Below are 144,179 nucleotides of genomic sequence, written 5' to 3' on the forward strand. Positions count from 1 at the left end.
TGTTCTTGGGGACCTTCAATGCTGCAGATATTTTTTTGGTACCCTTCCCCAGATCTGTGCCTCGACACAATCCTGTCTCGGAGCTCTGCGGAGAATTCCTTCGACCTCATGACTTGGTTTTTGCTCTGACATGCATTGTCAACTGTGGGACCTTATATAGACAGGTGTGTGCCTTTCCAAATCATGTCCAATCAATTGAATTTTCCACAGGTGGACTCCAATCAAGTTGTAAAAACATCTCAAGGATGACCAATGGAAACAGGATGCACCTGAGCTCAATTTCGAGTCTCATAGCAAAGGGTCTGAATACTTATGTAAATAAGGTTTTTCAGTTCTTTTTGCACACATTTCTGTTTTAGCTTTGTCATTATGGGGTATTGTGTGAAGATTGATGAGGATTTTTTTTTTCTTTAATCCATTTTAGAATAAGGCTGTAGCGTAATAAAATGTGGAAAAAGTCAAGGGGTCTGAATATTTTCTGAATGCACTGTACATGAATAGTACTAGTGGAATTTTTGGTGCAGAATTCATATCCTCAAGTCAAATTGAACTAATGGAATGATTTGACTATAGAAAGATCATCAGGCGTATTCATGTATCTCACTGTCATTGAGGATACATAGGACTACATAACACCATGACATCATGAGTGGATATGTCACAGTCACTTAACCCAATGCAGGTGTGGGTGACACTATGGGTCATCTACAGTAGCTGTTCTTGAGCATTGGTTAAGAAAGTGTTATATAGTCCATATTTACAGTGTATCCCTTGGTTATAGAAGGTATTTTGTAAATGGAACATAAAACAGACTTAGCACTCTTAACATTGTAACCCATTCTGTTCAACATGGCTAAATCATATGGCAGTATTGTACAATAGAAAAGGAAATACATCTGGTTTTTAGCCTGACGTGGGCAGTCACATCTCAAAAATAAATGTATGATAATAATAAAAAGGAATGGCAAACTCATCAGTTAGTAACAGAGAAAGTATTAACAATACCGGGCTATATTATAACATAAAAAAATATTGTGTGAATTCTTGGGTGTAGCACAGAGCTTTTGCAAGTGTGTTAATGAATCACGGTTGCTGTAATTTAACTTCTGAAATATTTATCAACACTTCACTTCACCACCCCCAAAGCCTAAGTGGCTTAATGTCTTTAAAAAAATGACTGAACTCATAGTTTGAAAGGAAAAAGTGAACAATAATATAATGGACCCATTTTTGTGGAAAGTGGACAATGCTGTAGACCCTGTACAAACCAACATAGACCCAACTAAATAAGTGAGTAGCCTCCGTAGTTAAATCCATTGAGTCTAGTCAAGTGGTGATAGTCCAATTAGAATGCATGACTAGGGATGGCCAGAGGTAATTTTTACAGCTGCCTGGGCTGATCCTGGACCTGCCAGGGCCTACACCCTCAGAGTGTCTGGAAAACCAACATTCACCCAACCTGTTCAACAGTGGGGAACTCTGGTGAAATACGCATTTCTACATCTACCCAACCTGCACAGTCGTAGCAACTGGTTCTTTCACTCTCACCCCTCCATTTTAAAGTACTTAAATGACATCAGTTTGGAAGCTCTGGGTCTTTTTATGAAGCGTGATATAACATGTATGAAGCGTGTTATAACATGACGTGTGCTACCATAAGCTGCCGCCGCGACGACTATAAGCTGGATGGTTCTCGATGGATGATGAAGGAATGCAAGACCTGACCACCTAACAACAAGGACAAGCTACCTCTACCCATGCTGACTCTGCGAGTGTGTGTAGTGTTCAGTTGTCTCTCCAAGGAAGACGTTGCTACTCTACGACACGGCACAGTGTTCATAACAACAGGACTGGTTTCATGACGAACAACAAAAGGAGCTTAAGATGTGTCGAGACCGTGTTCCCTCAGGAGATCGACAATCCAGTAATAATGCATGCGTTTCACGTCACTGTGAGGTGTTCACATTATTGTATCTATATACTAGAATTTATTATCTACTAAAACCCCCCCCCTCCACCACCACCCTAAATACACCTGAGTCTCTTTTAAATCAGACATGACTTTGGAATGGCAGTTTGTTCCATGAAAACCTGAAATCTCTCTTTGACCAACCTAACTCTCTCATGAACAGATATAGCACTTTATTGGATAACTAACTAAGGTCCTAGATTAAATCAACACAGATTAACGACCTGCACACAGCGAGTGACTTTTAAAGGCATAGATAACGTTCACTGTAAACGTTGCAGATGTCGACTCAAGCAGTTTAAAATCACCTTTAAACGTAAATCGCAGTGCACAGGACATTTATCTGTGTTCAATCCGTTCGGATTCAATCCGATCACACTTTGTCAGCTATACACCTTTTAGGCATTGTTCCCGCATTCGCAGAGACCGCATTCATGGTAAACTCTGTATATGTCGGCTCAATCAGAATTTACCTTTAAATGTCAGGCGTGATATAACGTGGATCTACAGCTGATCGGATTAAATTCCGGCCTAACTCCTGTTTCACCTTCTCTCCCTTGAGGACTAATGGAAGAAGACTGCCTTCCTCAGAACATACCCACCCAGCCACTTCCAATAACAACCTGTTACAAACGTCTCCAAACAAATAGGCATAGAAGGTAGCCATCCATGGTATCACTTTGCCCTGCTACAATCATATGACAACTTATGTATTATTGCCAAACAAAACAGAAAACATTGAATAGTTGTAATGTATGCACCCTTCAAACATATAGTATGGAAAGCTATCATTTAAAAATTACTGCTACAGTGGTGTTGAAAATGATTCAAGGCAGGGAAACTTAGTTTTTGAATCAATGAAGAGTGGTAAGATCACTTCACAAATATGAAGAGTCAAATTAACTCGGAAATGCTCCATTTTGATAGAATGATTAAAAAATAAACAATAATAAACAATAAGCAACAAACGCTTAAGTACAGCTTAATTAAAGCGGACAGTACAGCAGAGGTCAATAAAGTGGAATGAATGAGTGCAGAATGTGGGGCAGTAGTAGCAGAGAGATTTAATCTAACAAAACATAGTTCTGTGTATATTTTCCAAACATACATGTTTCAATATTCACATTTTACTCTTTCAAAACAAAATATAGCTCTTCTCTTTCATTTTAATCTTTTTTTTATATGAATTGCATATAACATTTTTTTCTAATTTATTTTAAATATTATTTTTTTTGTATCTCTAGCACCCTTGTCTTCAACTAAGGGCTTGCAGAAAAGACAGGCATGCAGAGTAGTCATGCTGGTAAACAGTTTCAAAAATGATTTTTTTCCCCCTTCATTTGTTTAAATCGCAGTGTCCACTCACTCGGCCATCCCCACATCTTCTCTCACTCATGTGACTCAGTCCATTATTCTCTTTCCTGTTGGAACACAGCTGCTAATGTCCACCCAGCACATCACCCTTCCAAAAACGCAATTTTCATATATTATTCCTCTACTTTTCCTCTTTATTTCTTGCAAAACCAGTTCCGATATAGTTCTTTATGATATTAACAGACGTTTGCAACTGATTTTCCCAATAGCATTTTGGCCCCGTTTTCTATCGATGCTCCTTCTCCATCTGAAGCCATGGATAGTTTGTTTATCCAAATATAGATTTGTTCTCTTTGTACACGTCCCCCCTTTTTACTTTCCTTGGTCCATTTGTCCTCGGTTTTCCTTTATTAGGTCTAATTTGGAGGACCATCCCTATCTTGTTAGAGGCTTGACTTAACCCTGACGCAGTCATTGGTCATTGATTGGCAGCAACAGAAACAAGAGAGATGGGGGCAGTTTATGCGTCTGGGGGGCAGTATAAGCATAAGAGGTCATATTTTCCTTTTTGGCAGTATATATGCATCTGGAATAATAATAATAATAATAATAATAATGTGCGTGTTTGGCTCCTTGCAAAAACCACAGCAGAGGATTTATTCCCCCACCGGACACACTTTGATGGGACTTCAAGGTGTCCTTATTGTGGAGGCATCCTCTGTGCTGTAGTTAAGTTAGAACTGTATTCCTCCTGTTGGCAGGTCTCTGCATGGGACTTGACCTCAGTCAGTCTGTGCTCTACTCGTGATTGACTTGAGCTGTAGTTAGTCCATTTAGTGACCAAGAGCAGTGTCTGTCATACATGTATGTGCATTAAGGGTTTTTGTTCAAGAGGAATGTAATTGTAGTAAATATAAGTAAATTCAATCCGTTTTTAAATATACTCAGGAATTACCTCTGTTATATACATGAATGGCATTTCCTAGTTGTACTTTTGTACAAAAGCAAGGCGATAGCGAAGGTATCAAGGGCAGTTCAAAGCTTTGCTCTAGATATATGGAATGTTCATCCCATAGCAGCTTATACTGTTGTTACTTATAGGCAGGTCATACAGCAAGTGCATGCACCGGACCTTTGGTACAGTATGCCAGGTGAATTTCAACGTAAGTACGTGAGAGACAGAGTCTTGTTCATCAATCATTATTTGTAGGGGGAAATACACTAAGTATGACCAAAAGTATGTGGACATTTACTCGTCGAACATCTCCTTCCAAATCATGGGCATTAATATGGAGTTGGTCCCCCATTTGCTGCTATAACAGCCTCCACTCTTCTGGGAAGGCTTTCCACTAGATGTTGGAACATTTCTGTGGGGATTTGCTTCCATTCAGCCACAAGAGCATTAGTGAGGTCGGGCACTGATGTTGGGCGATTAGGCCTGGCTCGCAGTCGGCGTTCCAATTCATCCCAAAAGTGTTCGATGGGGTTGAGGTCAGGGCTCTGTGCAGGCCAGTCAAGTTCTTCCACAACGATCTCGTCAAACCATTTCTGTATGGTCCTCGCTTTGTGCATGGGGGCATTGTCCTGCTGAAACAGGAAAGGGCCTTCCCCAAACTGTTGCCACAAAGTTGGAAGCACAGAATCATCTAGAATGTAATTGTATGCTGGAGCGTTAAGATTTCCCTTCACTGGAACTAAGGGGCCTAGCCCGAACCAGGAAAGACAGCCCCAGACCATTATTACTCATTTACAAAACTTTACAGTTGGCACTATGCATTGGGGCAGGTAGCGTTCTCCTGGCATCCGCCAAACCCAGTCCGTCAGACTGCCAGATGGTGAAGCGTGATTCATCCCTCCAGAAAACGTGTTTCCACTGCTCCAGAGTCCAATGGCGGCGAGCTTTACACCCCTCCAGCTGACGCTTGGCATTGCGCATGGTGATCTTAGGCTTGTGTGCGGCCGCTCAGCCATGGAAACCCATTTCATGAAGCTCCCGACGAACAGTTATTGTGCTGACATTGCTTCCAGAGGCAGTTTGGAACTCGGTAGTGAGTGTTGCAACTGAGGACAGAGGACTTTTACGCGTTACGCACTTCAGCACTTGGCAGTCCCGTTCTGTGAGCTTGTGTGGCCTATCTCCACTGAGCCGTTGTTGCTCCTAGACGTTTCCACTTCACAATAACAGCACTTCCAGGTGACCGGGGCAGCTCTAGCAGGGCAAAAATTTGACGAACTGACTTGTTGGAAAGGTGGCATCCTATGACAGTGCCACGTTGAAAATCACTGAGCTCTTCAGTAATGCCATTCTACTGCCAATGTTTGTCTATGGATATTGCATGGCTGTGTGCTTGATTTTATACACCTATCAGCAACGGGTGTGGCTGAAATAGCAAAATCCACTAATTTGAAGGGGTGTCCACATACTTTTGTATATATAGTGTATGTAGTACTAATAGGTACTCTGTTGATGCTACGTCCATTTGGTATGGTCATCTATGTACAGTATGTACTTATTACACTATGTTGGGGTCCTGGGATCATTTTCCAAACTGAATGGAAATGAATGGAATACGTAAAGGCTTGATTGATAACCAATCTCTAACTTCCACAAGTCAGTTTATTGTAAAGGTAAGTAACACAAGAGAAAAGTGGCATGTAAAGTTCTCATTCAGTGCGTATTTTAGCATCACTCTGTTGAAAACTGTTGATGGATAAGGTCATGACGTTATTTTCCAAGCCAACAAATGCTACAGTGTTAGCAGAGATGCTACATAGTTAGTTAGACCTGGTCCCTCATGTATAGGTGAGTGATAATTCATTGATTCTCTAAGTTACTCAGTAGATCAGCACTGCAGTCGGTTATTGGTCACTGTACTGTATGAGATTGTTGAGCGTCACAATATAATGTATTCTGGAATGTTGCAGTAGGAGTCATTTTCTCTGCAATGCTCAGTCAGTTGTCATAGTGATCTGTCGGACAGTCTTCAAAAGAGTGGCCGGAGTTGCCAAGAGCCTGCTTTGGTAACAACATAAAGATCCAACCTAATGTTTATCTTGATTGCCCTCCGGTATTGCTCGTCACACCAAAGATCCGCTTTTAACTGTCCATCCATGTCACACGTCTTGGTAAAGTGGCTCCCTCCGATAATTTCTGATTAACTGACTCAGTATGTCTTCTTCAGAGAAAAGGCCAATGCTAGAAACTTAACACTGCAAAGACAAGAATAAACAGCTGTTAATGTTTTACACTTTAAGATCGAATAGGATTACAATGAAGAAAAGTAATGCATTTGGGCAGTAGTAGCATTAGAAATTAACGTGCTATCAATGCTACAGTTTATCTATGTATTTCTGAGTATAAAAGGGCAAATAAGGCCCTCAACTGTTGCTCATTTACATAAATGTCAACATAGTATTACAGTGCCTTGCAAAAGTATTCAGACACCTTAGATTTCTTCACATTTTATTGCATTACAAAGTGGGATTAAAATTGATTTAATTGTACTTTTTTTGTCAACAATCTACACAAAATACTCTGTCAAAATGGAAGAATAAATCAATTTATTTTAAAGGGACATTTCAAAAATGTTGTACTTCATATTCATCATCTCCAACACCACCCCAAGACCAACATATGTGAAAATGGTGTGTTTCTATATTTTGTAGTAAAAAAGATAGAGAAAGATAAGTGTTTCCAATGACATCAACCAATTAGTAGGCAATGCCTACTCATAATAGGTTAGAATCACATGATGCACTCCGATGACGTCATTGGAAACCCTCATCATCCTCCATATTTTTTACTACAACACATAGAAACGATAATTTTCACATATGTTGATGTTGGGGTGGTGCTGGAGATGATGAATATGAAGTATAAACATTTCGAAATTTCCCCTTTAGGATGAATAAAACATTTGTAACTAAAATAGTCATTTAGGCAAGCTTAAATTAGTTCAGGAGTCAAATTTGGCTTAACAAATCACATAATAAGTTACATGGACTCTGTGTGAAATAATAGGGGTTGACATGATTTTTGAATGACAAACACTTCCTTTGTCCCCCATATATACATCTGTAAGGTAATATTGAATTTCAAACACAGTTTCAACTACAAAGACCAGAGAGCTTTTTTGAAAGCCTTGTGAAGAAGGGTAGTGATTGTTAGATGGGTAACAATAACAAATCAGACATTGAATATCTCTTTAAGCATGGTCAAGTTAATCATAACGCTGTGGATTATGTATTAAACCCATAGACACATCAAATAAATCTGAATTGAGCTGTAGGACAGGAATGAAACCATGAGGCCATTGGTGATTTTAAAACAGCTAGAGTTCAATGGCCGTGATGGGAGAAAACTGAGGATGGATCAACAATTTTGTAGTGACTCCACAATAATGACCTAAATGACAGAGTGAAAAGATTACGGACAAAACATATTCCAAAACATGCATCTTGTATGCAACAAGTCAGTAAAGTAATACTGCAAAAATAACACAGCAAAGAAATACACTTTTTGGCCTAAGTGCAAAGCCTTATGTTTGGGGCAAATCCGACACAACACATCACAAAGTAACTGCTTCCTTATTTTCAAGCATGGTGGTGGCAGCATCATGGTATGGTTATGCTTGACATCGGCAAATCCTGGGATGTTTTTCAGGATAAAAAGAAACGGGATGGAGCTAAGCACAAGTAAAATCCTAGAGGAAAACCTGCTTCAGTCTGCTTTACACCAGAGACTACCTACAACAAAAAGCCAAATCTACACTGTAGTTGCTTACCAAGAAGACAGTGAATATTCCTGAGTGGTCAAGTTACAGTTTTTACTTAAATCTGCTTGAAAATCTATGGCAAGACTTGAAAAATGCTGTCTAGCCATGATCCCCAAAATCTTGACAGAGCTTGAAGAATATTGAAAATAATGGAGGTCTGCAAAGCTCTTATAGACTCAAAGCTGTAATCTATTCCGAAGGTGTTTGGAACATGTATTGACTCAGGGAGCGGAATACTTATGCAATGACTATATTTTAGTTATTACATTTTTATTAATCTTTTTTAAAATATATAATTTTTCTTCCACTTTGACAGATTATTTTGTGTAGATTGTTGACAAAAAAAAAGACAATTAAAAACATTTTAATCCCACTTTGTAACACAATAAAATGTGAAGAAATCCAAGGGGTCTGAATACTTTAGCACGGGACTGTACATATATTCCTTGGTCAAATTATATGTAACCTATACATAATTGACTATGAAATGTGGATCTGCTTACCCTGGATACTGCAGGTTTACTGTGCGTGTGAGTAAAATGTACATCTTTTTAAAAAAACATAATATAAATTATAATTCTATACACATCAAGGACATTTTACATACCATTTGAGGTGTTTCTCTACATTAATGGTGTACGTTCACCTGCAACTACATGTGACAGATTCATTTGCAGTCACACATCACATATAATGACACCAGCACCAAACCAACCAATCGCCCAACCAACCACTCTACACTAACATCAAACTATACACATTCAATCTTCACATTATATATGTGACGAAGTGTGAAAGAAGGAGTCAGGCGCAGGAGGTAAAATACCGAAGTCCAGAGTTTAATCAGTTTGCATAAATCAAACGCCCCAAGCGTCAAACGAAACTATACAAGGGAAAACATCCACCTTGGCAATAACACAGTGGAATGTAGCTCAACCGAACTACACGCTCTCACAACAAACAATCACTCACAAAGACAAGGCAAAGAGAGGGAACACTTATACACATACTAATTAGGAGAATGAGCACCAGGTATGTGTGATTGACAAGACATGACAAGTGGAGTGATGAGAAAGTAAATCGGCAGTAGCTAGTACTCCGGTGACGACGAACGCCGAAGCCTGCCCGAACCAGGAGGGGGGGCAGCCTCGGCGGAAGTCGTGACAGTACCACCCACCTGACGCACGGCTCCAGCTGTGCGTCGACCCCGGCCTCGGGGACGGCCAGGAGGACGCGGAGCAGGGCGAGTCATATGGTGACGGTGGAAATCCCTCAACAGGGAGGGATCGAGGATGTCCCGCCTTGGGACCCAGCACCGTTCCTCCGGACCGTACCCCTCCCACTCCACGAGATACTGAAGGCCACCCCGACGCCTCGAATCCAGGATGGAACGGACCGAGTACGCCGGGGCCCCCTCAATGTCCAGAGGAGGTGGAGGAACCTCCCGTACCTCAGACTCCTGGAGCGGACCAGCTACCACCGGCCTGAGGAGAGACACATGAAACGAGGGGTTAATACGGTAATCAGGGAGTGTAACAACCTGAATGTCACCTCGTTTATTCTCCTCAGGACTTTAAATGGCCCCACAAACCGCAGGCTCAGCTTCCGGCAGGGCAGGCAGAGGGGCAGATTCCGGGTCGAGAGCCAGACCCGATCCCCCGGTACGAACACCGGGGCCTCCCTGCGGTGGAAGTCAGCGTTGGCCTTCTGACGACGCACGGCACGCTGGAGGCGAACGTGGGCAGCGTCCCAAGTCTCCTACGCGCGCCGAAACAAGTCATCCACCGCGGGAGCCTCGGTCTGGCTCTGGTACCACGGTGCCATGACCGGTTGGTAACCCAAAACACATTGGAAGGGTGTTAGGTTAGTGGAGGAGTGGCGGAGAGAGTCCTGAGCATATTCTGCCCATGGCAGGAACACCGACCACTCCCCCGGCCGGTCCTGACAGTAGGTCCGCAGGAACCTACCCACATCTTGATTCACCCTTTCCACCTGCCCATTGCTCTCGGGGTGAAAACCAGTGGTCAGGCTGACTGAGACCCCCAGACGTTCCATGAATGCCTTCCAGACTCTAGACGTGAACTGGGGACCTCGTCAGACACTATATCCGTGGGGAGACCGGGCAGAGGAAGGAGGCAGAAGGACTTTGAAAAGCGGTCCACAACGACCAGGATAGTCGTGTTACCTTAGGAGGGGGGAAGATCAGTGAGAAAATCAATACTCAGGTGAGACCATGGTTGTTGTGGAACTGGTAAAGGTTGTAGCTTACCCGCTGGGAGGTGCCTAGGTGCCTTACTCTGGGCGCACACTGAGCATGAGGAAACATACACCCTCACGTCCTTAGCCAAGGTAGGCCACCAATACTTCTCGGTCAGGCAGCGCATTGTACGACCGATACCTGGATGACCAGAGGAGGGTGACGTGTGTGCCCAGTAGATCAGACGATCACGGATAAGCGCAGGCACGTACTGCAGCCCAGCTGGACACTGCGGTGGAGATGGATCTGTGCATAATGCCTGCACTATATCTGCGTCCATCGCCCATACTACCAGCGCCACAATGCATGAGGCCGGGAGTATGGGGGTGTTGTCTCTGGGCCTCTCCTCTGTGTCATACAGCCGAGACAGTGCGCCTGCCTTCACGTTCTTCGTACTCGGAATGTATGAGAGTGTGAAATCAAACCGGGTGTAGAAGAGGGCCCACCTGGCCTGGCGAGGATTCAGCCTCCTCACTGCCCGAATGTACTCCAGGTTACGGTGGTCTGTCCAGACGAGGAAAGAGTGTTTCGCCCCTTCGAGCCAATGTCTCCACACCGTCAAAGCTCGGACAACAGCCAGCAGCTCCCGATCACCAACGCCATAGTTCTGCTCCTAGGGTGGCGTGCCTGAGCGTTGGAATAAGACAGCTCCTATCCCTACCTCGGACGCATCCACCTCCACTACGAATGGTAGTGATGGATTGGGGTGAGCCAGTACCGGGGCTAAGGTGAACAGACCCCACAATCTACTGAAGGTCAAATCAGCGTCAGCAGACCAGCGGAGCCGGGACGGCCCACCCTTCAACAAGGAGGTAACAGGAGCTGCGACCTTGCCAAAGCCCCGAATAAACCTTTGATAGTAGTTGGCAAAGCCAAGGAAGCACTGCACCTCCTTTACCGTGGTTGGAGTTGGCCAATTACGTACGGCTGAAATGCGGTCTCCCTCCATCTCCACACCTGTGGTGGTAATGCGATATCCGAGGAAGGAGATTGACTGCTGGAAAAACTCACACTTCTCTGCCTTGGCATAAAGATCATATTCCAGCAGTCGGACCAGTACTTGGCAAACCAGGGACACATGCTCGGCGCGCGTAGCGGAATACACCAGGATGTCATCGATGTAGACCACCACAGCGCGACCAAGCATGTCCCGAAACACCTCGTTCACAAAGGACTGGAAAACGGATGGAGCATTCATCAAACCGTAGGGCATCACCAGGTATTCATAATGCCCCGAGGTTGTGCTGAATGCTGTTTTCCACTCATCCCCTTCCCAAATACGCACCAGGTTGTAGGCACTCCTGAGGTCTAATTTGGTGAAAAAACGGGCCCCATGCATTGACTCAATCACTGAAGGAATGAGGGGAAGATGATAACTAAATCGTACCATCATATTATTCAGTGGTCGATAATCAATGCACGGGCGTAAACTGCCATTTTTCTTCTTCACAAAGAAGAAACTCGAGGAGGCAGGTGAAGTGGAGGGACGTATAAACACCTGGCGCAGGGACTCGGTGACGTATATTTCAATAGCCTCCGTTTCAGCCTGCGACGGGGATACACATGACTCCTGGGAGGTACAGCGTCTACCCGAAGGTTTATCGCGCAATCCCCCTCCTGATGAGGTGGTAATTTAGTCGCTTGCGTCTTGGAAAACGTGAGCGCCAGATCATGGTATTCGGGGGGAATGCGCACGGTGGGGGTACTTTCCACCGTGGTCGCACCAACGGAAACACCTAGACACCTACCCGGACACTCACGCAACCACCCCGTAAGAACCCTCTGCGGCCATGAGAAATTGGGGTTGTGAAGGGCAAACCACGGGATACCCAAGACAGGGGTAAGCAGGAGACTCAATAATCATAAAGGTGATCTGCTCAGCATGCGTCTCCTGCGTAACCATGGTGACTGGTACCGTAACTTCCTTAACCAACCTGGACCCAAATGGTCGACTATCAAGTGCTCTGATGGGGAGTGGAATGGTTAGGTGAACCAATGAAATGCCTTGACGGTGTGCAAATGCCCTGTCCATAAAATTCCCAGCTGCACCTGAATCGACTAGCGCCTTACACTGGGAACCTACCAAGTGATTGGGAAAGTAGATAGATAAAGTACAATGGTGCCGCAAAGGGCTCTGAAAACGTTTGGGGGTTCGTTACCTGGGGTGATGCGTGAGTACCCTGCCTACCGCCTCCAGACCAAAAAGTATGTTGACTGCGACGTGAGGTGGATTGTCCCTTCATACCACCAGAGTGGCACTGTCCTCCTGCGCTCTCTCGACCGGCGGCTTCCCCAGCTCCATCTGCTTGGGGTCAGAGTCTTCCAGATTGGGAACGGGCAGACCCCTACCAGGACGTCCTCTGGCTGCTAGCAGATTGTCCAGCCGGATGGCCATGTCCACCAGTTGGGAGAACGATAGCATGGCATCCCGGCAGGCTAGCTCCCGTTGGACGTCCTCCCTTAGGTGGCACCGGAAATGGTCGATCAGGGCCCGCTCGTTCCATTCAGACCCCGCTGCCAGCATCCGGAACTCCAGCGCGTAGTCCTGAGCGGTCCTCGTCCCCTGCCTCAGATGAACCAGTCGTTCGCCCGCCTCTCGACCCTCAGGCGGGTGAACAAAAACGGCCCGAAAGAGGCGAGCAAACTCCCCATAGTTCTCCAACGCGGTACCTCCCTCGTTCCACAACGCATTGGCCCAGTCCAGGGCACTCCCACAAAGGCAGGAAACAAGGACGGATACCTTCTCCCGCTCCCGGGGCTCCGGCCTGATGGTGGAGAAATACAAGTTTGAGTAGGAATACTCCAGTTGGAGTAGGAATCCCTTACATCGCGCTGCCGTCCCATCAAACGCCGGTGGCCGGAATATCTGGATCCCTCCAGGGGCTGGGGTGTAGGTGGCTGGATCCGGTTGACCAGCTGGTCTCAATAGATCGGATCCTCTCCTCTCCAGGCGTTCTACCACCTGAAGAACCCGATCCATCGCTTCCCCCAAGCTGGCCAACATTGAGGAATGCTCCTGGACCCTTGTCACAACTCCAGGTATGCGGTCTTCTCCTGCTGACTCCATATCAGATCAGGTGAGTGATTCTGTGACGAGGTGTGAAAGAAGGATTCAGGCGTAGGAGTAAAATACTGAAGTCCAGAGTTTAATCCGTTTGCATAAATCAAACGCCCTAAGCGTCAAACAAATGTATACAAGGGAAAACATCCACCTTGGCAATAACACAGTGGAATGTAGCTCAACCAAACTACACGCTCTCACAACAAACAATCACTCACATAGACAAGGGGAACAGAGGGAACACTTATACACATACTAATTAGGGGAATGAGCACCAGGTGTGTGTGATTGACAAGACATGACAAGTGGAGTGATGAGAATGGAATCGGCAGTAGCTAGTACTCCGGTGACGACGAACGCCGAAGCCTGCCCGAACCAGGAGGGGGGGCAACCTCGGCGGAAGTCGTGACAATATACCTGTTTAACTACTTTTCTTGCAAAAAATACTTGTCCAACATGACATCTGTATGTGTGTGTTAGTGTGAATTTGAGTGAGACAAAAATAGCACAACACTTTAAAGACAGACTAATAAATTAACATTGTGTGTGTTAACAACTGGATATGTTATGGCATTACTTTCGATTGCAAAGATTTTTGTGTTTCTCATGAGGGCATAATGCATTGCATGTTGAAAAGTGCTGATATAGTCTCACGACAAATTACACAACACCCTCTCACACTTAGAATGTCTGTTCTCAAACTGATCTTCATTCCATCTCTCTTCGTCTGTTAATGTCCACTGAAAAATAGCTGGTTAAAGTTTTCTCCAGGAAAACAGGCAAGTGTCCACATAAATATCCTGCTATTCATTGATTTCGTTGTCCATTTATTTTTGTTTATGTTCTTAAAACTGCATTGTCTTCCTAATTTAACACAATGTGTTAAATTCGCAATTTATGATGATTCTGTTGGGTCCCGCATTTTTTTGGCAGGTTTCAGAAATAACACATTTTGGTGAGGCATCTCAACTCATAAAACATCTACTGTAGGTGTTTACATATCCTGAACAAGTGTGAAGATATGAGGACAAAACTAAAATACATTTTCAAATATTACATCATCTAGATGTGTAAGACAAGGATGCCCTTTGTCACTATATCTAGTATAGCGATTGAAATACTTGCTGGGTCATCCTTCAATTGCGGTGGCATTTGCATCCTTCACCTTTGCAAGCATGAAGAACACTTTAATATTATAAATAGTTACACATCATACATGTATTTGTTAATATTGACCTGCTATCAATGATAAAACATAAGTCCTTTATACTGCAAAATGGTGTCACGACTTCCTCCGAAGCTGCCTCCTCTCCTTGTCGGGCAGGCTTCGGCGTTCGTCGTCACCGGCCTTCTAGCCACTGCCGCTCCTCTTCTCATCATTCCATTGGTTTTGTCTTGTTTTTTACACACACCAGGTTCATATCCCCTCATCAGTCCCTGTATAAGTATTCCCTCTGCCCCCCATGTCTTTGTGTGTGATTGTTTCCATGTGGAGGTGTCGATAGCTCGGTGGAGCATTATGTACTTTATCGCCGGGATATTCACCCGTGTGTTTTGTTTTTCCCAGTGCGCCGTTAAGTCGCACTGTAGTTGTTTTACGAATTGCTGCGAACTGCTGTATTGGCTGAATAAACCATTATTCTGTGATTTACACCACCTGCGCATGACTCAGTCCAAATCACCCGCTACAAAATGGTATGTTTATATATTGTTGTAGTGATATGTTTTGGGGATTTAGAGATCTATTATTTTGAATGCTAGGAAGTAAACAAGTATTTAATATATTGTAAAGATTTTTTTTTAATCTTAAAAACCTTATTTGTTTTATATAATGTTTCCCTAAGTTTTATGTCATTGGTGCTACTGCCTTGAAAATCACTCATTACAAAGATATACAAGGACCTTGAGCATTTTCTCCATTGGCAAACTGTCATCAGGGGAGGGGTCTATATTGAAGAAAATGATTAGCTGATCACACCCTTTTAGTATGTCATAAATTTCAGGATTCCATTGATAATGTGGTGTGTCATTTGTGTTACTACATTTAAATGAAGGGAAATTACTTTGTGAGCTAAATTATTAATCATATCATTTGAGTTCTTTTTTAAAGGGTTACTGACCTTAGATTTGAGAATTTGTGGCCTCCATTTAAGAAAATCCTCAATTATCTAGAATGTGTCGTTTGTGGTACCGACACTGGTGATACTACTCCTACTGTTGGCACAATGTTATTATGGTAAAAATGATTTGAAGTCATTAAGATGCCATATTAGTTGATTTATAATGGGAAATACGAAATACATTTAAATGAAAAAAAGAATTCCAAAATGCCATGCCCAAATGCCACCACAATTCAAAAATGACCCTGCTATAAAGGTAACATCACATTTTACCATCAAATGGGAAGCTAACCAAAAACATAGGGGCTTTATATAATTCCCTTTTTAAACTGTACCTTTACAGTACATGTATTTCAATAATGACCGGTTACACATGTTTCTCACTGTTAGAATACAGTGACCTGTTGTATTGGGTTTGTCCCAAACACAGCACTTTGTATTCAGGACAAAAAGTTAATTGCTTTTCCAATTTCTTTGCAGTATTACTTTAGTGCCTTGTTGCAAACAGATTACATATTTTGGAATATGTTTATTCTGTACAGGCTTCCTTCTTTTCACTCTGTCAATGGGGTTAGTATTGTGGAGTAACTACAATGTTGTTGATCCATCCTCAGTTTTCTCCTATCACAGCCATTAAACTCTAACTATTTTAAAGCCCTGAGCGGTTTCCTTCCTCTCTGGCAACTGAGTTAGGAAGGACGCCTATATCATTGTAGTGACTGGGTGTATTGATACACCATCCAAAGTGTAAATAATAACTTCCCCATGCTCAAAATGATATTCAATATCTGTTTTTGTCTTTTTACCAATAGGTGCCCTTCTTTGCGAGGCATTGGAAAACCTCCCTGGTCTTTGTGGTTGAATCTGTGTTTGAAATGCACTGCTCGACTGAGGGACCTTACCGATAATTGTATGTGCGGGGTACAGAGATGAGGTAGTCATTCAAAAATCATGTTAACACTTTTATTGCAAACAGAGTGAATCCATGCAACTTATGTGACTTGTTTACTCCTGAACTTATTTAGGCTTGCCATAAAAAAGGGGTTGAATACTTATTGACTTAAGACATTTCAGCATTTAATGTTTTATATTTATATTTTGTTTAAAAAAAAAACTAATTCCACTGATATTATGTGGTATTGTGTGTAGGCCAGTGACAAAAAAATCTAAATGTAATAAATGTTCAATTTAGGCTGTAACAACAAAATGTGGATAAAGTCAAGGGGTGTGAATACTTTCTGAAGGCACTGTATGTTTTTTTTTTAGATGAATTCAAATAGCCCTGTTTAAATACAACAATGATTAACAGTTATGGAAATGCACTGAGAAATGTTGTAGAATTCCCCTCTTAGCAAATTCACAGACATATGGTGTTTGTAGCACTAGTAATAAATGATGGAAATAACCATCTGGATCAAGCAAAATCCAATTGGACAATCACATCAGCATTTGCCTCTTCCCCACTGAAAAAGTAAATATAGAAAAATGAATGTCAGATTATTTTAATATATATATATATTCACGTGTGGATACAGTTATGTACATATTCAATATTCACCATTTCCCTAACAAGCAATCATTTGCAGGAGCTAGCTAGTTAAATCTAGCAAGCTTGTATGGGTTCCTAGATTGACATTGCAGCCTATAGAAGCCTCATAGAGGCACTTTCAATATTTGTCAGTTTGTTATAAGTGTGTTCTATTGAGCACAACAATATGATATAAGCCTTCATTCTCTACTGAAACAAAGTTTATACATTCTCATACTTTAGACACATTACAATTATGAACAGGTAGTAGTTTACAAATGGAGAACGAAAATGCTAGTAAAATGTGACTATGTAAATAGAACAACTTTTTCTACCCACAATTGATCATAAACTACAGACAATCAATCATAATAAAAATAAAACATTCCACTGTAGAGAAATGGGAGGCCATTTCCTTTGCCTTCAAACAATTCATTTACATAAAATCTGTTTTCTTCAGATTAGCACACCAATTGCCTTCAAACATTATTTGAATAGCACTTACTGTAGTGGTGTTACATACTCTACATGTTTTCCTCTATAGACCATGTGTAGGTGTGTAAAAAGATGGACACATCACAACATGAGATCTCATAACACAAGATCTGAATGTGGAATATAAACAATAACGTAAATCATTGACTGACATCAATGGAGGCTTTGTTAAAAAACAAAGGCACATGCGTATCTCAAACTGAGATATGGCCTTACTTCAGGATTCTGGAAACTCAAATATATGGAAGCTCTTGGATTTTCAGGAAAAATAAATAATTTCAGTCATACAATAAGCTGCTACACAAAAAGTCCTGTGAGAACAGACTAAAACATGTGATACTGTAGATCTACAATATCCCATTATTCAATAAGTATTGGTCGGCAGGATATACTGATAGGCAGGATGTTGCTAAGTCCAGATTCAAATATTTATTGAATCATATAGGGCCGAATCCAAACATGAGATCGGCGTGCATAACTTGCGCTATCATGTAAATCATGCGTTGATAGCAATAGGATCTTAAGTTTGGATTTGGTTCTTTATTTTCTTCTTTTCACAAATGCGTCTGTCATATGTGAGGCGGCCTACGATAACCCGTCGGATGTCGCAGCAATTCATTGTTGTGAAAAATAAAAAATGCAACAAATCTGTATTGTGGGAATATTGATTGTTGTTTTGGATATTTTAAACACTTTACTTTATTGTAATATAAAACTATTATATAATTACTTAAGGAAAATAGTTAATTTCCTAGTAAAAAAAAAAATAACGTTAGCTAGCATGCCCAATGTGAAAACGCTAGCTCAAACTTTCCGGACCTGAAAGTGTCGCAGCTGACTTGGTCCATTCAAGATAACGTGCTACAGACCAATGAAATCAGACTTGTTTAGACACTGAATAATTAGCTATCTAGTTAGTAATCTAGTAATATAAATTTGTCATTTACAATCAATGTTAGTTATCATTTTGTCTACAAGTAGACGTCCGCCGGAGCTAATGTTATCCTATCCTAAACTTGTGAGGCACCTTGCTGTCATTCGTTAAAGCTAAGTAATTTCTTGCTAGCCCTGGCCACTCACCTTCACTCCCCTCAAAATTGTAAAAGCATTGGATAGGTGTAGATTAATTTTTCAACCAATACAGTTACACTAATCCACTATTTTCTATCTTTGAGGCGGTGTGAAGAAGTGCTAAGGCGAGAAGGGGTGTGATTGGGATAGGGCTCCTGTCATCCTAGTACTAGCACATGCACTCAGTCTTCCTGTTTTCTAGCTAGTCATCAATCATTGTTGAAGCTGACAGCTCAGATAAATAGCGATGTTGCTTGTTTGATTTAGCTAGTTAGTTGTCATTCCTTTGAGCAAAGCTGCCAGTATGCTCTGAATTCCTAGTAATCAAGGATTATATTACAAGTGGTCCCCATGATCGTCTGTGAACACATCATGGATGGAGAGATGAGAGCATCTTCAACGAGGAGCAAGCAAGGTATGTTAAGCTAGCTAGCGAGCTGTGCTCGCTAGCTGGTAAAGTACAGAATGCATTAGCTAGACTTTATAAACTTTCAGGCTTTCACTACCTGCATATGCTTTGTATTTATTCAAGGTAGACTAGCTATAGCCATTGTTGTTGGAATGACACGTTTGAAGACAAGCTGCTATAGCTAACAATAGCCTAAATGTTTCGCTGACTATTTCACCAGCCATGTTTTTTTTTCATCCCTGTATTCCACAAAACAAGTTTGCTAGCTAACAAGTTAATGTTAATTCACGGAGAGAGGGGGAGAAAGAGAGAGCCTTCTTTGTGTGTGTGTGTGTGTGTGTGTGTGTTTAAACATTTGGGTCTTCATGACGATTTACTTTATTGTGGACCCAAATAAATATGACTGATAAAGCACTGAAACATGTTTTCCCCTCATGGTGAACGGAATGGGCAGGCTTATGGATCTGGCGGCCAGCACTGGAGCTAAGGTGGCCGTCACCATGGAGCACTCAGCTAAGGTAAGAATGATGACCTAGTAGTTTGCATTTGTGTGTGTTAGAGATCTCGTTGTGTTTGTTTGTCAGAGAGATATTGATATTAATGAATTTGACTATGAATGAACTACTTCCTGCCCATTGCCATCCGGGCCTTCAACAACACCAGGTCGCAGTGAACACATTTGTATTTGTATTTATTTTGGATCCCTATTAGCGGCTGCCAAGGAAGCAGCTACTCTTCCTGGGGTCCAACCACAATTGACATACAATAAAACAATATATAACACAACAACAACAACACATGACACTATCCAGTCAGTTTATTTGCTTTTGCACACTAGTACTATACTATTATACTTGCCTCTATACAGTAATGATGAAGCGGATGCTAAGCTGCAGGACTGTTTAGCTAGCACAAACTGGAATATGTTCTAGGATTCATCCGATGGCATTGAAGAGTATACCACATCAGTCACCGGCTTCATTAATAAGTGCATCGACGACATCGTCCCCCCATTGCGACCGTACGTACATATCCCAACCAGAAGCCATGGATTACTGGCAACAACCGCACTGAGCTAAAGGCTAGAGCTGCCGCGTTCAAGGAGCGGGACACTAATCCGGACGCCTACAATAAATCTCGCTACACCCTCCGGCAGACCATTAAACAGGCAAAGCGTCAATACGGTGAAGGTAGGCAACAACACATCTGCCACACTGACCCTCAACATGGGGGCCCCTCAGGGGTGCGTGCTTAGTCCCCTCCTGTACTCCCTGTTCACCCACGACTGCGTGGTCATGCACGAATCCAACACCATCATTAAGTTTGCCGATGACACAACAGTTGTAGGCCTGTAGGGAGGTCGTCAGAGACCTTGCAGTGTGGTGCCAGGACAACAAACTCTCTCTCTCAACGTGAGCAAGACAAAGGAGCTTATCGTGGACTACAGGGGACTGAAGAGGGCACAACAATGCCTATTTCCCCTCAGGAGGTTGAAAAGGTTTGGCAGTGGACCTCAGATCCTCAAAAAGTTCTACAGCATCCTGAATGGTTGCATCACCGCTTGGTATGGCAACTGCTCCGCATCCGACCGCAAGGCACTACAGAGGGACCTCTATACCAGGCGGTGTCAGAGGAAGACTCCAGTCACCCAAGTCAGACTGTTCTCTCTGGTACTGCATGGCAAGCAGTACCGGAGCGCCAAGTCTGGGACCAAAAGGCTCCTCAACAGCTTCTACCCCCAAGCCATAAGACTGCTGAACAATTAATCAAATGGCTAACCGGACTATTTGCATTGACCCCATTATTTTATTCTTAATTGTTGCACTGACTCTCTTGCACAGGCGCGATGTACACTCACTGGACTCTAACCACACACACTCACACATACTACAGTGACACTCCGACACACACACAAACACATTCCTTCACACTCTTCACATACCCTGTTGCTACACTGTTTATTATCTATGCACAGTCACTTTATCCCTACCTACATATTACCTCAATTACCTCGACTAACCCATACCCCTGCACATTGACTCGGCAACGGTATGTGACACTCTGGCTCCATGGACTTTATTATTGAGCCAGGGTTGTTATTTTTCACTTGGGTGTATTTCTATGTTGGGTATTCTAGTTGTGTATTTCTATGTTTGGTTGGAGTAGCTTGTTAGTCATATGACTCCCAATCGGAGGTAACGAGTGTCAGCTGTCGGCTCGTTATCTCTGATTGGGAGCCATATTTATACTGTGTGTTTTCACTGTGTGTTTGTGGGTTTTTGTTCCATGTTTCTGTCAGTGTTACAGAGGACTTCACTATCGTCATTTGTTGTTTTTTGTGGTTGCTTTATTAAATAAAGTCATCATGTTCACTCCACGCGCTGCGTATTGGTCCGCTTCTTCAGACGATCGTGACAGAAAAACCCACCGTAAAAGGACCAAGCAGCGTGTCCAGGAGCAAGACAGCTGGACATGGGAGGAAGCGCCTGGTAAGGAGATCGAGAGGCTGGCGATGGCCCAGGTGGGCAAATCGTGGTCCTGGGAGGACATGCTCGGGGGCAAGGGACCTTGGGGGAGAATCAAGGCCCTGGCGAGAGAGGAGCAACGGCGTCAGCAGGTCCATCGTTGGAAGGACGAGAGGCAACCCCAAAAAAAATTTCGGGGGGGGCACATGGCTTGGGCGGCTGGGCAGCAGGAGGCTGCCACAGGGAGATATGGAGAGAAGGCTATCGGATTACGGGAGCCATTGGCGAGTAGAGGGAGGGAAGTTGTTGTGGCACGGCGTGAGAGACTGATGTGTGTTACCAGTCCGGTCCGGCCCGTTCCTGATCCCCAGTTAAGGCCAGTGGTGTGTGTTCCCGGTACGGACCGGCCTGTTCCTACTCCACGCACCAGGTCCACGGTGTGCTACGCCAGCCCGGCCCGGCCTGTTCCGGCCACTCGCACCAGGGATACGGTGCGCTTCGCCAGCCCGGCCCGGCCTGTTCCTGCTCCACGCACCAGGGATACGGTGCGCTTCGCCAGCCCGGCCCGGCCTGTTCCGGCCACTCGCACCAGGGATACGGTGCGCGTCGCCAGCCCAGCCCGGCCTGTTCCTGCTCCACGCACCAGGGATACGGTGCGCTTCGCCAGCCCGGCCCGGCCTGTCCCGGCCACTCGCACCAGGGGATACGGTGCGCGTCGCCAGCCCAGCCCGGCCTGTTCCTGCTCCCCGCACCGGGGATACGGTGCGCTTCGCCAGCCCGGTCCGGCCTGTTCCGGCCACTCGCACCAGGGATACGGTGCGCGTCGCCAGCCCAGCCCGGCCTGTTCCTGCTCCACGCACCAGGGATACGGTGCGCGTCGCCAGTCCAGCCCGGCCGGTTCCTGCTCTACGCACTACGCCTGTGGTGTGCGTCACCAGCCCAGCCCGGCCTGTTCCTGCTCCACGCACGAAGCCTACGGGGTGCGTCACCAGCCCAGCCCGGCCTGTTCCTGCGCCACGCCACGAAGCCTACGGGGTGCGTCGCCAGCCCAGCCCGGCCGGTTCCTGCTCCACGCACTAGCCCTGAGATGCGTGTCCTCAGTCCGGGGACCACCAGTTCCGGCACCACGTACTAGGCCTTATGTGCGTCCTCAGGGTCCAGCATGCCCTGTTCCTTCTCCCCGCACTAGCCCTGAGATGCGTGTCCTCAGCCTGGGACCACCAGTTCCCGGCACCACGCATCAGGCCTACGGTGCGTCTCAGACGGCCAGAGTCTGCCGTCTACCCAACGGGGCCTGAACTGCCCGTCTGCCCAACGGCGCCTGAACTGCCCGTCTGCCCAACGGCGCCTGAACTGCCCGTCTGCCCAACGGCGCCTGAACTGCCCGTCTGCCCGACGGCGCTTGAACTACCCCGTCTGCCCAACGGCGCTAAAGCCGCCCGTCTGTACTGAGCCTGCAAAGCCGCCCCGTCTGCCATGAGCCTTCAGAGCCGTCCGCCAGATCGGAGCCGCTAGAGCCTTCCGCCAGACAGGAGCCGCTGGAGCCTTCCGCCAGACGGGAGCCAGAGCCGTCCGCCAGACAGGATCAGCCAGAGCCGTCCGCCAGACAGGATCAGCCAGAGCCGTCCGCCAGACAGGATCAGCCAGAGCCTTCCGCCAGACAGGATCAGCCAGAGTCTTCCGCCAGCCATGAGCAGCCAGATCCGTCAGCCAGCCATGAGCAGCCAGATCCGTCAGCCAGCCATGAGCAGCCAGATCCTTCAGCCAGCCATGAGCAGCCAGATCCGTCAGCCAGCCATGAGCAGCCAGATCCGTCAGCCAGCCATGAGCCGTCCAGCCAGGATCCGCCAGAGCCGTCCAGCCAGGATCCGCCATTTAGTCCGGTACTGCCCCTTAGCCCGGTGCTGTCCCTTATCCTGGTGCTGCCCCTTATCCTGGTGCTGTCCCTTATCCTGGTGCTGCCCCCTTAGTCCGGTGCGGCCCCCTTAGTCGGTGCTGCCCCTTAGTCCGGTGCTGCCCCTTAGTCGGTGCTGCCCCTTAGTCCGGTGCTGCCTCTTAGTCCGGTGCTGCCCCTTAATCCAGTGGGGTTAAATGGGAGGGTGGTTATTTGGAGGAGGCTACGTAAGCAGGTAGTGACTATGGTGGGGTGGGGACCACGACCAGTGCCAGAGCCGCCACCATGGACAGACGCCCACCCAGACCCTCCCCTAGACTGTATGCTGGTGCGCGGAGTTCGCACCTTTAGGGGGAGTACTGTGACACTCTGGCTCCATGGACTTTATTATTGAGCCAGGGTTGTTATTTTTCACTTGGGTGTATTTCTATGTTGGGTATTCTAGTTGTGTATTTCTATGTTTGGTTGGAGTAGCTTGTTAGTCATATGACTCCCAATCGGAGGTAACGAGTGTCAGCTGTCGGCTCGTTATCTCTGATTGGGAGCCATATTTATACTGTGTGTTTTCACTGTGTGTTTGTGGGTTTTTGTTCCATGTTTCTGTCAGTGTTACAGAGGACTTCACTATCGTCATTTGTTGTTTTTTGTGGTTGCTTTATTAAATAAAGTCATCATGTTCACTCCACGCGCTGCGTATTGGTCCGCTTCTTCAGACGATCGTGACACGGTACCCCTTGCATATAGCTTCATTATTGTTATTTTATTGTGTTACTAATTTACCTTTAGTTTACATAGCAAATGTTTCTTACTTTTTTAAACTCTGCATTGTTGGTTAAGGGCTCATAAGTAAGCATTTCACAGTAAGTTCTACACCTGTTGTATTTGGAGCACGTGACAAATACCATTTAATTTAATTTCATATTTATATTTCAGGTGATTGTCTTGTAGTGTGAGTATATTGATTTTACTTTGCCTGTATGACAAACTTATTTCTCTCAGCAGATGAGATTGTTCTTCCTGGCCATGGAGACATCAGGAACTCGTTCCAGTATCCGTTCCTGAAAGCTGAATTTCAATTATCATTCCATTTTGCCATCTTTCATGCAATCCAGTGTTGTATATATTGTAGTGAAATCAAACAGATCTTTTATGTTTTTCTTTAAGAATTTGTTGTCGACGGTTCATAATCACACTGAAATTTACATTATTTTGGCTCCAATTCAAATATACAGTGCATTTGGAAAGTATTCAGACCTTTTCACTTTTCCCACATTTTGTTACGTTACAGCCTAATTCCAGAAATGGATTTAATAAAAACATTTCCTCATCAATCTACACAAAATACCCCCTTAATGACAAAGTGAAAACAGGTTTAGACATTTTTGCAAATATATTAGAAATAGAAACTGAAATACCTTATTTACATACAGTGAGGGAAGAAAATATTTGATCCCCTGCTGATTTTGTACGTTTGCCCACTGACAAAGAAATGATCAGTCTATAATTTTAATGGTAGGTTTATTTGAACAGTGAGAGACAGAATAACAACCAAAAAATCCAGAAAAACGCATGTCAAAAATGTTATAAATTGATTTTTTACATTTTAATGAGGGAAATAAGTATGTGACCCCCTCTCAATCAGAAAGATTTCTGGCTCCCAGGTGTCTTTTATACAGGTAACGAGCTGAGATTAGGAGCACACTCTTAAAGGGAGTGCTCCTAATCTCAGCTTGTTACCTGTATAAAAGACACCTGTCCACAGAAGCAATCAGTCAATCAGATTCCAAACTCTCCACCATGGCCAAGACCAAAGAGCTCTCCAAGGATGTCAGGGACAAGATTGTAGACCTACACAAGGCTGGAATGGGCTACAAGACCATCGCCAAGCAGCTTGGTGAGAAGGTGACAACAGTTGGTGCGATTATTCTCAAATGGAAGAAACACAAAATAACGGTCAATCTACCTCGGCCTGGGGCTCCATGCAAGATCTCACCTCGTGGAGTTGCAAATGATCATGAGAACGGTGAGGATTCAGCCCAGAACTACACGGGAGGATCTTGTCAATGATCTGAAGGCAGCTGGGACCATAGTCACCAAGAAAACAATTGGTAACACACTACGCCGTGAAGGACTGAAATCCTGCAGCACCCGCAAGGTCCCCCTGCTCAAGAAAGCACATATACAGTGGGGAGAACAAGTATTTGATACACTGCCGATTTTGCAGGTTTTCCTACATACAAAGCATGTAGAGGTCTGTAATTTTTATCATAGGTACACTTCAACTGTGAGAGACTGAATCTAAAAAAAATCCAGAAAATCACATTGTATGATTTTTAAGTAATTAATTTGCACTTTATTGCATGACATAAGTATTTGATCACCTACCAACCAGTAAGAATTCCGGCTCTCACAGACCTGTTCGTTTTTCTTTAAGAAGAGCTCCTGTTCTCTACTCATTACCTGTATTAACTGCACCTGTTTGAACTCGTTACCTGTATAAAAGACACCTGTCCACACACTCAATCAAACAGACTCCAACCTCTCCACAATGTCCAAGACCAGAGAGCTGTGTAAGGACATCAGGGATTAAATTGTAGACCTGCACAAGGCTGGGATGGGCTACAGGAAAATAGGCAAGCAGCTTGGTGAGAAGGCAACAACTGTTGGCGCAATTATTAGAAAATGGAAGAAGTTCAAGATGACGGTCAATCATCCTCGGTCTGGGGCTCCATGCAAGATCTCACCTCGTGGGACATCAATTATCATGAGGAAGGTGAGGGATCAGCCCAGAACTACACGGCAGGACCTGGTCAATGACCTGAAGAGAGCTGGGACCACAGTCTCAAAGAAAACCATTAGTAACACACTACGCCGTCATGGATTAAAATCCTGCAGCGCACGCAAGGTCCCCCTGCTCAAGCCAGCGCATGTCCAGGCCCGTCTGAAGTTTGCCAATGACCATCTGGATGATCCAGAGGAGGAATGGGAGAAGGTAATGTGGTCTGATGAGACAAAAATAGAGCTTTTTGGTCTAAACTCCACTCGCCGTGTTTGGAGGAAGAAGAAGGATGAGTACAACCCCAAGAACACCATCCGAACCGTGAAGCATGGAGGTGGAAACACCATTATTTGGGGATGCTTTTCTGCAAAGGGGACAGGACGACTGCACCGTATTGAGGGGAGGATGGATAGGGCCATGTATAGCGAGATCTTGGCCAACAACCTCCTTCCCTCAGTAAGAGCATTGAAGATGGGTCGTGGCTGGGTCTTCCAGCATGACAACGACCTGAAACACACAGCCAGGGCAACTAAGGAGTGGCTCCGTAAGAAGCATCTCAAGGTCCTGGAGTGGCCTAGCCAGTCTCCAGACCTGAACCCAATAGAGTGTGTGCAGTGTGTGCCTGCAGTGTGTGCAAACCTGGTCAAGACCTACAGGAAACGTGTGATCTCTGTAATTGCAAACAAAGGTTTCTGTACCAAATATTAAGTTCTGCTTTTCTGATGTATCAAATACTTATGTCATGCAATAAAATGCAAATGAATTACTTAAAAATCATACAATGTTATTTTCTGGATTTTTGTTTTAGATTCCGTCTCTCACAGTTGAAGTGTACCTATGATAAAAATTACAGACCTCTACATGCTTTGTAAGTAGGAAAACCTGCAAAATCGGCAGTGTATCAAATACTTGTTCTCCCCACTGTACATGCCCGTCTGAAGTTTGCCAACGAACATCTGAATGATTCAGAGGAGAACTGGGTGAAAGTGTTGTGGTCAGATGAGACCAAAATGGAGCTCTTTGGCATCAACTCAACTCGCCATGTTTGGAGGAGGAGGAATGCTGCCTATGACCCCAAGAACACCATCCCCACCGTCAAACATGGAGGTGGAAACATTATGCTTTGGGGGTGTTTTTCTGCTAAGGGGACAGGACAACTTCACCGCATCAAAGGGACGATAGACGGGGACATGTACCGTCAAATCTTGGGTGAGAACCTCCTTCCCTCAGCCAGGGCATTGAAAATGGGTCGTGGATGGGTATTCCAGCATGACAATGACCCAAAACACACGGCCAAGGCAACAAAGGAGTGGTTCAAGAAGAAGCACATTAATGTCCTGGAGTGGCCTAGCCATTCTCCAGACCTTAATCCCGTAGAAAATGTGTGGAGGGAGCTGAAGGTTCGAGTTGCCAAATGTCAGCCTCGAAACCTTAATGAATTGGAGAAGATCTGCAAAGAGGAGTGGGACAAAATCCCTCCTGATGTGTGTGCAAACTTGGTGGCCAACTACAAGAAACGTCTGACCTCTGATTGCCAACAAGGGTTTTGCCACCAAGTGCTAAATCATGTTTTGCATGAGGGATCAAATACTTATTTCCCTCATTAAAGTTTTTCTCGATTTTTTTGTTGTTAGTCTGTCTCTCGCTGTTCAAATAAACCTACCATTAAAATTATAGACTGATCATGTCTTTGTCAGTGGGCAAACGTACAAAATCAGCAGGCACTCCCTCAGAAATGGTTTGGGAAAAATATCCTTTCTATTTTATTTCAGCTTTGTTCAATTGTATTCTTCATACTATAAAATAATGCCACAGGAATTATAAGCTAAATTAACTTGTGTATCCCCCAGCCATATGGTATAGCCAGATCACGGCCGAACATAAGGATGACTCTTCTGAAATAGGTTACATTTTCATCATATCATAATGTTTCTTTACACCCGCCTAAAATAAATGGATTTATTGTGATGGTGTAGGCTATTTTAAATGGATTCATTAGAATGTAGATGTTCCAAAGGTCCGTATTAGTGGCTTGTAGGTTATGCGTGGAAGTCCAGAGATGCTAAACATGTTTAGTTGGAAGGCAACTCTGAAATATTGAAGAGGACATTTTCACTGGACTTGTCCAGTGCTACACACACACACACACATAACCCTGTCTAGAGCAGCAGCAGGGTATGTAAAGACTGTTGTTGCTCCAGCCATAGTTTAACTCAAGCTGACATTGATCCAAATTTCAGATGGAGAATCAGCTTATCCTAACTGTGTAGTGTGTAGTGCATAGTGTTGGGAAAGGTACTCTGAAAATATAGTTTACCAAGCTATTAATTACTTCACACGGGAAGAAGTTAAGCTACACTAAAGCTACCCTTAAGAAAAATATGGTTTACTTAACTAAAGTTCACTACATCCAAACTACTTTGTGATAAATTATATTTAAATCTGAAAAGTCATAGACCACAAATTGCAAGAACAGTTTACTCTGGAGTCCCAATGAATTCAAAATGATTGTTTTCATGTGTTTTGTATCATATTGTACAACAGCTGATGAAACTTCACTCTAAAAGTGTAAAAAAATATAGTTGCTGGTTGAAAATACAATCTACACAGGACCTTCTAATCAGCAGGTTTGCATGGGCGGGAGTTACGGCTTTCCATGGCGACATCACCATGCATTAAATTGGTTAATAGACCATTATACAACGAGTGGGTCAAATCCTGGACACTGTTTGGTTAAAACCGCATTGTCTATCCCACAAGTTACCACCAGCTAAAGCTATGACGTTGAAATGCCTAGTTACTCTGTTCCAGCTCACTGTGCAATCCACGGTCTCATCAGCCCAGCCAGACAATATACACTGCTCAAAAAAATAAAGGGAACACTAAATTAACACATCCTAGATCTGAATGAATGAAATAATCTTATTAAATACTTTTTTCTTTACATAGTTGAATGTGCTGACAACAAAATCACACAAAAATTATCAATGGAAATCAAATTTATCAACCCATGGAGGTCTGGATTTGGAGTCACCCTCAAAATTAAAGTGGAAAACCACATTACAGGCTGATCCAACTTTGATGTAATGTCCTTAAAACAAGTCAAAATGAGGCTCAGTAGTGTGTGTGGCCTCCACATGCCTGTATGACCTCCCTACAACGCCTGGGCATGCTCCTGATGAGGTGGCGGATGGTCTCCTGAGGGATCTCCTCCCAGACCTGGACTAAAGCATCCGCCAACTCCTGGACAGTCTGTGGTGCAACGTGGCGTTGGTGGATGGAGCGAGACATGATGTCCCAGATGTGCTCAATTGGATTCAGGTCTGGAGAACGGGCGGGCCAGTCCATAGCATCAATGCCTTCCTCTTGCAGGAACTGCTGACACACTCCAGCCACATGAGGTCTAGCATTGTCTTACATTAGGAGGAACCCAGGGCCAACCGCACCTGCATATGATCTTACAAGGGGTCTGAGGATCTCATCTCTGTACCTAATGGCAGTCAGGCTACCTCTGGCGAGCACATGGAGGGCTGTGCGGCCCCCCAAAGAAATGCCACCCCACACCATGACTGACCCACCGCCAAACCGGTCATGCTGGAGGATGTTGCAGGCAGCAGAACGTTCTCCACGGCGTCTCCAGACTCTGTCACGTCTATCACGTGCTCAGTGTGAACCTGCTTTCATCTGTGAAGAGCACAGGGTGCCAGTGGCGAATTTGCCAATCTTGGTGTTCTCTGGCAAATGCCAAACGTCCTGCACGGTGTTGGGCTGTAAGCACAACCCCCACCTGTGGACGTCGGGCCCTCATACCACCCTCATGGAGTCTGTTTCTGACCGTTTGAGCAGACACATGCACATTTGTGGCCTGCTGGAGGTCATTTTAAAGGGCTCTGGCAGTGCTCCTCCTGCTCCTCCTTGCACAAAGGCAAAGGTAGCGGTCCTGATGCTGGGTTGTTGCCCTCCTACGGCCTCCTCCACGTCTCCTGATGTACTGGCCTGACTCCTGGTTGTGCCTCCATGCTCTGGACACTACACTGACAGACACAGCAAACCTTCTTGCCACAGCTCGCATTGATGTGCCATCTTGGATGAGCTGCACTACCTGAGCCACTTGTGTGGGTTGTAGACTCCATCTCATGCTACCACTAGAGTGAAAGCACCGCCAGCATTCAAAAGTGACCAAAACATCAGCCAGGAAGCATAGGAACTGAGAAGTGGTCTGTGGTCACCACCTGCAAAACCAGTCCTTTATTGGGGGTGTCTTGCTAATTGCCTATAATTTCCACCTGTTGTCTATTCCATTTGCACAATGGCATGTGAAATGTAATGTCAATCAGTGTTGCTTCCTAAGTGGACAGTTTGATTTCACAGAAGTGTGATTGACTTGGAGTTACATTGTGTTGTTTAAGTGTTCCCTATATTTTTTTGAGCAGTGTATAAACTTGAGTTCCACTGTAAAAAAAAAAAAAAACTTTTAGACTAGCAATTGGTTTTCAATAGCGGAGATTTGTATAAACCTTGCCTTGTGGTCTGTCGCTCTGACATTTGCAACATTGTTTCAATATTGAAATTCGATCTCCAGCTTTCCCATAGTAATGAACGTGAAGGGGTCGGGAGTCAGGACGAGATAGACAGGCAGCTTTTCTCAGCCAGTCGAAGTCATGAATCAGCATCATTTTTGGGGATATATACAAATATGTGTCAATATATAACAGGTAAATGAAATGAAATGCAGCTAGTTTGCAGTCTTTCCGGCTTCAATTTTAAGTGATTGTTATAGCTGTGTTGTTGGCTAGCTCCTCTGAACAACAATGTTCTGAGGAGAGAGCACATTTTCTATGCCAGGTGAAATTGCGCATCATTAGCTCATTGTTATGGATGTACCCAAATAAATGTCCAGAGAAAACAGCTTAAACAAATGCTGTACTGTTTGACGTGACTAAGTTAACCGTAGTTGTCTAGCTAGCAAGCAAGGGATAAGAACGTTGCCAGCCAGTATGGCAATAGAACATTTAAAATGAAAGACTGGGCTCTGTAGGCCTACAATAGCAGTTCAGGAGGAGAGTCAAAGGCTTCTTCCGAAAATCATTATTGATTAGGCCTAGTCCAAAAATGCACTCTCTTGCACGCGGACTAGCTTATAGCCTATGTTCATAGATACAGAAAAAAATACTTAACGACTGGGTTGCATCTCTGGCAACCGAACCGATAGAACGAACAACCAGCCAGCTTGGGTAGCAACCCTAGATTTGTGTCGGGACACTATCTTGTGGAAGGATGAAATAGTATGAATGAATGCATTTATTTTATATTTTTTAATGAAAATATGTCAATCATTATTTGAATATGTTGGTAACACGTTGTATAAAAGTGATAATGCCCTCGACTTCGTCTTGGTCCTAAAAACACCTGTGCCAATATATCCTCCAAACATTGGCTTCTCTGGCATTATCACTTAAATAAAAAAGAAAGTTCCAAACCTCTCTGACAATAACAGCTAGTTTTCAGATTTCCCCTCCACACTCAGACCACTCTCAGATAGTTCTAGCCAAATTCTTGCTTGAGAAAGTTTTTTGCTAGAAAGCCATTTTTTAAAAGAATTTTAATGGAAATCTATTATAGTAATGTACTTCGATGTTACCAGAAATGATTTGATATTGATATATAAAAAAGGCTGCATTCGGCCTTTAATAACAGAATTTGTCATTTGGCCTATTAAACACAAAAGATATGTTTCACGTGAGAATTAGGCAGGTCTGATTCATCAAAATAATTATTGTCTACTTCACCCATATTTTATTTTTGCAAAAAAAAAGTGTGTAGCGACAGTAATTAGCTACACGGCAAAAAAAAAGTTTACTGAAAACACTACCAAGATTTGAATTTAGTTTAACTACCACCAAGCTACTACAAAATGTGTCAAATTACTAGTTGAACTATATGTAGTGCACTACTCCAACACTGGCCGTTCAACTTTCAGTTTCCCTTATGTTCCTACATGTGCATGTGTTGGCTGCATGTGTGTTCTAAAACTGTTAAAGTGCCTTCAGAAAGTATTAATACCCCTTTACTTATTCCACATTTTGTTGTGTTACAGCCTGAATTCAAAATGAATTAAATAGATGTTGTTTCTCTCACCCATTTACACACAATACCCGATAATGACAAAGTGAAAACATGTTTTTAGAAATGTTTGCTAATTTATTGAAAATAAAATACAGAAATATCAAATTTACATAAGGGATGGTCGAAATTTACAGAATGGTTACCTGGAGGAAAATGGGGGCATTACATGTGGCAATGGATATTCCAACCCTGAGCCTCGGCCCGCTCTCTTGTTGAAAACTTTTTGGTGTGCTGACTAACCAATGATGTGCTCTGTAGGCCTACAATAGCAGTTCAGGAGGAGAGTCAAAGGCTTCTTCCGAAAATAATTTTTGATTAGGCCTAGTCCAAAAATGGACTATCTTGCACGCGGACTAGCTTATAGCCTATGTTCTGATCAGTTTGAGAAGGAGAGCGCGAAGATGAGAAGGAAAACGTTGATAGCTTACTAATACTATAATTGAGGGACCTTACAGATAATTGTATGTGTGGGGTACAAAGATGAGGTAGTCATAAAAAAATCATGTTAAACAATATTATTACAGACAGAGTGAGTCCAGGAAACTTATTATGTGACTTAAGAAATGTTTTACTCATGAACTTATTTAGGCTTGCCATAACAAAAGGGTTGAATACTTATTGACTCAAGACATTTCGGGTTCCATTTTCGGCTGACATTAAGGCGTCACTAGTGTCAAACGCACGTTAGTTTGCAATTTCATCACGTAAAAACTTGCGCACTGGCATTTTCCTGCCCTAACTCCAGGTTTGACTATTTACCTGTCTTATATCAGCGTGTCCTTAAAGGTGTGTCCTTAAAAACATGATCCAAAGTGCTAATTTCAGGCAGCGCTGATAGGGATATTTGGTTATGGCATGAATTCAGCCTATCCAGCTGACACACACTGCCCATATGCGCATGGAACAAGAGTAGCGCAATGTGCTTTTGGTGCCTGTATACTTTGTATTTAGTAACATTTAAAAAAAACATGTTTCCCCCCACCCCCCACCCGCCCCAAGCATAGCCTCCCCTCCTCTCAATTAAGGCTTTTTTTGGGGGTCTGCCCAATGCAATCGCAAAGTAGTCAAGGACTGTCGATAAAGGGTTTGGCTCCTGAGACCGCTTGGAAATAAATCTTAATCACCAAAGCTTTATTAAAATATTAAGTTTGAGAGGAGTAAAACAGTGAGCTGACATTCCGTTTTTATCTATGCATTGTAGGCAGGCCCACATTATTTTTGCCATGCAGGTCCTGTTTTGGATCTGCATAAAACCCTTCACAGTCTGCGTTTTAATATTATATGCCCATGGGGGGAAATTATGGTACCGGTAAGTGTGACATAGCCTATTTAAATCAATTTGTTTTGTTTAGAATTTGATTAGAATTATTAGTTCTCTTTTTAGGCCTTATCAATAATGAATTTAATCTTGCTTAAGCCATTTAGCAAACTATAACGGACTAACATTGGAATTGGAGTTGACTCCAAGGCAATACATAAAAGACCGTAAATACACACCCTGAAGCAACCACATATTTCGCCATGGAGCACGTTCTAATTGGCCAGTGAGGGGCCAAGCCTCTACACACTCACAACTTGTTTATTAATCAAAACCCAGCCCTTTCATGCCAACGCCACCAAGTGCGCCTGTGCTTAGATTGACCATTGCGTTAGGTTTGTTAAAATAGAGCCCTTCAGCTTTTAATGTTTTATTAATTTGTAAAAACTTTGACATTATGGGCTATTGTGTGTAGGCCAGCGACCCAAAAATATTAATTGAATCCATTTTAAATTCCGGCTGTAACCCACATTTTTTTGGAAAAAGTAAAGGGGTGTGAACACTTTCTGAAGGCATTGTATATCACGTTCTGAACTGTATTATCACATTCTAAAAGTACAAATTAATAACTTATGTCATGAATCATATGGCAAGGGTTCAATTGGGTTTACACTGTGGCATAAAAAAATTAAAACCTGTTAAACTAATGTCCTGACAGCTCATTTGAGAGTTTTGTAACCAGTTGATGGCTTACAATATTCCAGTTGAGAGTTACAACATTTTCTCTGTTGATGGATTGGAATCGATACAGTCCTGGAATGGATTCATTGCAATCAATGTTGTTTGCAAACGTCAAGTTTCTTTAAATGCTGAAACTAATGAGCATTTGTTTTTACCAGTGTGCACTACTTATGACTAACGATGACAAATATACTGTAAGTTCATGCATCAGTCGTTGATATTCTATGTTTGCTACTGTGGAAGTATAGAGACCTATTATAGCGAGGCACAGTGATCAAACCCCTTCCCTTTTTCCACATTTTGTTACGTTACAGCCTTATTCAAAAATTTATAAAATTTATTATTTTCCTTACCAACCTACACACAATACCCCATAATGACAAAGCAAAAACATTTAATTTTAGCAAATGTATACCTTATTTACATAAGTATTCAGACCCTTTGCTATGAGACTCGAAATTGAGCTCAGGTGCATCCTGTTTCCATTTATCATCATTGAGATGCTTCTACAACTTGATTGGAGTCCGCCTGTGGTAAATTCAATTGATTGGGCATAATTTGGAAAGGCACACACCTGTCTATATAAGGTCCCACAGTTGACAGTGCATGTCAGAGCAAAAACCAAGCCATGAGGTCGAAGGAATTGTCCGTAGAGCTCCGAGACAGGATTGTGTCAAGGCACAGATCTGAGGAAGGCTACCAAAAAAAGTCTGCAGCATTTAAGGTCCCCAAGAAAACTGTGGCCTCCATCATTCTTAAATGGAAGAAGTTTGGAACCACCAAGAAGGTGATTGTTTCAATATCTGTGTTTTTGCATGCACATTGATTGATTGATCTTATGCTACGCAATGATAAATAACATACATTTTTCTAAACTAATCCAATCTGTTAGTAGTTGGACTCAATGCACCCGTTATTGAGATGGTTTAGGTAGTCTCATTTATAAATGTTGCCTACCATGGCAGTCATTCTAAATGCAGATTGCGGGTGATTTGCTAGCCAGCATAATGTGACTGGCCTGATTTGGCCTGCAAACCACTGTGTTGAGGTAAAATTAGGCTGTCAAAGTATTGTCATTAAGAGTTTAATTTCAATGATAAAATATTAACTTAGGTACTCACTTGTTGAAGGCTACAGAACTGAAAGCTATTGAATGCAACAACCATGTCTCTGTCACTAGCACACACAGTCATAGGTGGTACTGGTAACTAAAAAATTCACTTGAAAGGCAACCTGGGAAATAAGCAAATACGTCTTTATACCCTACAGTGTTACAACACCCACATTTTTGCCAATTAAAAGGAACAAATGGCTTTGTCACTAGGGTGATACCCTAAAAAGGCAAATTTGCACCTTTTCTAAGGGTGCGCTTTTGTACCAGTGGACTACATGTAAAAAAAAGTACCATCTCATCCCCTAAAGTGCACTATTGGCTCCTTTAAGCTACGAACTGCAAGGGTACAATTATGTTCCTATAACTTAAGGTACAATGGGAAGACCTTACAGGGTACCACTACAGTGACCACTGATTGCCCCCCATCTATCCTCAGAGTTCGTACTGCTTGGTGACCTAAACTGGGATATGCTTAACACCCCGGCCAACCTACAATCTAAACTAGATGCCCACAATCTCACACAAATTATCAACGAACCTACCAGGTACAACCCTAAATCTGGAAACATGGGCACCCTCATAGATATCATCCTGACAAATGTACCCTCTAAATATACCTCCGCTGTCTTCAACCAGGATCTCAGCGATCACTGCCTTATTGCCTGCTTCCGTAATGGGTCCGCGGTCAAACGACCACCCCTCATCACTGTCAAACACTCCCTAAAACACTTTAGCAAGCAGGCCTTTCTAATTGACCTGGCCCGGGTATCCTGGATGGATATTGACCTCATTCCGTCAGTAGAGGATGCCTGGTTGTTCTTTAAAAGTGCTTTCCTCTCAATCTTAAATAAGCATGCCCCATACACAAAATTCAGAACTAAGATCAGATATAGCCCCTGGTTCTCCTCAGACTTGACTGCCCTTGACCAGCATAAAAACATCCTGTGGCGTACTGCATTAGCATCGAACAGCCCTCGCGATATGCAACTTTTCAGGGAAGTCAGGAACCAATATACACAATCAGTTAGGAAAGCAAAGGCTAGCTTTTTCAAACAGAAATTTGCATCCTGTAGCACTAACTCAAAAAGGTTTTGGGACACTAAAGTCCATGGAAAATAAGAGCACCTCCTCCCAACTGCCCACTGCACTGAGGCTAGGAAACACTGTCACCACCGATAAATCTACAATAATCGAGAATTTCAACAAGCATTTTGCTACGGATAGCCTGCTTTCCACCTGGCTACCACAACCCCGGCCACCAGCTCTGCACCCTCCGCTGCAACTTGCCCATGCCCCACCCCCGCTTCTCCTTCACACAAATTCAGACAGCTGATGTTCTGAAAGAGCTGACAAATCTGGACCCCTACAAATCAGCTGGGCTAGACAATCTGGACCCTTTCTTTCTAAAATTAGCCGCCGAAATTGTCGCAACCCCTATTACTCGCCTGTTCAACCTCTCTTTCATAACGTCTGAGATCCCCAGAGATTGGAAAGCTGCCACGGTCATCCCCCTCTTCAAAGGGGGGTGACACTCTAGATACAAACTGTTACAGACCTATATCCATCCTGCCCTGCCTTTTGAAAGTATTTGAAAGCCAAGTTAACAAACAGATCACTGACCATTTCGAATCCCACCGCACCTTCTCCGCTATGCAATCCAGTTTACGGCTGGTCATGGGTGCACCTCAGCCACGCTCAAGGTCCTAAATTATATTATAACCGCGATCGATAAAAGACAGTACTGCGCAGCCAGCTTCATCGACCTGGCCAAGGCTTTCGACTCTGTCAACCACCGCATTCTTATTGGCAGACTAAATAGCCTTGGTTTCTCTAATGACTGCCTCACCTGGTTCACCAACTACTTCTCAGATAGAGTTCAATGTGTCAAATCGGAGGGCCTGTTGTCTGGACCTATGGCCTCTCTATGGGGGTGCCACAGGGTTCAATTCTCGGGCCGACTCTTTTCTCTGTGTAAATTAATGATGTCGCTCTTGCTGCTGGTGACGCTCGGATTCACCTCTATGAGGACGACACCATTTTGTATACATCTGGCCCTTCATTGGACACTGTGTTAACAAACCTCCAAACAAGCTTCAACGCCATACAACACTCCTTCCGTAGCCTCCAACTGCTCTTAAACACTAGTAAAACGAAATGCATGCTCTTCAACCGAATGCTGCTTACACCCGCCCACCCGACTAGAATCACTACTCTCGGCAGGTCTGACCTAGAGTATGTGGACAACTACAAATACCTAGGTGTTTGGTTAGACCGTAAACTCTCCTTCCAGACTCACATTAAGCAAGGCACTTAACCCTAATTGCTCCTGTAAGTCGCTCTGGATAAGAGCATCTGCTAAATGACCCCAACAACAAAAGTTAGAGCCTGTAATTTTCATCATAGGTACACGTCAACTATGACAGACAAATTGAGAAGAAAAAAAAATCCATAAAATCACATTGTAGGATTTTTAATGAAGTTATTTGCAAATTATGGTGGAAAATAAGTATTTGGTCACCTACAAACAAGCAAGATTTCTGGCTCTCACAGACCTGTAACTTCTTCTTTAAGAGGCTCCTCTGTCCTCCACTCGTTACCTGTATTAATGGCACCTGTTTGAACTTGTTATCAGTATAAAAGACACCTGTCCACAACCTCAAACAATCACACTCCAAACTTCACTATGGCCAAGACCAAAGAGCTGTCAAAGGACACCAGAAACAAAATTGTAGACCTGCACCAGGCTGGGAAGACTGAATCTGCAATAGGTAAGCAGCTTGATTTGAAGAAATCAACTGTGGGAGCAATTATTAGGAAATGGAAGACATACAAGACCACTGATAATCTCCCTCGATCTGGGGCTCCACGCAAGATCTCACCCCGTGGGGTCAAAATGATCACAAGAACGGTGAGCAAAAATCCCAGAACCACACGGGGGGACCTAGTGAATGACCTGCAGAGAGCTGGGACCAAAGTAACAAAGCCTACCATCAGTAACACACTACGCCGCCAGGGACTCAAATCCTGCAGTGCCAGACGTGTCCCCCCTGCTTAAGCCAGTACATGTCCAGGCCCGTCTGAAGTTTGCTAGAGTGCATTTGGATGATCCAGAAGAGGATTGGGAGAATGTCATATGGTCAGATGAAACCAAAATAGAACTTTTTTGGTAAAAACTCAACTCGTTGTGTTTGGAGGACAAAGAATGCTGAGTTGCATCCAAAGAACACCATACCTACTGTGAAGCATGGGGGTGGAAACATCATGCTTTGGGGCTGTTTTCTGCAAAGGGACCAGGACGACTGATCCGTGTAAAGGAAAGAATGAATGGGGCCATGTATCGTGAGATTTTGAGTGAAAACCTCCTTCCATCAGCAAGGGCATTGAAGATGAAACGTGGCTGGGTCTTTCAGCATGACAATGATCCCAAACACACCGCCCGGGCAACGAAGGAGTGGCTTCGTAAGAAGCATTTCAAGGTCCTGGAGTGGCCTAGCCAGTCTCCAGATCTCAACCCCATAGAAAATCTTTGGAGGGAGTTGAAAGTCCGTGTTGCCCAGCGACAGCCTCAAAACATCACTGCTCTAGAGGAGATCTGCATGGAGGAATGGGCCAAAATACCAGCAACAGTGTGTGAAAACCTTGTGAAGACTTACAGAAAACGTTTGACCTGTGTCATTGCCAACAAAGGGTATATAACAAAGTATTGAGAAACTTTTGTTATTGACCAAATACTTATTTCCCAACATTTTTTTTTTCTCATTTTGTCTGTCATAGTTGACTTGTACCTATAATGAAAATTACAGGCCTCTCATCTTTTTAAGTGGGAGAACTTGCACAATTGGTGGCTGACTAAATACTTTTTTTCCCCACTGTACTTTCAGTCACTGTTTCACGGTATTAGGACTATAATACTGACCTAATTGACACTAGATGAGAGGGGACGTACCTACCTAGTCAGACTTTAGTTACACTTGCACTGCACTGCCGGCCTGGGAATGGGATGGAGAATGAGTGTTAATCACAGAGGGAGAGGTGGATGAGGGAACATTGAGAACAGAGAAGTGCAAATATTCAGACCAGATTTTTACCCAAAAATAATGTTTATTTTTTTCTGGCAAGTCTATACTGCGTTATACTTCTTTGCAACTGAAAACGCCTATGGACCCTGACACTAAATAGTCATCTTTTTTTTTTTTTCAAACCTACATTGCATGGCACCTCTTAAAGTTGTCTTGGGCATTTCAGGATCACATGTCCTTGGCGTTATGCATATCAATATTCATAAAAAGTTACCTACAGTATGTTAAGGTGTCCAATCAAAAATACATATTTTGACTAATGGGTAAAATATGTTAATTGTGTAGATAATCCTAGAAGAAAACCAATGGTCTAAACCATGTGTCTATCATAATCCATTCAAAGGTTATTGGAGTTTTTACCCTTGTAGGATAGCCAGAATTAGGGTGACTAAATCAAGGCCAGGGAAAAGTGGTCAGGAATCTGGAAAATTGCATCGCTTCAGCTACAGTGAGGGAAAAAAGTATTTGATCCCCTGCTGATTTTGTATGTTTGCCCACTGACAAAGATATGATCAGTCTATAATTTTAATGGTAGGTTTATTTGAACAGTGAGAGACAGAATAACAACAAAAAAAAACATAAAAACGCATGTAAAAAATGTTATAAATTGATTTGCATTTTAATGAGGGAAATAAGTATTTGACCCCTCTGCAAAACATGACTTAGTACTTGGTGGCAAAACCCTTGTTGGCAATCACATAGGTCAGACGTTTCTTGTAGTTGGCCACCAGGTTTGCACACATCTCAGGAGGGAGTTTGTCCCACTCCTCTTTGCAGATCTTCTCTAAGTCATTAAGTTTTCGAGGCTGACGTTTGGCAACTCGTACCTTCAGCTCCCTCCACAGATTTTCTATGGTATTAAGGTCTGGAGACTGCTAGGCCACTCCAGGACCTTAATGTGCTTCTTCTTGAGCCACTCCTTTGTTGCCTTGGCCGTGTGTTTTGGGTCATTGTCATGCTGGAATAACCATCCACGACCCATGTTCAATGCCCTGGCTGAGGGAAGGAGGTTCTCACCCAAGATTTGACGGTACATGACCCCGTCGATCGTCCCTTTGATGCAATGAAGTTGTCCTATCCCCTTAGCAGAAAAACACCCCCAAAGCATAATGTTTTGACCTCCACGTTTGACGGTGGGGATAGTGTTCTTGGGGTCACAGGCAGCATTCATCCTCCTCCAAACACGGCGAGTTGAGTTGATGCCAAAGAGCTCGATTTTGGTCTCATCTGACCACAACACTTTCACCCAGTTCTCCTCTGAATCATTCAGATGTTAATTGGCAAACTTCAGACGGGCCTGTATATGTGCTTTCTGAGCAGGGGGACCTTGCGGGCGCTGCAGGATTTCAGTCCTTCACTGCGTAGTGTGTTACCAATTGTTTTCTTGGTGACTATGGTCCCAGCTGCCTTGAGATCATTGACAAGATCCTCCCGTGTAGTTCTGGGCTAATTCCTCACCGTTCTCATGATCATTGCAACTCCACGAGGTGAGATCTTGCATGGAGCCCCAGGCTGAGGGAGATTGACAGTTCTTTTGTGTTTCTTCCATTTGCGAATAATCGCACCAACTGTTGTCACCTTCTCACCAAGCTGCTTGGCGATGGTCTTGTAGCCCATTCCAGCCTTGTGTAGGTCTGCAATCCTGTCCCTGACATCCTTGGAGAGCTCTTTGGTCTTGGCCATGGTGGAGAGTTTGGAATCTGATTGATTGATTGCTTCTGTGGACAGGTGTCTTTTATACAGGTAACAAGCTGAGATTAGGAGCACTCCCTTTAAGAGTGTGCTCCTAATCTCAGCTCGTTACCTGTATAAAATACACCTGAGAGCCAGAAATCTTTCTGATTGAGAGGGGGTCAAATACTTATTTCCCTCATTCAATTGCAAATCAATTTATAACATTTTTGACATGCGTTTTTCTGGATTTTGTTGTTGTTATTCTTTCTCTCACTGTTCAAATAAACCTACCATTAAAATGATAGACTGATAATTTCTTTGTCAGTGGGCAAACGTACAAAATCAGCAGGGGATCAAATACTTTTTTCCCTCACTGTAGGCTGGATTCTGTGCAAGAATTAAGGCTACTTGCTACCTGACAGGTTCACTTGAATTCGTCATCTTTCTTCTCGAATCGGCAGGACATAGAACAATATTAAGGTAAGATGATATCGATTGAGACATTACATGTAGTATTTCCATATTTTAGTATACGCTTTTCATATTATTTTTGAAATTCCTGTTCTTTTTCAAACATTTCTCACAAAAACAAGTGTATCTCTGAAATGTCGACAGAGCGTATACCAAGCGTTTTATTTTCAAAGCCTTTTACATTTAATTCAGCTTGTGTCATGGAAATGTTGCTATTTGTGACCTGCAGAAACAAGACGACGACCACAAAATGTAAAATCCTCAAAAGTTGTTATGAAAAACCTGCACCGCTGTGTCAACAGAGCTCAGTGCTTATTATCGGCTGTATTAGGTTACGAAATCCGACTTTTTGGATATAATGTTAATGATATGTTAGAGAAAGACCCCACAGTGATTCAGAACATGAATCATCATATTTGTCTTGGCAGAGTGGGTGGACACCCTAAGTATGTATGCTTGTATTGTGTAGAACTATAAGGACCGTAGGTACTGTACATGTCTCATAGATCCTAAATACCAAGTCTGTTAGGCATGGCCTCATATTCTTACAAGCGATCAATGGGTTGTTAAAGACGGTGTGGGTTCGTATTACCCATAATTAGATCTATTGATCTGTTCTTCCACCATAACACGAGCCACAACGTGCTCAGCACTTGCCTGGGAAAAACACAATATATTATGCTGGCAGTTCCTTGTTAACCATATTTAGGTCATATTGTATGTGCGTCAGCTATCCTCTTCCTACTCTCCAAGGAGATACATATTTTTACAATAATATGCATGTCTAATATTAGATTTGGTAAAAAGCTGTCATTTGTGAAAACATTTGCAGTGTTGTTATGGAGAGATTATTGTGAGTAACAGTGATGTTTGACGGAGAATTAGATGCAGGTAAATGTATGAAATGCAACGACGAACAATACATTTTTCATACATTCACATCTGGAAAATATTTTGAGAGAACAATGAATTAGGACAGGATGAAATTGACAGGTGCAGATAAAAAAAAAAGATCTGGACTATTAGTCATGGCTTCAAATTTAGGAGATCCTCATTAAATGTTCCATCCAAAAGACAATGACTAATGGAAACCATTTGTCAGTGCAATAGTTGTACAATACTTTCTGTTAGAAACTGTAGTGACGTGCTGTTTACACAGTACACAGATATAAAAACAGAACTGCCCAGCCTTAATTAGAATATGCTGAATATTTCACCAGCTCAAAGTTTAAACTATCATCAAAATGTTCCACTACACTACAATGGTACCTTATTATAACCTAATTATAAAGGTAAAAGTTTTTTTTATTACTTAATTTCAAACTAAATTAAGGCTGAAATACAATTAAATCCACACTGTGGATTTAACTTGTATTAAAATATTGTTGTATTATCTATTGTACCATCTGAGTTTCTTAAATAAAAATACAATTACATATATTTATGTATTTAATTAAATAAACCGAATTCTTAAAGAAAGAAAAAAAGAATTGAGGAGATGAGGGAATGATTGAGAATGAGCAATCAGAGGTAATTGACCTTATTGAACCATGCATATTGCATTTTGGGGCGAAGGAGGTCAAATGGACAAGTATTATATAGAGAGACTTAAAATGCTACTAAAATAACTTAAGCAAGGACTGCATATGCAAAGATCTAAGAAAGAAGCCGTGGACAAAGCACACAATACCAGTTTGAGAGCACAATAGGGAATCCCACTTTAAATCAAAAAAGGGAACAAATCGTTAAGCCATTATTATTTTCAGCTGGGGCAATTATGGCCATCCAACCTCCAAGCTGATTTTGAATACTCATACTAACCGCACTAACCATACTATTTGTGATGTAAATTGAGTATGTAGTATGCTTATTGGTCATAGTATGGATATAGTTAGTATGGCAAAAGTTCCCGGATGTCGTACTACATTTTTCAAAATACGAAGAATACAAGCAGTGGACACTATTTCCATGCTTTTAAGGGCCCATAATGTAATTCTTCAGAAAATGGGCGTGGCTTCACAACGTTTTCAGATTTGAAGAAAATGGCGGAAAATATGCAGCCGAAGTCCGAAGAGAACGGATACAAAATCATTGCTTTAACTAATTATGACAAATGTTAAGAAAATGTTGAGCAATGTAATAAAGTAAGGACTTTTCAAATAAGTTACGTTACACGTTATGTTGGCTGACAATTTGTTAGCTAGGCTATCCTTACGAACCCCATAGCATTACAGCAGTATGTACCGGTATGTTAGCTAGTTACCTAATGTTAGTTGTCAACTAATACATCAAACTTGCCAGGCAGTATATTAACTATAATCTAACTAACTACCCAACATTTATTGACATCATTCTTAGCTAAGTGGTATAGTTGTTGTGCGTTCTCAATGGACATTGTTAATTCTGTCTATCCACTCCAATTTCAGAGTACTCTCGTCTGAGTGTGCCAGAATTTACGAACGCTCAACACCCGTCGAATATATGGCGGTGTCAGTAAACGTTGGCAATAAAAAGCATAAGTAAATTGTTGCCAGCAGCACAGTTACAGTCACCAACGCTCTGGATAACATGAAAACAGCCTAACCAACTCTGCTAGGGCAAGTAAAATGGTCAGAGAGAGGTGTTCTCTCATTTGTTTCTGGAAATAGCTAGCAAGCTAGCCAACGTTAGCCAGTTAGCTTGGGTGCTTGACTGCCGTTGTGGGGTCAGAACTCTCGGATCAACCCTACTCCTCGGTCAGAGCTTCCAGTGTGCGCTCCGAACGCTCCGAGAGCAAAACGCTCTGAATTTACAAACTGACAATCTGACAACACTCTCAATTTACGAAAGCCCAGAGCGCACTCTGAGCGCACTCTGGCACTCCAGATTGAATTTACTGTCACGCCCTGGCTCTGGGGACTCTAATATGTTGAGCCAGGGTGTGTAAAGTCTATGTGTTTGTTCTAGGTTTCACATTCTAGTATTGTTGTTCTATGTTGGCCAGTGTGGTTCTCAATCAGAGGCAACGTGATTCAGCTGTTGCTTGTTGTCTCTGATTGAGAACCATACTTTAGCAGCCTGTTTCCCCACAGAGTTTTTGGGATCTTGTTTCTAGTCGGTTGTGTTAGACCGTGAACTGTCACGTTATCGTTTTGTTGTTTTTTTGATCGTGTCTCTAATAAAGAGTATGTTTGCCTGCAACGCTGCGCCTTGGTCCTCATCTCTGTTAGACGATCGTGACAGAAGATCCCACCAGAACTGGACCAAGCAGCCTAGTGAGGAGCAGAGAGGGTGGACTTGGGAACAGTGGAGGAAGAGCTTCGACTGGGTCAAGCCGAATGAGGAGCTGAATGGTGGGAATTGGAAGCAGAAGAGCGAGAGTTGGGCAAGAACTATAGAGGCCTGGCCCACGGGGAAGAGAGACTCCCAGAAAATTTTTAGGGGGGGGCTCACGACGTCGGGGCAGCAGGAGGCCGCGATAGAGCGGCCCAGCGAGTTGGCAGAGGAGGCCGCCAGGTTACGGGGGCCACTGGTCGAAGAGGGGATGGAGGATGTAGAGGCACGGCGAGAGGTACTGGGGTGTGTTGCCAGTCCGGTCCGGCCTGTTCCTGATCCCCACGTAGGGCCAGTGGTGTGTGTTCCCAGTACGGTCCGGCCTGTTCCTGCCACTCGCACCAAGTCTACGGTGCGCGTCGCCAGCTCGGCCCGGCCTGTTCCTGCTCCCCGCACCAAGCCTGTGGTGCGCGTCGCCAGCCCAGTCCGGCCCATTCCTGCTCCCCGCACCAAGTCAGTGGTGCGTTTCGTCAGCCCAGCTCGGCCCGTTCCTGCTCCCCGCACCAAGCCAGTGGTGCGCTTCGTCAGCCCGGCTCGGCCCGTTCCTGCTCCCCGCACCAAGTCAGTGGTGCATTTCGTCAGCCCGGCTCGGCCCGCTCCTGCTCCCCACACCAAGCCAGTGGTGTGCGTCGTCAGTCCGGCACGGCCCGTGCCTGTTCCACCGGTGGCTGGTCCGGCACCGGTCAGATGCTTCACGCCGGAGCTAGAGCAATCCGCTCCACCAGTGTGCAGTCCAGCTCCGGCCAGCGGGGCCAGACCGGACCAGGGGTACTTTGGGGGGTTGGAGCGGGGAATAGGCCCGGAGCCGGATCCGCCGCCTAAGCGGAGTGCCCACCCGGTCCCTCCCCTGTGGTATTTGGTGGGCGTGGTCGGAGTCCGCGCCTTTAGGGGGGGGTACCGTCACGCCCTGGCTCTGGGGACTCTAATATGTTGAGCCAGGGTGTGTAAAGTCTGTGTTTGTTCTAGGTTTCACATTCTAGTATTGTTGTTCTATGTTGGCCAGTGTGGTTCTCAATCAGAGGCAACGTGATTCAGCTGTTGCTTGTTGTCTCTGATTGAGAGCCATACTTTAGCAGCCTGTTTCCCCACAGAGTTTGTGGGATCTTGTTTCTAGTCGGTTGTGTTAGACCGTGAACTGTCACGTTATCGTTTTTTGATCGTGTCTCTAATAAAGAGTATGTTTGCCTGCAACGCTGCGCCTTGGTCTTCATCTCTGTTAGACGATCGTGACATATACGAACACACCCCAGATTGAATTTACGAACACACCCGAAATCATAAAATCTAGCTAGTCATTTGTTATGCTAACAAGCTAGCAAGAGGTTGCATAGCAACAGCATCAACTTTCGGTCGACAGGTGAAGCACTAGTACGCTCAACTGAAAGGATACCGTAAGTTTACAGTATACTAAAATGAACTAATAGTATATACTCATTAAGTATGCAGTATACAGTATGTTAGTATGGGTATTCAAACAGAGCTCCAGTGATTTAATAGTGTTCTCTTTGGGTTTGTTCACCTCCTTCCTAGCCATTTGGCATTCAATTAGATTTTTGGTTCAACTTCACATGGATGCAATGATGTTCCATTACTATTAAATGTTCCACATTTCAGGTTACAGAGGGAGGTCAAGGCTCTGTGGTCCTTGAGTCACCCTACAGATATCAATATTTTATGCAATTTTGAGAGCTGAAGGTTGGCGTATAGAATTGGCACAAAAATCGTAAAGGGGAAAGACTAACTCCTAAAATGTTCTTGATGCTAAAGTGTAATAGCCTGCTCTCAAACCAAACCCTTGTACCATGATAATAAGAGGATTCATTCAGTAAACATTGAATGTCATCCTAACACCCTCTAGTGCTTCTGGCTTCCTGCTTAAAATTGCGTCCTTTTTGGTTTTAAAGAGGGATTTGCGGCATTAAATTGAGGTTTTATACAAAGAAAGAACCATTAAAAATACATCACCAAAGCAGTCAGGGTCTTCCAAGAGAGGAGTTCAACAGCTCAAGGCTTGCTTACCTTAGATCAGTGTTTCCCAACCCTGGTCCTTGAGTACCCCCAGCAGTACACATTTGTATTGTAACCCTGGACAAGCACACCTGATTCAACTTGTCAACTAATCATCAAGCCCTCAATGAGCTGAATGAGGTGTGTTTGTCCAGGGCTACAACAAAAATGTGTACTGTTGGGGGTACTCGAGGACCAGGGTTGGGAAACACTGCCTTAGATAGCAAGTAGCCAGTTGTCAGTCAATCGGACTGTCATAGTGTCTGTCTGGCAGTGTGATGTCAGAATCAGTCAGTGTTTCAGTCACCAAGTGCAGCTTACTGTATTGCTTTTGAACTACTCAGGGCACTACAGTACAGACAAGAAGTCCTGCCTGACCTTTTTAACTACACTAGGCACTGAAAGCACACAGTTGGAGGTCCAAGGAATAGTGTTTTTGAAACACGACACACTTTAAAACACAACATTCTGTCAAATCAGCATTGCAATGATGTTAGTTTGTCACATTTGACTATCAATGTGTGACATTTGACTACAATGCTGAGGAGAGCCATATGAAAATATGGCTGAAAATGTTGTTCTAGTCCTGTGACCTCGGAGGCTGCTGACCCACTGACCTTTGACCCTTGAAAGTACACCATCGTATTCAAAAGCATCCATTATGCATGCCCTAAGTATAGCTAGAATATGTACATATATCATGATAGAAATCTTTGAGACTGAACATTTCGGCCAGTGCAAAAGGGCAATTTCTCCAAAGAGCGATATGTCTTTTGTTATCTGTCAGGGTGAATGTCAGCTGGGTAGAGAGGGCACCAGTGGCACAAAGAAATAACACAGTAAAAGCCACACACAACAGCAACATAAACACAAACCCAACACTCAGATGGCATTGGGAGTAGGACAGAGACACAGTGTAAAGTGTAAGAATGAATAAGCCCACATACAAACGCGTGATATGACACAACCTGAAGAGAGAGACAACAACACAGAGCACATCAGACAACACGTGACCCGCTGTTCCTGATACCCTTCAACTGTTATTGGGCTACTTCAATGCAGCTGCCCCACGCTGCACACGTTGCCACACACACATCCATATGTACACGTTGCCACACACACATCCATATGTACGCGCACACACACTGACCACAGTCTCTCAAATACACTGCCTGGTTCACACACACACACACACACAACCACATCTTACACAACCATTAAATATGGAAAACACAATGTATATCCTTGTTTCATAATATGACTTTTGTTACTCTTTGTACATGTATGGACAAATATTTGGTGTGTGTACAGTACATGACCAGTTATTATAAGAATGTCATTGAGTTTATACTTAATATGATGTAATTGTGGTGCATCAGGCAGAGATTAGGTTAACAAAAAAAAGATAAGGTTATTCTGAATAATATTCTGAGCAATAGAATGCAATTGGGCCTTGATATTCGAATGACAGTTTTACTCACCCTTAGCTCAATAGCTTGGTGATATTGTTTCCCTACCTATCTATTGATTCCACTAGTCAAACTCACTTACATTAACACATAAGGGCAATTCATGGGTGATATTTAAACCTCTACCAAACATACTGTACAGACACAACACAGTGAACAAAGTGGGTAATAATTGTGATTTGCTGTCATCTATAGTGTATGTGTGAGTGTGTTCAGTGTCCAAGTTTCTGTGGGTGGTATGTTGGAGTGTCAACCGCCAACATGCAATGTCATGTAGCTGCGAGAACCTGAAATGTTTGGCTGACGGATTAGGCAAAACAAAAAGCTAACAGGGTTCCATTTTGGATACCTGTGATTTTAAAGCGTTACCTCTTGGCCTATAGTTTTTGAGGTCCTGCTGTAGCAGAGACCCTTCCAGCTTATACCATTCCTCAGCCAAAGGGGAGTCTGGGCTGGCTGCCAGGGCTGCTGCCTCTAGTTTAGTGTCAGCAGGGGTGTGGAGAGTTTGGGAGGAGTGTAAAGGAGAAGTGTTTGATGCAGGTTTGGTGGTGGTGGTTGTGGGTGGTAAAAAAACAGTTTGTTGCAGCGGTAAAGAAATGGATTGCGGTATTGGGTTTCAGAATCAGCACAAGAGTATACATGGGGTAAACAGGGGTAAATAAGGTGTGTTTTGGAGTGGAAAGGAAAGGAGGGGGAAATAATGGTGGGGGAGGAGCATGACGACGGAGTCAAAGTCAAACAAGAAGGCGGAGGGGAGACGAGAGAGAGAGAGAGAGAGAGAGAGAGAGAGAGAGGGATGGAGAGGGAGAGGGAGAGAAAGAAACAGAAGTGACGAGAGGTAAATGAATGCATGGTCAACTGTCTGAGTCCAAGAGACAGAGAAAGAGAGAAGCAATGAGAGTGATAGATGGCGAGGAGACAGAAATAAATACAAAGACAAAATGGAGGATGACAATTTGAGGCAGTGAAAGAAAGAGAGAGGGACAGAAAATACAGACAGGAAGAAAGAAAAGATGATACCAAGCAGTGGCGGTTCTAGACCATTTCAACTGGAGGGGCCAGGCTGGGACCATTTGTACTGTTAGAGGGGCCAGTTACATCAGACATTATTGTTGTCATGTCGTTTTCATCACTGCATTGCAGGCATTAATAGGCAAAAGACCATGTTTATAATCATTCAACTATTTATTATTGGCACTTACATTACAGTTTTACATTGCATTACATATTCAGAATCAGTTACATCAACTGTATTCTACAGTTTTTGTGGTTTCTTGCAAAAAGATCAGCAAATTCATCTAGATTCAAGGCCTTTGCCCTCCTTGACTCAATACTTAATACACCTAAATTGCTTAATCTCTCATCTGACATTGTGGACCTAAGATACATTTCCACCAGCTTTAGTGTAGAAAAACGCAGTTCACAAGAAGCGGTACTAAGAGGGATTGAAACAGCTATTTTGCACAGTTTAAAGAGCTCAAAGAAAACGTATTCATAAGGCTCAATGAATAACGCTAGCTCTACTACACTGGAGGGTCTCTGCATGCCACTCTGTATTTTCCATTGTAAAATTCTTCTGAACTGATGTAGTTCATGCCCCAAGTCCTCAATATTTGAATCATACATTCTAGCAAATGAAAACAGGGACTTCTCTTTGAGAAATGCATCACTTTTGGGGTGTAGAGTTTGGATGCCATTCATTATGTCACAGTGTTTGCTAGAGAACCGTCTGTTAAGCTCATTGAGCATCTGATCTAAGACAGGGTAGAAAAAGGTTGAACGAAAACTGTCTTTATCTATTTCTGAATCTGACCTACTGTACTGAGTTCACAGTCTCCATTGACTTGAGAGTTTGCATATTCTGCTTGTGGAAACATCTGGAAAGCATTACTATAGGGGCCCCCTAAAACAGAGGAGAGTCTGTTATGTGAAGGCCAGGGATTGGCCTATGAAAAAACACCCATATTATGTTACATATTATAAATACCATGGTTGGAACAAAGGACGGGGAGAAATAACATATTAGAGATTGGGTCTGTTGTTCTCCAGATGTCTGCAGGAGTCTGTAAATTGATACTGTTATCTTAGATGTAATAAACCATTATAATCAAGGACAGTATCAGCGGATTTCTTGTCATCACAGCATGTCAGCATCGTTATCTCGACACTACATTAATGGTGACGAGGAATTTGGGCCGTGTTGCGTCTTTTCTCAGCGTTCCATTCATGGGCGCCGAGCTGACTCTCGCTCCAGAGTCCGGCAGATAAGGGTGAGTTTTCTCACCACTTTGGGCACTGGTCAGTTCGTGTGCTTGTGTGTGTGTGTGCGTTGAAGGACTGCACCGTCAAAGGACTTGTGTGTGCGCTTTGCTGTTATTTGCTGTGTGATGAGAATCCGTTCTAAATTTCTAAATTTGTTTGCGTTGAAAACAACGCAAACAGGGGGGAGTGTCTATAGGAATTGTTAACACTGGGCACAGGGATATTTGGCTTGAATAAAATTTAAAGGAGTGTCCAGGAATAGCATGAAGGAATAAGGCCAGGAAAAAAGGAAACATTTATACTAATTAGGACGTCGCTGATCTACGGAAGCCCTCAAAAGAGGCGATCATTAGGATGGGCCGAAAATCCTGAAAACTCACTAGGTTGATTTTTAAGGTCAGTTCTGGGAACTGGAGTTTGTGGTAGATACATTCCATTGCATGTTACCCCTCGACATATAGTTGACGAGGTATATGTTCGAAGTAACCTCTCATTGAATTTCTGCAACTCGAGGTAGCAGAAATTTAGGAAGGAACGATGAGAAATAAGGAGCGACGGTAGCATGCTTTAGAGTATCGTATGAATGAATGCATTCTTGTTGATTGAATTATTTTAATGTGTGCGTGTTAGGAAAGAGAGTGTGTGTGTGTGAAAAAATAATTAAAAATAAAGACGTCTCTGTTGTGTTTCAGCTTTGTGTCGACTCATGTTATGATAAGATTTATGTTAGAGATATATACATATGTATGTTTTGGTTGAGAACAGGGGTTTTAGTTTTTTGTAAGGAAATATGTTAGTTAAGGTTAAAATCTAATGAGTCTCTATAAAAGAGAACGTTTAATAATTGTTAAAAAAAACTATGAGCCCGTGGGAGGATGATTATGGGTAATGGATAAGAAAATAGATTGTGGTAAACTTAAGTAACTTTGAAGTAGGATTTGTGTTCTATGTTCAGTGTTGGTTTGTGAGTTTTGTTTGTCTGTGTTGGAAATAACGGAGGGACAGCTGGTCTGTCTGCTTTCTGTTGTTTAGCTTGGAGAGAGCTGCTTGGGAGAGCTCCTTTCACTCTGAAATCGCATTGGTGAATGAGCTACGCATGCGTGGGATTTTATGAGTTTAGAGTTACGTAGAGCAAACATGCCACTCCCCTGCCTGCACTGAGCTGCTGTGACATGCAGACAGAGAAGAAAGGGGGAGACTTACACACAAATAATGTATTCTGTTTGATAAGTGTCTGTTGCTTAATTATTAAACTATTTGATTGAGATCCATTGAATTTATAAATGAGAGATATGTTGACGGATAAAAAAATAAAATAAAAAAAATGTTATTGGGCTATTTATAATATTCCTGAGTTAAGCTGTTTGCTTATTTCTTAGCGCGAATGTGAACATAGGTATGTCTAAAAGGGTATTGTATGGTTGAAATAACCCAGTGAGTGCATAAAAGACTAAATTCTTGTCTGTTCCTTTTGTTCTTCTGTCATGTGCGAGACGAGAAGGAGGAGACAGAGAGAGAGAGAGGAGGTGCTGACCAATGCGTCACGCGACAGTGTGTGCTGCCCCGGATCCAGTCCAATCAAGGCCAGTACTGCTCTGTTCACAAAACTTACTTTCCCATATATGATATTGTGTGTGCCTAGCATATTTCATGTTGTGACAATTTAACAGGGACTTGGCAACAGACTGATCAATTGATGTAATTAAGAATTGCACATTGGATTTTTTTGTGAATGGGTTGGTTTGATTAGAGTTGTGTTGGAAATCCAGCACTGACATTATTCTGTAAAATTAAGTTAATTGGGTGCTTATTAAGCAATTGGTTTGTGAGTGCTGTAGTGTTGCTGGATTACAGGTCTTTCTTTTTTGGATTGCTCTGAAGTTGACTACTTTCCTTTACTTTTCCTGATTGGATGTGGTAAGATTGCCACTAATCAATAATCTGGTAAAATAAAATTAAATAAAAATGAATTAGTTAATTAATAAAAATAAATAAATATATTGATTAATTAATTAATTAATTTAATTTAAAATGAAAAAATAAAAAAGGAGGGAAACAAGCTACATAGTCTAAAGTATTTTTTTGTTTACAAATTAATTGGTTTAAAATAATAATAATAATAATAATAAAATAATTCACAATAAAGGAATATAAAAGAGTTGTTACATTGGGGAAAAAGGACAAGCAGAACAACAAAAAGACCCCCACCTTACGAGGAAGAAGTAGAGTTTAAGGACGGCTTCCAATGATCATTCAGGATGGTGATTATTGCATCAGAGATGAAGATGAACGAATAATAGAGAGAGGACAAGCAGAAATGACCATAAAGATGAATCCAAACTCCAAAAGTAAGAAGAAAACGAGATGTCTGGAAACTAAGGGTGGAGTGAGGTTCAGGAGGATGGAACTTGAAGATGATGATGATGATGATGATCAGAGTGATTCAGAAGAAATCATGGGTGGATATGACCCTGTGATCAGACGGAGGTTGGCCAGAGCGGAAAGAAGGGGTGATGGAAGTTGGAAGAAGAAGAATACAAGAGATTCGATCTCTGATGAAAGTGAAGATGGAGACAGCGATAAAGATTTGGAGATTAAAGGTGCTTCATGTTCAAGAGGATTTTATCCTACAAGAAAGGAGAGCACAAGTAAGAAGATGATGCCAGTGATAATTCGAGGACAGAACCTGGAGTATAAGCCTTTGAAGAATACCGATATGTCAGATATACTTGAGAAGCTGCCTACTCTTCAAGATGGAGCATATCCTTGGATTTCAAAATTGGAAGAAATTATGGTGGGAACACAGTCTGCCATAGGAGACATTAAGAGACTTTTGGCTAATCTCCTTGGGATTCCAGGTATGGAATACATTTTTCAGAGAGCTGGACTTAATCGATATGTGGGGACTGCAGTGAATGATCCTGAATTGTTGGCTGCAAGTAGAAATCGGCTGTGGAGAGGACTGAAAGATACGTTTCCAACAAATGTGCATCCTGACAACATTCTGATTGACCCATTAGGACAACAAGAAAATCCGAGAGCCTATGTGTCAAGAGTTCATCAAGTGTGAAGAAATATTACCGGAAATGATCCAGATGTGAGTCAAATTGAGCAGTCAATTTTGAGAGCTAAACTGCAGATGGGACTGCCCTCACCAGTAAGGAGCAAACTGGCAGAGGTGGTTGGACTTGGAAGCATGACAAAAGGTGTCTATAAAGATCATATAGCCCATCAAGTGGATCTGTACCGGAAAAAGGAACACAACCAGAAAGAACAGGATCAAGAAACTCTCAGAAAACTCAATCAAATACAACTGGTGGAGAATAAGAAGGAGAAGAAACAAGCTTTGGTTATGCAGAATCAGTGTGCACCAAATCAACAATCACTGCCACAGCTTCAACCGAACCAGTTCCAAACGCAATTGTACCAGCCACCAATAGCGGTACCAGTTGTTTCATATCCATAGACAGTTTCTGGACAGACACATAATTGGAGAGGAAGAGGACGAGAAGGCTTAGGAAGAGGAAGAGGAGGAAGATTTAAGCCATACTTCCAGCAATCTTCAGAAGTGTGTTATAATTGTGGACAGGTTGGTCACTTTGCTGTGAGAGTAATGGGCCAGGAGGAAACACCAGAGGGAATTTCAGAGGAAGATACAGGGGCCAGTCAATATCATCTGGAGGACAGGTGAACCCTTATAGGGGCCCGGAGCAAGGATTTGAGGGAGTGAAACAGCTGATTCCTCTTACGGAACCAATTGAGCTCTGCTATGAAAATCAGAAAATTACAATACCCATACTGGTATCAGAACATACACCTATTGCATTGTTGGGAAGAGATGTATTGTGTAAATTGACTGTACAATAAAATGTACACCAGACGGCTGTCTGGTAGAAGTGCCAAAGGAAAAGGTTTACCAATTGTTGATGATGACAGAGATGGATTCTTCTTCAGTATTCTGGATTGGAAATCTCAGTGAAGATTTTTTGAAGCAGGTTAAGATATGGGAGAAATTCATTGTGGCAAATATGCCAGATGCGAGGCTTCCGGTATATCCATTTCATTGTAAGCTCAAGTATTTCAAGAATGTTGCCCAATCGAACTCAGAGGAATGGTTGAGTCATCAACCAAAGAAAGTTCAACTCAGCTCATGTTGCATAATTTTAGGACCACAAGGAGCAGCTATGAAGATAAACACAAACGATTATCTGGATAAAGAAGTTGAGATTGAGAAGAGTGTGCCACATGTGACCTTGTTGGTTTCTGAAGGCTATGAGCAGAAGCAAATAGGAGAAATTATGACAGAAGCAGAGAAAGCTGTTTTTGTACCGATGAAAGAGAATTTGGGGATTTGGAGGAGTGAAGATCAGTGATTTCTCAAAATCATGATTTCGGCTCAAGGACTAGGAGAGCCACAAGCTGTATGGATGACACATGAATCTATTTGCAGTGCGAAGATGGATTCAGACCCTATGAAAGAGGAGATGTTGCAACAAGTTCCAGAATGTTTGTTGTCTTTGGAGAAACGATGAGGGGTTGATAGTAGTGCCTCTAGACCTATTAGGTCTGATGATTCAGGAAGCACATGGGTTAGCTCATGTTGCAAGGGCGGAGGTTAGGAGAAAAATCACAAAGGAGTACGGTTTTTGGGAACCATATTTGCTTGAACAGGTTGACTATGTCATAGGTAGGTGCACAATCTGTCTGAAAAATAATGTTTGCAGGGGTGTGACTGTTATTCTTGGTTACATTCCTACACCAAGAGGTGAATAAGATGTCCAACTAGTGTAAAGAAGTCATAAGCAGGTGGGGACTTCCCGATCAAATATCCTCAAATTAGTGGGAGAGAGTTTTGTGGATAAATCAGTGAAATGGTTTTTGGTAAAATTGGGAAAAAAGTCAGACTAAAAAGTTATGAAAACTAGGGTTGAAGTAACTCTAGGAAATGTTGAATACCCGATCATTTTTCACATGTCTTTACATATTGTTGTGATATTTAGTATTTTCTTATGAATCAAAGGGGGGAAATGGAATGTGATTCATTTTATATATCATTTTATATATCATTTTTATATTATTGTTGATATTGATGTTTTAATTTGCATGTGTTGTTTTGAAAAAGATACTGGTTGGTGTTTTCTTTTCTTCCAGAAGCATATGGGGGAATGTGTAGAGGGGGTTCAAATACTCAAACATGGACAATATGAATGGACTGGAGGAAGTGGAACAAGGAAGGTGTGGAAATGTTCAGATTCCATCATCAACGTTGCATTGAAAGTCGACACTGCTGAGGAGATGCAGTGTAGTGGACTACATTCCAGTGTCTGCAATGATATATAGACATATTTGCATGTGTAATACATAATTTGTGTCATATTCTTTCTGTATTAATTTTTGAAGAATTATGTTTTCTGTTGTTGGGTACATGTGGGGACCTCAGATGTTTTAGTTTTTTCGTGGATGCTTAGGGATATTGGGTCTAGGCAGGGACAGAGAGAATCCACAGGAGGGTCCAATGGGTCGACCAGCCTGAATGTGGACATTTTTGATTGTATTTTGTTTTCTGAGGCTTTCATGTGTATTCAATTGCATCATAGTTTAAAATGCATTGATAAAGATGTATGAATTGATCTGGAGTACTTAGGTGGTCGCCTGGGGCAGAGGGGCCGTGAGAGAACTTTACTGTCTTGATTGATTGATGGATATTTGGAAAGAAAGCTGCCAGACAGGTTTTTCGCTCTTACACTCCATAACGATTTCTTTACACTTCATAAAAATTTGTTCACACTACATACATTTTGTTTTATTGTTAAAGTTACACAAGATTTGTCATAATCCAATTCTTTTTGTTTTCGAGACTTAATTAGTCTCGAAGGGGGGAAATATGTAGTATCTGAAGATTCTATGACTTTGGCTGAGGTTTGCATATTCTGCTTGCGGAAACATCTGGAAAGCATTACTATAGGGGCCCTCTAAAACAGAGGAGAGTCTGTTATGTGAAGGCCAGGGATTGGCCTATGAAAAAAACACCCATATTATGTTACATATTATAAATACCATGGTTGGAACAAAGGAAGGGGAGAAATAACATATTAGAGATTGGGTCAGTTGTTCTCCAGATGTCTGCAGGAGTCTGTAAATTGATGCTGTTATCTTAGATGTAATAAACCATTATAATCAAGGACAGTATCAGCGGATTTCTTGTCATCACAGCATGTCAGCACCGTTATCTCGACACTACAGACGCCTCCATTAAAGAACACCCTCTTTGTTCTGTTAGACAAGTACCTCTTTATCCACATTATAGCAGGGGGTGTAAAGCCATTACACATACATTTTTCCAGCACCAGACTATGATCGATAATGTCAAAAGCCGCACTGAAGTCTAACAAAACAGCCCCCACAATCTTTTTATCATCAATTTCTCTCAGCCAATCATTAGTCATTTGTGGAAGTGCTGTGCTTGTTGAATGTCCTTTTCTATATAAATGCAGAACGTTTGTTTTCAATTTGTTTACAGCAAAATATCATTGTATCTGGTCAAAAACACTTTTTTCCAATAGTTTACTAAGGATTGGTAACAGGCTAATTGGTCGGCTGTTTGAGCCAGTAAAGGGGGCTTTACTATTCTTTGCCTCATCCCTCTCAACTATAAAATTGTTCAATTCCTCATCAATCCACAGGGATTTAAACGTTTTTACAGTCATTTTCTTAATGGTGCATGCTTATTAGTAACTGGAATAAGCTATTTCAAAAATGTGTCAAGTGCAGTGTCTGTTTGCTCCTCATTACACACCACGGACCAACATACAGTTGAAGTCGGAAGTTAGATTATTTCACTTATTATTCACTGTATCATAATTCCAGTGGGTCAGAAGTTTACATACACTAAGTTGACTGTGCCTTTAAACAGCTTGGAAAATTCCAGAAAATGATGTCATGGCTTTAGAAGCTTCTGATAGGCTAATTGACATAATTTTTGTCAATTGGAGGTGTACCTGTGGATTTATTTCAGGGCCTACCTTCAAACTCAGTGCCTCTTTGCTTGACATCATGGGAAAATCAAAAGAAATCAGCCAAGACCTCAGAAAAATAAATGTAGACCTCCAAAAGTCTGGTTCATCCTTGGGAGCAATTTCCAAATGCCTGAAGGTATCATGTTCATCTGTACAAACAATAGTACACAAGTATAAACACCATGGGACCACGCAGCCATCATACCGCTCAGGAAGGAGACGCATTCTGTCTCCTAGAGATGAACGTACTTTGGTACGAAAAGTGCAAATCAATCCCAGAACAACAGCAAAGGACCTTGTGAAGATGCTGGAGGAAACAGGTACAAAAGTATCTATATCCACAGTAAAACGAGTACTACAGTGGGGAGAACAAGTTTTTGATACACTGACGATATTGCAGGTTTTCCTACTTACAAAGCATGTAGAGGTCTGTAATTTTTATCATAGGTACACTTCAACTGTGAGAGACGGAATCTAAAACAAAAATCCAGAAAATCACATTGTATGATTTTTTAAAGTAATTAATTTGCATTTTATTGCATGACATAAATATTTGATCACCTACCAACCAGTAAGAATTCCGGCTCTCACAGACCTGTTAGTTTTTCTTTAAGAAGCCCTCCTGTTCTCCTCTCATTACCTGTATTAACTGCACCTGTTTGAACTCGTTACCTGTATAAAAGACACCTGTCCACACACTCAATCAAACAGACTCCAACCTCTCCACAATGGCCAAGACCAGAGCGCTGTGTAAGGACATCAGGGTTAAAATTGTAGACCTGCACAAGGCTGGGATGGGCTACAGGACAATAGGCAAGCAGCTTGGTGAGAAGGCAACAACTGTTGGCGCAATTATTAGAAAATGGAAGAAGTTCAAGATGACGGTCAATCACTCTCGGTCTCGGGCTCCATGCAAGATCTCACCTCGTGGGGCATCAATGATCATGAGGAAGGTGAGGGATCAGCCCAGAACTACACGGCAGGACCTGGTCAATGACCTGAAGAGAGCTGGGACCACAGTCTCAAAGAAAACCATTAGTAACACATTACACCGTCATGGATTAAAATCCTGCAGCACACGCAAGGTCCCCCTGCTCAAGCCAGCGCATGTCCAGGCCCGTCTGAAGTTTGCCAATGACCATCTGGATGATCCAGAGGAGGAATGGGAGAAGGTCATGTGGTCTGATGAGACAAAAATATAGCTTTTTGTTCTAAACTCCACTCGCCGTGTTTGGAGGAAGAAGAAGGATGAGTACAACCCCAAGAACACCATCCCAACCGTGAAGCATGGAGGTGGAAAAATCATTCTTTGGGGATGCTTTTCTGCAAAGGGGACAGGACGACTGCACCGTATTGAGGGGAGGATGGAAGGGGCCATGTATCGCGAGATCTTGGCCAACAACCTCCTTCCCTCAGTAAGAGCATTGAAGATGGGTTGTGGCTGGGTCTTCCAGCATGACAACGACCCGAAACACACAGCCAGGGCAACTAAGGAGTGGCTCCGTAAGAAGCATCTCAAGGTCCTGGAGTGGCCTAGCCAGTCTCCAGTCCTGAACCCAATAGAAAATCTTTGAGGGAGCTGAAAGTCCGTATTGCCCAGCGACAGCCCCGAAACCTGAAGGATCTGGAGAAGGTCTGTATGGAGGAGTGGGCCAAAATCCCTGCTGCAGTGTGTGCAAACCTGGTCAAGACCTACAGGAAACGTATGATCTCTGTAATTGCAAACAAAGGTTTCTGTACCAAATATTAAGTTCTGCTTTTCTGATGTATCAAATACTTATGTCATGCAATAAAAAGCAAATGAATTACTTAAAAATCATACAATGTGATGAAAATTACAGACCTCTACATGCTTTGTAAGTAGGAAAACCTGCAAAATCGGCAGTGTATCAAATACTTGTTCTCCCCACTGTATATCGACATAACCTGAAGGGACGCTCAGCAAGGAAGAAGCCACTGCTCCAAAACCGCCATAAAAAAGCCAGACTACGGTTTGCAACTGCACATGGGGACAAAGATCGTACTTTTTTGAGAAATGTCCTCTGGTCTGATGAAACAAAAATAGAACTGTTTGGCCATAATGACCATCGTTATGTTTGGAGGAAAAAGGGGGTTGCTTGCAAGCCAAAGAACACCATCCCAACCGTGAAGCACAGGGGTGGTAGCATCATGCTGTGGGGGTGCTTTGCTGCAGGAGGGACTGGTGCACTTCACAAAATAGACGGCATCATGAGGAAGGAAAATGATGTGGATATATTGAAGCAACATCTCAAGACATCAGTCAGGAAGTGAAAGCTTGGTCGCAAATGGGTCTTCCAAATGGACAATGACCCCAAGCATACTTCCAAAGTTGTGGCAAAATGGCTTAAGGACAACAAAGTCAAGGTATTGGAGTGGCCATCACAAAGCCCTGACCACAATCCTATAGAAAATGTGTGGGCAGAACTGAAAAAGTGTGTGCGAGCAAGGAGGCCTACAAACCTGACTCAGTTACACCAGCTCTTTCAGGAGGAATGGGCCAAAATTCACCCAACTTATTGTGGGAAGCTTGTGGAACGCTACCCGAAACGTTTGACCCAAGTTAAACAATTTAAAGGCAAAGCTACCAAATACTAATTGAGTGTATGTAAACTTCTGACCCACTGGGAATGTGATGAAATAAATAAAAGCTTAAATAAATCATTCTCTCTACTATTATTCTGACATTTACATTCTTAAAATAAAGTGGTGATCCTAACTGACCTAAAACAGGGAATTTTTACTAGGATTAAATGTTAGGAATTGTGAAAAACTGAGTTTAAATGTATTTGGCTACGGTGTATGTAAACTTCTGACTTCAACTGTATATTATTTACATCAACAACATAGGAATCACTAGAAAACTTATTGTATGACCTCTTATACACAATATTAGGCCTTTGAAACTTTGGTTTTCCTAGATATGGCTACTATATTGTGAACACTACATCCAATGGATTTGGATACTGCTTTCAAACAAATATCTGCAGCATTAGTAAGGATATGATCAATACATGTTGATGATTTAATTCCTGTACTGTTTGTAACCACCCTGGTAGGTTGACAACCTGAACCAGGTTGCAGGCACTGGTTACAGTTTGAAACTTTCTCTTGAGTGGGCAGCCTGATGAAAGTATTTAAAATCACCCAGAAAGTATACCTCTCTATTGATATCACATACATTATCAAGCATTTCACACGTCATCCATAACCTGAATAATCTGTCTGTAAACAATTGTTGTAAAAATTACTTGTGTCATGCACAAAGTAGATGTCCTAACCGACTTGCCAAAACACAAGAAATTTGTGGAGTGGTTGAAAAACGAGTTTTAATGACTCCAACCTAAGTGTATGTAAACCTCCAACTTCAACTGTATGTAGAGCCATATACTGTATCGACATGCCCAGAGAGTGTCACTTAGTCTCTGAAGCTCTCTAGGTGCACCTGGGTACATCTCTCTTTGTACGCTAAGCCATTTTGTATGCACATATGACCCAGATGTGAAGACATACAATCTTTCTAGTGAGGAGAAGAACAGTCCTACCTCAGCGACAGCTTTGACTGTATCCACTAAAACTAAGTTTAGACAGTGCTCATTGCAGTGTATGTTAAAGGCATGCTTTGCTTGTTCTTTAATGCGTGACTGGACGCCTGAATGCTTGCCACTCATAACTGAAGCACCGTCATATGCTTGGCCTACTAGGTTGTTTTTGTATTCAAGACCATGACTTTCTAATATGTGTATGATTTTGTCAGTAAGCCCTGCTGCATCTAGTCGATCAGCCGATTCAAAGTGGAGAAAGCTCTCATGGACAGCTCCACTGAAATTGTACCTGAGTACTAGAGATAACTGCTCCTTTTTTTTTAACATATTTTGTGTCGTCTGCCATTATGCTAAAGACCTCACTGTCTTTCACTTCTTCTATAATTTTTGTTCGAACCATGTCTGCCAAACAACTCAGAACCTCATTCTGAATATCTTTGCTTGGGTATTTTGCATTATGAATGGAAGTTAACCTTTTTTTTCACTGTTGTGTCATGCTTAGCTATTGTTTCTAGGATTGCCATGAAGTTCCCGTTATTATCAGACTCTGCAGACTCATTGTGTCCTCTTTGTGCAATGTTTTGTGTGGCTGTAAGTAGTAGTACGTCTATTGTTTTGATATAGTCCCGATTTTCTTGAACCTGTTTGTTGTGTTCCTTGTTTAGTGCATTTACCAGTGTTGCATTACTTTTTACAGCTTTCTGATAGTCTCTCCATGTAATCATTGCTTGTTTGTGCTGCTCAGACCTTGCATGAATTGCAAATTCCCCCTCTTTGTAAGTTGCCTTCTTCCAGTTGTTAAAACCCAATTTTGAATCAAATACAGTCTGAGACTTTGGGAAGGCTAAAATGCCTGCAGGCGTAACAAAAGACAGAGTCTGATTTTTTTGAATATTCAAGCCAGGGGTGGATGTGGTACCAGGCCGCCTTGAAGCTCCTCCTCCTGTCCCCCACCAGAGTTCTTGGGTACATGTTCATCACTGGCTGCACCGGTGGGTCCTCCCGGGATTTGCTGACATCTGTCGAAGAAAGAAAACTATAATTAAAAGTATCTATTTGGGTAATTTTAGACACATACCATAGCCATCAGACAACTTCTGAAATCCATCTGATATCTATATCACAAGCCCAATAGCATGTTAAATGAGAATTCATTTCAATCATAAACCGACATTTCTATACACCATATAAACTGACTAATTGCACTGCTTTACAAGTAACCACAGATTTATTCAACATCCCAAACCTGATTGTCCACTGCCTGTGGATGCACATGGGTCCTCTGTTGGTGTCTCACTCTCAGCCTCTACGTCCCCCTCAGCCTCAGTCTCTCCATCTGTCTCACTTTCCTGCTCTACTATGCCTTCACTCTCAGTCTCTCCAATGGACAAGTCTTCCTGCTCTCTCTCTGCAGGCTCTCTGCTCTCTCTTGCTCTCTCCACACTTGAACCCTCTGGCTCTGTCTGACTTTCTGCCTTGTCTTTTCTTTGGAAGAAGGACATTATGTCCTTTTTTCTCTTTATGTTGGTGAGAACTATAGAGCAAAAGCAATGGGGACCAAGCTTATTAATTCATTTACTGAAAATAACTGACTTGCTAGGTAGCTAGCTTTCATGTCTAACCTTTTAACGTTACAATGTGTGGTTTAAGTAAAAGCACCATGTGTTTTTGATGAAATATGATATCCTTTTTCATATTGCCATACATTTTTCGATGCCTGACTGTAAGAATTAGCTACAAAACTAAACCAAAAACAATGCAAACGAATACATAGCCCAGGATTCAAGCCAATTCATTAATTAATTCACAAAGAAAGTAACAAACGGCCAGGTTAACATTAGCTGATCTAACATTACACTTCTGTAATGCATTTAATAGTTAACTATGTTACAAATACAACATATCAAACATTTTTGCTCACCTCTCTTCATTTCCTTCTTCTTGCTTGAACAATATTATTTGCGCCAAATTTCTTTCAACTTCTGAATCGAAAAAAACTTGCAGATCCATGTGGTACGATACAGTTGTGTTCCGCCTAAAGGAGTCCCACTAGAAAATGTGTTGGGTTACTTTAGTGTTTCGCTTTGTCACTGTCTAATAACGGATGTAAAAAAATAAGATAAAAAGAACATGATCGCAAAAATTAATTCTGTGATAATTATTTCAGACTCCGCATTTAGGGAGGCCACAAGGGGGTCCAAGCTTGTTGTCACAGGGGCACTGGTCCCCCCCCGAAACCGCTAGTGATACCAAGTGTGATGGATGACAACAAGGACAGTATAGACCAGAGCAGAGCAGAAGAGTAAAGGTGTTGGTGTAGGTGGGTGTTGTTGCGTCCTGTCAGAACTTAATGTTTGGAACCTCCCTGTCACACAAACACAGTCATGTCTCTTCCCATGATGCTGTTGGCCATTGCTTGTGTTTGCCTGTGTGTTCTCTCTAACTAACCACAAATCAGTTCCCATATATGCTGTATTTGATCATGTATACATAATTAGTGTATTTGTGTCTTGCACACCTTCCCTGTTGGCATCTTCTATATAGGGAGAATCTGTATCTTTCTCAGTGCTTGTGTCTTATGGAATCTTGTGCCTTATGGAATCTTGTGCCTTATGGAATCTTGTGCCTTATGGAATCTTGTGTGTAGCTCTGTTGACTACGTAGTGTGTGTTTACAGTCCCGTCCCCTGCGGGAACGACATACCTTTCCGCACATTCCCATCTGTGGCGCGGAATTCCCTGGTGTTGAGCAGGAAGCAAGCACGGTCCTGCTGGTAGCGTTCCCGTGTTACTCTGGCGCCCTCTCGCTCCGGACTCAGCACCTGGTCAATGGTGGGGCAGTCCTCGTTCGCCAGGGCCGCAGTGGCCGCGTCGCCGTTCTGCTTGGAATCTTTTGGAAAAGAAGGAGAGATGGGGAAAGGGGGGATGGAAGGAGAGCAAGGGAGAAGGAGAGAGTAAAGGAGAAGGAAGGAATAGGAGGGTAGGAGAGAAGTGAGGTACCTGGATAGTAGAGGAGGAAGGTCGTGATGGGAGACTGAGGCCAAACCGGGCTGTGTTTCCATATCCACACTAGCATACCACTTAGGATGCATGGCCATTACATTGCTTCACTCTACATAGTATGTTGGTATGGGTATTGGAACATAGCCGGAGGAGAGGAGTTGCTTACTTGATGATTCAATTGACCCAATCAGAGAGCTTGCTGTTGTGAGCTTAGGGGCTTTGATTGGCTGCTATATCTGAGGTTTTGGCATGGCACCTTGGCCCACCGATACAGTCTCCCATCACTGGAGAAAAGTGTGTAAGAAAATAGTCAAAGGGATAGGGGGAGGAGGTGTTACTACAAGCTACTGATCACAATTGAATACTGCAGATGAGATACATAATCAGAGACAGAGACAGATTCAGTAAAATAGCTTAAAAATGGGCCGAATCTAATACCAAACTATGGTGTCCTACTGAACAAAAATACAATGCAATAGAGTATTTTATTAGGACTCACAAAAATGGTATTTTTCACTGTGTATGATAAAGTAAATAGCATTAATGAAGAGCAGTCGTTTCAAATGAAGGCTAAATGCACAGGAAGCTGCTGAGGGGAGGACGGCTCATAATAATGGCTGGAATGGAGCAAATGGAATGGCATTTTACCAGACGCTCTTATCCAGAACGACTTACAATTAGTGAGTGAATACATTTTCATACTGGCTACCCCGTGGGAAACGAACCCACAACACTGGCGTTGCAAGCGCCATGCTCTACCAACTGAGCTACAGGGGACTGTTGGCATCAAACATGGAAATCATGTTGTTGATGTATTCGATACCATTCCACCTATTCCGCTCCAGCAATTACCACGAGACCGTCCTCCACAATTAAGGTGCCACCAATCTCCTGTGGCTATATGTAGTCTAGAGCTCAGGGCTAAATACCATCTTAAGCTACTGTGTTTTCTAAAACACCCAAATATACACTCTACTATGATATGTAATTGATAATTGCCAATGTGTCAAAGTTCATGTCCATCCTGGCTTAGCTAGACAGCATGGTAAACTAAACACTGGATGTAGTGATTTAAGCTCACGGCCGGCTCTGTCGTAGCCGGCCGTGACCGGGAGACCCATGGGGCGGTGCACAATTGGCCCAGCGTCGTCCAGGGTAGGGGAGGGAATGGCCGGCAGGGATATTGGTAGAGCATGGTGTTTGCAACGCCAGGGTTGTGGGTTCGATTCCCGCGGGGGGCCAGTATGAAAAATAAATACAAATATGTATGTACTCACTAACTGTAAGTCGCTCTGGATAAGAGCGTCTGCTAAATGACTAAAATGTAAATGTAAGCGGTGGTTCGGGGTGCGAGTTGATGCTGCAGGGTGGCTGGTGCTCATATGCTCAGACACAGCTGTCAAATCTTATCTCACATGAGTTCCTGCTCATCAACTTACTGACAACCTACAGCAAAACCCTTATAAAAGAGAGTGTGAAAGATAGCGAGAAAGTGGTGGGATACTATAGATGCTGATGCAATAAAATACTATAATTGCAGACTCACTGATGATTTCTCCAGGGCTACAAAATACACAACATGTGCAGTATTGTCATGTGTGGATCTTGGGTTCATAGGTAATACACAATCATGCCAAATGATATAGGAATTACTGTATGTATTACGTACTAAATATTACACTAGAGTTTTCAAAAAAAAAATGTCTGACATTTGAACCAAACTATTGAACCAAACGTATGTATATTAGGCTGTTATGAAGAGATCCAAATTAGGTTTTAAAGTACTGTGTTTGTTCTACGCAGACAGATGGAGGCCTATCGGAAAATGTGGACTCGCCAGTTGATCCTAAATTACCCATGAGTTCTGATGGGTTAGCTATCTCTCAAGGGCAGATTCAGAATCAGCCCACCCCCCCCCCCCCCCATCCCTATCAGGGATAGAGGCACTCTAAACCCACACCCCATGGATCTGCAGGACTGTACTATTGCTGAGATTACTGAGTCCCTGTAACTAGCTGTCAGATAACATTCTGATTCCTAAGTCTTATACAACCCAGAGTCACCCACTTACTGTGCAAATCCCTGTCCCAAGTTTGATTTCAATGGATATCTGTTGATGCTAAACTGTACAGTTTGACAACCTCTTTGCCAAGAATATAATATTTTGCCAGGGTAATTTGTGTTCTACGACCTTGTGGAGGCCAGTGGTGGTGTGCCCAGATGCTCAGCGAAGCTCCATGTTGTGTTTACAAACTCATGCCAATCTTACGATTCAAGGTCGAAGCCAGTTTGTTAACTTGCAGTCTGTGTCTTAAAATAGGGGGCTGAGGATTAAAAATAGAAATGTCTCACCTCGGTTGATTTCAATGATCTCCTCTTGAGCGAGGGGGCAGTCAAGGCCTCCGGACCCGATCACCTCGCCGAGTACATTACCCAGGATCCTATGGGGCGAGGCGGTGGCCATGGCGAGGGCGTCGGGCTTGCAGTAGTTGGGCGAGCCAGGCATGGTGGGCCGGGGGATGTGCTTGCCCTTTTTCTTGGGCAGCTTCTGCTTAGCCATGGCCAGTGAGTAGTACATGCCAAAGTTGTTGACGATGACAGGCACAGGCATGGCGATGGTCAGTACCCCCGACAGGGCGCACAGCGCGCCCACCAGCATCCCCGACCACGTCTCGGGGTACATGTCCCCGTAGCCCAGAGTGGTCATAGTGACCACAGCCCACCAGAAGCCAATTGGGATGTTCTTGAAGTTTGTGTGTTTGGCAGCCGTAGGGTCATCAGGGTCTGCGCCTATTCGCTCGGCATAGTAGATCATGGTGGCGAAGATGAGCACTCCGAGAGCAAGGAAGATGATGAGCAGGAGGAACTCGTTGGTGCTAGCGCGGAGCGTGTGGCCCAGGACACGAAGCCCCACGAAGTGGCGGGTCAGCTTGAAGATACGCAGGATACGGACAAAGCGGACCACACGCAGGAAGCCCAACACGTCCTTGGCAGCTTTGGAGGACAGGCCGCTCAGCCCCACCTCCAGGTAGAAGGGCATGATGGCAATGAAGTCGATGATGTTGAGGGTGCTCCTGAAGAACTCGACCTTGTCCGGGCAGAAGACCACACGCGCCATCACCTCAATGGTGAACCAGATGACGCACATGCCCTCCACGTACATAAGCCAGCTGTCGGTCACCACCTCGTAGACGATCACCTCGCGCGTCACGTTTCCCTCCGTCACGTTCTCCGTCTTGTTGTAGATGGTATTGAAGGCCTCGTGCGTCTCCATGCAGAATGTGGAGATGGAGATGAGGATGAACAAAAGGGAGAGGAATGCGCAGTACTGGAAGAGAGGAACAGAAAGAACCAGAGAGTGGAGGGACAGAGAGAGCAGGGGAAAGGCAAAAAGACAGAAGGCAAAGAGAAAGTTGAAGATAGAGGGACAGTAAAGGAGAAAAGAAAGAGGAAGGAGAGAAGGGTTACAGTCATATACAAACAACAGAGCTAGAAAAACAGATGGTGTGTTGCTCAACAGTTAGTCAGCCCGTACAGGACACTGCAGGGCATTACTCGGTCAGATGAGATGAGCCCAGATTATTAACCTCTACAGGATCGGTGTCCCGTATATGGGACGGTTGAGCTAACGTGCGCTAATGTGATTAGCATGACTGTTGTAAGTAACAGCAAACTTTCCAGGACATAGACATGTCTTATATGGGGAGAAAGCTTAAATTCGTGTTAATCTAACTGCACTGTCTAATTTACAGTAGCTATTACAGTGAAAAAATACCATGCTATTGTTTGAGGAGAGTGCACAACAACAATAAACGTATCACAGCAACTGGTTTGATACATTCACCTCTGAAGGTAAATAATGTACTTACATTCAGTAATCTTGCTCTGATTTGTCATCCTAAGGGTCCCATAGATAAAATGTAGCATAGTTTTGTTTGATAAAATCCATTTTTATATTCAAATGTAGGAACTGGGTTTTACAGTTTGAACCCCTGCTGTCTCTGGCTCCACACCCACCCCGCCCGGCCATCTAGATAGTTAGAGTATAAGCCAATGATCCATCATGTATGACATTCTTGGGAGTGTGTAAACTTACATTTTGTATTACCATATAATTTTTGTATGTTCTCTATAGTTATGTACTTGAAAATGTATCAATTGACCAATTCGGCACATTTAGGCAGACTTGATACAAAATAGTCCAGTATTGCAATGCTTCACTGGATCAATCTGATACTTTGCACACCTACTGCTGCCAAAATCTAAATTGCGCCTAAACTGCAATATTATATTGTGGCCTTTCTCTTGCTCAGCTGGTAGAGCACGGCGCTTGTAACGCCAAGGTAGTGGGTTCGATCCCCGGGACCACCCATACACAAAAATGTATGCACGCATGACTGTAAGTCGCTTTGGATAAAAGCGTCTGCTAAATGGCATATTAAAATTAATTTATTTAATTTATTAATTAATGTAACAAAACAAAAAAATAGACAACGCATGTTTTTTTGTTTGTATTATCTTTTACCAGATCTAATGTGTTATATTCTCCTACATTAATTTCACATTTCAACAAACTTCAAAGTGCTTCCTTTCAAATGGTATCAAGAATATGCATATCCTTGCTTCAGGTCCTGAGCAACAGGCAGTTATATTTGGGTATGTCCTTTTTTGGCATGACAGCCTAAGGAGAAGCGGTGGAAAAAGTTGAAAACTGGGATCCACGCATCATAAACCTGCAGAATGGAGAAAAGGGAGAGTGGACCTGGCTGGAATGAGAATACAGACTACTGTTTCATTGGCGCAGAACGGACACAGAGAAAGGGGGAGTGAAAGAAAGATGGAGAGGACACAAAAGAAAGGGATGTGGAAACAGAACATATAGTCATTAAAGGATAAAGCTGATGAATTATAAATATCTATGTATCTCAGAGTGCACTGAATGGGTTTCAAAATCAGGATGGGGCACGTGCTCACCCCCTCATATTGAATGTTCAACATAAAGGGCCTGAAACGTGTGTCATTGAGCCTGTTTGCGGCCCAGCGTGATTAAATGTGGTCCCAATTTATGTTAATAACTAGCCAGATTATTTGAAAATATGTCATGTTGAAATAACAATTCACGCATAAATCAAAGTATTATACACAAAGTAAAATGACTGACAGCCCTATTGTACATTATGTATTGACCAACTTTTGGACCCTTACAACTACTATATTAATCATACAGTGGAAATCCCTAAAGCCCAAAGTGCTTGAGATAGCACTCTATTTTAACATAATCATCTACATGATCCATTACACATCATTGCAATGTAACAGTAGTGGGGAGCCAATACTCCCCATTCAGTCATGTTATTAACCCCCTACTTTTAAAAAAGTTCTGCAAATGCAAAAATTGCTAAAACACCCTCCAATCACCCTCCAATTAGCCATATAGGTACTCCTTATACTCCCACTACTGCTATTATGGTGCTACTGTATAAAGCACTGTATGATTGGTACCTGAGTAAATATCAATACTTCCTATGAGATCCTCTTCATAATAACTATAAGTACATTTATTATGCCATTTGAGCTATGCATAATGCATTATAATGCACGACATGGGTGCTAAAAACTGGTACTTATTTATTAACCATTGATCAAATCCGACAGTACAACAGGAGTACAATCAGTCAGAGACATCATATCAATCAACCCCCATACACAAAAATGTATGCACGCATGACTGTAAGTCGCTTTGGATAAAAGCGTCTGCTAAATGGCATTTATTATTATTATTTAAGACCTCAAGCTGAATATTATCCTGTCAAAGGGTTCATTTGAGATATCCAAAAAGGCAGGCTTAATTTCAAACTGTAGGTTGCCCTAAATGTACTAAAACTAAACGACAACATCCAGTCTATAACAATATATGGGTACAGTGGTCCTGTGTAGCTAGCAATGCCAAGGCAATTTGTTCAATTCCCAAAGTGATCAAATTTTTCTATTTTACCTTTATTTAACTAGGCAAGTCACTTAAGAACGACGCTGGGCCAATTGTGTGCCGCCCTATGGGACTCCCAATCACGGCCGGATTGTGATACAGCCTGGAATCAAACCAGGGTCTGTAGTGACGCCCTAGCACTGAGATGCAGTGCTTAGACCGCTGTGCCACTTGGGAGCCCCACATACACCTACTAAAAATGTATGCACTCACTGTAATGTTATTCGCGTTGGATAAAAGCATCTGGTAAATGTCATATATTATTATTATATTATTATAACATACAGTGCCTTCAGAAAGTGTGGGATGTAATTAATCAACTTAAGTACACAGTATCTGAGGTGATGTGGTGTGCAGATACTGTCTTTCAACTTGGGGATGGAAGTTAAACATTAGCCGACAGCCTAAATAAGCTGCCATCTCTGGACCATTTTGACGAAATGACATCCTACACGGCCAAGAAAGCAATGGGATATGCTAAAATCACACTGAGTGTCATTAGTACACTTCAATTGCTGTTTGGACACTGCTTCCCTTTCTCTCTGCCTCTGGAGAATACCCCCATCTTCAAACAGCATCATTTACATATACTACAATGTCTTGCATCTCTGAGCCTAGCTCATTCCTTTCCAAAACTCTCTCTCTCCTCCGGGCGAATTTCTTGGATAGAGAGCAAAAAAACAAAAACAGAAAACGAGCAAAGTTAGAAGAGCGTCCCGGCGCTGAGATATGCAATCTGCCCAGACCGTTTCCCGTAAAGAGATGGTGACTCAGTTTAGAAAAAGGGAGTTGCTTTATTTCCACTTTGATGTTCATCCTTCGCCGCGCTCCCATTTTCCTCACTCACTCACTGAGGCGATTTGTTTTGCTGGCATTTGCTGTCTGTGCAGTCTGTAAGTGGCCTGACTGTCTGTACTGTGTGTAGTGGAGCTCATTACGCTGGACCATTCAAATGTTCCTGAGTCAATTACACTGGAGTGATAATATTTGTGCATGGCTACTAGCGTCATCTTTTCCCATGACATTCTTACAGTTACATGACCTACAGTTTACTTATAGATCCAGTATAGATAATTTGTGCATTATCATATAAATAATAAAACACATATATGACCGGAATACATTTTATGGGGATAAATTCATACTTGAGTAGAGCCCATATACTGTATGTCAAATGCCTGAGTGCCCTCACTGTATTGTGTGTCTCCTATGTGTATATTCTCTGTTGTTCACATACATTCTTATAAATAAAGGTGCAAGTTGGAACCAAATACGTTTATTGAGAGCGATGCCATAGGGGAACCATTTTAGGGCCTCTGAAGAACCATAAATGGGATGGTTCTTTGAACCACACATGTTTCGTCCCTCCAGGACTGGAATTGTATAGCCCTGCTGTAGGGTTTTAAGCCTTATTTGCATATTTCCCAGGGCGCCTTTTGAGTGAATTTTAGTACCACCCATGACTGTGTTTGCTAGTGACGGAGACATGGTAGCTGCACTCATTCATTTTCAGTCCTGTGGCCTTCACCAAATGAGATCCTAAGTGAATATGTTGTCATTCAAATTACATTCTTTAAGACAATACATATTTCATAAGGCCTTCTTTTGACGGCCTAATTTTCCCCAAATACAGTGGCCTGAAACTCATAGTTTATAGGCTATATTAGCCTGCAAGTCACATTATGCTGACTCGCAAAGTGATGTGTAATTCCTATTGGAATCCAGCCAGAGTGGGGATATCAAACATTTTGCATTTTTATTCACCCGCAAGTTGCATTCAGAATGACTGCCAGCGTTGGGAAGACTAAGTTATGCGACTACCTTGAACATCTAAACTGGAACAAACATTTCAGTAACGAGTGCAATAAGTAACAGATTAAAATAGTTTAGAAAAATGTATGTTATATATTTTTGAGTAGCACAAGGTTAATGAATCAATCAATGTACATGCAAAAACATAGATATTGAAGCAAACAATTTTAAAAAATCTACCCGCAATAGAGCATGCTGGGAACTATGATAAAAATAGGTGTGGTTTTGGTTCAACTCTGGTTATTAACACCAACACTGGAGTTATTTTACACCACTGAGTGTTAATGCAACTCTTTACAGTGTATATTTAACTCTTGAGTCAACACTAGAAATGTTACACTGACAAAAGTTAACACTAGCCAATTTGCTATGTGCTATGAAAGGGACATCTGCAGGCTTCCATACATTTCAAGAATCTTTAAGAATTCTGAAGAACCGTAGATGCCACGTCAAGAACCCCACACTTAACTCAAAGGTTCTTCATCTGGCAAGAATTCTCCAAGGAACCTTAAGAGCTGAGGAAGAACCATTTAAAAACTTTTTTTTTTTTTTCGATGTTTATAATATATATTTAGAACAACATACAGTATATAGAAAGCAGCTCATGAAACATACCAAAATGGAGGGGAAGGGCCATGTGTTTTCTTGGGTAAATGTTTCATTACCCAACGCATATTACGACAGCCCTCTCTCCTTCTCTTTCTCTTTTAAAAGAAGAAAATGAATTTGAGTTATGTACTGTATAGTCAAGATTAGCTGAAAGGCAGTAGTCTCTCACAGTACAGAGTGACCTAAATCATAAAACATAAAGACATAAATACTCTTAAAAGACATGCCAGTATCGAGGCATTTGATTGGCCAAGCTGTGGTAATGGATTACCATATAGGCAGACAATATGGATGGGACACATCTGCATATTGTTTATATGTCCAAATGGGGATCTGAAATTCAGGCTTCCTGGTATTCTTGAACCTTACAAAACCTGTGTAAGAGCAGTCTGGCATACACTACTGGTCAAAAGTTTTAGAACACCTACTCATTCAAGGGTTTTTCTTTATTTTTAGTATTTTCTACATTGTAGAATAATAGTGAAGACATCAAAACTATGAAATAACACGTTTGGAATCATGTAGTAATCAGAAAAGTGTTAAACAAATCAAAATATATTGAGATTTGAGATTTTTTAAATAGCCGCCCTTTGCCTTTGTCAAGAATGCTGTAGGTGGGTGTAGTGGTGGAATCAAGCGCAGGACACCGAAGTATAGTCCAAAAGACTTTAGTTCAAATTCCAACAAGGAAAATACGAACAAACTTTGCCCGAAGGCGAAACTACGCACGAAGGCGACACAAACAAAAGGCGCACTAAACATGTGCGTAAACGCTCCAACACAGTGGAGTGAGGCTCAACCGAGCGAAAGCAAAACAAGCACAACACACGACAGAAATAATCACACACAAACACAGACACACCCAACGAGACTTAAATAGAACACTAATGAGGACTAACTAGACACAGGTGTACAACATCAAGACCAAACCAAACGAACATGAAACATAGATCGGTGGCAGCTAGTACTCGGGGACGACGACCGCCGATGCCTGCCCGAACCAGGAGGAGGAGCAGCCTCGGCCGAAACCGTGACAGTACCCCCCTTGACGCGCGGCTCCAGCCGTGCGCCGACCCCGGCCTCGGGGACGACCAGGAGGACGCGGAGCAGGGCGCGCGGGATGGTCCCGGTGGAACTCCGACAGGAGAGATGGGTCTAGGATGTCCCTCCGCGGCACGCAGCACCGCTCCTCCGGGCCGTACCCCTCCCACTCCACGAGATACTGGAGACCCCCCATCCGGCGTCTGGAGTCCAAGATGGACCGAACGGTGTACGCCGGAGCCCCCTCGATGTCCAATGGGGGCGGAGGAGTCTCTCCTATCTCATTGTCCTGGAGTGGACCAGCTACCACCGGCCTGAGAAGAGACACATGGAACGAGGGGTTAATATTCTTATATTCAACAGGTAGATGTAACTTATAACACACCTCGTTCAATCTTCTCAGGACTTTAAAGGGCCCCACAAACCGCCGACCCAGCTTCCGGCAGGGCAGGCGGAGGGGTAGGTTTCTGGTAGAGAGCCAGACTCGATCTCCGGGTGCGTACACCGGCCCTCACTGCGGTGGAGATCGGCGCTCGCCTTGTGACGACGGACGGCCCGCTGCAGGTGGACGTGGGCAGCGTTCCACGTCTCTTCCGAGCGCCTCATCCAATCATCCACCGCAGGGGCCTCGATCTGGCTCTGCTGCCATGGTGCCAGAACCGGCTGGTAACCTAATACACATTGGAAAGGGGTTAGGTTGGTAGAGGAGTGGCGGAGAGAATTCTGGGCCATCTCGGCCCAGGGAATGTAACGCGCCCACTCCTCAGGCCGGTCCTGGCAATACGACCTCAGAAACCTACCCACATCCTGGTTAACACGTTCTACCTGCCCGTTACTCTCCGGGTGGTACCCCGAAGTAAGGCTAACCGAGACCCCCAAACGCTCCATAAACGCTCTCCACACCCGGGAGGTAAACTGGGGGCCTCGATCAGACACTATATCCTTGGGGATCCCGTAATGCCGGAAGACGTGGGTAAATAGGGCCTCAGCAGTCTGTAGGGCAGTAGGAAGACCCGACATAGGGAGAAGACGACAGGCCTTAGAGAACCGGTCCACAACGACCAGGATGGTGGTATTCCCCTGAGAGAGGGGAAGGTCTGTTACAAAATCCACCGAGAGGTGGGACCATGGTCGTTGTGGAACGGGTAGGGGCTGTAACTTACCCCTGGGCAGATGTCGGGGCGCCTTACACTGGGCGCACACCGAGCAGGAGGAGACGTAAACCCTCACATCCCTAGCCAAAGTAGGCCACCAGTATTTAGTGCTAAGGCAATGCACTGTCCGGCCAATACCCGGATGTCCAGAGGAGGGTGACGTGTGAGCCCAGTAGATGAGTCGATCCCGAATCTCGAGCGGAACGTACCTCCGACCCTCAGGACATTGTGGAGGGCTGGGGTCTGTACGCAACGCTCGCTCGATCTCGGCATCGACCTCCCACACCACCGGTGCCACAAGGCAAGACTCCGGTAGTATGGGAGTAGGCTCAACGGACCTCTCCTCCGTGTCATACCGCCGGGACAGTGCATCTGCCTTACCATTCTGGGACCCAGGGATGTACGTGATTTTAAATACGAACCTGGTGAGAAACATACTCCATCGAGCCTGGCGAGGGTTCAGTCTCCTCGCTGCCCGGATGTACTCCAGGTTCCGATGGTCAGTCAAAATGAGGAAAGGGTGTTGAGCCCCCTCAAGCCAATGCCTCCACACCTTAAGGGCTTGAACTACAGCTAACAGCTCCCTGTCCCCAACGTCATAGTTACGCTCCGCTCGGGCTGAGCTTTTTGGAGTAAAAAAGCACAGGGGCGGAGTTTAGGTGGCGAGCCGGACCGTTGAGAGAGAACGGCCCCTATACCAGCCTCAGACGCGTCCACCTCAACCTGAAATGGAATTGTGGGATCCGGATGCGCCAGCACCGGAGCCGACGTAAACAGGTCCTTCAGTCTCCCAAAGGCCCTGTCCGCATCAGCTGACCACTGCAGGCGCACCGGACCCCCCTTCAGAAGGGACGTGATGGGAGCTGCCACCTGTCCAAAACCCCGGATAAACCTCCGGTAGTAATTCGCAAAGCCCAAGAACTGCTGCACCTCTTTTACAGTGGTTGGAGTTTGCCAATTACGCACAGCGGACACACGATCCACCTCCATTCTCACCCCTGACGCGGACAACCGATAACCCAAAAAGGAGACCGACTCCTGGAAAAACAGACTCCTCAATACACGTCGCACCAGGGTTATATGCTCGGCTCGGGTAGACGAGTACACCAGAATATCATCAATGTACACGACCACCCCTTGTCCCTGCATATCCCGGAAAATGTCATCTACGAAGGATTGGAAGACTGATGGAGCATTCATCAACCCATATGGCATGACAAGATACTCGAAATGACCTGATGTGGTACTAAACGCCGTTTTCCATTCATCACCCCCCCTAATGCGCACCAAGTTATACGCGCTCCTGAGATCCAATTTTGTGAAAAACCGCGCCCCATGCAATGACTCCGTCATGGTCGCAATCAGAGGGAGTGGATAACTGTATTTCACAGTAATTTGATTGAGACCACGGTAATCAATGCACGGGCGCAACCCTCCATCTTTCTTTTTCACAAAAAAGAAACTCGAAGAGGCGGGGGAAATGGAAGGCCGAATGTATCCCTGTCTCAAAGATTCGGCTATGTAAGTCTCCATAGCTTTCCTCTCCTCTTGAGACAAAGGATACACATGGCTCCGTGGGAGCGCTGCTCCTGCCTGGAGATCAATCGCACAATCCCCCTGTCTATGGGGGAGGCAACTGCGTCGCCCTAGTTTTGCTAAACACAAGAGCTAAATCCCCATATTCAGGCGGAATGTGCAGTGCGGGCACTTGGTTTGGACTTTCCACCGAAGTCGCCCCCACGGAAACACCCAGACATCGCCCCTCACACTGAGCAGACCACCCATCGAGAGCCCTCTATTGCCACGAAATAGCAGGGTTATGGGTGCTTAACCAGGGAATCCCCAGCACCACTGGATACGCAGGAGAGTCGATCAGATACAGCTGTATAGTCTCTTCATGACCCCCCTGCGCACACATCCTAAGTGGCGCTGTGACCTCCCTGATCAACCCCGACCCCAACGGGCGGCTATCTAAGGCATGTACGGGAAAAGGTTTGTCAACAGGTAGGAGAGGGATCCCTAACTCTAAACAAAACTTTCGATCAACAAAATTCCCAGCTGCGCCTGAATCTACTAGCGCCTTATGCTGGGAATGAGGTGCAACCTGTGGAAAACCAACAGGTATACAAAAGTGCGCAACAGAAAGCTCTGGGTAAGCGGGGTGTCTACTCACCTGGGAGGCCCCCCCAGTGCGTGGCCTGTTGTCCTCTCCCTCGGAGAACCCTCCCCAGCACCTGGCCGCAGTGTGCCCTCCACGACCGCACTTGGTGCAGGAGACAGGCCCCCTCGGGCTCTTCCTCCTCCGCTCTCTAGCGCCAGCGCCCCCGAGCTCCATGGGGCACGGCTCGGAGGCGCTGGAGGGTGAAATGGACGGACCCCCCTCGGAACGTCCGCGGGTAGCTAGCAGGTTATCCAGCCTGATGGACATGTCGACCAACTGGTCGAACGAGAGGCAGGTGTCCCTACAGGCCAGCTCCCGACGGACGTCCTCGCGAAGACTACATTTGTAGTGATCGACGAGAGCCCGCTCATTCCACCCTGCATCTGCCGCTAGAGTACGGAATTCTAGGGCGAACTCCTGGGCACTCCTCCTCCCCTGCCGGAGGAAGACCAGACGCTCCCCCGCCGCTTTCCCCTCCGGGGGATGGTCAAACACCGCCCTGAAGCAGCGGGAGAACTCGTCGTAGGTGATGGTATCCGCGTCGATCCTCCTCCACTCCGCGTTGGCCCATTCCAACGCCTTCCCGGAAAGGCAGGAGATCAGGGCGGACACGCTCTCATGTCCCGAGGGCGCCGGGTGCACGGTGGCCAGGTACAGCTCCACCTGGAGAAGGAATCCCTGACACCCGGCCGTGGTCCCATCGTAGGCCCTCGGGAGCGAGAGTCGAACTCCTCGGGGTTCCGGAACGGGAATGGGCTGACTGGCCGATGGTGCTGGCAGGGAGGATGGCGGTGGAGGAGTCCCCCAGCCTCGGATGGTGGTGATCACCTCCTGCAGTGCGGACCCCATCTGCAGGATCTGGTCACTTTGTTCACGGACCTTGTCCTCCAGCGTCGCCTGGGCTGCTGCGGTTCCTGCTGATTCCATTCTTTATGGTGTGTGATTCTGTCAAGAATGCTGTAGGTGGGTGTAGTGGTGGAATCAAGCGCAGGACACCGAAGTATAGTCCAAAAGACTTTAGTTCAAATTCCAACAAGGAAAATACGAACAAACTTTGCCCGAAGGCGAAACTACGCACGAAGGCGACACAAACAAAAGGCGCACTAAACATGTGCGTAAACGCTCCAACACAGTGGAGTGAGGCTCAACCGAGCGAAAGCAAAACAAGCACAACACACGACAGAAATAATCACACACAAACACAGACACACCCAACGAGACTTAAATAGAACACTAATGAGGACTAACTAGACACAGGTGTACAACATCAAGACCAAACCAAACGAACATGAAACATAGATCGGAGGCAGCTAGTACTCCGGGGACGACGACCGCCGATGCCTGCCCGAACCAGGAGGAGGAGCAGCCTCGGCCGAAACCGTGACAGCCTTGATGACAGCTTTGCACACTCTTGGCATTCTCTAAACCAGCTTCATGAGGTAGTCACCTGGAATGCATTTCAATTAACAGGTGTGCCTTCTTAAAAGTTAATTTGTGGAATGTATTTCCTTCTTAACGTGTTTGAGCCAATCAGTTGTGTTGTGACAAGGTAGGGGGGTATGTAAGGGTGCGGTGCGGTGCAGGATAGACAGTAGGCAGTAGGCAGAGATGGTGAAACAAGGATCTTTACTGGTGGTCCCGAAGCCAGGATACAAAACAACGGACGTAACATGTTAAAGAAAGGTGGAGCAAATAAGTCTCCAAAAACAGGCTGACAGCCAAAATACGAAATAGTAACTACGACTGAAATAATAAAGAAACAGGGAGAACGCTTGTACATACTTCTTCGATCAGACACTGATTAGTACTGCTGAGTATAGAGAAACTAGCAGAGAAAACTGAGCAAGGGAACACTGGGAAGTGAGGGCATAAATACACAGGTGAACAGGTAGACACAGGTGACACCAATACAATGATGATTAGTCCAACCTGTGAGTAAGGAGGTGCCTAAGGTTGTCAGAGGATGACACCTAGTGGGTCGCTCCGGAACTGCGACCCCCTCCTGTAACAGGGGTACACATAAGATAGGCCTATTTGGTAAAAGACCAAGTCCATATTATGCCAAGAACAGCTCAAATAAGCAAAAGGAAATGACAGTCCATAATTACTTTAAGACATGAATGTCAGTCAATATGGAAAATGTCAAGAACTTTGAAAGTTTCTTCAACTGCAGTCGCAAAAACCATCAAACGAAATGATGAAACTGGCTCTCATGAGGACCGCCACAGGAATGGAAGACCCAGAGTTACCTATGCTGCAGAGGATAAGTTCATTAGAGTTACCAGCCTCAGAAATTGCAGCCCAAATAAATGCTTCACAGAGTTCAAGTAACAGACACATCTAACAAAAACATATGGAAATGTCTGCTCTACCCAAAATTACAACCAAATAATTGCAGCATTACTGCAAAAATGGAAGAGGAAAGTGGAAGGGGGAAAAAGTAAGGAACTTGTCTGTCGGCCCTGCATTAAAGAACATAATTGGTTAAAGAAAATTGTGATAAATAAAAAAGTATACCAGTTTAATTTAAGGACCAAAGGATTGACAGCCATCCCATATAGATTGCAAAATATAGATTTTTGACGTACCGATTCCATGGCATAGTGTTTATGAACTGATAAGCAAAACGACGCCGGATTCAAAACTTAGAATTTTTCAATTTAAATTATTATACAAAATTCTTGCTACCAATATAATGTTATTTATATGGGGGATACAATCTTCCCACCTCTGCAGATTTTGCTGCGAAGAGACAGAATCCTTAGATCATTTGTTTTGGTATTGTCCATTTGTAGCTTGTTTTTGGACACAGGTCCAGGAATGGCTAAAGGATTGCAATATTTACCTGGAGCTAACCCTGCAGATAGCACTACTGGGTGATCTAAAAAGTCATAGCAATCGATCAATAATATAATAATACTTTTAGCAAAAACAATTTCTGTAGAAACAATGAGAATAGAAAGGTTCAGAACTTTTGTAAAACATCACAGTACAGTTGAAAAATATATGGCAAATAGAAATCCAATATGGATGGTGTTAAGAGATAGATGGGAGGTGTTGAATGGAGCTGAAGGATGGGACTAATGACAACAACTAATAACAACAAGATAACAAATGTAAAGCATACTGTGTCCATAATAAGTATATAGGTTATAGGTTGAAAGCTTTTGTGAAAGAGCACAGTTGGCATATAGAAGCAAACCAGATGGACATCATGAAATGATCGGAAGAAGTTCAGGAGTTAAAACAAACAAAATATAATTATTGTAGAATTTGACTGTGTCCATAAATTATATATAGTATGGGCTGGAAGTAGAGGCCTAAGCGTTGTTGTTCACTAGTTTACTCCAATTGGGGAAGGGGTGGTGGGGTTGGAAAGTAATGAAGGGAAATATTTTTTTTTTAAAGGATATGTGTGTGTGTATGGATGTATGTATATATGTATGTATGTATGTATGTATGTATGTATGTATGTATGTATGTATGTATGTATGTATGTATGTATGTATGTATGTATGTATATATATATATATATGTGTGTATGTATGTGTATATGTGTATGTATATATATATATATATATATATATATATATATATATATATATATATATATATATGTGTGTGTGTATATATATATATATATATATATATATATATATATATATATGCGAGAAAAAAAACATATGGGGGATTGGAAATGATGCAATGATTACATTGATGGAAGTTACAATCTATCTGAAATATTAAAGCTGATCTACCCCCTAAAAAAATATAAATATTCTTCATCACCACTAAAGTAAGTGTTTAACGTACATTTTAGATTGGTCTTTCTATTTCAACCAGAGGTTGGAACCAAAATCATTTTTAAATTGTTACGTTCCGAACAGAACTCACATTTTTTTTTGGTCCATTCCAGTGTTCTGACCAGCATACTAAAGTTCTGAACCAGTTCGAACCAAAAAAGGTACCCTCTCTTCATAAAGCTATTTTTGAGAAAAAAACCTGTGAAATCAACACCGTTTTTACATTTAGCTCATTCATTTACTCCAACTATTACTGAAGATGGAGCAGCTTGCTATGAAACAGTCATGGGTGGGTATCTCTCACATTCACTTGAAAGGCATGCTGGGAAATCTGAAAATACAGCCTTACACCCTACAGTGTAAAAAAAAAAAAAAAACTGTGATTAGATTAAGCTAATTATTTGTATGTTTGATTGGTAAGATAAGTGCAGGTGCAAGATGCGTCTGAAATTTCACGGGTGGGGAGAGAGTGAGTGAGAGGGTGGACATGGAGGGAGCTTGGCTTGAAGCGCTGAACATCATTACATGACGTGAATTGGAACGTGTTTAGGCTATTACTAGCATCATCATTTTACTGACTTACAGAATTATATACTAAACATTAGGAATCTTTTTTTAACAAAAAACAACATTATTAACCGGTTCTCAAGATTAGAAAATACCGGTTCTGTTTTGGAACACCAGAGCTCACTTCCGTTCCCGATTCTGTTTCCGGTCCTCAAAGTAAAAAAATATGGATTTCGTTTCTGTTTCCTGAATGGGTTCCTTGATTTCAACTATGTACAATTAAGGTATAATCTTACAAATCTTCTCATTTATTTTCTGCTGAATAATGGACTGATGAGACTAGCACACGGTGAGTGTGAGAAAGCAGCACCCTATGGGGAGGTAGTGTGTGAAATGGGCAGACACTGAAAGTGGGACAAAGAGAGAAGAGAGAGAGAAAGAGTTGTCATTTTTTATGCTATGCTTGCTTCAGTGTGAAAAATTTATTACTTGTTCTACATTTAGCAATTACCGAAAAGCTTGTAAAAGATACTGTATTATTAGTGTGCACTTTTCTCAATACCACAACGAAAGCAAACTTTCAAGCACATTTATACATTTGAATAGTAAAATAGCAAGAATGAAGAAGTACCATAGCTCCACAATACGAAGACACGGGAATCCATAGCTAGGGAGACACAACGTCCGTACTAGACACATTTTTACATTTTAGTCATTTAGCAGACGCTCTTATCCAGAGCAACTTACAGTTAGCGAGTGCATACATTATTTTTTTATTTTTTTCATACTGGCCCCCCGTGGGAATCGAACCCACAACCCTGGCGTTGCAAGCGCCATGCACTACCAACTGAGCTACACGGGGCCCTACCTCATAGAATGCATGCCCAATACATGCATTAACTGGAAGGCACACATTTGTTGTGTTGGTAAAACACTGTAGTAAGCACAAAAACAATTCCCATTGGGTTTCATTCTAAGTGGTATGCTTGCTAGTATGGATATTAGAACGTAGCCAGAGACCCCTCTGCCGCCAGCCACTCCTCTGCTGCCAGTCACACCCCCACCACCCCTGCCTCTCACCTTGGTGCTAAGGGGGATCTGGTGACAGCTACCTGGGGAGAAGTAAGGGAAAACGCAGGGCAAAGCAGCAGGGGTCACTCAACAAGGGGTGTGATTGAGATGCATGTGTGTGTGTGTGGCGACTTGCATACGCACGTGAGATTGTGTGTGTTTCATAAGATTGGGTTTGGGTTTAAGAATACGTGTGTGTGTGTGTGCGTGCGTGTGTTACGTGTGTGTGTATTTACACGCGCGTGTAACCTACACAAGTGTGTGTGCACATTTACTGTATATGTACTGTACACTGGAGACACACACCAAGAACGTGAGTAGAGAGAGAGAAGTATGTTACTAATAACTCAGTCCTCTCACATGCTACCCTCTGCTATATTGTCAAATGACCGAATCCTAAAGCACACTACTCTGTACGCCAGAAAGTTGAATTACAAGCTACTGTGACGCCCTGTATAACTTACAGAAACTCTGTGACATACTATTGTCGAATCAGTGAGCTCACACACAAACACACACACACACTCACACACAAATCGAACTCTATGATCAACACGTCATATGTCCATTTCATTTTTCACTGTGGAGTCCAACATTTCTGAAGACAAGCAAATGGGTTTGGAGCGTACTATGTGTAGTTTATCCTTACGACACAGCCCTCTTCATCCCTTCATCCTCCCCCTCGCTTGTACCAACCCACCCCGTCTCTCCCCCCGTCCTCCTGCTTACATTGTCTGAAAGCCTGAGAGCTAGTTTGGCAAAGCTGTCCCTGTTCTATTAGCTGTGATGACCGAGTGCCAGCCTGCCTGCCTCTCACTCTCTCTCTCCAGCTTTCTCTCTCCATCCCCCCTTCTCGCTCTCTCTCTCTCTCTCTCTCTCTCTCTCTCTCGGTCTTTCTCTCTCTCTCTCTCTCTCTCGCTCTCTCTCTCTCTCCTTATTAATCTAACTGAGAGCATTGTGATGAAAAAAGCTGCTTTGTAAAAGAAACAGAAAAGACATTAGGCACACAGATGGACTGCAGATTCCCGCGGTTTACGAGCCACCAAGGACATTTCAGAGATCTAACCAGCATCAGCCCACTCACTCGTCACCCCCACCTTCACCGGCCAAAAGCCAATGAAGAGTTAAAAATAGCAAATCTCTGGGTGAATAAAAATGTCCTCGTAATCCTAGCTCCTACATTGTGAGAACACTCAGATTTGTGTATTGTGAGGACCTTGAACCATGTAGCCTTTTTCCTGCAGTAAATGACCAAAAGTGCCATCTTTGGCCTCATATGTGGAATGTTATTAATATTTTTCACAATTTCATCATTAACAGTTTGTTTTTTTATGACAAAAATCCAGTGTTTCTATGTCAAACAGATTTGTTATATTTCCGTCTTATGTGATGTATATAAAGCTTAATATTGGGATGCAAACTCAAAATTGAAGACATTTCAACTCTATATCTGACATCGTACAGGTGTCTTCTTTCTTTGAAGCCCATAACCATGAGTGTGAGGTGTATACTTTTGTTTCAAAGTTGATTTGTTTAAAACTACCAAGAATCACTCTGTGTGACCCTGATTTAGCCCACTGCAGTAAAAGGTTAAAAGGTGGTCCATCTGAGAACGTTCAATTCAAAACCTTCCTGGAACATTTTAATAACCCTTCAATATGATACGATATGACATATTCTCTTAAACCGGTCATTCACTGGTGCATTTGTTCGTTCTCTTGCTCGCTCTTCCCTATTCCCTCTACAGCGACTTACGGGGTGGAACCATCGTGAGCTAGCAGATGGTCACACAGGAATTGTTCTAGTGTCGCACCCTCCCCACTATTTCCATTGGAATGAGCAGGGCTCCAGCTTGACTCTTTTAGTGCCACAGGCCACAGGGAGCTACAGTGGAACAGAATGTCACACGCAGTCAAACCATGCATACTCACTCACAAACCTTATACCAGATGTACATAACCCTGCAGCACGGAAATCATAACAACTCACGGGTTGCTCTAGGACTAGTGTTTTAGAGCAGTCTGTTTTAAAACAATCTATTTTCAAATAAACAGAAACCGTAGGCTATGTAATACTTAAAGGTACAATCTGCAATATTTACCGCTGTTCAATTGTCATTTTAATTAATGACATACCATCATAAACTCACTCCCACTATCAGTCCTTGCATCCATAGCCCTATGTATGAATTTGAGAGTGGTTACATTCCTCCAGCCCCATACCTCAGCTTTATGGCAAACCAAGGTGACATGGGGATGGGGTACAGATGAGTATGTGTGATATATTGGATGGATGTGTGTCTGTATTTGTATTTATGGGTGTGTGTGTTTGCAGTGTGTCTTTTCAGTGTATGGATGTAACACAATTAATATTGAATCGAGCTTAGTGAAGACTAGGCTCAGAGTGGCAGATAATTGCAAAGATTTAATAGTCTAATGAACACCAACAGTTTTTAGTTTTTAGGCAATTAGGCTAGTTATTACATTCTTCTTAATACAGAGCATTCTTCTGCAACCAAATTGCAGGTCCAGTGTAATGGTTCATGTGCACCCTGCTACACATGGTACTAGTTTATGTGCAAAGCAGTGAAAAAAAGTAGAGTGCTTTGTATAATGTTCTGATTTATGTGTGTTTAACAATGTACTGGTTAACGTGCGATGCTGTGAAAATAGTAATGTTTACGTGCAGTGCTATGCATTGTACTGGTTTATGTTTACAGTCTAAAAACAATAATATGAAGTGCTGTGTACAATATAGCGTACTGATTTATTATGTACTGTATAGAGTGTAGGTGTGTAGCTTCATTGTACAAGTGTATGTGCATAGCTGAGTACCGTGTAAAAAGGTTTATGTGGAATCTGGTGCACTGTGTACAATGTACCGAGTGATTGATGTCTATGTTCTAGGTGTGTAGCTACACTGTGCCGGTTAATGTGCACGGACATTTACAGTGTAAAGGTTTATGGGTAGTGGTTTGTACTGTCATGATTTATGTGTACTTCATACTGCTGGCGTGTACAGGGTAACGGAAGAGGAAGAGGTGTACAGGTCATGTTTTATGTGAACAGTTGAATGCATTGTAAAGGTGAATGTGCAGTAGGAAGCTGGGGGCACAGTGTTAAGGTTAACGTGTTGAAATGTGTGCAGATAAAAAAAAAGTTGTGTGTGTATACAGGTGTGTACAGTGTTCAGGTGTGCGCTGTGTAAAGAGGTAAGCACTGCATCTATATCTGTATGTTCTGTCAAGTGTTTCCCCTACCATTGTATAAGCGGGGCAGGTCATCCAGCCTGGCTCTTCTGTCCCCAATCTAAGATTCAGTGAGGGAAAAAAGTATTGGATCCCCTGCTGATTTTGTACGTTTGCCCACTGACAAAGACATGATCAGTCTACAATTTTAATGGTAGGTTTATTTGAACAGTGAGAGACAGAATAACAACAACAAAAATCCAGAAAAATGCATGTCAAAAATGTTATAAATTGATTTGCATTTTAATGAGGGAAATAAGTATTTGACCCCTCTGCAAAACATGACTTAGTACTTGGTGGTAAAACCTTTGTTGGCAATCACAGAGGTCAGACGTTTCTTGTAGTTGGCCACCAGGTTTGCACACATCTCAGGAAGGATTTTGTTCCACTCCTCTTTGCAGATCTTCTCCAAGTCATTAAGGTTTCGAGGCTGACGTTTGGCAACTCGTACCTTCAGCTCCCTCCACAGATTTTCTATGGGATTAAGGTCTGGAGACTGGCTGAGGGAAGGAGGTTCTCACCCAAGATTTGACGGTACATGGCCCCGTCCATCGTCCCTTTGATGCGGTGAAGTTGTCCTGTCCCCTTAGCAGAAAAACACCCCCAAAGCATAATGTTTCCACCGCCATATTTGACGGTGGGGATGGTGTTCTTGGGGTCATAGGCAGCATTCCTCCTCCAAACACGGCGAGTTGAGTTGATGCCAAAGAGCTCGATTTTGGTCTCATCTGACCACAACACTTTCACCCAGTTCTCCTCTGAATCATTCAGATGTTCATTGGCAAACTTCAGACGGGCCTGTATATGTCCTTTCTTGAGCAGGGGGACCTTGCGGGCGCTGCAGGATTTCATTCCTTCACTTTCACGGCGTAGTGTGTTACCAATTGTTTTCTTGGTGACTATGGTTCCAGCTGCCTTGAGATCATTGACAAGATCCTCCCGTGTAGTTCTGGGCTGATTCCTCACCGTTCTCATGATCATTGCAACTCCACGAGGTGAGATCTTGCATGGAGCCCCAGGCCGAGGGAGATTGACAGTTCTTTTGTGTTTCTTCCATTTGCGAATAATCGCACCAACTGTTTTCACCTTCTCACCAAGCTTCTTGGCGATGGTCTTGTAGCCCATTCCAGCCTTGTGTGGGTCTACAATCTTGTCCCTGACATCATTGGAGAGCTCTTTGGTCTTGGCCATGGTGGAGAGTTTGGAATCTGATTGATTGCTTGCTTCTGTGGACAGGTGTCTTTTATACAGGTAACAAACTGAGATTAGGAGCATTCCCTTTAAGAGTGTGCTCCTTATCTCAGCTCGTTACCTGTATAAAAGACACCTGGAAGCCAGAAATCTTTCTGATTGAGAGGGGGTCAAATACTTATTTCTCTAATTAAAATGCAAATCAATTTCTTTGACATTTTTGACATGCGTAATTCTGGATTTTGTTGTTGTTATTCTGTCTCTCACTGTTCAAATATAGCTACCATTAAAATTATAGACTGATCATTTCTTTGTCAGTGGGCAAACATACAAAATCAGCAGGGGATCAAATACTTTTTTCCCTCACTAATATGGTTTCGGTCCTTGAAGTTGATTTGAGGGTTGTGTGCCCTATCTAGAAAATTATCTAGGGCGGTGACAGACTGATTCTGCCCCAAACACAACAGCACGTACTGTACTGTTCTCTCTCTCTCTCTCTCTCTCTCTCTCTCTCTCTCTCTCTCTCTCTCTCTCTCTCTCTCTCTCTCTCTCTCTCTCTCTCTCTCTCTCCTCTCTAATGTTTTGACTGGATGGTGCCCCATTTAATGGGTTCAGCTTGGCACCGCTTTAACTGTTTCTGGCACCACCCGAGCTCTCCAACCACGACGGTGTCCAAACAGATTTTTCAGTTTAAAAGTGCGATGGCGGAAAAAAGGGTCAGCACTATGCCCCAACTAATTGACTGGCTGCACATAGTGATGTGCTGAAAGGCTGAGTCATTGCAACAAAGGAAGGGAGGAGGAGGAAGGAGGGGGGAGGAAAGAGGTTGTGAGGAAGGAAGGGAGGAGGTTGTAAGGGTGGATGATGAAGTTTGGGAGGGATAGGGAGAGGGAGGGACGGAGGTAGGTAGGGAGGTTGTGAGGGAGGGAGGAGGTTGTGAGGAAGGGGGGAGAGAACGAGGGAGAGGAAGGAGATTGGGAGGGAGCGAGGGAGTGGGGGGTACAAGGTATTGTCATCAGAATGTTATATCCAGTATTTTGTTAAACATAATACTTACAGTGGCTTGCGAAAGTATTCACCCCCCTTGGCATTTTTCCTATTTTGTTGCTGTCACGATCGTCAAAAGGAGCGGACCAAGGCGCAGCGTGAGATGAGTACATACTTCATTATAATTCACCACACGAACAAAAACAACAAAACGATAGGTGAAGTCCTCGGTAACATACACAAACCTACACCGAACAAGATCCCACAAAACACAAGTGCACAATAGGCTGCCTAAGTATGGTTCCCAATCAGAGACAACAAGCAACAGCTGATTCACGTTGCCTCTGATTGAGAACCATCCCGGCCAACATAGAAACACATAAACTAGATCGTGAACATAGAACACAAAACATAGACACTACACACCCTGGCTCAACATAAAAGAGTCCCTAGAGCCAGGGCGTGACAGTTGCCTTACAACCTGGAATTAAAATTGATTTTTGGAGGGTTTGTATGATTTGATTTACACAATATGCCTACGACTTTGAAGATGCAAAATATTTTTTATTATGAAACAAACAAGAAATAAGACAAAAAAATGAAAATGTGAGCGTGCATAACTATTCACCCCCCAAAGTCAATACATTGTAGAGCCACCTGTTGCAGCAATTACAGCAGCAAGTCTCTTGGGATATGTCTCTATAAGCTTGGCACATCTAGCCACTGGGATTTTTGTCCATTCTTCAAGGCAAAACTGTTCCAGCTCCTTCAAGTTGGATGGGTTCCGCTGGTGTACAGCAATCGTTAAGTCATACCACAGAGGTCTGGGCTTTGACTAGGCCATTCCAAGACATTTAAATATTTCCCCTTAAACCACTTGAGTGTTGCTTTAGCAGTATGCTTAGGGTCATTGTCCTGCTGGAAGGTGAACCTCTGTCCCAGTCTCAAATCTCTGGAAGACTGAGGCAGGTTTCCCTCAAGAATTTCCCTGTATTTAGCGCCATCCATCATTCCTTCAATTCTGACCAGTTTCCCTGTCCCTGCCGATGAAAAACATCCCCACAGCATGATGTTGCCACCACTATACTGCACTGTGGGGATGGCATTCTCAGGGTGATGAGAGGTGTTGGGTTTGCGCCAGACAAGCGTTTTCCTTGATGGCCAAAAAGCTCAATTTTAGTCTCATCTGACCAGAGTACCTTCTTCCATATGTTTGGGGAGTCCCACATGCCTTTTGGCGAACACCAAATGTGTTTGCTTATTTTTTTCTTTAAGCAATGGCTTTTTTCTGGCCACTTTTCCGTAAAGCCTAGTTCTGTGAAGTGTACAGCTTAAAGTGGTCCTATGGACAGATACTGCAATCTCCGCTGTGGAGCTTTGCAGCTCCTTCAGGGTTATCTTTGGTCTCTTTGTTGCCTCTCTGATTAATGCCCTCCTTGCCTGGTCTGTGAGTTTTGGTGTGCAGCCCTCTCTTGGCAGGTTTGTTGTGGTGCCATATTCAATTGTTTTATAATGGAATTAATGGTGCTCTGTGGGATGTTCAAAGTTTCTGATATTTTTTTATAACCCAACCCTGATCTGTATTTCTCCACATCTTTGCCCCTGACCTGTTTGGAGAGCTCCTTGGTCTTCGTGGTGCCGCTTGCTTGGTGGTGCCCCTTGCTTAGTGGTGTTGCAGACTATGGGGCCTTTCAGAACAGGTGTACATATACTGAGATCATGTGACAGATCAGTTGACACTTAGATTGCACAGAGGTGGACTTTATTTAACTAATTATGTGACTTCTGAAGGTAATTGGTTGCACCAGATCTTATTTAGGGGTTTCATAGCAAAGGAGGTGAATACATATGCACGCACCACTTTTCCGGTATAACTTCAGAACAAAATTGACTACAAATACAAAGTTGCCAATGTCTTTGCAATTGATACAAACAAGTGACGCATAAAAATATGCTTCAAATGAAAACCGAGATGACTGCATAAAAAAATAAGCAGTAGACTGTAGGTGTTTTCAATCATATTGAAATACATTTCATGAGTTCTATTTTGCTACTTGTAAGCTTCTGTCTGTAATTTGTCTCAATATATTTTATGATGTGTAGCCTAACGTGTGCAATGATGTGCCAAATCTGTGATTTTGTGCATTTGTTATTGGGTTTAGCATTAGAATAAGCCGCCTCAATATTTGCAGCCGTAGATGGTAATATCTCTCTAGGAGATGATCGCCATCAATATTGTGAAAAAATTCAAATGTTAAGGAAATATTTTAATGGAAAAAGCTGATCCGAGAGCAGCACTTGGCCATTGTAGGAAAGATGACTCAATATTAAAACACTTGTATAAACACTCGTAAGACTAAGTTCCATCGCTATCGGGAAACCGAGCCCAGATCATATTCTGACAGAAACAGAGGGATAGGCCTGCCAAGAGAGAATGGGATTAAAGACTTGTCTCTTTGCAACTCTCATTCTATTTTTAGAGGGATTCCATAGAGAAAGAAACGTGAGTGAGAAAGAAAGAAAGTGAGAGGTCTTCATTACAATCAGGTTTTGAATGAACACACTGGAGTAGCAATCATAGTGTAGTGGAAGGTTAAAGATACTTATTTTATATTTTAAGACACGTAAAGTAAGTTTCCTGGACACAGATTAAGCCTAGTCCAAAACTAAAAAAATTTATCACTGGAGATTCTCTATTGATTGAAAGAGCTTTTTAGTCCAGGACCAGGACCGGCTCTACGGGGTGGCAAAGCCGGGCATGGACCACCCAGATAGAATTTGTGGCCCCCCAGTTTTGTTTCTCCATAAACATAACAAATAGTATATGAATTACCATGCCCGGTTTTGCCAATTTTTATCCACTGGGCCTGCCAGTAGCATAGACCGGGACAGAGGCTATATGTTGGTGTGCACTCATGATCTGAGGAGGGGAGAGGGAAAAGGGATGTAATAATGTAATATTTGCTTCTACATCTGCATTGCTTGCTCTCTGTGATTTTAGGCTCGGTTTCTGTGTAAGCACTTTGTGACAACTGCTGATGTAAAAAGGGCTTTATAAATACATTTGATTTGAGCGGCGCACAATTGGTCCAGCGTCGTCCAAGGTAGGAGAGGGTTTGGCCGGCAGGGATGTGGGTTCGTTTCCCACGGGGGGCCAGTATAAAATAAAATAAAAAAATACATGTATGCATTCACTAACTGTAAGTCGCTCTGGATAAGAGCGTCTGCTAAATGACTAAAATGTAATGTAAATGATTAGTAGTTAAAATCCAAAAATGTATTCTGATTGGGCACCTAGCCATGCAATGTCATAAGGTACCGCCTTCATTAACTTGTTTAGGAAGCTCATTGGATCCCAGGGCGGGGTCAAATTGGCCGGAGGGGTTTTCTCACAGAGAAGGAAAAAGGTTCACTTTTGCAGACAGCTACAGCTAGCTTCGTTAAGTTTTGGTAGTGGCACACTGAATAAAAAAAAGACTGAGGACCACCATGTTGAGATCGATGCCGAGCTCACCGAGCAGCCTGCTAACCCGACCGCCGAGGTTGAGGAGCCTAGCAGCAAATGCAATACCCGCCAATCCCCCATGACGCCTGCTGACCAACAAGAGCAGCACGAGGGTAACATCCCAACAAGCACCTGCACCTCCGTTACCCCAGCCACTAACCTGACGATCTCGAATCGAACCCGGGTCTGTAGTGATGCCTCAAGCACTGAGATGCAGTGCCTTAGACCGCTGCGCCACTCGGGAGGCCCTATTTATTTATTTACAAAAATAAATAAAAAATCACATCACTTCCTGAATTGACTGCCTTCAATTCTAAATGAGCCCAACCCTGGTTCAAAATATATACATTACCAGTCAAAAGTTTGGACACACCTACTCATTCAAGGGTTTTTCTTTATTTTTACTATTTTTTACATTGTAGAATAATACTGAAGACATCAAAACTATGAAATAACACATATGGAATCATGTAGTAACCAAATTTCTTTTAAACAAATCAAAATATATTTTATATTTGAGATTCTTCAAATAGCCACCCTTTGCCTTGATGACAGCTTTGCACACTCTTGGCATTCTCTCAACCAGCTTCATGAGGTAGTAACCTGGAATTCATTTCAATTAACAGGTGTGCCTTCTTTAAAAGTTAATTTGTGGAATTTCTTTCCTTTTTAATGCATTTGAGCCAATCAATTGTGTTGTGACAAGGTAGGGGGGTATACAGAAGATAGCCCTATTTGGTAAAAGACCAAGTCCATATTATGGCAAGAATAGCTCAAATAAGCAAAGAGAAACAACAGTCCATCATTACTTTAAGACATGAAGGTCAGTCAATATGGAACATTTCAAGAACTTTGAAAGTTTCTTCAAGTGCAGTCGCAAAAACCATCAAACGCTATGATGAAACTGGCTCTCATGAGGACCGCCACAGCAATGGAAGACCCAGCCTCAGAAATTGCAGCCCAAATAAATGCTTCACAGGGTTCAAGTGACAGACACATCTCAACATCAACTGTTCAGAGGGGACTGTGTGAATCAGGCCTTCATGGTCTAATTGCTGCAAAGAAACCACTGCTAAAGGACACCAATAAGAAGAAGAGACTTGCTTGGTCCAAGAAACACGAGCAATGGACATTAGACCGGTGGAAATGTGTCCTTTAGTGTAACTAAGAGCCATATACACTGCTCAAAAAAATAAAGGGAACACTTAAACAACACAATGTAACTCCAAGTCAATCACACTTCTGTGAAATCAAACTGTCCACTTAGGAAGCAACACTGATTGACAATACATTTCACATCTGGGACATCATGTCTCGCTCCATCCACCAACGCCACGTTGCACCACAGACTGTCCAGGAGTTGGCGGATGCTTTAGTCCAGGTCTGGGAGGAGATCCCTCAGGAGACCATCCGCCACCTCATCAGGAGCATGCCCAGACGTTGTAGGGAGGTCATACAGGCACGTGGAGGCCACACACACTACTGAGCCTCATTTTGACTTGTTTTAAGGACATTACATCAAAGTTGGATCAGCCAGTAGTGTGGTTTTTCACTTTAATTTTGAGGGTGACTCCAAATCCAGACCTCCATGGGTTGATAAATTTGATTTCCATTGATCATTTTTGTGTGATTTTGTTGTCAGCACATTCAACTATGTAAAGAAAAAAATATTTAATAAGATTATTTCATTCATTCAGATCTAGGATGTGTTATTTTAGTGTTCCCTTTATTCTTTTGAGCAGTGTATATAGAGAGTTCGGCCAATGCGGTTTCTGTCTGAATATTCAGAGAGCGCCACTTTCTCCTCCATAGCTGTTGCTAAGTGATAATTGACACTTCCACGCTGTGCTGTTTATTTCTGATTGTTTTTCAAAACCTATGAAGATGTCCAGTGAAAGCATATATGCAATCTGTTGACACAACAACACAGTACAGACTTCGATACACATTATCCCGAATGCTTATCAATGAATAGTCTGTTAAATTCGCTGCTCTGTTTTGCTTTTTTACAGCGGGTCATTTCATAGGGAATTGTCGAAGGCATTCTCGTATTGTTACATCACACCAAAATCTTGAGAATAAAGGCATTAAACATGGCAGCCGTTCTAAAACCTGGCCGAGCTCTAGACTGTGTCTTTCCATGACATAGACTGACGAAGTGAATCTAGGTGAAAGCTATGATCCCTTATTGATGTCACTTGTTAAATCCACTTCAGTCCATGTAGATGAAGGTGAGGAGACAGGCTAAATAATCATTTTTAAGCCTTGAGATAATTGAGACATGGATTGTGTATTTGTGCCATACGGAGGGTGAATGGGCAAGGCCAAAGATTTAACTGCCTTTGAATGGGGTATGGTAGTAGGTGCCAGGCGCACCTGTTTGAGTGTGTCAAAAACTGCAACGCTGCTGAGTTTTTCACGCGCATTAGTTTTCTGTGTGTATCAAGAACGGTGCACCAGCCGAAGGACCTCCAGCCAACTTGACACAACTGTGGGAAGCATTGGAGTCAACATGGGCCAGCATCCCTGTGGAACACTTTCGACACCTTGTAGAGTCCATGCCCCGACGAATTGACGCTGTTCTGAGGGCAAAAGGGGGGGTGCAACTCAATATTAGGAAGATGTTCCTAATGTTTTCCACACTCAGTATATACTGTATGACTCTGGTGTAACCTATATTCTTGTCTCAGTAGAGCAGGAAAAATATAAATTAGATTATATTCAATTTTTTTCTATATTCTTGTCTCAGAAGAGCAGGCAAAAAAGTGTGCCATTGTGATAAAAGTCTAATACCATATCTACAAACACTGCATTCCGTACAAATCTATTGTTTACATGTACATTACCACTACTCTATTGACCAACTTTATTGACAAGCAATATAATCTAATTAGGTTCATAAACATATCAACATCAATTCAATCTCCATTACAATGTATTGTTTAAAATGAGGTAACGGGACATATTGACATTAACAAAATTATATTGAGATTACATTGAGCAAGGAATGTAAAATATGTAATGGCACTGTGACAGATGTACAGTATGTACTCCATCCTCTACTCTCTTCCACTTCTTAATTGCACTGTGAAACTCAATCTCGCGCCATTAGGGATCAATAGAAAAATAAGATGCAAAGTAGAATAACATATACCACATCTAAACAGAACCATATGCCCTCACAATTCAAATTATTGGGAAAATATTAATATAATATAACTTTAAAACAAAGCCTTATTTCTTATTTAAACATCCTTACATTTTAGAGGGTGAGAAAAAATACTGAAAAGAGAAGATATTCAATAAAATATCAATCAGTGTGGAGCCTGGGCGAAGAGGGGAGGCAGATCGGATTGCTAGAGCCTTCATTGCTGATCGAAGACGAATCCAGCATACACAGACACACACACACACACAAACACCCCTCCCAATGTCTCTCTCTCTCTAATGCTTCCCCGTCTCTGTCTCTGCCCCCCTCCCACTATATCTTTCCTACCTCTATCTCTCTGTACCCATCTCTTCCTCGCCCTTTCTCTATCCCTGTCCCTAGCTCTTCCTCCTGCTTTCTCCACTTGCTCTTTCTTCTATTCCCTCTCCATCTCTCTCTCTACCTTTCCCTCTCTCTCATCACTCCCCTCTCTCTCCCTCCAGTTCTCCCCCTCCTTTCTCTCCCCATGTCTACTGCAGCAGAAAAGGCAGCAGACACCAGCATGTGTGTGTGTGTGCGTTTGGCGCTACGGTATATCCATGCGCCACATGCACTCATGCGCAATAAAAAGCCTGCATGTTGAATGGTACTCTGAATAATGGCTATGATCACAACATTGATCGCTGATGCGCTACATCACAATGATGCAAACCAAGCCCCCCTCAATCTCTGTAGTAATCACCACCCTTCACTCTGTACCCCATCTCCCTCTTTCCCTACCCCACTCTCTCTATTTCTCCCTCGCTCTATCCCCTCTGTCTCTCCATCTCCATCTTTCGCCCTCTCTCTACTTTCTCTCCAAATCTCTTTATTGTCGCACGTTCGTCCAATTGCAGCGTCTGCTTGTGCCCACACATATTGTCTCAAGAACATTTTCGATTTTTAATACCCTCTAACACTAAGTTAGGCATACATTATTTCAAAATAGGCCATCATCACTGTTTTACCGGTGAAATGTCCAAACTGTATGCCAATCATTTGATCTCAATCAGTTTCATGGGAATATGGTGTTAACAAACTATTAGCCTTTCTTGTACGCATATTTTGATGCAGTCAATGCATATGTCCTGAATAGTAGCGTGCTGTTGAGTTTTGGCTGCATGAGGAATTATTTTTTGACTATTCATCTTCAGATGAGAAATGACTGAGGATGTGTTTTGGTGTAACATACATTACTATGCTGCAGTATATGCTATTATCTTCGGTTTTGTTATCTCAAATACTAATGAATCATTGTGATCTTGTGAGACATTGATTCAGCATTGATTTAACTTTACTAAACAAGCACCATTGTGAGAAGTGATAATCTTCTATTTGTAATAATAATATATCAAAATCAAATCAATGAAAATAGTCTGGGTAGCCATTTGATTAGATGTTCAGGAGTCTTATGGCTTGGGGGTAGTAGCTGTTTAGAAGTCTCTTAGACCTAGACTTGGCGCTCCGGTACCGCTTGCCGTGCGGTAGCAGAGAGAACCGTCTATGTGTCACGACTTCCGCAGAGGCTGCCTCCCCTCCTTGTTCGGGCAGACTTCGGCGTTCGTCGTCACCGGCTTACTAGCCACTGCCGCTCCATATCTCATAATTCCATTTGTCTTGTCTTGTCAATTACACACACCTGGTTCAAATCCCCTCATTAGTCCGTGTATAAGTGTTCCCTCTGCCCCCTTGTCCTTGTGGGTGATTGTTTTATGTGAGATGAGTGTAGCTCGGTGGAGCTACTCGTACCTTTTATTGCAGGGGTAGATTATTCCCCTGTGCCTGTATTTTGTTGGAGCTACCCGTACCTTGTATTGCCAGGGTAGATTGCTCCCCTGTGCCTGTATTTTGTTGTCGCTATCCAGAGACAACTGTGTACAACGGAATAAACTCTGTATTCTGTGATTTACCCTCCTGCGCCTGACTCCTTCTAATCACTATGACTAGGGTGACTGGAGTCTTTGACAATGTTTAGGGCCTTCCTCTGACACCGCCTGGTATAGAGGTCCTGGATGGCAGAAGGCTTGGCCACAGTGATGTACTGGGCCGTACGCACTACCCTCTGTAGTGCCTTGTGGTCGGAGGCCGAGCAGTTGCCATACCAGGCAGTGATGCAACCAGTCAGGATGCTCTCAATAGTGCAGCTGTAGAACATTTTGAGGATCTGAGGACCCATGCCAAACCTTTTCAGTCTCCTGAGGGGAAATAGGTTTTGTCGTACCCTCTTCACGACTGTCTTGGTGTGCTTGGACCATGTTAGTTTGTTGGTGATGTGGACATCAAGGAACTTGAAGGTCTCAACCTGCTCCACTACAGCCCCGTCGATGAGAATGGGGTCGTGCTCGATCCTCTTCTTTTTCCTGTAGTCCACAATCATCTCCTTTGTCTTGATCATGTTGAGGGAGAGGTTGTTGTCCTGGCACCACACGGCCAGGTCTCTGACCTCCTCCCTATAGGCTGTCTCGTCGTTGTAGGTGATCAGGCCTACCACTGTTGTGTCATCGGCAAACTTAATGATGGTGTTGTAGTCGTACCTGGCCATGCAGTCATGAGTGAACAGGGAGTACAGGAGGGGGCTGAGCATGCACCACTGAGGAGCCCCCTGGTTGAGAATCAGCGTGGCGGATGTGTTGTTACCTACCCTTACCACCTGGTGGCGGCCTGTCAGGAAGTCCAGGATCCAGTTGCAGAGGGAGGTGTTTAGTCCCAGGGTCCTTAGCTTGGTGATGAGCTTTGAGGTCACTATGGTGTTGAACGCTAAGCTGTAGTCAATGCATAGCATTCTCACATAGGTGTTCCTTTTGTCCAGGTGTGAAAGGGCAGTGTGGAGTGCAATATAGATTTCATCGTCTGTGGATCTGTTGGGGGCGGTATGCAAATTGGAGTGGTTCTGGGATAATGGTGTTGATGTGAGCCATGACCAGCCTTTCAAAGCACTTCATGACTACAGACGTGAGTGCTACGGGTCGGTAGTCATTTAGGCAGGTTACCTTAGTGTTCTTGGGCACGGGGACTATGCTGGTCTGCTTGAAACATGTTGGTATTACAGACTCAGACAGGGAGAGGTTGAAAATGTCAGTGAAGACACTTGCCAGTTGGTCAGCACATGCTTGGAGTACACGTCCTGGTAATCCGTCTGGCCCTGCGGCCTTGTGAATGTTGACCTGTTTAAAGGTCTTACTCACATCGGCTATGGAGAGCGTGATCACACAGTCATCGGGAACAGCTGATGCTCTCATGCATGTTTCAGTGTTATTTGGCACGAAGCGAGCATAGAAGTAATTTAGCTCATCTGGTAGGCTCGTGTCACTGGGCAGCTCGCGGCTGTGCTTCCCTTTGTAGTCTGTAATAGTTTGTAAGCCCTGCCACATCCGACGAGCGTCGGAGCCGGTGTAGTACGATTCGATCTTAGTCCTGTATTGACGCTTTGCCTGTTTGATGGTTCGTCGGAGGGCATTGCGGGATTTCTATAAGCTTCCGGGTTAGTGTCCTGCTCCTTGAAAGCGGCAGCTCTAACCTTCAGCTCAGTGTGGATGTTGCCTGTAATCCATGGCTTCTGGTTGGGGTATGCACGTACATTCACTATGGGGACGACGTCAATGATGCACTTATTGTTCAAGCCAGTGACTGATGTGGTGTACTCCTCAATGCCATCGGAAGAATCCCAGAACATATTCCAGTCTGTGATAGCAAAACAGTCCTGTAGCTTAGCATCTGCTTAATCTGATAATAAGTGATGAATCGGACATAACTTGATGAAGATTATTTTAAGCGATTTGAGCACCCTTTGAATCGTGGTGCTGAAGGGATCCACTGTGCAAGAGGGGGTCCGTGGAGTTTTATGAACATCATGGCAGACGTGGTGAATTTGGATCCTAGATCTCATTGGTATGATGATAAGGTTAATGCTGTGGATCATTTTGTCTGCATATGCAATACAGATGGTACATTTCTGGAAGCTAAGAACTCGGACAGTAGGGCGAGTACATGAGCCCCAAGTCTATAACAAACTGTTTTGAGGACAGATGTTTTAGCAACTGTTTTAGCAACAAGTTTTCTGTCTGTGGCTGTTTTTGTAACATTGGATTTGGCCCGCTCAATGTGGTCACGCCTCTGACCGACGGACCTCTGTACCCATGCCTACAGTTATTCATCATTCGCGCCACCACCATAGAGAGAGAAGACATGGAAGAAACCACTATTTACCTACTTATAGGCTGCTATAGCCTACATATTTATTTAGTTTGTTATTTTATCATTTTCATGGAATTTTAGTAGCAATTAAAAAAATATTTTTTTAATTTATCAGAATACATTTTCCTGAAATATTTTGACCAGCTCTGTGTATTCTGCACCGCTCCCCCGCGCTACGGCAGCACTATATCCTGGCTGAAACTATCTCATGGGAGAAAGCATCCGTGCGACCTGTCTTACTATATGTATCCCATGTATCTGATGCTGTCTGGACAAAAAGAGTATGCCATACTCTTTTTGTCCAGACAGCATCAGATACATGGGATTCACATACTGAGACAGATGGGTGCTGTTTCGCTCGCTCAGATGCTTTATCTGAGATTGATGCGTCTTTCTGTCGGCGCGCGTCTTGGTCAAATATATTATCAATATTTAAATATTTTATTTGGATTGGCAAGGAGGTACAGTAGGGCGGGCCAGGCCCCCTAAGGCCCGCCATAACGCCGGCCTTTGGTGGGGCTGCATTCATGCCCACCAATAGATCTTGGCTGGCCTTGCCTACCTCCCCTCACAACTAACCGGTAACCACCATGATGAATAAAGTCAACAAGCTGCTCTCTGATTTATATAACACAGATTAACATTATCACAGAGAGACCTTCATCATTAAAAGCCTTCTAGACAACCATGGAGGTAGGATATGGGTGGAATGATGAGATGCAGGCAGGTTAGGTTGCACACATGCACATATGAAACAAAGATGTATGGTGTTGTACAGAATAGTTCACCATACAATGTATACGTTTTAGTGACTGAAATATTATTATTACAGTATAATAACTGGATATAGTTATAATAACAGACAACTGCAACACAAGGTTAAGGTTACTGTCTATCCATTTGTCAGAAGTGCTTGGTGCCTCAGTGAAGCTCAGTCCACATATCCACTACCATTTGAGTCTACCAGTGCATGATCAACAAATACACACACACACACACAAGACATATGTAGATCCATAAGTTCAAGCATGCCACCCATATCTTCCGGTTCAAGAAACCCTGGACTTCGGGGTGACAGTCAGGAAACAATCCCATTCGGGTAGTCTCCGCCATCGGCGAGAGCACCCAATAGAGAGGCACTTCCTGTTACCCTACATTAAAGCCAATGCAGCCAGTGGAAAAGATCAGGTGACCCAATCCAGATCATCTATCTATCTAACCCTGACACAGAGCTCTTCCTGTAATGAGAACAGATACTGGACGTGGACAACTGTAAAGTTTCTACAGCCAGGTTAGACTGTACTAGAGAGAGAGATGCAGTGTGTGTAGGATGGGGTGTATGTGGGGTGTGTGTGCAGGGGTGGATGTGTGTGTGTGTGTGTGTGTGTGTGCTACTTGGTTCTGTATGTTGGCATGTTTTGTTGAGCATGCATGTATGGATGTGTGTTTGTATACTTACAGTGGGGGAAAAACGTATTTAGTCAGCCACCAATTGTGCAAGTTCTCCCACTTAAAAAGATGACAGAGGCTTGTAATTTTCATCATAGGTACACGTCAACTATGACAGACAAATTGAGGAAAAAAGATCCAGAAAATCACATTGTAGGATTTTTAATGAATTTATTTGCAAATTATGGTGGAAAATAAGTATTTGGTCACCTACAAACAAGTAAGATTTCTGGCTCTCACAGACCTGTAATTTCTTCTTTAAGAGGCTCCTCTTAAAGCCAACAAAAGTTTCTCAATACTTTGTTATATACCCTTTGTTGGCAATGACACAGGTCAAACGTTTTCTGTAAGTCTTCACAAGGTTTTCACACACTGTTGCTGGTATTTTGGCCCATTCCTCCATGCAGATCTCCTCTAGAGCAATGATGTTTTGGGGCTGTCGCTGGGCAACACAGACTTTCAACTCCCTCCAAAGATTTTCTATGGGGTTGAAATCTGGAGACTAGCTAGGCCACTCCAGGACCTTGAAATGCTTCTTACGAAGCCACTCCTTCGTTGCCCGGGTGGTGTGTTTGGGATCATTGTCATGCTGAAAGACCCAGCCACGTTTCATCTTCAATGCCCTTGCTGATGGAAGGAGGTTTTCACTCAAAATCTCACGATACATGGCCCCATTCATTATTTCCTTTACACGGATCAGTCGTCCTGGTCCCTTTGCAGAAAAACAGCCCCAAAGCATGATTTTTCCACCCCCATGCTTCACAGTAGGTATGGTGTTCTTTGGATGCAACTCAGCATTCTTTGTCCTCCAAACACGACAAGTTGAGTTTTTACCAAAAAGTTATATTTTGGTTTCATCTGACCATATGACATTCTCCCAATCCTCTTCTGGATCATCCAAATGCACTCTAGCAAACTTCAGACGGGCCTGGACATGTACTGGCTTAAGCAGGGGGACACGTCTGGCACTGCAGGATTTGAGTCCCTGGCGGCGTAGTGTGTTACTGATGGTAGGCTTTGTTACTTTGGTCCCAGCTCTCTGCAGGTCATTCACTAGGTCCCCCCGTGTGGTTCTGGGATTTTTGCTCACCGTTCTTGTGATCATTTTGACCCCACGGGGTGAGATCTTGCGTGGAGCCCCAGATCGAGGGAGATTATCAGTGGTCTTGTATGTCTTCCATTTCCTAATATTTGCTCCCACAGTTGATTTCTTCAAACCAAGCTGCTTACCTATTGCAGATTCAGTCTTCCAGCCTGGTGCAGGTCTACAATTTTGTTTCTGGTGTCCTTTGACAGCTCTTTGGTCTTGGCCATAGTGAAGTTTGGAGTGTGACTGTTTGAGGTTGTGGACAGGTGTCTTTTATACGGATAACAAGTTCAAACAGGTGCCATTAATACAGGTAACGAGTGGAGGACAGAGGAGCCTCTTAAAGAAGAAGTTACAGGTCTGTGAGAGCCAGAAATCTTGCTTGTTTGTAGGTGACCAAATACTTATTTTCCACCATAATTTGCAAATAAATTCATTAAAAATCCTACAATGTGATTTTCTGGATGTTTTTCTTCTCAATTTGTCTGTCATAGTTGACGTGTACCTATGATGAAAATTACAGGCCTCTCTCTTCTTTTTAAGTGGGAGAACTTGCACAATTGGTGGCTGACTAAATACTTTTTTTCCCCACTGTAAATACCTAAATAGTTCACTAGCTAGTAGCTACCTACTAGCTTAGCTAACGCAATCGTACTAAACTGACACGAGCTAACTTGCTAGCTTGTTAACTAGTCGTTTCTGGGCACATTTTAGTCAGCTAACGTTAGTCTAGCCAAATACCTTTTCTCTAAACACCTGGTCAAGCTAGCTAGCTAACTAATGTTAGCTTTCAGGTGTTCGTGGCCATTTTATTCCTTGTGTTAGTTGATAAAGTTGTTCTTACCTAGCTAATTACTGTATACTTAAGTTATTGACGTTACCTACTAGCTAGATCAATTAACATGGTTTTTTCTCAATGTAATATTAAATGGTGGTCACAAACTCTCACTTAACTAATGTTGTTCATAGATTTAAAATTAGGATCCTATACCCTAAGTATTTGGTGATGGTAGTTATGTTGCACTTTTCTTCTTATTTCAGAGAAAGCATGTACACCATCTTAAGAGCTGACCTGACACACTGATTTCTAGTACAGTTCTATCAGTGGTGATGTCCTCATTTTCCTACAGTGAGGTTGTGTGTAGTTCTGTACATGTACTTTTGATAAGCTCATCAACATTTTTTAAAAAATGTATACACTGTAAAAAATTACAAGTTGACTGAACAAAAAATAATAATAATACCTGGTTGTCTTAAAATGTTGATTAAGTTAAGCAAAGGCTCTCAAGTTATTTCAGCACACACTTTAGTTTATCCAAATTAAAATAAGAAGTTCAGATGACTTCCCTGACTGATGATAAACCATTGAATCAATATAGAATATTTAGTCTAATGAAGTGATGTTTATGTTGAACCAACAAAGTAGTTTCAGTTCCCTCAGCTCAAATTAAAGTTTGTCAAACTTAAAACAATTAGTTCTGCAAACTAAATATTTGTGGTCTTATCAACTATCTATTTTAGTAGTTCCAACAAAGTTATTCAATACATTTCAACTTAGCATCTGGTTGAGTGAACTTAAAATCCTAAGGCAACAAGGTACCTTTTACAGAAAGTTGGCCCTACTAGCGATCTTAAATTTAGTCAACTTCCTTGACCGTTAACATTTGCAATGACAACAAAAGTGTTCCAACAGGATCAACTGAAAACTCTCTGAAACAAGATTTCACTATTAAAAGTGCAAATTTATTTTAACAATTGTCCAACAGACAATAATAAAATGGTTACATTATTTTGAACCATATACATTTCCAAATATGCAAAACAACAAAGTGCTGTACATAAATTGTATGCATGGAATTTACCATTGTTCTAAAAATGAAAAAATATATAAAATCAACAATTTCCCAAAACGATCAAGGCCATAAATAAACAAAACATTTCCTTGGGACAATGTTTCTGAGTGTAGATTTGGTTTCAACTATAACAGAGTTGTGACACTATAACAGTGTCACTACTACCACCTTGGAATCATAGGCCTGAAAGGTATCATACAACTTAATTACTAATGCCTATGGTCTTTAAAACCACAAAAAGGTGGGCGATATCTGAACAACAACGTTGCTATGTCCCTGTGACACAGTGTTTCTGTGTAGAGGGCTCATTGGTTTCAACTATAACAGTAGGCTGGCTGCCTTGTTGTGTTTCGCAACTTGCCTCTATAATGTGCCCTGAAGCAATTTGTTTCGTAGTCCAAGAGCACGTGCAGAGCAGGTCCCCCCATCAATGTCCATCAGAACCTTCTGGAGGACCTCAAAGGTATATTTTAATCCCTTTGGATAATCAATATTTAGACCCACCAAAACACCGAAAGCATAGGGTTCTATTATAGGATGTTTTTTCTAAAGCAAAGTGACTGTTATTGTAAGTGCGTACATTTACTGGCTATATTCCTTCATTATTAAGGCATCATTTTGTCTGTAAGAGATGTATTTTGAAGTGTTGCCAATTTCAGAATCCACATTCTTTTTTTAATCAGAGCTTTTCTTGTATCCGTAAGACTGTTACCTTTCAGAAAAGCTCAAACCAAATAAAAGGTCTGGCTGTTTTGCTTTTTGGATTTACGGTTCTTACGTTTCATGCTTTTACTTTTGATACTTAAGTGAATTTACCTTATGACTATTTAATATCAGGTACTTTAAGACTTTTACTCAAGTAGTATACTAATGGGTGACTTTCACTTTTACTTTAGTCATTTTCCAGTAAGGTATCTTTACTTTTACTCAAGTATGGCTTTTGGGCACTTTTTCCATCACTGCTTAATATAAGGAATTTGATGTATAACATTAACTTTTACTTTTTACTTTTACTCAAGTATGATGATTGAGTACTTTTTCCACCAATGTACTTAAGTACATTTAAAAACATATACTTTTAGACTGTGGTATTTTACTTGGTGACTTTCACTTTTACTTGAGTAATTTTCTATTAAGGTATCTTTACTTTTACTCAAGTATGACAATTGAGTACTTTTTCCACCACTGGAAAATAGGAGATCATTCATCTTGTTACCCTTATATTATACTATGTATGATTTCTGCACTTTCAAGGATAATCATTCATCAAACAGTGAAAGCGTTTGTACACAGTAAAAAATGGGGTGTTAATATTTCAGAGTAAAGTTATTTTAACCCAGATAGAGTATTTTCAACATTTTTGAGAGTAAAGTTGCTCTATCAGTGGAGTTAAAAGTGAGTGTAAAAATCTGCAGATACGCAGTGACAATTTCAACTCTACAGCAGTGATGAATACCCGCCACTCTGCTTTGCTGAAGTTTGGCACGTACGTTGGTGGAGGAAGATTGCGAAGGAGTAGCTAGGCCACAGAAATTGCTAGGTAAGTTACATCCCCGTTTTTTCAACACCAAACCGGTATTTTTTAACTTTACATAATTTTAGAGTTGTGCTGATGTCAAGGTCATATTTTAAGTTACGAGTTCCATGCGGCGGTCCCCCTTGCAGTGACCTCGTCATCAGCCAGCTAAATTAGCTTGTAAGTTCAGATGGTTGACAGTAATAACTGTTATATGATATACCCATGGAATATGTTTGATATTTTTGTGAATGGCTTGCTGTTTCATATGGCTAAAAATAGGTAACGTTAACTTAGCTAATCAGTTCGTTTGAAGGACACCACCGTTTGGCATGAGCGCAGATTGTGCTTGTCATGCGGTTAGCTAGCTTGCAATCAGTATCGGTAACTGTCTTTCTTTGTGTTGCAATATTTTCACGAATGAAGTTTGTCAGAATGGTAAATACGTAAAATAACGTTCGCTAACAACAAAACATTTATACAGATAGTATTGTTAGCTAACGTTATTGTATAGCTTCCCAGGCTTCCTTACACTAACGTTAACTGTTTTTTATAAAGCTATATATAACGGTAATGTTAGCATGCTTCTGATAGTTAGCCAGCTAATGTTGGTGTTATAAAACGATAACTTAGATCACTGATTTGCATGACGGGTTTGTTTAACATTGCTTAACCATTTTAATGGTTAGCTACTGTTCGAAATAAAATGGCTAATGAGCTAGCTAACTTTGACACATAGCTAGTTATTTGGTAGCTAATGGGACAATGTGCCTCTAAACTTGAACTAGCCTACACCCATTTGCTGCAGAAAATGGCAGCTTAACGTTATATTCAACCAGCACAACTTTGTCTACTTCAGCCTTTGTAATTGCAGTGTAACGTCTAAGTAATGCATAGTGCATTGCGTAGCTAGTACTACTGAGATAAATGGATAGTTAGCTAACGCTTAGTTGAACCAGCACTAAATGATGATTTTGAATATATATTTTCTTTGTTAACAGAGGCAAAATGCTGTTGCGTGTTCAGCTCGGGGAAGAGCAGAAATACGTCAAGCTGTCTGAGCTGACATTCAATGCTTTCTTGAAAGAAGGTAGGTATAATAGGTTAAAGCAATACATATCACCCTAATGACAAAATAATACAGCATTAAGCTATTATCTTATGATATCTATTTAGGTCTATAGTCATTTCTGCTGTGCTTTATATTTTCAGTAACATAAAATCAGGTGCAGATCCTTGTCTTTCATCATTTTGTGAACACATGAGGCAACCTTAAGTATGAACTTGGATTCTTGTGAGAAGGGAATGCATGTTTTTCTTTTTTTCTTCTTTTTTTAACAGTGTGTCTAAAATTCAACATACCAGAAAGCAGAAAGCCAGACATTAAGGTGTATGACCAGTCTGACACAGAAGTTGACTCAGATGTTTTTGAAGAATTAGTAAAGGAGTCACCTGGAACTTTCAGAATCATGCTGGGCAATGGACTTGGTATTCATTCATTCAATTAGTTTTTTTAGTTTAAAGGCCAGAATGAGAACCTTTATTGTCTTAAAAATAACAGTTTATTGTAATATGTTTCTATGTTTTGCACAAATTTCATAATGAACAGATACCTCTCATTCATCATCATGCTCGGGTACATCTGATGACACCATCATTCTGAATTTCACTGTGTGTGACGATGTTGAAGAAGTAGCGGCTGGCGAAGGAAGCCAGCCTAAAGGCCATGCCACATAAACTATGAGGCAAAAGCAGTAAGTGGTGAACATTGCTGTTAAGCCCAATCTGAATGTTGTTTCATCATGTGACAGCATTACATATTGTTTTACAATTACGGAAAGCACATTTCTTTCCACCTATAGCTGATTGAAAAAATCCTAACATCAAAGCCTGGTGGTGAACGCATTATGCAAGAGTATGGAAAAACCAAATCTCTGACAGATGCCACCAGAAGACAGATGATCAACATACTTGCTGCTGAGATGACAGAAACACATGGGTAAGCATTAAGCATATAGATGGGCTGTAAAGAAACATTGTTATTATTTTCCCGGTTATTAATTATGTAAAATGTGTTGTGCAATATCAATTCAGTGTGATGTTAACTTTGAATTCATATGCTAGGACATCCCCCCCCAAAAGTGTCAGAGTGATGTATGCACAGGGGATAGTAGCTTTGTTTCCCTATCTAGAAGACCCATACTCACAACATGGATATGTAAGTAAATGGGTTATTGCAACATTATGCACATATTCACTCTATGAAATGGGAATAGTACTCCTTTATAATTTATTTATAATAATATAGGATCATTACTACGATCCGGAGAGTGGTTCCGGATACCTTGCATGGCGATTGAAGACCATAAGAAAAACAGCAGAGGAAAGAGGTGCCTCAGTCAGCAAATCTCCTAAAAGTATGTTTTCTGATCAGTGACATGTAATTATAATGGTGACCTGTGAATTGTACAGAAAGGATTTCTTAACACTGTATTTTGTCTTAAGTTGGTGGGCCAGGCCGTGATCGTCAGCCCTTCACCTATGACAGAGAGCCATCTGATGAGGATGTGGAAGCAGCTATTGCTGTTTTGAGACACTCTGCTGATGAAAACACTGTCCGTGAGAAGATGAAAATGACCTTCATATATCGGCAAGCAATGGTCAACGATGAAGCCAAATCATCAGATGTCTTCTCGGTCTTCCCAAGATTTCTGGACACACCAGGACTGGTATGACAACTTAATTCACTGCATCACCAAAAATATCCAATGAAGAATAAGGTAACACTCATTATTTCTGTCTTTGTGTGTTACATTGCAGATAGAACAAGATTTCAGACTTCTGTTTGGTGAGGCCACAGCCAACAAATTCTTGGAGAAGTGGCCAACCACTTTCAAAGCAAAAGTAATAAAGGAAAGCCATGGACTTGTATCCACCACAGAACTCTTGGATTTGATGCGAATGCTGAGTCAGCTGCTGAAGTTGAGAATGGTATGAATGAACTGTTTTACTTTTTATGTGGATAATGTAGGTGTGCATTATATGTCCATAATGGTGCAAGTTGTGAATAAGAATGTTATGCTACGGCACAATGTTAACCAGGTTTTTATTTACTTATTTGTAGGCTGGGACAGTGACATGTCTGCCATCTTGCTGCTGCTACATTTGCTACCACCATCTGCACAAGGTAGAAAGAGGCCGGGAAAGATGTCTGCATATCAAGCTGTAGATCAGCTCATCAGATTTCAAAAGGTATGCTTAACAGTTGTTTAAAATATATATTCCATCATCTCAATCTTGTGCACAGTTTGAGGTGATCTTATCTATTGTCAGAGGTTAGTCACCAAAACAATTCTGTTGAATGTGTTTTTTTTGTAGGTTGGAACCAGTGTGCAGCAGCATCTTGACAACATCACCCAAAGCAGTCAGCCCTACCTTCTCGCCCAGGGATCCACACAGAGCAGCATTCACTCCTACTTCATTGTGGTTGACAAGCATGCTCTTCCATGCAAGGCAACAGGTTCAGTAGGAGCTTTTGACGAAGTCTTTAAAGCCCATTACGTATTTGGAACGTCATACAGTTCTTCCTTGAGCAGCTTTTTCACTTTTGTGCAAACAACCATCTATAACATCGACATGGGGGAAACAAAGGAGACTCCTAGAGTTGCTGAGTTGCGAGCAAGAATGGTGCGTTAGTTGAGATAAAACTATGAAGTGTTTTCTTTGTAAAAGTGACCATGGAAGTCCAAACAACCTTGTTAAGCACCTTAAGATAATTCATGGGCTATGTACAGGCAGGACTCTTTTTCTGAAATGTGGTCAAGAAGGATGCTCACGTTCTTTTGGTAGCTTTTCTGGTTTTAGAAAACATCTTAACAAGTGCCACGGAGAAAGTTTAGTAGATTCTATAGAAGATGATCTTTCAGACCCTCAAAGTACCGTCAACACCAGTAATATTTCTCATGTTGAAGTGTCGACTGAATGTTTAGAGGCTGAGTCAGAGTTATCTTCGCCATACATTGTAAATAGTTGTGCAGCTGTTATTTCTGATCTAAAGGCAGCAGGTGTTGGTCAAAGTACAGTAAATACTGTAGTGATTTCCATGGAAGAGATTGTTCAAGATATTCATCAGCATGCTAAAGAAACAGTGATAAAGCATGTATTTAGTAATGAAAGAGAAACAGAAATGTGCAAGAAAGTTGAGGCGTGTTTTGAGGGGTTAGAGAATCCTTTCACAGTTCTAAATTCGGAATACAAGCGATCAAAATTTATGACTGCCAAGTGGGAAATAGTAGAACCAGTTGAATGTGTGATTGGTTCAAGATTTGACACAAGACGAAATAAAAAGACTGGAACATATGATCAGGTAGTAGTTCAAGATAAATTCATGTATATTCCAATTTTATCTACACTGCAGTCAATATTTAAAAGTCAGTATTTTGCAGAAATGTTGCAAAGCTCAGCTACCAGCAACTCTAGACTGAGAGATATTTGTGATGGATCTTTTTTTAAAAGTCACCCCCTGTTCTCAACTGAGAAGCAGACAATACAGGTCCAGATGTTCTATGATGATTTTGAGGTCGCCAACCCATTGGGTTCCAAGCGAGGTATTCATAAATTGGGTGGAGTATATTTTACTTTAAGAAACTTCTCTCCAAAATGGAATTATTTTTTGGCTAACATACACCTGTGCACCTTATTTCATACTCAAGATGTTAAACGATATGGTTTTAGTGACATTTTTGCTCCCATTGTTCGAGACATTAAAGTGTTAGAGAGCGATGGTATTGAGATTCCATTATACAGTGGTTATGTACGTGGCACTGTAGTACAGGTAACAGGTGATAATTTGGGTTTGCATAGTTTGTTTGGTCTGGTGGAGTCTTTCAGTGCAAGGTACTGTTGCAGGTTCTGTTTATCAGAAAAGGAGGACTTTCAAACAGAATTCTCTGAAGATTCTTCCAAAAATAGTTTAACGCACCAAAGATATGCATACTGCTCACTGTCAAGAAATGGCTTGTAATCCATCCCTTCCGTATGTTTTTGGTGTGAAAAGGTCATGCATATTAAATTCATTGAGGTATTTTCACACAACTGAGAACTTCTCAGTTGATGTGATGCATGATGTGTTAGAAGGGGTTGGCCAGTACGAATTGAAGTTATTATTTCTGTATTTGAATGAAAAACATGTTACATCAGGAGAAATACATTCAAGAATACAAAGTTTTGATTATGGTTTCACAGAGAGAAATAACAGGCCTGTGACTGTTAATTTAAGTGAAGGATCTAATGATCTGGGACTGAATGCAATTCAGTCCTGGTGCTTACTTAGGAATGTTCCTCTTATCTTTGGAGATTTGGTAACTTCTACTGACCAACACTGGGGCCTGCTTCTTTTATTATTGCAAATAATTAACATTATATTCTCGCCCATGTTATCTCAAGGTCTATGTGTATATTTAAAACATTTGATTGTTGATCACCATACACTGTTTAAGAAGTTGTATCCTCAGAAAAAACTTTTACCAAAGCACCATTTTCTTATCCACTATCCCCGCTGCATCCAGAAAATAGGGCCTGTACTTCATAGTTGGTGTATGAGGTATGAAGGCAAACATAATTTTTTTCAAAAAACAGCTTAAATCGTTTAAAAAATATTACCAAAACGCTGGCAAAAAAGCATCAGAATCATATGGCATATAGTTGGCGAAGATCAACAACTTTTTAGTCGGTTAGATATTGGTCCAGGAAAAATGGTGGCTTTAAATATGGTAAAAGGAGGTTCTGAAATTGCTTTGGCAATGCAAGTGCCCAGTAGCATTCAGGTTATGAAGGTTAATTGGGCTAAACATAATGGGTATGTTTATCGCCCACACTTGGTTATCTGTGGCGAAGTTGACTCTGAAGTGCCCTTGTTTTATCAGATTGAGTCAGTTCTGATAATGTGTGAAAAACTGTTACTACTCACAGTGCCTTTAGTTACAGTAACTTTTCAAGAACATTTCCATGCATATGAGGTGATCAGATCAAAGCATGATTTAGTTTTTTTTCATGTCGACAACCTGCACTACCCTAGACCTTTTGACATACAAAGGTCATATGGAGGAAATGACACAGCTCTCCTTGTTGTGCCATATTGCTTTCTCTGGTGAACATTTTTATGATGTTATACTTCTGTCATAGACAAGGCAATGGGTGTACAATGTAAATTCACGGACATTGAAATTATACTTTTTTTTTTTCAATAAATGTGGGTGCTCTCATCTTGTATTATTGTGCTTTGTTTTATTTGATAGTATTGATATTTCTATAATTCAGTAACACTACATCATATGATTTAAATTTTTAAAAAAAACACTGTAGAGAAATGAAAAGTAAATATCATTACACTTTAAAGTGTCATTTTTTAAAGTAAAATTGTAGTTGACTTAACTCTATACAGTGTAATCATATTACTCTCAACAGTGTGATTAAACTACAGTGTTAAATATTTTGACACATTTCATTGTTATTTTTTACACAATATGGAGTAGAATTAACTCTAAAAGTTTTACACTGACCAAAGACTACATTTTACACTGATTTTGAGTGGGACCAAATGTTATCTGAAACAGAGTTAAATTCAACTCGATAGGAGTTAAATTAACACTTCTGTTTTTACTGTGTACATTCCACTCCTCTGCTCTCTTTACTATTAACTTGAGAACCGACTGATTCGAATCGAAGGCAGTTTCTAGGAAATGGGTCTGAAAAGAGTGCATAAAGGGGAATTATCATAGCCTAAGCTAGCTACAAATGAGAATACCCAAGGGCAAATGGAGAAAAACGAAAAGGGGACTTGTTTTATGTTCAAGCTTCGATGTATGAAGGCTAGGATTAAATGAGCGTTTAATAAATAACATGAAATACAGCGTGCTTAGGCGCATCATAAAACAGGCTAATGAAGAATGTTGGGTAGGTTAGGTAGGCTACGGGAGTGAGACGGAGAAAATATTGCGCATGGATGCAGGTATGGAACCTATTATAGCAGGCTAAGTTATGTAGATAATATTAATATAAAAGCATTAGTTAAAAAACATATGTGATCAATATCGATGGCAACTAATTGATTTGGCAGCACCCTCATAACGAAACAATATCAACACGTAGGCTAGCCTATAGTCTACAATCTGAAATTAAAATAGAAGCCATATAATTTTTCCTATGCTATCACAATTAATAATTCAGTATCCGTGAGTCTATATCCTGCTATTTAACACAAGCAAACTGTCAGAAAGTCATAGCCTACCTAAGTGGTCTGCTCGATTATGATAGCTTGAATGAAAATCTAGCATTCATTATTCATGACAACTATAGGCATATAGGTTGATCATGGGAAGCTCATTTTATAAACTTTCAACAAAGTATTGTGACTAAGATGTTAGTGGTCACAGTTGAAATGACAAATATGACATTTAAAGCAATCAATTAAGAAAAAAGGAGATACTCACCCGGGCATATTTTGAAGAATAGGGGTCTTCAAAAAGGGCCCACATTCTGGGTCGCCAAATTTCCCAACAAGTCTTTTTCCTTCCATCCTCATGCAAGCACAGTCTTTTCATGTCCCCATCTGCGCCTCCTGGTAGCGTTGGGTCGTCCTCTGCCAACTCCGGTTCTGGATTCTCAAAGCTGTCCAACGCCTCCTCTGCGTCCCTGTGCTGGCGGTAATTCATCCAGCAACACGCCTCCACATCCGTCTCATCGATGCCCCAGAATGCCAGCTCCTCTTCGAACAGCGGACCGCACACATCGTTTGGACAGTGCAACTTCCCTGTGCGGTAATAGTTGAGGATGAATGAAAAAACGGATGGGTGGCGATCAAAGAAGAACTCGTCGTTTTTGTGGTCGTAATCGAAGTTGCTAAAGGCGTCCGGTTCGGTAAGCCAAGATAAGCGGGTACCAGGCAACGTTTTTAGTGTGCTTCGATAGGTTTCATGCCGCACCCCCCCGCAGTTTATCACGATTTTCTCGCTTTCCGACAGACAAGTCATGTCTGCAGTGTAACATGCTTTGTTGGACGACTTGTTCCCACCCTTGCGCCCTTTGAAAGAGGAGACACAGACCGAACTGAGCATAGAGGAACGGGGGGAGCGAGAGGAGGAGAGAAAACGGAGGGAGCAGGCGGGAGCAGGCGGGAGGAGGAGTCTGCGGGGAGAGAAAGGGACTTAATTTTAGCAAAAAGGAAAGTTATCTATGGATAAAATATGAACACTCAAATTCCAATGAAGTTATAGTAATAGTCTACACTACAGTTATGCTATAATTCATAATGTAAGGTGCATAGGGTGTAGTAAATGACCTTGCAGCAGTTGCATAAGCTATACGATTTCAGTAGATAAAACAGGTTGGCTGTAAAGTTGGTTTAACAAGGCTGTTCAGAAAAGCAATATTCACCAGAAGACAGTAGAGGTGTAGGCCTAGTTTACATTCATTCACTAACATACAGTAATAAATTAGTGAAATGTGGGGAATGTCACATGTTTGATTTAACATTGATGATATTGGTATTAGTTTAAGTTTTTTTAACATTTAAAGTGGACATGTGTAGGCTGAAATATGAGAATAATAGGATGAGTTTAAAGTAATGCAAAAACGGATAGTAAGGGGCTAATGCTTGAGCATAAAAGATACATGTTGTGAATGTGCTATAAACAAAATATCTTCCATTTCATATTTCAGCACCTAGTATCACTCTCATTCGACTAGTTACATGTTGTGCCTCCTGCTGCTGTTACTGTAAGATGATATGTACATGATACCAAAATGATTCAAATGTCTCCCAATTCATTGAAATAGACCCCCCCCCCACACACACACACACACACACACACACACACTGCTATCTGCTTGCCTCGGTACCCAGTAGGAGAGAGCGAGAAAGAGAGGGGGGGGAGTGTGTGTCACTGGGGAGAGGGACACCATCTGAGGAGGAATGAGAACGAGAGAAAGAGTGAAAGCGAGAGAGAAAGGGAAGGAGGTATAGCATAACAAATCGGGGATACATCTCACTCCTTCACTTCCTGTTTCTCTCGTCCCTAATGCTTTTCTGATGTAAGGTGGCGCAGCATTAGATATGTGTGTGTGTGTAGTCGTGTGTCTGCGTATGCATGTGTGTGTGTGTGTTTATTGCTTCCCAGGAGTGCAGTCTCCGTACTAATGTTAGATCACAAGCACCAAGCTTCCCTCTATCCCTGTATCCCTCTACTCCTGTTACATTCAACTGAAGCACGGTTATGTCATGCTATTCCATAGCTTCTTCTGCATTGTATGTGTTTGTGTGTATGTGTGCATGTGTACGTGTGTGTGTGAGTGTGTCTGTGTGTGTGTGTGTGTGTAAGAGAGAGAGGGAGAGAGAGAGAAAGAGAGAGGAGGGGGGAGTGAGAGACAGATGATAAATCAGCTTTTTGATGGCGTGATCAGAAAGGACAGAAATAATCTAGATTGGGGAAAACAAGTGATGCTCAACAAAGACCTGGGGACAGGACAGATAGAGCTCAGTTGGTAGAGCATGGCGCTTGCAACGCAAGGGTTGTGGGTTCGATTCCCACGGGGGGGCAGTATGAAAAATGTAGCTCTGGATAAGAGCGTCTGCTAAATTACTAAAATGTCAATTGGATCACTAAAATGAAGAGCAAGAGAGAGAGTGAGAGAGAGTGTTGGTCCCACCATTTTTGTTATATGTTTACTTCGACAATGTAAGTAATTTAACTTGCTATGTCAATAAAGTCTATTGAATTGAATTGAAAGAGAGTGTCACGACTTCCTCCGAAGCTGCCTACTCTCCTTGTTCGGGCAGGTTTCGGTGGCCTTCTAGCCACTGCTGCTCCTCATCTCATCATTCCATTGGTTTTGTCTTGTTCATTACACACACCTGGTTCATATCCCCTCATCAGTTCATATCCCTCTGCCCCCTTGTCTATGTGTGTGATTGTTTATTATGGAGGATAGTTAAGCTCGGTGGAGCGCCGTGTATTTTGTATCGGCGGGAAATTTCCCAGTGTGCCTTGTATTTTCCAGTGCGCATGTTTTGTGCACTGGAGTGTTTTTGACGCATTTCTGGTTAACTCTGTATTTGTGGAATAAAGCCTGTTATTCTGTGATTTACTCCCGCTCCTGACTCCTTCGACATCACCTCATCACAGAGAGAGAGAGAAAACAGAATCCTCCTCTTTGAGGAGGAGAGGAGAGAGTGAACCCCGTATAGTTACGACCTCACCACTATAGACATTCCAGTGAACGATAGTAACAACGACTGTGCACCGATAATAGAGGGGGTGCGGGGAAGAGAGAGAATGAGTGAGAGGCAGGGAGAGATAGAGAGAGGATGAGAGGCAGAGAGAGAGGAGAGAGAGAGAATGAGAGGTAGGGGGAGAGAGGATGAAAGCCAGGCAGAGGGAGAGAGAGTGTGCTATAAAAGTGAATGAATTCCACTGCAGTAAAAACCTAGAGTTATTTGCTCTCTCTCCTTCCCCTGGCTAGGTCAGCACATCCCCATTGCAGTACATTGTCAGGGTAGAGTCCCATTGCTTCCGAAAATGAAGCGTTCTTCAATGCAAAGCCTCTACATGCTGTCTCCTAACCTCCTTTTCTATTCTAAAGGAATACGTCACTTTCCTCCTCCTCTTCCTTATCCAACCCCCCTCGCTCACTCAATCTAATATTCCGCATAAGGGATTCACATTTCATTCAAGGGGAATATGGACTTTAGTTTCCTCCTCCTCTCACACTCTCTCTTTCCTTTCTGTGTCCCTCTCTCATCCCATCTCTGCACTCCTCTTATCTTTTCCTCCTTTTTACTGCATCTTACTTGTGCGTTCTCTTTTTTCCTCACTCTTATTTTCCTATCCTCTTTCCAATTTTTACTAATTTCCCCTCATTTTTTTTTATTTATTTCGCAAAGTAAGCTTCTCTCACTTTGCTCTTTAATATTTTATCCCCTGTTCATTTTTGGACTTTTTCTCACCCAATTACATTTAGCTTAATGCATTTTTTTCTCTCTTCAACAACACTGTCAATTTCTTGTCTTATACGTTTACTTTCTCAACCTCACACACAGCTTTTCAGTCATTCCAAAGTCAATCTTTATCTTGGAACTTCTTTTCAATATTATTTTATATTTTTACTGTTTTCTGCTAATTTCTTTCTAGCTTTGTGTTTTGTACGAAAAAAGATCTATATGAAGACTCCATAATTCAAGAGAGCCTCCACTCAGGTAAGGTTTACCAACTATCAGAGGCTGCTGCATGGGATGGACTGAATGCATATGGGACAGATAGAAGCAGATCTGAGAACAGTACTTAGAGGGCTTAGAGACCGACAGGACAGTAGATACTTAAGAGACACTGATTTGGGGACAGTTGATGTATGTTACATCAGAATCAGAGTCAGAACTATAGAAATAGTTATTCATCTAATAATAAGTAGAAGTAATAGTAGTACAGTAATAGATTAACAGAGTAGGTAAGACAGGATTCCAGTTCCTTAGTCTTGACTGCCCAAGTAAAACTTGGCAATAGTCTTCACTGCAGGACTTATTTTGCTTGCTCAACAAAAAAAATGCCAGGAGCTCTTTAAATTTAGGAACACCGCAATATCATATCAAAGTGTTTTTCTGCGTTTACTGCATTTCTTGAGGGTTGGAAATTAACTATTTCAAATGACGTTGTAAAGATATAGGACATTTGAAGCAAGAAAGAAAGAGAAATTAAATAACTTCAAATACAATGGGAAAAGTTGCTTATTTTGACCAAAGGTCAGCTAAGAACTGAGGTAGATTCCAGCATAGCGCTTGTACTGTTGAGAGATCAGATTTCAGCACCATGGACAGCAGCACTGCTTATGCATGGGATGGGATGGTCTCTACTGCACCCAAACTCCTAGGGGGCAAAATAGAGAATCTTAAACTATCTGCGTGGAATAGATAGATCAATGAATGTGTTGTTGAGGGATCACATTTCAGAACCATGGACAGCAGACACTGCTCTTTTCCTATGCATGGGGCTCTAGTCAACTCCAGTGCACTCAAAGTCAAAGGGGGAAACGAAAAATGTTGAACTATCTGCATAGATCAACCAATGATTTGTTGAGAGATAGGATGGACAGTAGCACTGCTGCTGCTGGCGTTTGCATGGGATGGGATAGAGGCTCTACTGCACCCAAACCCCAAGGGGGGAGTATGAATCTTGAACTATCTGCATAGATCACTGTACAGTATTGTTGAAGGATCATATTTCAGCACCATGGACATCGGCACTGTTTATGCATAGGACGGGATAGGGGTTCTAGTCAACTCTAATGCACACAAAGAATCTTGAACTATCTGCATAGACCAATGTTGACTTTAAATCACTATTTCTCAAAATGGGGCACTTTTATTAGTTATATTACTTTATGAGGCCCACTATCTTATTTAATGTCCCAGGACTCGACTACTTTATGCAGAGTTTTGGTTTATTTGGTGACTATTTGGTCATAATTAATAGCCTACATGAACAGCAACACATTTTCAACATTAAGACTATAGCTAAATGCTAAACACTATCTAGCCAATATGTTTCTCCGCAATGCAACCATATGGTGAGAACAATTGGATTTTATCATTGTAATTAAAGACATTTAACCATTAAAGAGATTTAATGACAGAATAGAAAGCAGAGAAGACCTCTAGACTTTTACTATCGAATCAATATACCTTTCCTATGGAAGTGATTACCTACTTTTAAACATTATACGTTAATTGCTACTTGAGATAGCTTAAAGCTCATTTCCAAAGGAAAATGTACAGTGCCTTCAGAAAGTATTCACTTAGTATTGACTTATTCCACATTTTGTTGTCACAGCATGAATTAAAAATATATTTAAAAAATAATAATAATAACCCATCTACACACAATACCCCGTTTCTACCCACAGTACCCCATAATGAAAAAGTGAAAACGTTTTTAGAAATTTTAGCAAATGTATTGAAAATGAAATTGCTAATTTACATACGTATTCACACCCCTGAGTCAATACATGTTAGGTCCCCTTTGGCAGCGATTACAGCTGTGACTCTTTCTAGGTCTCTAAGAGCTTTGCACACCTGGATTGTACAATATTTGCACATTATTCTTTTTAAAATTCTTCAATGGCTGTTGATCATTGCTGGACAGCCATTTTCAAGTCTTGCCATATATTTTCAAGCCGATTTAAGTCAAAACTGTAACTCGACCACTCAGGAACATTCACTGTCTTCTTGGTGAGCAACTCCAGTGTAGATTTGGTCTTGTGTTTTAGGTTATTGTCCTGCTGAAAGGTGAATGTGTCTCCCAGTGTCTGTTGGAAAGAAGACTGAACCAGGTTTTCCTCTAGGATTTTGCCTGTGCTTAGCTCTATTCTGTTTCTATTTATCCTGAAAACCTCTCAAGTCCTTAAAGATTAGAAGCATACCCATAACATGATGCAAACACCACTATGCTTGAAAATATGGAGAGTGGTACTCAGTAATGTGTTGTATTGGATTTTCCCAAAACATAACACTTTGTATTCAGGACAAAAAGTTAACTGCTTTGCCAGTTTTCTTTGCAGAATTACTTTAGTGCCCTGTGTCACACAGGATGCATGTTTTTGAATATTTTTATTCTGTACAGGCTTCCTTCTTTTCTGTCAATTAGGTTAGTATTGTGGAGTAACTACAATGTTGTTGATCCATCCTCAGTGTTCTCCTATTACAGCCATTAAACTCTGTAACTGTTTTAAAGTCACCATTGGCCTCATGGTGAAATCCCTGAGCGGTTTCCTTCCTCTCCGGCAACTGAGTTAGGAAGGACACCTGTATCTTTGTAGTGACTGGGTGTATTGATACACCCTCCAAAGTGTAAATAATAACTTCACCATGCTCAAAGGGATATTGAATATCTGCTTTGTTATTTTTACCCATCTACCAATATGTGCCCTTCTTTGCAAGGCATTGGAAAACCTCCCTGGTCTTTGTGGTTGAGTTTGAAATTCGAATTTTGAAAAACATAATTCCACTTGGACATTATGGGGTATTGTGTGTAGGCCAGTGACAATACATCTCAATTTAATCCATTTTAAATTCAGGCTGTAACACAACAAAATGTGGAAAAAGTCAAAGGGTGTGAATACTTTCAGGTCTTGAAAATGGTTGACTAGCAATGATCAACAACCAATTTGACAGACCTTGAAGAATTTTGAATAGAATAATGGGCAAATGTTGCACAATCCAGGTGTGTAAATCTCTTATAGGCTTACCCAGAAATACTCACTGCTGTAATCACTTCCAAAGGTGCTTCTACAAAGTATTGACTCAGGAGTGTGCATACTTATGGAAATGAGCTATTTCTGTATTTCATTTTCAATACATTTGCAAAAATGTCTAAAAACATGTTTTCACTGTCATTATGCGGTATTGTGTGTAGATGGGTGAGAATTTTTTCATATTTCATCCATTTTGAATTCAGGCTGTAACACAACAAAATGTGGAATAAGTCAAGGGGTGTGAATACTTTCTGAAGGCACTGTCAATAGAGGAAGAATAACTTGTGTTCAAACAGGGAAAGAGAAGCAAAGGAGAGAGAAGGACAGACAAAAAATGAGGGAGAAAGAGTGATAGAGAGGAAAGTGATTAAGGGACCATTCCCCTTCTTTCTCTCTCTCAGAGCATTACCTGCCCTGACCACCATGTCCTGCGCTCCACAGCTACTGCTCCCCTCCCCTCCCCTCCACACACACACACACACACACACACACACACACACACACACACACACACACACACACACACACACACACACACACACACACACACACACACACACACACACACACACACACACACACACACACAAACAAACAAACAACACACAGGCTCACCTGGCTTTAAAAAAATGTTTAAGGGCAAAACGCTGCTTAATCCATCACAGTTTATTGTGAAATAGACACAAATTACTTATTCGAAATTTGTGACAGGCACGTGAAAAAGTCCCCAATTCTCATCACAATGCATTTCGTGTGTATAACACCATTTTCTTTCTTCATAACTTATTTGTGTACATTATACGGATTCCAATTTGTTTTGGCTAACATTAGCTAGGCTAGGGGTTAAGGTTAGGGTTAGGGGTTAAGGTTAGGGTTAGTTAACCCCTAACCCTATGCTAGCTAAGTAGTTAAATTGTTAGGTTTACGGGGTTAGGTTGAAGGATTAAGGTTAGGGTTAGGGTTAGGGGAAGGGTTAACTAACTAACATGCTAAGTAGTTGCAAAGTAGCTCAAAAGTAGTAAGTAGATGCAAAGTAGCTAATTAGCGAAAATGCTACAATTATCCATGATGAGTTTTGAACACTCAACCTTTGGGTTGCTAGACCTTCGCATTATACACCCGACCAACCTCACTCCTAACATTTCTGTCTTAAGTAACCTACTGTCTTAATCTGTGATTGAAACGCACTGTATACAAAATTGTGTACTGTACACACATTTTTTTTTTACAAGATTCTCTGGTCTGATGAAACCAAGATTGAACTATTTGGCCTGAATGCCAAGCGTCACGATCGAACATCTCTGGAGAGACCTGAAAATAGCTGTGCAGTGACGCTCCCTATCCAACGTGACAGAGCTTGAGAGGATCTGAAGCGAAGAATGGGAGAAACACCCCAAATACAGGTGTGTCAAGCTTGTAGCGTCTTACCCAAGAAGACTCAAGGCTGTAATCGCTGCCAAAGGTGCTTCAACAAAGTACTGAGTAAAGGGTCTGAATGCTTATGTACATTTGAAATTTCAGTTTTTTATTTGTTATAAATTTACATTTAAAACACCTATTTTTGCTTTGTCATTATGGGGTATTGTGTCTAGATTGATGAGATTATTATTTTTTTTAAATCCATTTTAGAGTAAGGCTGTAATGTAACAAAATGTGGAAAAGTCAATGGGGTCTGAATACTTTCCAAATGCACTGTATATTTGCAGAAACACTGCAGCAGAAGGTGGAGGGAGCACGGTATTATAGGCTGCATCGACTGTGAGGTACCAGCAGAAAGGAATGGGGGGAAAGAAAGTGAGATATAGAGAGAGAGAGAGAGCAGAGCGCAAGGGAGAGGAGAGAAGCAGGGAGGAATTTGGTAGGAGTGCTGACTGCACGGAATATACGTATTGTGGTTGGCGGAAAAGCAAAACACTTTCCCAATTCACGGAGTGAGAGTAGGAGAGAGAGAGATGGAAGAGGAGGGGGTTGGTAGAAAAAGGAATGGAAGGAGAGGAGAGGGAAAGGGAGGATAAGACAGGGGAGGGAGAGGTGACGTGAGAGCCATGTGTGTGAGAGGGCGGGATGGAATGAGGAGAGTGAGGGATGGGGGATAATGAAACAAGAAAGAGAGGCGATAAAAAGAGAGGTGATGAGGAACAAGAGGGAGAGATCTAGCAGGGGATTGGTAATGCCTGTAAAGCACCTGAATGGAAGTGCGTGAGGAAAGGGGGGGTGAACGAGGGAGTGGGACTACATGTAGAGGTGATATATAGCTGTGTGGGAGGAGGGGGTGACAGACTGAGTGCATCGAGAGGATGGATGGATGGATTGATGGAGGGTAGGAGGTAAAGAAGAAGGGTAAGAGGAAAAATGGGGGGAGAGAGACATACATGTATGTTGGTGTTTGTGTGTGTGTGTGTTCAGACATTTTTTCCGCCACCCGTCTCCTCATCAAAGGATGTACCACAAGGTTTCTCGCTGTTCTCTCTCTACATCTTTACCCTCATTATTTCTCTGCCTCTCTCCACCCTCTCTCTCTATTCCTCTCCCTCTCCCTCACACTCCCCAGTACTGGCGAGACACCATCAGGAGAAATGGAGGCACTGCAGAAAGAGGAAAGTACTGCAGTCACCTCCCCTTTTAGTGCAATGTCACTCCGACTGTCATTGTGTTTAATGGTGGAACTCTACATTCTGCTATTTTCCTATCAGAGAAGCAAGAGAGAGGTAGTGTTTGGGGGAAACAAGAAAGCTGGAGATAGTATGAATGGATGAGGACGGACAAGAAAGCAGTGGGGGAGAAAGAGGGAGTTGGGTAGAAAGAGAGAGAGAGAGGAGAGAGAGAACAATATACACTCTTAGAAAAAAAGGGTCTAAAAGGAGTCTTCGAAAGGGACAAGGGCTATGGATGAAAGAAAGTGTTATAAAAGGGTTATTTGTTGGGTGAAAAGATAAGCCGAAGAACCCTTTATCGTTTTAGGCAGAACCTTTTTGAAAGAGTATACAATGGGCCACTGGGTTAGCATAGAAACACAAAGCCAAGGTACACAGAGACAAGGGGCGATGTAAGGAATAATACAATTTAGCTTATACCAACAACCAATTCCCTAACCAACCGTGCATTAAAAAGAAAATACAATTAATGGTGCATGAGGGAAATGGACTCTGGAAAATCTCCCAGAGGCCCCAGTTTATCTACGCGAGACACCAGTGCATCCACCTCGGGTGTGTGCCTCTCATTACCAATCCCCATGTAGAACCACAGCATCAGAGGGCCCCCAAGCACCTTGGGCAGTGGTTCTAGTTTATATCTGTAAACTAAAACACCCTCCAAAAGATAAGTGCTCTATAACCCTTCAGGTTTGTTTTAGTATGAAAGACACCCTGAACAGTGGTGGTTTCGGGTTCTCTCCTTTTTAGCAGGCTGGAAATGAATGATTAATATATGAGCTGGATTCAGGAATAGACCCAGGGACGAATGACTGAGAAGCTGAAATAGAGGGTTGGACTTTTAGATAGGGAGCTGAGCAAAGCCCTTTGGGTGCTGAGCCAAATGTCATTCAGAAAGGGTGTGGTGACTTAGTCACGTGTGGGTGACCCGACGTAAACAAACAAGCGGTAATAGCAACAGTTAGAGATTCAGCACTATTCAAACAGACAGACGGAATCCAAATTCAGAAGTCCGAAGTCTGCATCTACATGGTGCTTACCAAATGCCCTTCAGATATAGTGCTGCCCAAAGCTAGGGGTCAAGTCTACTATGTCTAGCCCATAGAAATATAATCTAGCCTTCTGTATTGCCCTAATAACTGTGTAAAAAATAATTTTGTCACTTGTTCTTCATTGTGTAGTTTGTATTGTGAAGCAGGGCTCCCTTTCAAAAGAGACATTCGTCTCAATGAATAAATAAAGGTTAAATCAAATAAATAATGTCAAAGCCTCGTGGGCGGCAGTGAGACCCCTTTAGCATCCCATAGGATGTGTGTAGAGACTACAGAGTAAGAATACTGTAGCATTCTATAAGGAGAGAGGATGTTTTAGCACCCCTTGGTGGGTAAGAAGAAAATACAGAAGTAACAGTCCAAAGGACATTAACCCTTTACACTCGTACCTGTATACGGGTTGAAAATGGCAGATTTGGGCACTGATAAACGCCTACATTGGAATGCAGTGGCTGTACGGTAACATGCTATACATTACGTCAGAGCTCTGGCTCTGCGCTTCACAGCGCTGTATGGGTTTTGACTGACAGCAGTTCCGAACTTGAGCACCTCGTGCGACAAGAAGTTCCCTGCATCCCTCCCGCTAATTTTTTGTTGTCTGAGTGAGGGAAATGCTGTAAATTACTCTATGTATTTTGAAAGATGAGACGTTGAGGATTATAAAAATGCATGTGCACTTTACATTTCCATATTATAAAACACATGTCATATACAATATTAATATTTATGATCACTATGTTTGATGTACAATTACAAGATGACATGGCGTCATACCCTGGGTTGTAGAACTCCTGTAGCTCAGTTGGTAGAGCATGGCGCTTCCATGCCAGGGTTGTGGGTTCGTTTCCCACGGGGGGCCAGTATGAAAATGTATGCACTCACTAACTGTAAGTCGCTCTCGATAAGAGCGTCTGCTAAATGACTAAAATGTAAAATGTTGTTCTGAACGGAATGATCCTTTTGTCTATTGTGAAGAAAATTTGCCACGGCACACACACCTGAATGCACTCACGAATCCTTTCTATGTGCACCAAAGTGATGATCTGTTTCCCTGAATTGCATTGTGAAAGTCTAACACTATAATATCATATTTTATAACTTAGCTAGTCATGTTGGCAATAGAATAGGCTTTCAAATTATACCCACCTGACCCAGATTGGGATTTATAATGGACAGTTTTGGGATTGCGTAAACAACAACAGTAATTGTGTGATGGTGGGGATGCAGGGTTGTGTTCCAAACAAATTCTACAAGTGTGCTTGCTCTAGTTCCTCAACGGAACAGCTAGGAGAGCTCAAAAAAGCACCTTGTAGTTGAAGACTCTTTTTTGAGTCATAAAAGTGCATTGACATTACTTAGGAACTGTGATCACTTTGCATAGGTGTGTGGCCACTTGGAGGCACCAGTTAGTCCTCTCACTCAAACCGTTGTAATTTCTTTATCTTACGTTGCATCTACCCCACATTTCCAGGAATATTGTTATCATGTAACTGAATGAATCCAGTATTTTCAGATTTCGTTATAAACAAATGCGGCGAAAAGTACAGTAAATGTAAAATGCACATAAAATCAACAGTGTAATGTTTGGATTCAGTCTTGTGTCAGGTGAACTGTTTTTCTACTCATCTTTGGTCTAACAATTTTCCCATAATCTCCTAACTGTTCCCTTTCAATTTCTACCATGGTTATGCATGTGCTTTTCATATTTCTTCTGTAAGAAACATTCAAATGCAGCCCTATCCATATAGGCCAATTCCCAGTGTAAAGGGTTAAAGGAGAATGTTCCTATTTTTCTACCTAATCTGTATTTTTTATGTAAATGGCATGTTATAGAAGGGTACAGACACTTGTTTTGTGATTTCACTTGTTTATGATAAACTTACCTCAGCCGCGATAGACTTCCACATTGCTCGTTGTGCAGTGTGATGGCGTCCAAAAAGCATGAATAAAAGCTCCAAAAACACCCAAATTCATCCTTTTAGAAACGGACAAGCTCTCAGTATAGTGATGTAGTTCTTTAGATGTTGTGCACATGAAATTGTGTCATTCTGAACTTTATCCGCAACGTTACATTCCATTTTGTACGACTCGAGCTGTTTCTTATTCCCAGCTGTGCTGCGCGGGCTACACAGAGAAGCAGCACTGCTGGTAGGGGATTCCGCTTGAGTCGAATATAACGTTGCGGATAAAGTTAGGAATAACACACTTTCATGTGTACAACATCTAAAGACCTACATCACTATACAGAGAATGTGTCCATTTCTAAAAGGATGCATTTGGGTGTTTGGGACAGCACAATGAGCAATGAGGAAGTCTATTGCGGCTGGGGTAAGTTTAAAAACAAACTAGTGAAATCACAAAAAAGTGCCTGTACCCTTCTATAAAATGCCATTTAAGCCAAAAAATACAGATTAGGTTGAAAAATAGGAACATTTTCCTTTAAGAAGATGCCTGGGTCATGTTCAGTAGGCTCAAAACGGAAGAAAGCGCTCTAAAACGGAGTAAAACGGGGAGGATCTGTCTTTGTTGCCCTACAGTGTGCCCTAATGAACACAACCCAGGTGTGACGGAGAGAAAAGGGGGAAACATACGGTATTGTTCCCAGCCTGAACAATAACTTTTGTCATTTCATTGCCGCTTTTATACTAAACTACTTACAGAACTGTGGACATTAACAGTGACACTTATATTCAGTATATGTGGCCCATGCTAGAATAAAACCAACAAGTGTTGCCAGCTTCATGCTCTTACTAACCCACTGATTCATTGTCTCACTAACCCACTGCCCAACAACAAGGGATAATATTGGAGGATCATGTCAGCCGGAGTCATATTCAACCAAAACATTATGACTCCCGCTTATGCTTAGAGAATTAGCATCATGACAGTAGAATTTGAACTTTGAACCCCATACCTCATCTCTCCCTGAAGTCATTAAGTCTGGTCCATTCTTAATTAATGACACTGGCCTTCATGGCTGATTACAACCATTAGAAGTCTGAGGTGGAGTGATGGGCGACACTGTGTGTCACATATAGGGATGGAATAATGAGTAGTACATTGACGCTCGACACCTACTCAAAAAGCTTCTCAAAGTAGGAGTGCTGATCTAGGATCAGGTCCCCCGTGTCCATATAAATTGTATTCATTATGGCCTAAAAGGCCCAACTGATCCTAGATCAGCACTCATACACTGAGGCTTTTGATTAATATTGGCCCTGACCTTTGAACCGGCTGACAATTATAGGCCACTAAAGGGAGGGGAGTTGAAAAATGAGAAGTTAGATGTGGAGTTTAACCACTGAAGTCCGGGGTGGAAAAGCAGTAAAGGAGTAAAGTACTTAGAAAAAAGGGTTTAAAAAAAGTGCTCATTGCCAAAATCCCAAAGTATCACTTTAATAATAATAATAAAAAATATGCCATTTAGCAGACGCTTTTATCCAAAGCGACTTACAGTCATGCGTGCATACATTTTTTGTGTATGGTTGGTCCCGGGGATCAAACCCACTACCTTGGCGTTACAAGCGCCGTGCTCTACCAGCTGAGCTACAGAGGACCAATCAATCTTCCCTACCCTGGCATTCATTCTGAATGCAGGTTGCGGGTGATTAAAAGTTCTAATTGTTGGATATCCTCACTCTGGCTGGATTCCAATTGGAATTAAACACTTTGCAAGCAAGCATAATGCGACTTGCAGGCCTGATGTGGCCTGTAAACCAGGACCATTGTGTTAGGGTATAACAAAGTCCTCAAAGAAAGGCCTTATGATATATATAATGTATTGTAATACATATTAATGCTGGTGGAACTGTTCATAGAGGTTTCTAGAAAGAACCCTTCTAAGATAACAGGGTTCTCGGTAGAATCGTTCATAGAGGTTTCTAGGATTAACCTTTAGAGGACTAAAGGGTTCTTGGTAGGACCCGTCATAGAGGGTACTAGGCAGAACCATTAACAGGGGTGTTCTATGAAGAACCTTCCATAGAGGGTTCTAGGTAGAACCCTCTGCAAAGGGTTCTACTTAGCACCAAAAAGGCTTCCCCTATAGTGACAAACAGAGGAACCCTATATGATTCTACTTAGCACCTTTTATTCTGAGTGTAGCGAGATGTTAACGGAGAGAAGAACGGGAGAGAAATGTCACATGTTAAAGGAATAGTTCACCCAAATTACAAAATTGGTTTCATATTGGTTTCCTTACCCTGTAAGCAGTCTATGGACAAAGTATGACAGCAATCCATGCTTTCATACCTTGGCCATAAATAAATGTGGATCATGTTTATTAGGCACCAAACGGTAGAAAATAACATGGATTTGTCCAATAAGAAACGGTAATTTTCAGTTGTGAATGAACACGCCTAAGTAACAAATCCCATTCAAGTCATGGTACTGATATTAGCATTTTTCGTGCATAATGTTAAAAACATCTATAAGTGACTTTGTTGAGCTTCATAATACATTTTAGATACTTTCGGATGATTTGGACATTATACGCGAGAAATGCTAATATCGGTACCATGACATGAATGGGATTTGTGCCACTAAAACGTTAGCATTTGGAAATAGTGCCAGGGAAATGAAAGCAAAGCATGGATTGCTGTCATACGTTGTCCATAGACTGCTTACAGGGTAAGGAAACCAATGTGTCATTTTGTAATTTGGGTGAACTATCCTTTTAAGAATTATGGGTGAGGAGTAAAGTTATGGTTTAATGAGAGAGATAGGTTAGAGTTAGGAGGAGAAAGATTATGGGGTTATGTGATGGTTTAGAGATTGAATTAGAGAGACATTTGAGATAAATGTGGGTCATGTTTATTAGGCACCAAATGGTAGAAAATGACATGGATTTGTCCAATAAGAAATGCTAATTTTCCGTTGAAAGTGAACACACCTAATGAACACAACCCCAGTTAGAGTTGGAGATGAGGCAGACGTAAGAGGGGTGAAGAAACGTGGCAAAGATGGAGTTCTATGGTTTGAGTCGAACATAAATAATGAAGGGAGATGAAGAGGATAGTTAGTTATAACATTGGGAGAAGTAACGACAGACTTTAACATTTAATACAATGACAGTTTGTTTATGGATTATACTTCTGCTGTGTTACTTACTGGTGGATCTATTACCTATACACCTAGTATTTTTAGAACAAATTGTATAACACAGGTATGTACAGTGCATTCAGAAAGTATTCAGACCCCTTGACCTTTTCCACATTTTGATACGCTACAGCCTTATTTTAAAATGTATTCAATTACACACAATACCCCATAATGACAAAGCAAAAACAGTTTTTTTTAATTTTTTACAAATGTATTAAAAATAATCAGAAATACCTTATTAACAGTGGGGGGAAAAAGTATTTAGTCAGCCACCAATTGTGCAAGTTCTCCCACTTAAAAAGTTGAGAGAGGCCTGTAATTTTCATCTTAGGTACACGTCAACTATGACAGACAAATTTAGATTTTTTTTCTCCAGAAAATCACATTGTAGGATTTTTTATGAATTTATTTGCAAATTATGGTGGAAAATAAGTATTTGGTCACCTACAAACAAGCAAGATTTCTGGCTCTCACAGACCTGTAACTTCTTCTTTAAGAGGCTCCTCTGTCCTCCACTCGTTACCTGTATTAATGGCACCTGTTTGAACTTGTTATCAGTATAAAAGACACCTGTCCACAACCTCAAACAGTCACACTCCAAACTCCACTATGGCCAAGACCAAAGAGCTGTCAAAAGACACCAGAAACAAAATTGTAGACCTGCACCAGGCTGGGAAGACTGAATCTGCAATAGGTAAGCAGCTTGGTTTGAAGAAATCAACTGTGGGAGCAATTATTAGGAAATGGAAGACATACAAGACCACTGATAATCTCCCTCGATCTGGGGCTCCACGCAAGATCTCACCCCGTGGGGTCAAAATGATCACAAGAACGGTGAGCAAAAATCCCAGAACCACACGGGGGGACCTAGTGAATGACCTGCAGAGAGCTGGGACCAAAGTAACAAAGCCTACCATCAGTAACACACTACGCCGCCAGGGACTCAAATCCTGCAGTGCCAGACGTGTCCCCCTGCTTAAGCCAGTACATGTCCAGGCCCATCTGAAGTTTGCTAGAGTGCATTTGGATGATCCAGAAGAGGATTGGGAGAATGTCATATGGTCAGATGAAACCAAAATAGAACTTTTGGTAAAAACTCAACTCGTCGTGTTTGGAGGACAAAGAATGCTGAGTTGCATCCAAAGAACACCATACCTACTGTGAAGCATGGGGGTGGAAACATCATGCTTTGGGGCTGTTTTTCTGCAAAGGGACCAGGACGACTGATCCGTGTAAAGGAAAGAATGAATGGGGCCATGTATCGTGAGATTTTGAGTGAAAACCTCCTTCCATCAGCAAGGGCATTGAAGATGAAACGTGGCTGGGTCTTTCAGCATGACAATGATCCCAAACACACCGCCCGGGCAACGAAGGAGTGGCTTCGTAAGAAGCATTTCAAGGTCCTGGAGTGGCCTAGCCAGTCTCCAGATCTCAACCCCATAGAAAATCTTTGGAGGGAGTTGAAAGTCCGTGTTGCCCAGCGACAGCCCCAAAACATCACTGCTCTAGAGGAGATCTGCATGGAGGAATGGGCCAAAATACCAGCAACAGTGTGTGAAAACCTTGTGAAGACTTACAGCAAACTTTTGACCTGTGTCATTGCCAACAAAGGGTATATAACAAAGTATTGAGAAACTTTTGTTATTGGCCAAATACTTATTTTCCACCATAATTTGCAAATAAATTCATTAAAAATCCTACAATGTGATTTTCTGGATTTTTTTCCTCATTTTGTCTGTCATAGTTGACGTGTACCTATGATGAAAATTACAGGCCTCTCTCATCTTTTTAAGTGGGAGAACTTGCACAATTGGTGGCTGACTAAATACTTTTTTTCCCCATTGTACGTAAATATTCAGTCCTTTGCTATAAGACTCGAAATTGAGCTCAGGTGCATCATGTTTCCATTGATCATCCTTGAGATGTTTCTAAAACCTGATTGGAGTCCACATGTGGTAAATTAAATTCATTGGACATGATTTGGAAAGGCACACACCTGTCTATATAATGTCCCACAGTTGACAGTGCATGTCAGAGCAAAAACCAAGCCATGAGGTCGAAGGAATTGTCCGTAGAGCTCAGAGACAGGATTGTGTCGAGGCACAGATCTGGGGAAGGGTACCAAAAAATTTCTGAAACATTGAAGGTCCCCAAGAACACAGTGGCCTCCATCATTCTTAAATGGAAAAAGTTTGGAACCACCAAGACTCTTCCTAGAGCTGGCCGCCCGGCCAAACTGAGCAATCGGGGGAGAAGGGCCTTGGTCAGGGAGGTGACCTATAACCCGATGGTCACTCTGAAAGAGCTCCAGAGGTCCTCTGTGGAGGAGCTGTTCAGCGATGCTCCCCATCCAAACTGACAGAGCTTGAGAGGATCTGCAGAGAAGAATTGGAGAAACTCCCCAAATACATGTGTGCCAAGCTTGTAGCGTCATACCCAAGAAGACTCAAGGCTGTAATCTCTGCCAAAGTTGCTTCAACAAAGTACTGAGTAAAGGGTCTGAATACTTATGTAAATGTAATATTTCAGTTTTTAATTTTTTATAATGTGCTAAAATTTCTAAAAACCCGTTTTTGCTTTGTCATTATGGGGTGTTGTGTATAGTTTGATGAGGGGGGGGTGGGGGGGACAATTTAATCCATTTTAAAATAAGGATGTAATGTAACAAAATGTGGAAAAAGTCAAGGGGTCTGAATACTTTCCGAATGCACTGTAAATTAGGTATACCAATTTATACAGTATTGTACCAACTTGTATATATCAATGAAAATACAAATGAAAACCTTTGATGCATGTTGTCACTTTTTTTTCTAAAAGTAGAAGAAGGTGAGATTCTGGGTTACCCTCTTTCTATAAATAGATACATCTTTAGATTGATAATACAAGGGAGAAATGCAGAGAAAGCAACTGGAAAAAGGCCAGAAAGTGCTGAAGTCAGATGGTAGCCTAAGCACAAACAGAGTGCATAGCCCATCATGAATCAAATAAGTTTACTACTAGGAATAAAAAGCGATATGCAGAACGGAGGACATGAGGACAGAATTTGAACACACATATAATGGAGTAGAAATGTAGCTGGATGTTGGCTAATCAACTTGACAAAATGATCAACTATTGATTATGTGACAGGATAGGACAAAGAGTATGTAAAGAGGAGAGTGTCTTGACATCAAACTGACACTATCGACTTCCTGTACTGGGTGGTCCCTTAGACCCCATACACCTCCTTCCTGTTCCTGTTTGGCTTGGATGCCTCTTCACACAGATCTGGTGTTTTCCTCTTTCTCTCTCTTTCCCAGACTCTCCCTCTTCCCTCCCTCACACCTCCTCATCACACCATCCTCCTCCTCCTGACTGTGGATCTATGTCACCTACCTGTCTGAATACCCCCCCCCCATTTCAGGCCTTGACACTTCCCATGTGCTACCCGTTTACACACAGAAAGAGACACACACACTCAAACACACTAGCAGACAACAGAAAGACAGACAGACAGACAGACAGACAGACAGACAGACAGACAGACAGACAGACAGACAGACAGACAGACAGACAGACAGACAGACAGACAGACACACACTCACACAAACACACATCCCTTTAAGAGACATGGAACTATGAAGATCTACTGGTCTGGGTGGGGAAACACCCACCCCATATGTGGTATGTTAGGTTTTATAATATATGGCATATTTGGCATCATACCAGGAGACAATATAACCCAAATATCAAGAGTGTGGGTTATATAACACTATCATCAAGATAGCTGAATATGATAACCCAATAGATAGCTTCATGTTTATCTATTTTAACACATAGTACTAATTTACTGATTGCTCAACTTATTATTGAATAAAAACACCCATTGAGAAAACTATACTTGTTGAATGTAGACGCTTTGCCTTTATTTTTACCTGTAAGGTTAGATTATTTGCTAATAAATAGTGTTTAATACATGACATCAATTGACAAATACACACACACACGATTAATACTCACTTGCTTTTGGTTCAGGTTCGTTTCGTGCGTGCAAAAACACGTACATTACCCCACAATATGAATCAAAATGTAGTTTTCTTAGTTAGATTGTTTTTTATAGGATTTCAGAGAAAATATCCATGCAGTGGCTTGTCGGCTTTCAGATGTTAGCGTCTCTTTCCAATAATAATAATGAGACAAAAAGAGCGCCTGTTGAAAACGACGTTTAGTTATCGGTATTGCGCTTATTACTTCTACCTAAAATAATGCTGTTGACAATATATTATTCTCTCGAATTCAACGAATCAGAATTTCCACTGAAAACTGTCTTAGGCATTTTTTTCTCGATTTCAATGCCCTCTCCCACCTCTTTGTTATTGCCAAAAAATAATTGCCAGTCTTTCCTATAGTGACTTTACGCTTCCAGGCGCAGGGTGTAGCTACCATTCAATTATTTCTATATCTCCCCCTCCCAATGTCACAATGGAGAGATTGTATAGCCTGTAGACACCTCCTCTCCCTGTTTCTTCGCGCGCAGGTTCCCTCTCTCCGTGTCTCTATGTACCCTTGGAGGAGCGTCACCTTTCTAGATGATATATGTGGGCGGTTTAGAGAATAAGGGAGAGGGTGGGAGGACCCGAGTGAATATAGAGGTTAATTTGTGATATGATGGCTGACCTTTCTTTCTTTGAAAAAAATAAAATCAACAAGAAACCAATGGGCCCACGCCTCTGAATGCTTTTGTGTAAATAGGCCTATAGTCAAAATGTATTCCTCACCAAGCCGCGGTCACTACAGGAGGCCTTTTGCCTCTTGCCAGGCGGTCATTGTAAATTATAATTTCTTCTTAATTGACTTGCCTGGTTAAATAAAGGTTAAATAAACAATAAATAAATGGTGTGTGTTCGTGCGTGCCAGCGAGCATGTATGTTTGTGTGTGAATTAAAAAAATACATATGGTTACGTTTCCATATGTATTTCATATTTTTTAATTCACACACAAACATACATGCTCGCTGGCACGCACGAACACACACCATTTATTTATTGTTTATTTAACCTTTATTTAACCAGGCAAGTCAATTAAGAAGAAATTATAATTTACAATGACCGCCTGGCAAGAGGCAAAAGGCCTCCTGTAGTGACCGCGGCTTGGTGAGGAATACATTTTGACTACAGGTCAAAGCAGCACACAGACCTAAGAGAAAGAAGGAGAGGTAAGGGGGAGCAGAATTAGCCTGGCTGACGCGACACACGTGACCACACAGCGTCTGGTATCAGCCAGACTAGAACAGAGGAAGATGTCAAAAACAGTATATTTTTACCTAACAGCACCATGACACTGAATGTCTCTGATTGGAATTGAATATATTCTATTTTAATTATCGTATAGGTTTAGTCAATACTGTAAATTCACCCTTGAATTGCTTTTGAAAATGTTTAAATCAATTATTTCTTAATAAATAAAACTTGTTTTACTCCCTATCTTTGATTAGTACCCAGTGTCATAACATGTTATTACATGGTAATAACCATGTCAGAATATGTCATAACAGTTTAAATAACTTATCATAACCTGTCATCATATGGTCATAACACTGTCATGACCCATATATTTAAACCTGTTGTGACATACAGTGCCTTCAGAAAGTATTGACACCCCTTAAATGTTCCACATTTTGTTGTATGACAGCCTGAATTTAAAATAGATTAAATTGAAATGTTTTGTCACTGGCCTATGCACAATAATACCCCATAATGTCAAAGGGGAGTTCTTTTTTTTGTATTCTTTTTTTTTCAAATTAAATATGAAAAGCTGAAAGCTCTTGAGTCAATAAGTATTGAACCCCTTTGTTTTGGAAAACCTAAATAAGTTCAGGAGTAAAAAATTGCTTAACAAGTCACATAATAAGTTTAATTGAATCACTCTGTGTGCAATAATGGTGTCTAACATGATTTTTGAATGACTACCTCATCTCTGTAACCCACACATACAAGTAATCATCTGTAAGGCCCCTCAGTCGAGCAGTGAATTTCGCAAAGACCAGGGAGGTTTTCCAATAAAGTACCACAGTATGAGTCATAATACCCATAAAACCTAGCGGTCATCAGGGAAATGGTTCCAATAGTTTTTCCACCATTTATTTTTCCCATAGGGGATTTTAGAAACACTTCAAATAAGGGCTTTGTTTCATGTAGGCTTACACTGGCGTGACGTTTTGATTACTGTGTAAATCTCTCTAGGACAAGGTGACTTTTATCAATACATTCACCTGTATTTACCCCCAAAAATGAAATGCTAACTAGCTGCTAATGTGGCTATCATAAAGAACTACAAATGCCATGATGATCTGGACGAGACTTCCGAATCAAGAGCAAGAATCTCTATCTCTGGATTAATTATATAATATTAGCTAAATGTATTAATGAAAAAATTGGCAACATTTCTTTAAATAGACAATTCTGTGAACTCTCTTGTGCATGTTTTAAATTTACAAAATAGCTGTTAGCAAAGGTATCAGCCAAGGACATCACTAGACTTTTGAATTTTATCCAAAAGTTTGGACACACCTACTCATTCCAGGGGTTTTCTTTATTTGTACAATTTTCTACATTGTAGAATAATAGTGAAGACTTCAAAACTATGAAATAACACATATGGAATCATGTAGTAACCAAAAAAGTCTTAAACAAATCAAAATATATTTTATATTTGAGATTCTTCAATGAAGCCACACTTTGCCTTGATGACAGCTTTGCACACTCTTGGCATTCTCTCAACCAGCTTCAGGAGATAGTCACCTGGAATGCATTTCAATTAACAGGTGTGCCTTGTTAAAAGTTAGTTTCTTTCCTTCTTAATTTGTTTGAGCCCATCAGTTGTGTTGTGACAAGGTAGGGGTGGTATACAGAAGATAGCCCTCTTTGCAAGAACAGTTCAAATAAGCAAAGAGAAACGACAGTCCATCATTACTTTGAACGTTTCTTCAAGTGCAGTCGCAAAAACCATCAAGCGCTATGATGAAACTGGTTCTCATGAGGACCGCCACAGGAAAGGAAGACCCAGAGTTACCTCTGCTGCAGAGGAGAAGTTCATTAGAGTTACCAGCCTCAGAAATTGCAGCCCAAATAAATTCTTCACAGAGTTCAAGTCACAGACACATCTCAACATCAACTGTTCAGAGGGGACTGTGTGAATCAGGCATTCATGGTCGAATTGCTGCAAAGGAACCACTACTAAAGAACACCAATAAGAAGAAGAGACTTGCTTGGGCCAAGAAACACGAGCAATGGACATTAGACCGGTGGAAATCTGTCCTTTGGTCTGACTGATCAAAATTTGAGATTTTTGGTTACAACCGCCGTGTCTTTGTGAGACGCAGAGTAGATTAACGGATGATCTCGGCATATGTGTTTCCCACCGTGAAGCATGGGGGAGGAGGTGTGATGGCGTGGGGGTGCTTTGCTGGTGACCCTGTCTGTGATTTATTTAGAATTCAAGGCACACTTGACCAGCATGGCTAATGCAGCATTCTGCAGCGATATGCCATCCCATCTGGTTTGCGCTTAGTGGGACTATCATTTGTTTTTCAACAGGACAATGACCCAAAACACACCTCCTGGCTGTGTAAGGACTATTTGACCAAGATGGAGAGTGATGGAGTGCTGCATCAGATGACCTGGCCTCCACAATCACCCGACCTCAACCCAATTGAGATGGTTTGGGATGAGTTGGACCGCAGATTGAAGGAAAAGCAGCCAACAATTGCTCAGTATATGTGGGAACTCCTTCAAGACTGTTGGAAAAGCATTCCTCATGAAGCTGGTTGAGAGAATGCCAAGAGTGTGCAAAGCTGTCATCAAGGCAAAGGGTGGCTATTGACTAATCTCAAATATAAAATATATACTTTTCTGGTTAGTACATGATTCCATATGTGTTATTTCATAGTTGTGATGTCTTCACTATTATTCTACAATGTAGAAAATAGTAAAAATAAAGTAAAACCCTTGAATGAGTAGGTGTGTCCAAACTTTTGACTGGTAATGTAGTGTTAATAATACTTATGAAAATCTATTATAAAGTACAAATTACAAGTGCATAACTATATCCTTTTCCATATAGAATTTCGGGAAAAAGTACGTATCATTACTTTGTTGAAATGTTTTCATAAACAATGTCGAATATTTGATTGGCAATAAAAATAAAAATAAACTATTGAGAGCTAGTTATGCTGCACGCACTGTGCAATTCCAAAACAATCCAACGGGTGGCAGCCTAGACCACAAATTAATGTTTTGCATGAAATAATGTTCTAGTTATGTGCAATATAGCAGAATTGGGATTTTAGGCTGCTATCCTTTGGATTATGTTGTAACTGCGTAAACTCACATTAGCAGTAGGCTTGTATTATAAATGTAGTGGGGGGGGACACACACACACAACCTTTGCAGATAATATGTACAAACACGCTTGAAAATCATGATATTATCATATTTGTGGTAATAAATCAGATTCCAAGGTCAATTAGCTACAGGACAATATTTCTACCTATTTAATTAAACAAAAACACCCCCCTGTAGTAACAACAGTTCACACATGTACTTACTAGTGTAACAGTGTTGCTTCCGTCCCTCTCCTCACCCCAACCTGGGCTTGACCCAGAGACCCTCTGCACACATCGACAACAGTCACCCTCGAAGCACCGTTACCCATCGCTCCACAAAAGCAGCGGCCCTTACAGCGCAAGGGAAACAACTACTTCAAGGTCTCAGAGCGAGTGACGTCACCGATTGAAACTCTACTAGCGCGCACCGCTAACCTGCTAGCCATTTCACACCGGTTACACCAGAATACAATCCTTTCTCCAACTAAATATTCACAATGTTTGCGAGTTATATTACACAGTACTAGGATGTTAGTCCATCGTCTAGAATGTCATTGTATGCTGTAGCGTTAAGATATCCCTTCACTGGAACTAAGGGGCCTAGCCCGAACCATGAAAAACAGCCCCAGACCATTAGTCCTCCACAAAACTTTACAGTTGGCACTATGCATTCTGGCAGGTAGCGTTCTCCTGGCATCCGCCAAACCCAGATTTGTCTGTCAGACTGCCAGATGGTGAAGCGTGATTCAACACTCCAGAGAACGCGTTTACACTGCTCCAGAGTCTAATGGCGGCGAGCTTTACACCACTCCAGCCGATGCTTGGCACTGTGCATGGTGTTTTTCCTAGCCACCGTGCTTCTACATCTGCATTGCTTGCTGTTTGGGGTTTTAGACTGGGTTTCTGTATAGCACTTTGTGACATCTGCTGATGTAAAAAGGGCTTTATAAATACATTTTGATTGATTGAATTTGATTGATCTTAGGCTTGTGTGCGGCTGCTCGGACATGGAAAAGCATTTAATTAAGCTTCCGACGAACAGTTATTGTGCTGACGTTGCTTCCAGAGGCAATTTGGAACTCTGTAGTGAGTGTTGCACTACGCTACGCGCTTCAGCACTCGGCGGTCCCATTCTGTGAGCTTGTATGACCCACCACTTCGCAGCTAAGCCGTTGTTGCTCCTAGACGTTTCCACTTCACAATAACAGCACTTACAGTTGACCGGGGCAGCTCTAGCAGGGCAGAAATTTGACGAACTGACTTGTTGGAAAGGTGGCATCCTATGATGGTGCCACGTTGAAAGTCACTGAGCTCTTAAGTAAGGCCATTCTACTGCCAATGTTTGTCTATGGAGATTGCATGGCTTTGCACTCGATTTTATACAACAGGTGGGTCTAATACGGAATGCTGATTGGTTAAAACCGCATTCCAGCCGGTGTCTATTCCACAAATTACCACCGGCTAAATCTACGATGTTAAAATGCCTATTTACTCTGTTCCATCTGACTGCGCAATCCACTGTCTCATCAGCCCAGCCAGGCACTTTATAAACTTGATCTCCACTATAAAAAGCATCTAGATATTATCTCACATTTCTTTTAGACTAACATTTAAATGCAGCTACTTTTCTGTTATTCTGGCTGCACTGTTTGACATGACTGTCAGTTGGCCGTAGTTGGCTAGCTAGCAAGCAAGGTATAAGAACGTTGCCAGCCAGTATGGCAATGGAACATTTAGAAAGAACGACTGGGTCACATCCATAGATACAGAACAAGAAGACTGAACGACTGGGTCGCGTCTCTGGCAACGGAATCAAAAGAACAAACGACCAGCCGGCTTGGGTAGCAACCCTAGATTTGTGTCTGGACTATATCTTGTGGAAGGATGAAATAGTATGAATAAATGAATAAATTCATCAAAATTCACCCGTGCCAATATATCCTCCAAACACCGGCTTCTCGGGCATTATCACTTAATTATACACCTTTCAGCAACGGGTGTGGCTGAAGTAGCCGAATCCACTAATTTGAAGGGTGTCCATGTACTTTTGTATACACAAATTTATTAAAAATGAAAAGCTGATATGTCTTGAGTCAAAATAAGTATTCAACTCCTTTGTTTTGGCAAGCCTAAATAAGTTCAGGAGTAAAAAAAAGTATACAACTCTGCCTGTAATATTGCCACAACTGGACATTGACTTTATGAAGCACCTGAGTCGCGTGGTGAACTATCATAATATTGAAGTCGAAACCAGCCTTCCTCATCTGCTCGATGATGGTGTCAATCCTAATGTATCCCAGCAACGTGGATCCACCGCCCGAGTATGTACCCCACACATACAATTATCTGTAAGGTCCCTCAGTTGAGCAGTGAATTTCAAACACAAAATCAACCACAAAGACCAGGGAGGTTTTCCAATGTCTCACAAAGGGCACCTATTAGTAGATGGGTACACATTTAAAAAGACATTGAATATCCCTTTGAGCATGTTGAAGTTATTAATTACACTTTGGAAGGTGTATCAATACACCCAGTCACTACAAAGATACAGGCACCCTTCCTTACTCAGTTGCCGGAGAGGAAGGAAAACGCTCAGGGATTTCACCATGAGGGCAATGGTGACTTCAAAACAGTTGTAGAGTTTAATGGCTGTGACAGGAGAAAACTGAGGATGGATTAAAATTGCAGTTACTCCACAATACTAACCTAATTGACAGAGTGAAAAGAAGGAAGCCTGTATAGAATACAAATATTCCAAAACATGCATCCTGTTTGCAACAATTCACTAAAGTAATTCTGCAAAAAATGTGGCAAAGCAAATAGCCTTTTGTCCTGTATACAAAGTGTTATGCTTGGGGAAAATCCAATATATTACGGAATACCACTCTCCATATTTTCAAGCATAATGGTGGCTGCATCATGTTATGGGTATGCTTGTAATCAGTAAGGACTGGGGAGTTTTTCAGGATAAAAAAAAGAAACAGAATGGAGCAAAGCACAGGCAAAATCCTACAGGAAAATCTGGTTCAGTCTGCTTTCCACCAGAAACTGGGAAAAGAATTCACCTATCATCAGGACAACCTAAAACACAAGGTCAAATCTACACTGGAATTGCTTACCAAGAAGACAGTGAATATTCCTGAGTGGCTGAGTAACAGATTTGACTTAAATCTGCTTGGAAATCTATGGCAAGACCTAGAAATGGTTGTCTGGCAATGATCAACAACACATTTGACAGAGCTTTAAGAATTTTGAAAGCATAATGGGAATGTGTTGCGCAATGCAGAAGTGGAAAGCTTAGAGACTTACCCAGAAAGACTGACAGCTGTAATCACTGTCAAATGGTGCTTCTACAAAGTATTGACTCAGGGGTGTGAATACTTATGTAAATTAGATATTTCTGTATTTCATTTTCAAAAATTTCTAAAAACATGCTTTCACTTTGTCACTATGGGGTATTGCGTGTAGATGGGTGAGATTTTTTTGAATATTTAATCAATTTTCAGGCTGTAACACAACAAGATGTGGAATAAGTCAAGGGGTATGAATACTTTCTGAAGGCACTATAGTGCATCAGGGTCTAACAGTTTATACACACAGGACATGCCAGAAGTGGCATCTTTCTTTTTTTGAGAGGTCATGTTTAGCAAGAACTACTTCCTGTGGCTTGAGAGGAACATGATGCGTGTTTGTCTTGTGTGGGCCCTCTCTATGTTCTCCTGTGTTCTCTCTCTGTCCTGTCTGCTCCTCTCTCTCGTTCCCCTCTCTTCCTTGCTGTCTGAAGTTCTGCTTTCCTGGATCTACTATATTATTACAGAGACGGAATAGTATCAGCGCCATAGCAATATGGAGTATTCTAAACAGACAAACACACAGAAGCAATATACACACACACACACACACACACACAGAGAAGCAATATCAACAGGCAAATAATGTTTACCTGAATTGAGCTAAAGGTATAATCTGGGATCATTTATGTTCCTTAATGATATTAGCAGTTCACTTAATCTTAAACCTGATTAACATTCAACTGACTTAACCCATCACTAACAACAATACCTGTGTTCTCTGTCACTCTAGCAACAAAATCGACACATGTGCAACCATGGGACAAAACAGATGAGGTTGGCTTATATTGTTGACAACATGTAAACTATATTTAGTCTCCATTGTTTATTGAAAACATAAATAAATGTGCACAATGACCACTTGTTGTATCAAATACATCGTTGGAGTTCTTGGTTACTAGTAGCTAGCAAATGTTTGCCATATTTGCATTGACATGAAATCAGTCAAAACACCATAAAACAAGACACAGTATCCATAACAAGATTAAACATGCTGAAATGAGCCACTTACGATCCCCCACATGGCAGTCTTGTCATTCTTGCTAGCAATCTGGCCATCAAGAATCACAACAGGCTGACTTCTGCCCCATGGAAGCGCGCACATCGTTTTCGTGACGTTGTCAGCCAACCCATCTATGTAAATAATTGTGTTGCAAACACACACACACACACACACACACACACACACACACAATCTATTCACTTACTCCGGCAAATACAACAACCATCTCTGTGTTTGCTGAGCTGAATCGCTCGCCCTCTTTCTCAAGAAGAAATTCCATATTTCCATCTTCTATAAGTTGGAAAACAATGTTAACTCAGTTATCCAGCTTTGTTTTCTCAACAGATAGCAAGTTAATTGAGCTCACGTTACCAAAAGTAGCTAATGTCATGTTAGCTATGTTAGCTATGTTAGCCTTAAGTTAGCTATCTAGCTTTATTAGCATTTTAAAGTATATTTGGACAGTAATTGATTAAATTAGAACAAAACAAATCACATTTTATTGGTCACATGCGCCGAATACAACAGGTGTAGACCTTACAGTGAAATGCATACTTACAAGCCCTTACCAACGATGCAGTTATAAGAAAAAAAAAAAAATTTAAGTGTTAAGTTAAAAATAGATAAGGAAAAAATATAAAATTATTAGCCATTTGATTAGCTGTTCAGGAGTCTTATGGCTTGGGGTTAGAAGCTGTTAAGAAGCCCTTTGGACCTAGACTTGGCGCTCCGGTACCGCTTGCTGTGCGGTAGCAGAGAGAACAGTCTATAACTAGGGTGGCTGGAGTCTTTGACAATTTTTAGGGCCTTCATCTGACACCGCCTAGCATAGAGGTCCTGGATGGCAGGAAACTTGGCCCCATTGATGTACTGGGCCGTACGCACTACCCTCTGTAGTGCCTTGCGGTCGGAGGCCGAGCAGTTGCCATACCAGGCAGTGATGAAACCAGTCAGGATGCTCTCGATGGTGCAGCTGTAGAACTTTTTGAGGATCTGAGGACCCAGGCCAAATCTTTTCAGTCTCCTGAGGGGGAATAGGCATTGTCGTGCCCTCTTCATGACTGTCTTGGTGTGTTTGGACCATGATAGTTTGTTGGTGATGTGGACACCAAGGAACTTGAAGCTCTCAACCTGCTCCACTACAGCCCCGTCGATGAGAATGGCGTCGTGCTCGGTCCTCTTCTTTTCCTGTAGTCCACAATCATCTCCTTTGTTATCCTGGCACCACACGGCCAGGTCTCTGACCTCCTCCCTATAGGCTGTCTCGTCATTGTCGGTGATCAGGCCTACCACTGTTGTGTCGTCGGCAAACTTAATGATGGTGTTGGAGTCGTGCCTGGACATGCAGTCATGGGTGAACAGGGAGTACAGAAGGGGACTGAGCACGCACCCCTGAGGGGCCCCCGTGTTGAGGATCAGCGTGGCAGATGTGTTGTTACCTACCCTTACCACCTGGGGGCGGCTCGTCAGGAAGTCCAGGATCCAGTTGCAGAGGGAGGTGTTTAGTCCCATGGTCCTTAGCTTAGTGGTGAGCTTTGTGGGCACTATGGTGTTGAACGCTGAGCTGTAGTCAATGAATAGCATTCTCACGTAGGTGTTCCTTTTGTCCAGGTGTGAAAGGGCAGTGTGGAGTGCAATAGAGATTGCATCATCTGTGGATCTGTTGGGGCAGTATGCAAATTGGAGTGGGTCTAGAGTTTCTGGGATAATGGTGTTGATGTGAGCCATGACCAGCCTTTCAAAGCACTTCATGGCTACAGACGTAAGTGCCATGGGTCGATAGTCATTTAGGCAGGTTACCTTAGTGTTCTTGGGCACAGCGACTATGGTGGTCTGCTTGAAACATGTTGGGATTACAGACTCAGGGACATGCTGGAGTTTCTTACCAAGAAGACAGTGAATGTTCCTGAGTGGCCAACTTAAAGTTTTGACTTAAATCTACTGGAAAATGATAAGACCTGAAAATGGTTGTCTAGCAATGATCAACAACTAATTTGACAGAACTTGAAGAATTTTGAAAATAATAATGGGCAAATGTTGCATAATCCAGGTGTGGAAAGTTCTTAGAGACTTACCCCGAAAGTCTCACAGCTGTTATTGCCGCCATAGGTGCTTCTACAAAGTATTGACTCAGGGGTGTGAATACTTATGTGAATTAGATATTTATGTATTTAATTTTCAATAAATGTGGGGGAAAAAAATCTAAAAACATCTTTGTCTTCATGCAGTATTGTGTGTAGGTGGGTGAGGAAAAAAATATATTTAAACCATTTTGAATTTAGGCTGTACCACAACAAACTGTGGAATGAGTCAAGGGGTGTGAATACTTTCTGAAGGCACTGTATATTGCGTCATTTTATGGCTGGTTATGACACCTACGTAAGAGTGTCAAAACCCACATTTATTCCAATGTATTTTTTTCCCTGCCAAGAAGTTTCCTTTTGTTTGAACTGTTGTTTCTTAAATCCTTTGTTGTTGTTGTAATTAATTACTTTTCATCATAATTTAAATAACTTGTAGAAAATACACTTAATTACACTGTCTCGAAGCATTATGAACATCCTGTGTCACATTACTTGGACTAAGAAAATACACTTAATGACACTGTCAAGAAGCATTATGACCATCATAATCATATAATCTTATAGTCCTATCATTCTTATGTAGGTGTCATAACCAGACGTAAAATAACGTAATATATGTCACAACAGGTCTAAATATATGTCATTACAGGGTTATGACCATATTATGACAGACTGTGACACTGGGTGTCATCTGTTATGACATTATGACATGGTTATGGCCGTGTCATAACGTGTTATGACACTGGGTGTCAAGTAAAGTGTTACCATATATAGTTCCTGACATAGTATGTGACTAATTCAAAGTTGTGTTATACAATTTTGGTACAGTACATACTTGACTTCTTGGCATAAGTTGACTGAATGTAAAATATAAGTATGCAATTTATGACACATCCTGCCCATTGACACACCTCTGATTTCTGCATCGAATATCTCATCTGGTTGCATTTAATTACAGTTAAATTAGTTTAACAATTTACATAAACATTGAAGGAACTATCTACCACATTGGTTATGATTTGTTATTGGTGGAGAATACACTTGTTTATCTCTGTGTCAGTATCACAAAGTTATGCTAACTGGAACTGGATAAATATTATACAAAAAATGAAGATGTGGACAGAAGCCACACGTTTGTCACTTAATGGATGATACATATGTGGATGATACTTCATACTTCAGAGGGACCTCATGGCCTCATACAGGAGGACCATAACTTGGGTGGTGAAGACCTCAAGTAAGCCAGCACAGTGTATTTGGTCTGTAGAATAATATAATAGAATTATATAATTTATATTCTATACATCTATTCTATTCCATTTTATTATATTCTTATATATTCTGTTCTGTTATATTATATTTGATTCAATTATTTTCTATTCTAGTCTAGCATAATGTTCCAAAGTGTAAATAACAGGCATCACATACAGTATCATGTATAAAGCAATTATTTGGGTTACATTCTCTTTGATAGTGTAACATTTTTGGGAGGACCAACAAGCTGATGAAGAAAGCTGTGAAGTATTACTCTTATTAAAGACAAAAATAACTATGGCAGTGCCTATCATAAGTATTATCCCCACATGGACTTCTTGACATGTTATTGTGATACAGTTATAAAGTGGGATTTAAATGGGATATTTTGTCACTGATCTACACAGAAGTCTATGTAATGGCAAAGTGGAGG

The 144,179-nt window shown here is 42.2% G+C and overlaps 2 protein-coding genes and 1 long non-coding RNA gene across 4 annotated transcripts; 2 read left to right on the forward strand and 1 right to left on the reverse strand.

The window, feature by feature from the left end:
* Nucleotides 1-5,661: 5,661 nt before the first annotated feature.
* Nucleotides 5,662-112,762, reverse strand: LOC121547188 (potassium voltage-gated channel subfamily C member 1-like). Its single transcript, XM_045209736.1, has 4 exons — nt 112,082-112,762; nt 66,584-67,559; nt 63,933-64,118; nt 5,662-6,493 (listed from the first exon to the last, which is right to left on the reverse strand). The coding sequence occupies exons 1-4, from the start codon at nt 112,703-112,705 to the stop codon at nt 6,480-6,482; spliced, it is 1,800 nt and encodes a 599-aa protein (XP_045065671.1). The 5' UTR covers nt 112,706-112,762; the 3' UTR covers nt 5,662-6,479.
* Nucleotides 104,346-106,307, forward strand: LOC121547189. 2 transcript variants are annotated; one of them, XR_006657683.1, is made up of 4 exons: nt 104,346-104,771; nt 105,593-105,681; nt 105,933-106,079; nt 106,201-106,307. It is a non-coding gene; the product is annotated as an uncharacterized LOC121547189 (long non-coding RNA). The 2 variants fall into 2 exon arrangements; XR_006657682.1 differs by lacking the exon at nt 104,346-104,771 and having other exon boundaries at nt 105,309-105,681.
* Nucleotides 107,552-110,225, forward strand: LOC123482381. Its single transcript, XM_045209737.1, has 3 exons — nt 107,552-107,582; nt 107,716-107,843; nt 107,970-110,225. Exon 3 carries the CDS (start codon nt 108,301-108,303, stop codon nt 109,612-109,614), a length of 1,314 nt encoding a protein of 437 aa, XP_045065672.1. The 5' UTR covers nt 107,552-107,582; nt 107,716-107,843; nt 107,970-108,300; the 3' UTR covers nt 109,615-110,225.
* Nucleotides 112,763-144,179: the final 31,417 nt, after the last annotated feature.

Source organism: Coregonus clupeaformis, chromosome 31, assembly GCF_020615455.1.
Source record: "Coregonus clupeaformis isolate EN_2021a chromosome 31, ASM2061545v1, whole genome shotgun sequence".
NCBI classification, from domain to species: Eukaryota; Metazoa; Chordata; class Actinopteri; order Salmoniformes; family Salmonidae; genus Coregonus; species Coregonus clupeaformis.

What these genes read in the sequence shown, in the direction of transcription:
- LOC123482381 (XM_045209737.1), top strand. Translation starts at nt 108,301, where the DNA reads ATGAAGTGTTTTCTTTGTAAAAGTGACCATGGAAGTCCAAACAACCTT.
- LOC121547188 (XM_045209736.1), bottom strand. Translation starts at nt 112,705, where the DNA reads ATGCTCAGTTCGGTCTGTGTCTCCTCTTTCAAAGGGCGCAAGGGTGGG. An exon ending in ATTCTTCAAAATATGCCCGG is followed by an intron (nt 67,560 to 112,081) that starts GTGAGTATCTCC and finishes CCTCTCTTCCAG; the next exon opens with TACTGCGCATTCCTCTCCCT. An exon ending in GATCATTGAAATCAACCGAG is followed by an intron (nt 64,119 to 66,583) that starts GTGAGACATTTC and finishes CTTTTCCAAAAG; the next exon opens with ATTCCAAGCAGAACGGCGAC.